A 144179-nucleotide genomic window follows, 5' to 3' on the forward strand; every position below is an offset into this window, starting at 1 on the left:
TGAAGATAATCTTATTTGAGACGTGTCTGACATGAGTATCTCTTTCAGTCAAGATTCAAATTTTAGTTTCTCACACTGTGAGAGTCTAACCCCTTCTGCTAGATCGAACTTTAGTTGATAATTATTTTGTTTCTCCTAATTAATTGCCTTCTTATAAGTCATTTACATTAACTACATAAATCAACAGATTTTGGTGTTTTTGTTAACATTATTAGTCCTTTGCCTATTAAAATCCTTGATAGTTCGTTTCTGCTTGCACCAATTTATCTATGCAATGAATAAACTAAGGGTGTGATTGATAACAAAATAGTTAACAAACGTTGAACTTTGAAATTGACAAATAAGTAGTTACATATTTACTCTAAAAAACAAACAATTAGTAATAGCCTAATAGGTGTTTTCTACCAAAATAAAGCTTAATAAGTGTTTATGGAAGCAAACTTAAAATTATTTACAAATGAGTTGGGACATTTTTTTTTTACAAATGAGTCCCTATATTCATTGATTATCTCTCATCATTTAATTATTTCTCCTTTCCATTTTTTGACGTGCATGAAACTTTAGATATTTACAACAACCATGATCTATTTCTATATGAGACTCATACTCCTTTTTATAAGTCGTCCAAATAATTTTGTGATAGGAGAGGGTCGTTATCAAAACTTATTGGCTTTAAGCAACATAACATATAATTTCCTTGCAAATTTGAGTTGATGGAGCACATGGCTCAATGAGTCATCAATACATATAGTATTTGAAATATGGTTCAGTGGTGTGCTTTGGATGGTGTAACTAACATCAACGTGATTTTCATTTTACACTTTCAATGGTTTATATTTGTCTAGTGGCCCCCTACCCCAAGCACTTCTTTCATTTTTAGTAACATTTTTCCATTTCATAAATAACTAGCTTCTAGGAATCTTCCACATTCACCAATTATTTAAAGTTAAGTCACATAATAAGAAACTCAGCTCACAAAAGTTGAGGTTGGTATTGGATTTCGTACAGAAAGTATAGAAAGTATAGAAAGTTTCTTTTTCCCAACCAACAGTATTAAAAAAAGTATACTTTAAAATGGAAAAAAACTGTGTCTGTCCACAAGTATACTTTCTGAAGACACAAAAACTGTGCTTTCTTCGAAAAAATAACATAAAAAAATTATGGAATACAATCATCACATAAGAATTTCTAGCGTGAAAATAATAACATATAAAACTTTTAACAATACAAAGACTTCTCTTAAATACTCCACGACTCTCGATGTATCCACACTCTCCAAAACAAATACTTGAACTACATCTCACAACACTCTAATACAAGACTATAAGAAAAAATAAACCGTCAAATATAAGCTTGAATATTTCTGGCTAATGTATTTTGTAACGAAGAACTCGAGTCAATACATATAGTTTTGATATTCCTCTTCTTTTACCAATTACCATACTAAACAAATATGGACTTGTACCAATATATTTCATTTCAATCAACTCTAAACTTTGAAATCGGAAAAGATCACAAGTTGCCAGTAACACTTGTTTTTACCAATATATTTTCATTCAAAATGAACTATTTTTTTATTACATAATGTTTCATTTTGAAATACAAAAGTCACATAGTATGGAACGACATGTAAGTTCGAACATCAGCAAATAACACCAGCAACGAACTAGCTGCAGGCGCTAAAGAGAGCTCCACTTAGGCCAACAATGTCGTTGAAGAATAGTGAAAGCATTGATCTTATAGTTGAATGATCACAAAAGTTGTCCTCCAAAGCAAGGTTAATCTTCAAGGTTAACATAACGCCAAAAATTGAAATTTTAATGTTGTTGTTAACAAAATCGCCATCTGAATCTTTCGACTGCAATCTTCTAGACTATTGAATACATGGGTTGGACATAAATTTGATAAGCACCAATAAGGTGGATAACAAAAATCGCGACATTAGCTATATATAGGAGCCAAGAAGGGTTATAGAAACCAAAACCGGTTAGAAGGTTTACGGGCTTGAGTCTTCCTATTTTATACTACCATAGCCAATACTTGAGTTTAAAGACTTTAATTTAAGAATTGTTATGTAATGAGTTTCACAAATTTTATTAAAATTAGTTAATTGTTACCTGAATTTCTATAAGGATTATTGAGAAAAGAAAAAAAAACCCAAGTCCCACGTATAGATAGGGGTATGGATAAGAGTATACAAATAGGATGCATTCCTTAACTCACAAGCTGGTTTTGTAAGGATATATCAAAGCCTATCGGTCGGTTTTGTGGGGTTGTGTTTAAAGAGATAGTATGATAAAAGGATGATTTTATTGACTGTAGTATTGGTCAATATATAGATACAATATACAAACTGAATTCCCACATCATAGGACTGGATCACTATGCTTTACCATTATTCATGGGAGATACTAACTAGTCAGAACCATAATTATAGCAACAACTAATATTTGAATTCAAAATACATTTGCTACATTATATTTATTCTGGTACATTATGCCCCCTCAAAATTGGGTCACCATCTATGACACCAATTTTGTCTCTAAGATCATAGAATCTGACACGAGGAAATTACGACTTTGTGAGAATATCTGCAAGTTGATCACGAGTTGATATGTGAGCTACGTGAAGTTTTCTAGAGAAGGATTTGTATATTAAGTAATGAAATATAATAGGATATGATATCAGAAATAAAGCATATATGAATAGGAAAGAGGATAAAAGGTAATCGTTATAATGGTTGACGATAATAATAACGACCGGTATCTAGAGAATAAAACCTTAAAATTATAATGGAGTTTTAGTGAGGAAAGTTGCTGACGTCGAAAGTAATGATATGGTGAGATAATAACATTAAATTAGAATGATGTTAAGATTTGGGAATGTTCAATGTTATAGATGCAACGAATGTTAGACGAAGTAATAAGATATAAAGTCGTTTTAATGAGAAGAATAAGTAGGAAAGAGTTAATGACAATAGTGAGGTAAAACTTAGTAGTAAAAGGGAAGAGAAGTTATATGTAATGATAATGGAGAATTAAACATCTTAAAACTAAGAATGAGGAATATAATATGTTATCAGAATAATGCATATAGAGAGCCTAGAATAGACGAGAGAATAGAGTATGTCCGTAAGATGAATAATAGAATAAAATAGAGGGATGTTGACATAGAAATGAGTCGTGCGTAATAGTTGGATTAATGAAGAGATAAGGTGGTGATATGAATGGTTGATAGAGAGTAATGATGAGGAATCTTATGACTGTAATAAAGAGTGATGATGGGTAATGTTATATAAACTTATAAATACATGCGATGAAAATTGATGAGGTCTATATCATAAAGATGATGAGAGTCACGATGTCTATATTACGATATGAGAATTAATGACGTTTATTTTATAGTGATGACGAGAATGATGATGTTTATTTCTAATAAAAGATGAGTAATGGAGTCAAAGACCATAGAGATAAGAATAGGTGTTGTTTGTTTATATGGGTGATGAACTTAGAGATGTCTAAAGAATATAGCGATGATAATGGTGATGTTTATTATATTGGTGAGAAGATTGGAGATGTTTTAAATAATTATGGTGATGATATTGGTGACATTTAATAATATTCGGTGATGAAAATGATGATGTTTAATTATGGTGATGATAAAGGTGATATTTATTTAAATTATGGTGATGATAATGATGATGTATATTTATATTTGGTGATGAAAATGGTGATGTTTAATTATGGTGATGTCTTGTTACTGTTGTGGTGTCGTGCATATTAGAGAGATTCGTGCATTAATGAACGATGTGTTGATGATGTGATGATGTGTATTACTTGTATTTACTTGACGAGTCGGTCCCCATGCATGCATACTAGAATTGAGTTTAGGAAAAATGGTGATGAATTGGTGATGAAAAAGTCCAGTAACAAATCTCTGGCAATTTGGTGATGATAGGTGCATTACCACATTCATATAGGTCTTAGGATGAGTCCATATGCATTTAAATGACGTACTTATTCTTGATGGTTTTAAATGTTAAGTGTAATGTGATGGTGTGATATACGACATGTTGAGGAAGAATAATAATTGTTGATGATCTTGTAATGGTGGAATATTGTTCTTATGATATTTCAATGTTGTGACTGTTTCCTTATAATATGTTATGATTGGAATTCTCACCCCTTCTTGTTGTTGTATTTACGGTGTTTGTACCCGTGGGGTACAAACACTTAGCACGAGGAGATCTAGTTGCGGGATTCCTAGAAAGTTGCGACGGACTTGTCTTCTGTTAATTTTATTTTAGTGAAGATTAGACATGTAGTCGAATATGAGCTCTGATATGTAACATCAGGGTTGGGGTTGACGATGAATATATTTATCTTTGAGTTTAAATCTCGAGAACTGTAGTTTGTTTCTATTTCGATGTTAAATGACAAGAGAAATTTTTATTAATGAGATCAGGGAATTGTTTTCTGCTGTTGAAATTATTATTTAAAAGGAAAATTTATGCTATTATGTGATATCATGTGAAGTTTTGTAACATCCTAAGTATTAAATGTATCCTTATTATGTAATAATTATCGTCAGAAAATAGGGTGTTACAGGATACAACCATACATATTTTGAAAAATGATCAACAATGACTAAATAGTACAAATAACCATCTATTGATCTTGTTGGAGCTGGTCCCCAAACATCTGAATAAAGTAATTCCAATGGTTTGCTACTAGTAAGATGATGATTGGAGAAAGGAAGTTTATGACTCTTGGAACAATGGCAGGAACTACATTTATGAGATGTTGTGAACTTTATTGTAAGATGATGGTTGTCAGACATATGTTTCAATATCTTGAAAGATGGATGCCCTAATTTATGATGCCATGCGGAAGATGATTGAATGCTAGTAGTAAATGCTTTATTTAAGGTGGATGAAATGGATGATGCAGGTAGATGATAAAGATCTTGATTAAGTGGTCCTCGCAACATTGTCTGACCCGAACTCAGATCCTTAACAACAAAACAATCATGAAAAAATTCAACAAAACAATGGTTAGTTTGACACAATTTTGAAACAGATAACATGTTAGATTTAATATTAGGTACACACAACATTTTTTAAAGTTGAAGAGGTTTAATAGGTGTTTGAATAGTTTTGTGTCATGTATGAGTTATTTTCAAACTTGTTCCATCGCCGACGATGACCTGATCTGCTCCTGGAAATGAGTTGGCCAAGGATAGTTGCTGCAAATGCTGAGTGATATGATGAGAAGCTCCGATATCCATTATCCAATTTGTATTTGGATGAGTTGCTTGATGATTTACCAAATTAGCTCTTGGTTTTGGTCCATTCTTCTTAGGAAAGCCCTTGACGTGATAGCAGCCTCTGGCTCTATGACCACGTTAGTTGCAATATTGACATACAACTCGGTTATCAGGATTTTGTGGTGGGGAATTACTTCTGTTGTTGTTGTTGTTCTGGTAATTATCTTTGCTATGAGTAGCTGCATTAGCAGTAATAACCACATTATCAGGGACAACAACTTCAACACTATGATGAATTGTTTCAAAATCCATCAGACTTTCATGTAATTCTGCAAAATCAATTGGTTTTTCTCTGCTGCGAAGAACCACTGATATTTGACGATACTCAACACCCAATCCATTAAGAGTGTGAATAATCAGATCGGTTTCATCAAGAGGATGATCAATGATTGAGATTTCATTTGAAATTGACTTGATACCTTGAAGGTACATAACCATGATCTGATTTCCCTTCGTGAAATTTGATACACGTTGCTTGAGAGCCAGGATGCCTACACGTGATCGGCTTGCATACATGTTTTTAGGATGTCCCATACTTGTTTAGCATTTTTGAAGTACCCAAATGAGTGACTACAGTTGCAGCCACAGATGAAACGATGCCATGAAAGATGAGTTGATCTCGTTGAACCTAGTGAGTAAAGGCTAGATCGACAACCACAACATTATTTTTCAAATGTTTTGATGGACCAATATTACTGCCATCGACATATCCCAATAGATCATATCAGTGCCATGAATTGTATCCTCCAAGAAGGACAATTATCTCCATCCAACTTAATATAAAGTTGTGAGCCATCATTTAGAGCAACTAGTTTTTCAACTGATGATGACACGATATGTGTTGTGGGAATGGAGTTATCAACATCAGAATTTTGGGAAGACATGATGTTATGATCGTAAAAAAAAGAGAGGCTTTGAAGCTTAATAAGCTCTGAGTACCATAAAGAGTATAGAAGATGATTTTATTGATTGCAGTATTGATTAATATATAGATACAATATACAAACTGAATTCCCATAATGGATCGTTATGCTTTACCATTATTCGTGGGAGTCTATGCCTTAATACTAGGAGATACTAACTAGTCAAAACCACACTTACAGCAACAACTAATATTTGAATTCAAATTACATTTGCTACATTATAGCTATTCTGGTCTATTAGTGTTAGACCCAACCGTGGTTTCTAACATGATATCAAAGCATAATTTAATTTTAATAATAACAAATCTTTATATTACATTATAATATTATAAGGGTCTTGCTAACCGGTGCCCCCGGGCACTAGTTAAGCATACCATAAAAGAGAATTATTACCATAAAAGGAATCTGTTTTTGACTTTATTATAAATTAATTACACAATTTCAATGCATTAACTACTATATAATTTCCTTTTTCATATCCTTAACCAGTGCCTCGGGGGAACTGGTTAGCATTTCCCATATTATAATTCAACTTTGTCGCTTCTCTTCTCTTGGGTGTTTCTAGACTAACAAATCTTTTTTAGTCTAATGTTTCATCAATAGAGATTAACTAATTTAGGCCAGTTAAAAAATAAAGCTATTAAAACATTTGTTTTAGGCCAACCAATAACAAATATATTTTGATTTTTTTAGGGGTAAAAAACATATAATTTATATTATTTTATAAACAAACAGGCTATGTGTTACAAGAAAACGAGTTTAATTTATATCCAATGCTAGTGTAAAACTATTATACACATGTATGATGTGTTAGCCATACCGTGTAAAACTTTTATAGTTTTTTTATGTATATAAAGTAAACTATACAAAAAAAAAAAGTTTATATATTAAAGCTTATTTTAGTTGCCCCACCATTGAAAATTATTAGGCCAGCCCTAACAAAAACTATAGTGTGTCAACATATATTTTGATAAAGGCTGATGTACTCTAGACCTTCAATAATTTTATTGTGCCTCCGTGATTTTATTTAATTCACCGCAAAATAAAACAAGCAATAAAAAGTAAAAAATACTCACTCATTCACTTGTCTTTTGTGTGACACAAAAACAAGAAAAAAAATGGACATCAAACGCACACATAATAACAACAGTGATTGATTATGGAGTGATTTCATTGGCATGGACGGAGAAAACACCAATTTGTTTTAGTAATACATACACATGTGTATGTATGTATATATATGTGTGTGTGTGTGTGTCGAGAGAGAATATATATATATATATATATATATATATATATATATATATATATATGTTTTATTTTTAGAGGCGTAAAAGTATATGTTATTGGTTAATGGATAATAATTATTGGTACTCATGCTTTTATTAGTTTATGTATTTGTGCAAAAAGAAGAATGAAAGAAAAGAAACAAAGAAAAAGAAAAAACTACAAAAGAATAGATGAAAACAAATGAGTGACCAATAAATGATTAACGTTGTTGATGTTCTCCATCTAATTTTAAAGTAATAAATGATATAATTTATAAGTTTCCATCAAATAATAGAGCGTTATAATAATTTTAACTTATATAATATTTATTCTCACATGACTTGCATGACTCAAGAGTCTATTTAATACATGAAAAAAAAATAGAAGAGATGTGTATTATTTGTAAAATATACTCATAGTCTATTTAATACATGAAAAAATAGAAGAGACGTGTATTATTTGTGAAATATATTGGTGGTTGGTGCATGCATGTGGTTGGTGGTGTTGTTTGGGATTAAAATGCATGACTCATAGAGAGTCATATTTAATACATGAAAAATGAGGATATATATCTCTTGCATGGAGTTGATGGTGTTGTTTGTGATTGAAATTCATGACTTCAAGAGCCATGTTTAATTCATGAGAATGAGATAAAGTCAATTACATGTGATTTATCTAATATTCAAAACTGATTTTTAAATTTTAAATTAATAATGCATTAGTTGTATTTTTACGTTTTCTTTTATTAATAAAGTATGCATTCAACAAAATGTTTCTAAAATGCTTATAGTTGTGTTTATGAGGATTGATTTTGCCATCTAAAAAGACTTATCAACGCAGTTTGTTGCTGCTTGCATTCAACACAAGGGTAAATTTCTGTGTGTGTGTGTGTGTATAATACAAGAAATGATACCCCGTTTCTTTAGGTAAAGAAGGAAAAAAATACGCGAATTAAAAGCTGTGAACATAATTTTAAAACTCGGCTCAATCATCGACTTGACAGTGGTACTGGGTCACTTTTTTTTTTAAAATCAATTTTGACAACAATCTCTGCCAAGTAGGCTCACTAACATTTTTTTTTCTTCAAAAAAGGAGAGTATCTAACTGATACCTCCCCAAAAAATATATATAAACATGACTCGGTTGAACCGCATGATTGAACCGGATTAAATCGAATAACTCGGTTAGATGACCCGGTCTTAAGATTAATTTTTATTGATATTTAACCAAATTAAATCGGATTGAACCGGTGACTCGGCCACTTAAAAGCAAAAAATCTGACATGTGTATATTAATATTTGTGTAACTATATTTTTCTAAAGAGTATAACTATATTTTGTTGATAGAAAATAAATTTTGTTTGCATATCAATATTAACATAATATGTAGATTTTATAAAAAAAACATATGTGTGTATTTTTTTTTTAAGGGAGAGATGATATGTATATTATTTATTGTTTAAATAATATATTTGATAACGATGTGCTCTTCTTAAAAGGAAAAAAAAACTACGTGTTCTTAATGGGAAAAAATGAAGATGTAATAAAATATTACATTTGTTAACACAAACAAATAGTTGTTGATGTAACCAAAAAAAAAAACAGATAGTTGTTGCAGTGGTTAAGTTTCTGTGATTCACTCATATGTTCATAGTTCAATTATATGTTCATAGTTCAATTCCTACAACCTTATTTTTTTTTCTTTCTACAAAGCTATAATCCTACAACCTTATTTTTTTTTTTTCTATCATAGTTCAATTCCTACAACCTTATTTTTTTTTTCTTTCTACAAAGCTATAATCCTACAACCTTATTTTTTTTTCTACAAATTAGCTAAGGCATAGGGAATTAGTATTAATTAGTATTAATTAATATTAAACCAAAATCAAAGTAGCTAAAGCATAGAAAATTAGTATTACTTGTTATTAACTAACGTTAAACCAGACATAATGAAGCATTAATCCGTGTTAAATGGATTTAATTAATGACACTAAACATAAAATATTAATTAAACCGGATCGGATATGAAAACCGGTCGAGTTACCGATTTTTAGCGAGTTTGCACTGGTTTAATTACACTGCCGATCTAGTATTTTGCTCGAACCGGAATACCCAACATTTCCGGTCGGACCGGTTCGATCGGTCGATTCCAGTGGCGGAGCCACGTTAGGACATGGGAAGGCCATGGCCACCCCATTATTTCTGGGAAATTACCAAAATACCCCTGTGTTAATATGAGATTTACAACCATGCCATCCCACCTTTTTCTGAAACGCTTTCCTTTCTTGTCTGTGGTGACAGATTGTAGAACAAAGTTAGCTTTAGCCAATCAACACTGTAATATCCCGCATGTTAATATTTGAAATATTATCGGATTAACGTGTTAAGAGGACTAATGTTCATGGAAAAGTAAATATGACAGAAAAAGTTTGTTTAATTAATTTTTGGACAAGCCCAAGTTACGTTTAAGAGATAGAATAAACACGTTTAAGACAAAGGGCCTGTTTGGTTTAGCTTTTCAAAAGCAATTCTAGCCAAAAAGCAATTATAAGCAGTTCTAGCCAAAAAACAACATGTTTGGTTTGGCTTTTCAGAGAAGCAATTCTAGCCAAAAAGCAATTATAAGCAATTTTCCATGAAGCTACCAATCCTAGCTTCTAGCTTTTCTAGAATCAATTATAAACAGTAAATTGTATATTTTATTATTACAACCTATTATTTTCCTTTATTGCCCTTTATCAATTCTTCTTCTTTATCAATTCTCCTTTAGCTATGTCTATTTTAGTAATTATACATTCAAAAGCAATTTTGATCAAAATCATCCAAACAACATTCAGTTTGTTTAATCAATTCTACATAATTGTATCCAAACATAAATCAATTCTCTCAGAATCAATTCTGTCAGAATCAATTCTATCAGAATCAATTCTCTCAGAATCAATTATATTCAAAGCTGAACCAAACACACACAAAGAAGAAACTGGATAGCAGTCACGGGTTGTAACGAAGCAATAATTATTTTATGTTACTATGCAAGGCACTTTTACTGTTTGGAATAATTATATGAGTAATGATATTTTGACATCCATTTGATGACAACTTTGTTGACAACCTTGTTTTTCTCACTTCTTATTGGTCAAAAATAATGGAGAGAGAAAAAGGAAGAGAGGGGATAACAACATCATGTTAGTAAGAGAGAGAAAGTTATCCAAAAGTTGTTAAAAAGTGATTGTCAAAATATCATTTCTCTAATTATATTTTGCTCTTTCCTTTCTATCTCTCGCGTCCTCTTTCTTTTCTTTTTTCTCTTCTTTTTCTCAATCTTCTTCTCCTTCCTCCTCTACTCTGTCACGCCTCTTCCCATCTCCATTCCACCAAGCTTTCCCTCAAACCTTCACAATTCGTTCAAGAGGTAAGAAAAAAAAAATTTAGCGGCCACCCCAAAAAAATTTGTCTGGCTCCGCCACTGGTCGATTCGAACCGGGTTTTAAAACTATGGCGGTGAATATATTAACAACATTAAATGTTGTAATGACAAGTTTTATAGTAGGATTTAAATTATTTACTTTTTAAGTCATTTCTTATCAACAAGAATGAATAAATTTAATTTGTTATTGAGACTAAGACTTGATCAATTTTGAGAAAAATAGTTAACTGTGTTATCTTGTGTTGTTTACTGTGATATTTCTTTGATTTATTTGTATGTCACACAATGAAGTGTCTTTTTTGTTTTGTTTTGACTGATTGTATGCATGCATCACACCTAATGCTTACATTAACGACTTTATTTTTATTTTTAAAAAATTTGTTTTTGTTGTAAATTTACAACATAAATTTTATATCTATAATTTCTCACCCGCAAGTTTTTTGTTCTAGCTCCGTCGTTGTGCACAAACAAAAATCTAATAAAATAATTTAGAGAGGCACCATTATTTTAATTGATTAAGGGCACCAAAGATCCCAGGAACTACCTTACTCAATGACAAAAAATACTTCACTTATATCAATGCTGTAAGAGAATATCTTGGTGGTTTTAAGGTCAAGATTTGTGCATTTCTTCAATATGCTAATCTTTCTGGTGTTTCCAATGAATACACTATAGCAACTTTCATAAGCATGAGTTTTTTTTTTTAGAGGATGTGAGTTTTAATTTATTCATTAATTAGAAGTGTACAAAGTATAATTTAAAGATTTGTTTATGCTAATTTTTTTTACTTTAATTAATAGGACAATCTAAAGGTCTAACTGTTTCCACAACAATGGAGGAAAAAAAAAATCCATGCCATATGAATGGAAATGTTTACAAGATTTGATCAATTTGCTCATCGAAATAACTTAGATATATCTAATAATCTTATCAAAGCAATTTGTGAAGCAAGTGTTTAAACAAACTGTTGTTGGGAGAAGAACAAGGGGGAGTTGCAAGTGAATTGCAAGGAAACGAGAGGGAAAAGGAAGAAGATGAAGCCAGGGGTATTTTGGTCTTTTCGCATTTGTCTGATGAGCCAATGGGTATTTTTGTCCATTCACATCATTATTAAGCTAATCAGTGACGTGGCAGTGATTAAGTGGGGGGAGAGACGAAATTTTAAATGATTAAACTTTGCAAGGGTAATTTGCCAGGATTAACGATTACAGGGACCAATTTTTAAATGATCCTTAATTACATGGACGAAACACATATTAAAGTTTTTTTTTTTGTTAATTAAGTTGCATTGATATAATGAGCCACTATCTTTTTCTCTTTTTATGATCTACTAGTAAGATATCCAAGCCTCCGCACGGATACCAGCTGATGTGGATGATTTATTCTTATTTTGAATTTAAATATAGAAGGTTTTAATAAATAACTATTATTGTACCCAAAAAAAAACTATTAATTTCAAGTTATATTATTATGAATAAAACTTTGTGTCATGTATAAAATCTCTTAATAAGTGTACTGGAATGTTGCAATTATTGGCTTGAGAGTCGAGAATGATTCTCTTTTGAATTTGAATGGCAAAGTCTTGTATTATAAAAAGAAATGGGAGGAAATATTCTCCTCTCCCTTCATTCAAGGATTGTGAGACTAATTGACTACTTTGAATCCTTTTAAAGGTAAATTGTTGTACAATAGTTATAGTTTCCTTATGAAATATAAATGTCTTGCTCAATTAAACCCAATTAGTCTCATACTAATTGAATTTAGATTATAACATTTATGTTGGCTGACTTAGAGATCAAACACAATATAATGATTGATGATCAAATACACCTTGTTATGATGATTTTACCTAATTCCATCCCTATAGAAAGATTTGAATATTTGAAAGCTTTTGTGTCATTTCTTCCATTTCTCATTGAAAATTGGAGTACATAGCAAGTTACAAAGTAAACATACACAAAAGTAGGGGAAAAAAATTACAAGGCCACTATGCAATAACACAGGAACACCATCCTAGAGGTTTCAAATGAGCAAGAATTGAAGCTTCTTTTTGTAATGCTACTTAAATCCTTGATGATGGTGAACACTAAGTAGTAATGTTACATGATTAATACATAGCATGGAATGGTTTATAAACTCCAAGATCGGCAATAACACCAGCAACAGAACCAGCTGCAGCAGCTAAAGAAATCACAAGACAAGCAGCACTAAGCATGTGTAAACAAATCCATTTTGTACTCCACTTTGGTATTTGCTTTTGAACAATGTACATTTCCACCGGAAAATATACCGTTAGAGGCCAAAATCCAATAGCTCCAATAAGTCCAACAATGTCATTGAAGAATGGTAGAAGCATTGATATTACAGTTGTTATGATCACAAAAATTGTCCTCCAAACCAATCTAAAGAGGTTGATTTTTAAAGGAGAGACGACGCAAGGGATCGAAATTTCAATTTCTTTGTTGACGAAATCACTATCCGGGAATCTTTCAGCTGCGGTTTTCTCAACTACTGAGTATAAGGGTTGGACGTAAACTTGAAAAGCGCCAACAAGGTGGATAACAATTGCGGCATTGGCTATATCGAGGAGCCAGAAAGGATTATAGAAACCGAAACCGGTTAGAAGGTTTCCAGGACTTGAGTCTCCGAAAGCTGCATATCCAAAACAACCACACATCATGTAGAAAATGGTTGTGACTATAACACTGATTAAGGTAGCCTTCTTCATTGTTTTGGACTCTGATGGAGGGGATTTGATTGTGTCCTGAATTTCAATAAGGATCATTGAGTAGGAGTAGGCAAAGGCTATGTTACCAAGAGCTTGGAAGCTCCTCCAAACTTTTTGGGTTTCGGTCACAGTACCAACAGTTATACCAGTTAAGCTTCCTTTAAAGCCCTTGTTTTCTGTAACATGTCCACATCAAATCAAAATCAGTACAACTAGTTTAACAAAGGACTTTTAATGCACAAAACTCAACTGTAATTCTTTGTGGACTATTTTTAAAAATATTAACTAAATTTAACCAAACTAAACGAACACGTTCTTTGTCGGTTTAGTTTGGTTCTACTTTTGTGAGAAAGTATCAAAAAAACCAACCAAAACTAGTTATTTTTAATTGTTTTTTTTTCTTGTCATAAAAATTAAATCAAATCGAGTCGTTACACCTCTGAATAGAACCATTTTAAATTTAACTAAGTATTTTTATGTCACATAGCATGTTATACTTAATAAACAACATTGAAGTTTTGTCTTTTATTCAATGTTTTGAAAACTAAACCAAACATGAATATGAATGGAATCATTCATACCTATAACTTTACCGATACCAAGACCAAGGCCAATAGTTGAGTATGTGAAGGACATAACTGCAGCTAGAGCAGAGAGCCACCATAACTGATCAAAGTCAGGAATTTGAGAGAAAAAAATTTCCACAATACCAAATGAAATCATGTAAATATTTCCATTCATGTGGCATGGATTTTTCCCACCACTGCTATGGAAACAATTAGACCTTTTGATTGCCCTATTAATCAAATTCAACAAAAAAAAAACACCAATAAGCACAATTTAATAATAACAAATCTTTAAATTATAATTCAACTTTGTCACAAACTCACATCATGCTTATGGAAGCTGCTATAGTGTATCCAATGGCAACACCAAAAAGATTGGCATATTGAACAACTCCACAAATCTTGACCTTAAAGCCACCAAGGTATGCTCTAACAGCGTCGGTGTAAGTGTAGTTTCTTTTGCCATTGAGTTGATCACCGGTACGATAACAAACAGAGAGAAGAGTGGAGGTGTAGTAAGTAACAAACGAGAAAAGAAGCATCATTGACGGTCCAGCGATCCATCCAAGTTGTGCTATAGCCCATGCCAAAGACAACACTCCGGAACCAATCACAGCTGTGATTATGTGTGAACTTGCTGTCCATTCATTTCCTGTTTATGTCACACATAAGAGAAGAGAGAATACGTTAGTAGTTTTCACCTTTTTAATGCATGTTTTTTGTGGTGGCCGGGGTTTGAACTTCGGACCTTGCATATATTATGTATTGTCCCTATCAACTGAGCTAAGCTCACGGGGACTTTTACTGCATGTTTTGAAAGTGAAAGAGAAAGTATATAGGAGATGAATGAATTACCAGTTCGTTTTAAACGACCATCATCATCAAAGCACTTGGAACCAGCAGGGTCAATGGATACTTCAAATGGCTGTTGTTGATGGTTCATGTTGCTACCTTTTTCCACTGTCATCTTTTTATGAGAAACAAAAACCAACCCAAGTTAGAGTTAAGCTTCAAAATGAAGACTCAAAACTCTAACTAATGTCTATGTAATCCAAGTTGATGTACTCAAATTTGTAACACAAGCAAAGCACATATAAGTATATAACTCCAAGCTTAGAAGAGTTATAGAAAGTAGTGAGAACACAAATGTTGTTTGAAGTCAAAGAGGTTCAGAATTTCAAACCAAATTTTATGTTTAGAATAGACTATTGGGGAGAGGTTGTGTTGTGGTTTGAAATGAAGAGGTATGTGTGGGGGTATATATAAGGTTTGGAGGAAGAAAAATTGTGTTAGAATTTTTGTAAGAAAAATATTTTGGACTGACCCACATGCCACTTTAACATCGAGACTTTAGAAAGTGATTTGTTGACACATGGTGTGATGAGTCAAATACTGTCAATTTCTATATTATTTTTTACAGGGATTCAACAAGAAAAGGGTAAAAATATAAATAATTGAATTCTTATTTAAGCTTTGTTTAAGAAAAATAAGAATCATTTCCTACATATGAGATGAAGTGTCGGTTGTAAAAATTCAATATGTCAATGGAGAGATAAATATATAGAATAAATTAGCAAATGATAACATGAGAGATAATTGAACTATTGGCCTATTATAGAAAAGATGATTGAATTTTCAATTATGTTTGTTCGGATTGGTGATAAGTATCGGTAAAAACTCAAGTCTCACATAGAATAGATAAAACTATTGATAATAGTTTATAAAAAAGTGTATAATTTCTTAAAAGAGATATCATCCATCTTACAAATCGGTTTAATAAGAATGAGTTAGATCTAATATAAAAATCTAATATGATATCAGAATCTATTGGCTAGACCATTTTAACGGACATTCTTTAAATCCCATTAGAGAAGGTTTTACAAAAATAAATAACTAATGAAAACAATTATTATATGAAAATAATTTTACTATATTTTTTTTGGGTACATTTTTACTATATTTTCTTCTTGAACATAGAAATTGTTCATGTATAATGCTTATATAATGAACATCTACTCAATATAAAATGAAAGAAAAAAAAACAAATATGCTTTGTTTGGATAAACAATTTAATTTAATTTGTAGCTTATGCCATAAATGCCTATTTTTTTTGGTAAAATATAATTGTGTATCATGATAAGCATTTATACTTAAGTTGTTTCTTAAAAGAAATTATTTTCGTATAGCAAATTTATGAAAAATAAGTTGAAAGCAGGTCATAAACTATTTTTATAAATTAACTTAAACAATCTCACAAGTGTTTACACAAGTAGATAAAACGTGAATCCTAACATATCCTTAATACATTTAATTAAGTTGTTTATCTAAAACTATTAGAACATTATTGATTGTAATCTTGTTTTATGTTGCCAACCATACCTAATCTAATAAGATAAGGTTGGGTTGATCTTAAATGATTAATTCCTAAACTTTGATAGAAGACATAAACGGGGTGGTAACATAAAACCTAGCAAATACGCGTAACTATATGTGTGGGCTGTTGCCATTATACACACACCGGCAGCTTTGACTCAAACCGTGTGTCATCACCGGCCACCGCTATTTTTGCTACTTTATGACCTCCTCAATTGGGGTGGCACTTTGGTGCCATTAATGGCACCATCCATTAGATCTCCACCACACACACACACATCACACACACACATCCACAATGTTTGGGTGCCATCAATGGCCAGAATGTAATGGCACGGTGCCATTAATGGCACCCAAGTATTTCCCCCTCAATTGGGTCCTTTACATTTCTTTTTGTTAAATTTTTGTCTCAATTTTTTCAATTATGTCCTCACATATTAATGACTTAATGATGTACATACTAAAAAAGACAATTTGTACCAAAAAAAGAAAAGGAAAAGAAGACAATATTGGATTTGGATTTTTCACAATAGTTCATGTTGGGTTGTGTGGTGTTTATGAGTTATAGATAGATTGAACCGTCCTTTTACATGCCTAAAATACCCTAACATTTGTGTTGTGTTGTCATAAAGTTTGTAATCATAATAGGGAATTTGCATCATTGCATCCATATACACTAAAATAGTTTAACAGCATCTTTTTCTTTTTAACTATAACCACACTAAGATTTCTTGATCAATAATGGTGTATTTCAAAACCTTATCAACATTTTACCAATAACGCAAAACCTTATCAACATTAGCTTAATTATTTATTTATCTTTTCAAGAAAAAAACTTAATTATTTATCATTGAATTATTGAATAAAAATAGACGTTATATTTGTCTCTAAATATAAGTCTCTAAATGTCCTTTCAATAGAGTCTTTTACGTGTTAGTGCATAATAAATAAATTCGTCATAAAATTGTAAAATATTAATGATATGTCATAATATTTATTTTTTTTTACAAGAAAATATTGATATACATGTATATATTTAAACTTCATGTACACTAATATTTGGTAGCAATTGCACAAACAATAATTATAGAAGGGCTGGTCCATGATAGAATGATGTGTAAATCAAAGTTTGAGAAAAGTCTTTGTCCTTTAAGTCAAAGTTTAAGGTGGACCTTTTTACTAATTTATATAAGAGACCTTTTTCCTTTCTTAGGTAGAAATAGTTTGAGTTGCGTATAATTGAGATGCATCGATGGTGTAAAAGAATTTTACATTGATAATCCAATAAGAATCTATTACTATATTGTAATATAAGCATATATCCCCCTTTCTCTTCTTATAATATATCATTAAAATTAAAACAGAAAACATAGTAAAAATAAAGTAATATTATGATAGAAGAATTAAAAAGAAAAATATTTTTGGCAAACCAATAATACTATCATTGTATAAATTATTAGTTAAAACTTTAGAATTCTTTTACCTTCAGATGCAGAGTTTCCTCTCTTTGTCCTGTGCTTGGTTTGACCAACAAATTCTATATACTAAATACAATTTTAACCACAGAAGCTATATAGTATATACACTAATAATACTAGAGCGGTGAAAAAAAAAATTAGAATAGGATAGAAGCTAGTATATTACTCTAGCTTTGGTGACTTTCTTGGACTAATTTGTCTCCTTTATATAGTGGAACATAATGTGTTATAATCGACAACATGTAATTGTCTATATCTTTAAATGACCACCCTAGAAAAAAATAATCAAATTCTAATAAGCATATTTTTCATCCACCCTTGTTGAATGAAAGAATAAGGTTCCTTTTTTATTATATATAAGTAGTATTCAAAGAAATTCTTAATACAGTGCTATCCTTCAAGCATATTTATCAATTATTTCATTTAAAATATTTCTTTTCTATAATTGTGATATCGAAATACCTAAAAACGCTTAGATGAGATGACGCGGATCTCTTCTAGTTTAACCAAAGTCCTGAGTTCGAATCCATCCTTAGGCATGCAACAGTGTTAAAACTAGTTTGTTGTCCATTTAAATCTCACAATACTCGAGAGATTAGTCTCCGCAGTTGCACACGGAGGATACCCGACTTAAAATAATAATAATTGTGATATTGAATTAATCTAGAAGTATAAAGGCCAAGGATTATCCTCAGCCAGAATACGCATACTATTGAAACTCTGATTATAGGTGGACAAATGGCATCTAATTCTTATCTTCTATAACCAATAATCTGAGGAAAGAAAGGTTATCAGTGAAAGTTCTCTGGGTATCTTCAAATTCGTTTACAACTTCATTTGGTCGATTTTAAGGCTAATTAATTGGGTCCGTTTATTGTATGTTTCTATTTTTCTCATATTTTTCTTCATAATGTTTTTGAAAAGTGGTATTTTTCTCTCTCATATTTTGTCACTTATTGACTCCCTATCCGATTGATATCTTGTGAGAAATTCTCCTACATTGTGAAATAGGTGCTAAAATGACAATTTTTTTTTTTTTTTGAGAATAAAAATTAGTCAAAATATTTAGAAGAATATATATTGATGTGTTTCACGAATATATGATTATTGTATATATCTAGTGATGGGCTTCCTTACTCCACTAGAGACCAATGTGTTCTACCATGTTTATGTGGAGGGATGAAAAAGCACGGTGAGAGTCATTGGCAAAGCTAGCCATTCTTTTTACGAGGGAGTCATTGGCAAAGTAGCCATTCTTTTAATGAGGGGACCATTAAAGAAAAAAAATTAAATTTATATGTTGTTTTGACAATTGTTATTGTTAAAGAAGTTGTCTTTTTATTTTATTTTTTTAATGAGGAAAATGCTCCCTTTTTAGTTGTTTAAGAGATCAGAAGTGTCAATATATGTGGAAGAAGCGTCGTCGCCGTGAGTTTAACTCAGTTGATAGAGACATTATAAGTTAAAGTTCGAACGTTAGACACCTCATTTATTCACCTCTAAAAGGTGAATATCTAGCCAATAAACTACTTAAAAAAAAAGATCGAACCGTAAAAAAGACAAAATAACAATAGTTTTTGGCCCTCTCTTCTAAGTCTATTAAAAAGGGGTGATTTAAGGTCAATTTTGACCCAAAATCACCCATCCGAATTGTTTTTCTTTCTTTTTTAGTTGAATAAGTGATAGTAACATATTTTCAATCTTATTTCGTTTGTTTTTGTGATTTTGTCGTTTGTGCATGATTATGTTTATTTTGATTTCCCGTCTTTGTGCGGTGGTGTTTATTTGATTTCTTGTCTTAGTATGATGTTTATTTGATTCAGGTTGAAATATTAGCTTTGGAAAGTGCATATTCAATAAATGACTTTAGAGTCGTCAACGTTGCAGATTTGGAGATATAGATTCTGAATACTTGAATATAGTCATATTTGTATGCATATATACTCTGCAATTTTATGCTATTAACGTGGATGTTGTGAGTTTGTTCGCATATTCATCATTTTTCTTTTTAACGATTTTGAATTTATATTGTATCAATGTACTCTATCAATTTGAATGAATGAATATCATTTGTTTTTGTAAAAAAAAAAAAAAGGAAAGATCGAAAGTGTCAAAATAAGATGAAATTCATCTATTAAACAAATGAATATATCATTTGGTTTTCGTATTTCTACTAGTTTTTTTTTATAAATAAATTTATTTGAAGACAACAAATAGAATTAACAAACCAAATAAAAAATTGTAAAACAAAATAAAAAATCCTACCCTCTTTCATAATAAATCATCCCCGTGAGAGGATTTTAACTTGTGCGATAACTCCATCAAAATCAACCACTCCTCCCCAGAGATAATTACCCTATTATTATTTCTCATGACAATGATACATGACACATAGCCTTATTAAATGTGTTAGTTTTATAGTACCCAAATTTCATGCGTAAATTATACTCCCTCCGTCCCTATATGTAAGCACCATTTGCCTCTAATAAAAGGGTGCTTAGATATAGGAACGGGGGGAGTACATCTTATTTAAATGAATGATTGGTTCAAAGCTAATCTATTTGGTTTTGTCTCAAGCAGCTTCTTCTGTAAACCTTGTTCAGACAAAAGATCTTTAACCATCCTTTACCATAATCTAAAATTGTTCATTTTGTCGAAATCTTGCTACTTTGAATTTTCCACTAGTGTTAATCGTACTCTGATACCAATTGTTAAGAGTCTGATGTTTGATTATGAAGTTCACTCGCCCATGCGCCCTTGCCACCGTCTATAAGTGATATTCAACAATATTTTTTTTATAAAACACTATTAAAAGATAGGCTTAAAAAGATTGTATAATTCTCTTCAAAGTTTCCATAGTATTATGAAAGAATTTGCAACATGCAAGTACTCATAACTCTCTTATATTCTTCATCACTCAACGAAAACAAAACAACAGTGAGTTAAAATAAAACAAATTTAAAGGCACTGTATTACTATAAGTTAGTTAATGAATGATAAACCAAACCTAAAAATTGTGATATGTACATGCACTAATTAGACGAGATTTTGTACATGGAAAAAGAATAGTTAGATGAGATTTAGAACTTTCAGTACCTACCCACCCACCTTATAAACCTATGATTTCAAACATTTCAAGCTGCGTGCACGTAAGACAACTTTTGACTGATATAATATTAGGCTATCTTGATTATTCTTTGTTAACTGAAAACCGAAACTTCCGTTTGGTACACACCGGTATGCTATTGTAACCTTTACAAATATAGCTTTTAATTTTCAAAGGACAAATATCATGTTTTTTTTTTCCGTGGTTCTTCACGTAAAATTCATTGGTGTTGTATTTTATGTGAAGAGTCACACAAAAAGTATCTAAAAAAATGCATCAAGTTTTATCTTTCCCAAACTCAAATGTCTTGAACTTTTCACTTCAATTGTTTTGGAGGAAAACTTTGAAGATTCCCTTTGATATATACTCCCTCTGTTCATAAATACTATAAACAAATTTGACTTTTTAGATTCATTCAATTAATGATGTATACGTGGTTCATATTATGGACCACATACATTATTAATTGAATGAAACTAACAAGTCAAATTTGCTTATAATTTAAAACGGATGGATTAAAGTCGAAGGTTAACCGGTAAATTAAAGCTAGTAGGAATTCATCAAAATAACCAGTAGAAACCAACCTATTATCACTATATTTTTATAGCTTCTCTCTCTTGAAGTTAATTATATTTGAGGTATTCTTCAACACTAAATGTGAACACCTCTCTGCTGGTTACAATTTGAACTATGATTCGCCACTTTGGTAAAATCATTTTACTATTATCTATATCCTTTGCTTATAAGTTTCATTTTTTTTTTTTTCAAATTACTAAATTAATTTACTATTATTGTAAGATTTTTTTTTACTATTTTCAAATATCCCTCTAAATAACACTAGGATTTAAATAATTTCCACTTAACTTTACACTATCATCTAATGAAAATTCATTATTTTGCACTTGACCTTTTTTTATTTATAAAAAAAAGGTATAATACGTAAAAATAATTATTTTTATTGAATTTTTGTGTAGAATTAATTTACGACACGGTGGTTAAACATTAAATTCTTAATACTAGTTACTTTTTAGGTCTCAGCTTCCAAACCAACAATAGATTGTTTTGAATAGAGCAGTGCTTGAATATCTTATACAATATGTTAATTTCAATATCTAACGAGTCTTGACTAAAAAATGTAATCAGACGAAGAGACTCCACTAAAAAGGTGATTTTGATTTATTATTAAAAAAGTCATGAATATTTACTTGTAAAGAAAATATCTAGCTCATTGTTTACTCCAGAAAATATCTAGCTATGATAGTAACGATATTTCTAGGACATTAGTCTAATCTAGGCCAGTAAAAAGTTAAAATGTTATTAAAATTAATTAATTTAGGTAAAAAGAGTAAAGACCAATATTGGCAGTTTGAAAGTTAAATATATTCCAAAATTTACGTAACAACCGTATATTACCTGAAATTCGACTCCATCTTATAAAAAGTGAGGTGATATGCCCCTTTTCCTTTTCTAATTCGAATGTAGGAATTCAAAACCTGTTTTTCACGGAAAATATCTTTTTATAGGTACTGTATAAATAACCTTTTTATAGAATATTTTCCAATTAAAAAAATATTAAAAATTAAAATTGAGAAAAATAAATAATATTTACAAGCATCATTAAAAAAATATTAAAAATTAAAATTGAGAAAAATAAATAATATTTACAAGCATCATTTTAGTTTTTTGTGACAATATTTAGCAAGCACGTGTTAAAGGCAAAACTTACTTTAAATAAACGATTTTGCTCCGTTCAATTTGTAAGGTACAATTAAATGCAATGTCACAACAATTTGGCTACTCGTGATTAAGATGTGTCATTGTGATGTGCAAGTGCAACGATTGTAAGGAATTTGAATTGAATCGACGAAACAGTGTATTTTTTTTTGGTACGTGGTTGTTCATGTTTATCAACAGAAGAGAATTTTGTTTGCATTCAAGTTCATGAAAGGATTGTTGATAGTAACAGTATTATGGTAACGCTATTCCTTAGCTTTCCACGTCGAATATATAGACAACTTTACTTTGTAGTTTGTACAACACAGTGGATGGAAAATGAGGATTTAATCATTAAAATAGGAAGGATGAGAATCAAGAAAAATCATTAAAGATTAATCTCATAATTGATCGAAAAAGGCCAAAGTTGTGAAAATACCTTGGTGGACTTACTGCTGGGTGCCGAAAGCACTAATTACAGTGAATTCAAAAAAAAAAAAAACTCATCTTGGGAAAATAAAAAGTTGATTTTAAAATTTATTTTAATCGGATCATCTAAGAAAATAAATACCGCGTAAAGCATGATATTGCTTTTTCTTTTACATTTTATATGCTCATTGTATATATTGCACCTCGCAATCATCTGATCTTGATTAAACAATTCATATTTAAAGGTAGTTTGTGCTTTTTCTTTGATAAAATATTTTAAGGTGAAAATTTGGATCGTCTAATCTCAATCAAACAGTCTTAAACTTGCTGCTGCGTGCAGTACTCACAATCACAAATGACTGCAAAGACAAGCTGGTATATTTTGAGTTTTGGTGGTAAATAAATGGTAATGAAAAGCTTCAACTTGAATCAGCTAAATAACCTTCATTCAATCAACTGGGTGATATTGCATAAACATAATTCACAAAATGTTTAAGTCGGGAGTCTCAGTTTTAAAATTGTAGTGTCTGCATGTTTACTCTTTTTTTTAATTAAAAGTAGTGCAATCATTCATCAATTTACTCTTGTTCTTTTTTTTTTTTTTTTGGTCTTAGATGAAGTGATAAACCACTGAATTTAAACTCACACACAACTGTAAGGTCCCGGGTTCGAACCCGGGTCACGACGTCTGACCTTGCAATTTCGGCATTTGCCAGTTGAGTTAGGACTTCTAGACCAATTTACTCTTGTTCTACTGCTATTATTTAAACATAATTTAAACCTAGAAAATAGACCAAGAAAAAATAAATTTGTGTTGGCTGTGGCCTAATGATAAAAAAATAGCATGTTGATGATAGAAATGGAAAAGAGTTGTGTTTTTTTAACATACATACATAGCATGTGACACCGTATGTATGTGTTACTTTTTATCGTGTACAACTGACATGAATTTCAAAATTACACACAAAAATCAAATGACACCATATTTGACATCAATGTTTTGATGTCAAAATATCATTTCTCAACGGAAAATGAAATTGGCAGTTTACTTTCCCATCTTATGTGTGGTTTACAAACATAAAACACGGCCACTTTACACCAAAAGCTAATGAAAAACAAAACGCAACAACTAAAGAAGAAAAAAATCTTCTGACGTAATTTTAATTAAAATGGCATTCTTCCTATGATTCAAGTTTCTGTTTCCTATGAACTGACCTGTACAATTGTAACCAATTTTTTCCCTTTACCAAATGAGGACCTCCTTTGTCACACACACCCTTTACCCAAGACACTTATAATTCAATTTAATTTACACTTACAGATGAAGCAACTTTATCTGCCAGACTACAAAATTGGATCTTCCAAACTTGTCGATAATTACATGAAAACCATATTGAACATATTATGCATGCTGCAGATTACCTTCTAAGCTTCCAGCCCAAAAAGCAGCTAACTACCCCTTTCAAATGTCATCATTAGAAATTCTGTTGGACCATATAATCTCAATTTCAAGTGTTCGGGAAGAACCATCCTTGTTGCCGTCATGACTAAGACTGAATAGTCCACTATAAACCCCATCTGTCACAATTTTATCAATTTGGATGGTGACTTTTCCAAGAGTTGTCTGGATAAAAAATATAACACTTCCAGTAAGTAATTGCAATTAGAGTATTGTTCGGTTTAGTTAGTGCAAAGATGAAAAAGGAGCCTAGTAATAATTTGTCATCATAAGAAAGTGAATTACAACACTAAGTAGAAATAAGCTAAGATCCTCTCGGTAATCAACAAAATATAGGTTTCCATCAAACAAAATTATGAAGTAGTAATTCTCCCTTTAAGTAAAGGAAGAGGTAAGCACCCACTTACTGGTTACCATAAAGAAAAATTAGTAAAATAGAGAATGAATAATCACGGAAAATATCTAATTACCTTTCCAAAAGTATTCTTGCTTTTGCATACGATATAGAGCTTTTGGCCCTTGGGAGGTACATCAAATGCCCATGTGAATCCTTCTTTCCATTCCGGAGAAGTATTGTGGTTCACTACCTACCAGATGCAACAATAAAAAATGGTATATGTAATCTTGTATGATAAAATATAATCCTTACTAGAGAAAGCAGATAAATCAATTGATAACTTCATAAATAATGTTTGGACAACGGAAAATAAATTGTGGAGTTTGTTAGGTTGTCAATTATGCAAGGGGATGATAGAATCGACAAGACCAAGAAAAATGGATATAGATACGAAAAGAATCAAAGGTGAAATAATCAATCTGAATAATTATTGTGGCATGTGTCAGGTCTATGATAACCCAGCTAGAGAAAGTTGGAGAGTTATCTATCAGAAGGCACTGCATGTCATGTTTGAATTCGAAGAGAAACGGAAAAAGGCATTCTATTATTGAATGTGAAATTAATATTGAATTTACTACAGTTGAGACTTGAGAGGCTTCAGTTAAGTATACTACTTTTAGGCTTCAGTTAATCAGCTTGTGACAGATGTAACATGAAACAAAATATAACAGAATTTTGCACTGACAGATGTAGAGTAAGTGTAATCTTTCACACGTTATAAGGCAAGAAAAAACCAGTATTAAAGGCTAAAATAATGACTGATGCTTCTGCAGAATTTTTCAGTTATTCATGGGAGTACCTTGGTTTGTTTTGTAGGGCCGTTGCCTATTGTCAACTGGCAAAATGCATTAGTGCTTCCCATAGTTTGCTTGAGGTTGTTTCCACGTTTAATGGTGACAGTCAAACAACCTGGTAAGCAGTGAAGAAGAGTATCTGCCCTCTCATGGAAACTTGGTGGGCAGGTTTTCATGAGCATTTGTAATATGGGGATGGCCTCAGCAGCAGTCATGGCTTGAGATTTTGCTATATCTATTTGCATGGTAGACCAAGATTGTTTTAGCAAGAAAAAGGTGTCAAGTACAGAGTCTTGAGCAACTTCACTCCCAGATTTAAGTGCCCCTACCAAATGAGGAATGCACAGGGTTGCTGCTTCAGATGCGTGGAGCTTAGGAAAGTTTATGAATATCACATGGAGTGTTTTCAAAACTTCCTCATTGATTGTGGCAGTAGACCACAACTCCCTTTCGAGTGCAGCTGCATAAAGGAGCAACAATACAATGAAATACAATTTTCTTAATAAAAAATGAAAAAAACCACCAACACACCACAATCTATATTTGAAGATTTATTTTTCTTGAAAGTAATTTGAATTAAAAATTGATATGATAAAACAGGAAGAAAACTATTTCACTAGCTGTCATGCTGCAGAAAATCTTTGACATCCTCCAAAACTAGAAATAGCAACACATATAATGGAACTAGAGATTTATACTAGGAAAGACAATATAACAAGACGGAAATCAACTTATTTGTACATATGATGATATATCCAAAAGACCAAAACTCTTTCTTTTCTGGTTCCAGAAAGTCTAAAAACCAGATAAAGGCTTGAATGAAACTCTCAGATGACAGTTCAAATTCTGACAATCTAACCATATTGAATCACACAGCAAAATAAAGAAGCCTTTCAAATACAATTTGTCACTGCATATCCAGTGTATTTATTCCTTTGAACATCAACTAGTATTTTAAAATGGGACAATAGGATTCTCTGCATGTATAAACACTAGGGAAAATTCAAGGCCCTCCAAGAAATTTCATAGTAAATTAATCATTAGTTTCAATATGCAAGATAAATGTAAAAGAAAATCTGCCAGGGACCATATACATGAAAAGGTGTGCAATAAAATAAATTTAAATATACTTTATTTACTAAAGACTAAAACATGAATGAACTTGAAAGAAAATTAGGCAATGTTAGCATGGACACGTGCCAAAAGCAGTTGCCGAAAGAGAGCATAAGTATAGAGCAGTTCTCGCTGTCAATAAAGACAAGAATAATGTACCTGTCAAAGATCTGATCAGCTCATTTGACACATATTCTAGTAATGTGTGAGTAGAAAACAAAAATTTGATTAGTAGAGCTGCTTGTCCAGCAACTTCTGTATTTGGAAACAGCAGCAATTCCTGAATCACTAGTATGCCCCCAGCTTCTGCAACAGCACGTCTATTTGTCCTGCTGTTCATGACAAAGTTTTGTAATGCACATATAGCCACCATTGTCATTTCTTCAGTTGGCTGATCTTCAAGTATACTTATCAATGCACGACATGCGGATACAGAGTCACTAGCTCTAGCATGTCGTTCATGCTGGGAAAGATTCCCCAGAGCTAAAGCAGCAAGGAGCTTGCCAGACTGTGATCTGGTTTGTGGATCTAACAAATATTGGGATAAAGGCGCTATAGCATACTTAGATACCTTCATTTCCCGTACTCTGACATTGTTAAATAAAGTTTCAAGTAATCCAGCAGATGCTTCTTCACATTGATGAGATCTTATAAGGTGCAACAGAGCATCCATAGCTCCAGCTTCCATCATCTCTTCAGCACTTGAACCATAGCTTCTTTCATAAACTGCTAAAGCATTTAGCGCTAGGCTAATTGTACTATCAAGTGTTGAGTGCAAGAGTTTTACAAGAACCACCACAGGAACTTTAAAATAGTAATCAGCATTGGAACACAATACATTGGAGAGAACTAAAGCAGCTGATTCCCAGAGTGCATGTGGTGGCTGAGGATCATCTTGAATAATAACTTTTGCAAGCTCAAAAATACCTCCCGCATCAGCAACGGCCTTTGGCCAGCTTGTGGATATTTTTTCCAATGCTTTTATTGCTGTTTGCTGTAAATTTAAAATTCCAATTCCTGCAAGCCTTACAAGGGGCACAACTGCATTCTTTGTTGTAATATCTTGCTGAAAGTGTTCCTGTGCAAGAAGATGAGATAACAGTTCTGTGCCAAGCTGCTGAATATCTTGGGATGGGGATTCCAGAAAAGAAATCAAGGGTTCAATGACTTGGCTAGGAGTAAGCTTTAAGGATGCAAGACTTTGTGGTTTCTCTAATATATTCACAAGTGCTTGTAAGGCACTATGTTGTCCCCATATGTTGAAATCCCGACGGAGCAAAACATTGAAAAGGGGTTCTACAATTTCTGCAGCATCTGAACTTCTAGCAATTGCACTACTATTAGTTAAAATGCGAAAAAGCTCGGCTATTGTGGAGCATAATGAGCTAGGTGCTGATTGAAATAGCTTGAGACAATTATCAATAATGCCAGCTTTGACCATGTCATGTTTGCTAGGAGTCCTGTCTTTACCCAATTTAATTAGAACAGATATAGTGGCCTCAATAAGCTGGTAGTTTTCACCAGAAACCAAGCCGACAAGGAGATCCACAACATTATAGGCTGCTGCAAGCTCCACCTGCTGTTCATCTTCCAACAATCTATCAAAAGCACAAACCCCATATTCTATTGCTGTCTCATAACCAGACTGCATCAGTGATATAAGGGGTTTTATGCATTCTGAGGCAACTGGGTTTGCTCTGATCTTGCTATTACCAAAAAGAGCATAGCAGAGATGTGCAGCATGGCTCTTCAGTTCCAAAGTAGAGGCAGAAGACAGTATTTTGTATAAACTTTCAAGTGGATTCCCTTCCACATCAGTAAAAACACATGCTTTTGACGAATCTCCTGATGTTAATTTGATCAAGGCCAGGAGAGCAGCTTCCTGCTCACTCCCTGATGTGGTGTTAAGCATGTCAACCAATGGCTGAATGGCCTGTTTAGCCAATTCTGAATCTCTGATATAGTCGGCATCAAAAAGTTCATGGAGTGCTCTTGCTGCACTGTATCTAGCATTTCTCGATCCAAGACGCAAAACAGCTATGAGTTGGTTCAATGAACTTGTTGATGCTTCATGTTTAATGAGGTCAGAGTTGCAAAATAAAATTCTCAGCAACTCTGAAATGGCAGTCTCAGTTGAATCTTGAGGGCTCAAGGACAGGTATTTGTTCAAAGCTTCCAGAGCTCCAGCTTCTGCCAGAAGTGATTTATTTGCATCACTTCCATCTGCGATGGATATCAAGAGTCTAACAGCAACTGGTGGAGCATTAGGCCTTTCTGGTATTGGTCTTAAGAGGTCGACCAAGAGGGGTATAGATTTTCGTGCAGTAGATCCCAATCTTACATCTTCAATTTCAAAAAGGTGATCCAAAACAACTTGATCAGGGTTTCGCACCAACGAAAATTCTTCTGATAATGTCATGAGATTTGGCATATCTGACTCAATATGCCCAATAATAGTTATCAAACCAGCAACAGCACCAGAATTTGCAATGGCAAGATTTATCCCCCTATTACCATTACAAACAAGACTAGCCAAAGCCTGGGCAGCAAAATATTTATCAATTACTTCTTCAGATCTTAGCAGAAGAGCGATAGAAGGTATAATGTTCATTGTAGCAGGTGATAGAATGATGTTTGCATCTTTAAATAAAATGGCCAAGAACAAGGCACTGATCCATATGCCTTCGGTATCCTCATATTCTGCCTGTCAATAGGAAAGGGAGGAAATATATTTGAATAAGTAACTAAATTTATAGCATACGTGAACAAGACTGAAACAAATGTGCAATCCAGACATGTACATCACCAACACAAATCATCAACCAAATGAACAGAATCTAGGGAAAACATAATATACATTATATTAGTATAGTCTAGAGTCTTTTTAATGTTCACTAATCGTTCAGATTTATTCTTCAGAGTTCAGGCCCAAGCTAAGCTTTAAAGGAAATAAGAGGGCGTTAACAAGATCAAAAGGGAAACAAATTCATAAAACTTATTTACAATAGTAATACAAACTTTAGGAAATCATGCATGTAAAAATTGAGATATGGGATTTTTATATTAAAAAATTAGATTCAAACTAAAAAAAAAATTAATTAGTACATATTTTGTAGATTCAGGTCTGGCAGGGCTTGGCCTAGATTTTATTCACAAAACTCTGCCTTTACACATCAAATCCAGAGTTTGATCAACTCATAAATAAAATTATATTACAAATTTATACAGATTCCAAGTTATTGTTGTTTATCAAATTGCAAAGAAATATTATCGAGCAAGTTAAAAGCAAAGCCATCACACACCCAACATGGCACATTTAATTTTTCCTATGTACATGAATATTAGTACCTGAGTTATAGAACAAACCAGCAAAAAGACAAAGGAAACTGATAAAGATCATCAGTTAAATAAATTGAAGTTTAAATTAGTATACCTGTGGATTTGAAGTATGTCTTGCAAGTTTATTACAGAGAGCTTCAAGTCCACCAGCTTCCATAACTGCGAGCTTACTCTTCGAATGGAAAGAAGCAATAATTGAGAGCAACCACAGCGCAACAGTACCTCCCAGGACAACAGCCGGATCGGGAATATCAAACATGTCAGCTTCTTGAAATGCATTCCTCTCAATAAAACCTTTAGTGGTGAATACTTCAATATCTAATGAAGAACAGAAACAACTCTGCTTCACCATATCAACTAAAGAATATATCAGTTGTTTTAGATAACCAGAAGAGTCAAGTGAATCTATTGACAGCTCTTTCGTCTCCTTTGCAACACAAATTAGTAAGGAAGCTCCACCAACTTTCACTTCTGAACTGGAGGAGTTTATAATTCTATCAGCCAATGACACAATGGATCTTGAACTAGCAAATAACAAATCACCAAGAACAGCTGGCTGATCTCCACAAAGCCTAGACAGAATTTCAATTGCCTTGTCCTGCACAAGGGGAGGCCCCTCAGCCAAACAGTAAATGAGAAGTTCTATGTTTGATGGTATTTCAGCCAGAGCTAACCACGGATGATAAGTGAAGTCGACACCCTGTTTAGTCCTGATTAGCAGTGCAATTGCTCCTAAAGTATCTGCTGCATCAGTTCCATCCATATCCATAGCTCTTAATGAATCCACAAGTGCGAGTACAGCAAAACGGCATTGAGCATTCCCCTTGAGAACGTCACCTACTGGAAAATGCTTAAGTAATTGATGAAGTGCACATGAAGCATTTTGTTTACCTTCCAAGGATCCTTCTGCCAGAACTCTTGTTAAAGCTGAAACAACATCTCCGGCTAGAGCTTCAGCGGCAATACAAGGATCAAAGAGAAGATTGGCCAGTGCAGCAACAGCAGTTTCAGCAGCATCAACAGAGGATGTTTTAGCTAGTTTGATTAGTGGCTCAACATCACCCTCTACAATATAAGACATCCTATTTGCAGCTTTGCTCTTGTTTGGACGAGACAGAGCACATAAGGCTCGAGCAGACTGAGTGGCAACACCTTGAGTTTTGCTAGTTAAAAGCTTCAGGCAAGGAAGCACAATCTCATCAGTTGCAAGACTATCACACATGTCTTGTCTAGTGATAAATAAATCAGCAAGGACTGAAGCTGCGTATTCTTGGTTTTCCACATTTGATGAATTGAGAACTTGAACAAGAGATCTCAGTCCTTTATTGGCTGCAGATCCCTTCTGAAGGAGATCCTTCTGTGAAGCAATAGAAAGCACGTGACCCAAAACCCGAATTATGTGTGCCTTCGAGCTTGTAGAATCCCCTAGTAGCAATGCTAATAGCTGATTAATTGTGGCAGAATCAGCTACTCGGACAAGCTTTGTGAGTGCCATAGCAGAAGCTTCTTGTCCTTTTGGTCCACCACTCTTGAGAAGCCACAAAAATGCTGGTACGGCTCCAGCACTTTCAACACAGGCACGAATATCTTCACTGTGACAGCACAAACTCCAGAGAACATTAGCTGCTTCCTCTTTTGCTTTTTGCGATCCTGTCTCTAACAACTGCACCAACGGTGGAATCCCTCCAGCAGCAGTGATTGCCCATTTGCTGTCGTCAACCTGGTGAGTTAAGATCGCTAACAATTGAACTGAGTACTCCTGATGCTGCTCACTGGCTAATCCCACCAATGAAATCAGCAATTGGATACCTTCTCGCTTTTTTATGGCCTCCCATATTCCAATCTTTTCACAACACAAGCTTGTCAATGAAAGTATCAGATACTCTTGCACATCAGGAGCAGCCATTGTTATAAGACCAACGAGAACCTTCTTCGAATCTGCTTGAACGAGCCGCTTTGAGAGATAGACGTTTCCATAAAGACTAGCCATAGCCTCAAGGACACGCTCTTGAATCAGCTTGTTGTCTCTGGGCTTTAAAAGAGTTACAAGATTATCCTCTATCTGAGTTGCATCAAAATGTTCCTCATCAACGTCATGGTTTTCCACGAAGACCATGAGTGTATAAGCAAGAGCACCAATTATATCGCCAACTGGGGCAGGAAGGCGAGGAGAATGGGAAAGTTCTCCAAGATATAGTATTAAAGAAGACATGCCCCCATAGATGTTGGCTAAAGCGCGAGTTGCATGCTCTTGCAAGGCTCGACCACCATCACCTCGCATACACTCTGTAGAAGGAGCAACAATAGCTCCAATAAGGATTGGAACGCCATCTGCATCAACAATAGTCTTTTTAGCCTTAGTAGACTTTGAAGAAAGGGCCTCTAGGGCATCGGCAGCACTGGCTCGTACAGAAATATAATTTTCCTGACCAACAAGTTGAAGTAAAGCTTTGACTGCTCCAGAGTCTATTACTTTGGGGATGCTATCACTAAAAGCCAGCATTAGACGTGCCAACAGAGAAGCTGCATTTGACTGAGAAACAGAATTATCTGAATACAAGAGACCCACAATGATATCCACACCTCCAGCCTCTAATGTTGCTTTCCAATAGTCATCTTTGTCCCCACATAGATTTCTTAATGCTCCAGTAATAAAACCTTCCACAACTTTGTCTTCTTTGTTTTGTGGATTTAGTTGATTCCATAAGGTTGGAACTACACCTTCTGTAACAAAAATTTTCATACCAACATGATCAACTGAAAGACCACCAGAGGAAACTTCATATATTGCTTCAGCTGCTGCCTTCCTAGCATCAGTGGATTCATATTTTAAAACTGACAGTAATGGTGGGATACAACCGCCAAGAAGTACTTTTAACCTCAAGTCTTCATCTTTGCACAGGATACTCAGAGTGGAAGCTACATTAACTTTTGCAAGCGGGGTTCCATTTCTGAGAATGTTTATGAACAATGGCATGGCTTGGGCATGAGAACCAATAAGTGCTCTAGCATCCTTTCTTCTCTTGGCAACACTTAATAATCGTGCTGTAATAAGTTCTTTCTCAAGTGGTGATGACATGTTGGCATGCAGTTGCTCCAAAAAATTAGCAACTGTTGCCATTGTAGATTCTGGATCGTCCATTCCTGTTTCCTCAATGAATTCCCTGTATGTAATTGGGTATTTAACTGCCACATGTTAGTATTTTGACTGTTTTCACATTTGCAAATGAGATAATGCGATGTAAAACTCAGATGAGACCTAACCAGCCATGAGCCATTAATATAATAATATAACATTAAATGCCAAACAGATCATAAACTAGTTCCAATTGCTAAAGTTAAGGGTCCGTTTACCTTGTGAAAACATTTTCTATTTAAATTTTTTAAAATTAGTGTTAATTTTACTTGATAACAAAGAGATAAGAGACTATTGAAGTTAATAATTGTCTGCATTTTCTGGAAAAATTGAAAATATCAAAGAACTATTTTTATTTCATGAAATGCATCATCCCTAACTAGCATTTCATCGTCTCTCTACCCAATGGTTCACTTTAGGTGTTTCACATCAAGTTAAAATGAACACAAACTTTAGGAAATGAAAATAGACAATATTTTCACAAAGTAGCCTCCATCATTATAATACATTTTCTATACAGCACAATAAATTCCTAATGAGTAGCACAAAGTTACTGACATGGGCTGAGAATCAGAATAAATGGATCTCTGTTGTTCTGGAGAGGGAGACTTTGACATTTGCACCAATAAGCTTGTTTATCGTCCTTGTAGGACCCCTGAAAATTTAAACATTTTTCTAAAATTTCAGCATACCAAAAGTCCATTCCAAATTGACATCCTACAGAAATGCTTAAAATAGAAAACACAGACATGAGAAGGACTTTGTTTATTAAGCTACATGACATAGCAATACCCATTTCCATGAAAAGACATCGCTTTATAACATTCATATTAGAGAGAGAGACCTGCTTACTATAAGAAATCACTTTCTATCAATTACAAACATGAATCAGTGACTATCACCCCATTCAAATTCAATCAACACTCTACCCAATAAAAGAAACAAAAAAAAAAAAAAAAAAAAAAAACTCCTAAACATGGCTTATGGCCTGCCCTAGATTTTAGACTGAGTGATCTCTATGCAAATGCAAACAACATTTCAGTTTCCAAGTTCCATATTATACAAAGACTTCACATTGATGCCTTCAAAAGTAATCATTAACCTCAACTTTATTGTTCAACTTAGTTTTACGCGAATGTATCCAAATATAAACCACTTTACATTCAACTCCCTTATAACTACAAACAATTTCCGAAAGCTTTGAACCAAACTCGCACTAGTGTGTCTTTGGTTTCCCGGTAGGGAGAGCTAAAAGTGATTCCAGATACATAAGCAGTGAATTTAATTTTGACATGTTTGAGTGATGTCTGTTGGAATTAATTTTACCTCTATAATAGATTCTAACTTGAAGCTAGGCTTTGCAGCTTTTTGACTCCAAATATAATTTTCACACTCAAATTTAGTGTATGTTTGCTTCCACTTTTGTAGGAGCCAGAATTGACTCTAGAGGTCTAGAACTGATGTTTATGCAGTGACAAGAATTGATTTAGAGTGAACTGATTGTGAAATTGATTCAGACTAAAAGGTAAAGTGATTTGTGTTTTGAATTTTGATACATTCACGTAAAAGTGAGTTGAATAATAAATTTGAGTGTAAAAATCAATAATAGAATCACAATTTCTAGCTTCAAGTAGACTCAATTCTAAAGGCAAAATCAATTATACTTAGACATGTTTGATTGCTCTCGAGTAAAATTGATTTTTCCTCTAGAATTGGAGCTTTTGATTCTAGAACTGACTTTTACATTCGCTTTTAGCCAATTTACTCTTCAACTATCTTTTACACTAACCAAACATAAATCACATAACCTTCAAATCAACTTTAACCAGAATCAAATTTTCTTCAACTAACATTTACTTGAAATATCCAAGCATACTCCCTCCGATCTCAATTACAAGCAACATTCCACTTTTTATGTACAAAGTGATTTTAATGAATCTAAAAAGTGATTTTTCTTTTGCTTATGGCAAAGACCAAAGGGAGTAATTCACTTTGTATTCGACTCATTTTTGACTAAAATCAATTCAATCAAAATCAATTATTTCATTCAATCACTCATACGATTTTTAAACTCAAATTTATTGTTCAATCACTTATCCAAACAAAACTCCACATATTTTTAACTAAAATCAATTCAATAAAAAAAAATCGCAATTGCTTAACCAAATTCAGACTAAAACCCTACAATCCAGAAATCACTTCATAAATCATCAAAATGCACACACACATCAAACACACAACACAAGCAATAATCAAAATCAAATTCAAAATTCATGACAAAACCATAAAAGAAGCTACCTCGCCGTGTGAAATGCAAATGCCGCAGAACTCCTCCCTCCTTAAAACTACCTGCAAAACCTTTGCATCCTCAATTCACTGCTAATTCCATCGAAATTGAAAACCGATCCAACACAGAAAAACATCACAAACGCGTTACAGAATTCAGATCTTGAGGAAGAACCGTTACAGATCAAAGAAAAACGGATCGTTATAAGAAGATAGGGTAAAAGAACGAATCGAAGCGTGCAATGAAATTGAAATGCAAAAGAAAATAACGAAAATTATAATTTATTTATTAGAGTAATTGAAAATTGAGAAGAAGGTGGTGAATGTGTGTGAGAGAGAGAGAGAGATAAGAGAGAAATGGAAAAAAGGAATGGAAGTAGAAGGAAGGAAGTAACAGAAGAGTGAAAGAGTTGAATGAGTGTGTTTATGTAACTGTGTCTGCGTGTCTGTGTGTATGACTCGACTCAAGCTTCTCCGTTAACTTTCTATGACTGCTTTCTTTTGTTTCTTATCACTATCACTATTTTACTTTGCCCAATGTTTTTCTCACCGTTTTTTTTTTTTATTTTGCCCAATAAAAAATAATTCATTTAATAACCGATGTATTTGACATACAATATAGATCAGATATCAGTTATTTAGTAAACTTAAAAATTAATTATGTATTTTTCATCATAACATCAAGGTTTGGTCTAATAATAAAATGATGGGTTTTGAATCTGAAAGTTATGATTCGAACACCCCATTTTTTTGGGTCAAGTAGCATAGCGGCTGGAGAAATTCACCTTAAAGGTGAAATAATGGGGTGTCTGAAGTTCGAACCCCAGCCGCTGCATACATAATGCATTATCTCTTACCAAGTGAGTTAAGCTCACGGGGACAATTCGAACACTCTTTATATCTTTGGAAAAAATTAAATATTTTAGTCTGAATATTTTTTATTGTCATGGATTAAAGCATTATCCTCTAACTCTAATTTATATTTTCATAAATAATATTTTTAGTATTTAATTTAGAGTTTACTTTATAAAAAATCAATTTTGATAATTATTTAGATATGTCATATTATTTCCTAAATGCCTACATAAATATCTGAAAAATTATATTCTTTTATAAGAATAAATATTGATATTTAATTAAATATGTGTAAACTATCTGATTATCTTAACAAATACATCATAATATTATTTTCATAAATGTCTGAATTTCTCTGTAGATACAAATTAAAATTTGACGAATAGTTTGGTATTTTAAAGTTTGGTCGAGTATATATCTATAATTCAATTATTTAGTGACATGTCATTATTTTAAATTTAATTAATTTAAAATAAACTTAATTTTTAAATCACTTTTACTCAAGAATGCTCCTTAAAATTTGTTAAAATGTATAAATAAAATGCAAACAATTTAAGATTTTTTATCTACTATAAAAATTATATTATTAGTATAATTTTTTTTTTGAGAGGAGTATAAATTGTTAGTACGTAGTACTCCCTCCGTCCCATAAAACTTGACACAGTTGACCTTATTGTGCATGTAATGCATAACTTTGAGCTTAAATATCTTGAATAATATATTAGAAAAAAATTATGAAAATTTGATATTTTGAAAATACTCATCGAGACGAATCCAACAACATATTATATGATATTATTTATCTTTGTATATTAGTAAAAAAATACGGTCAAAGTAAGATAAGTCAAAATTGCACATTTTCAAATAGGTCATTTATTGCGGGACGGAGGGAGTATCATTTTTATTTGTTTTGGTAGGATTTGTTTTAGGTTTATTTTAAGAGTAATGATATTTTGACATCCATTTGATGACAACTTTGTTGACAACCTTGTTTTTCTCACTTCTTATTGGTCAAAAACAATGGAGAGAGAAAAAGAAAAAGAGAGGATAACAATATCATGTGAGTATAAGAGAGAAAGTTGTTCAAAAATTGTCAAAAAGTGACTGTCAAAATATCATTTCTCTTATTTTAATATTGACGGCGTCTGTCTACTGTTATTTGGTGGGTGGTAAAATAGGTGTCAGAATCGGGTTGTACTGAAAGACTGAAAAACAGTTGGGTGGATCAGTCGATGTTTATGTCTATGATGATTACGACCACGAGTCCATTTCTAACCATTTTTTTTGTTGCTTGGGATTTGTTCTTTTTTGTTTTTGTTAGTACATGGGATTTGTGCAATTTTTGTTTGCTAACGAGAGGTATAATGTTGGAAATGGATTAGCGTAAACACTTAATTAATCATCGTTTTTTTCTTTAAAAAAATTAGTCATCGTTTTTTGTTAACAAATGGTTTAAGGTAGTAGAACAATTTAATTCAAGCTCTCCAAAAAAAAAAAAAGACTAGTACTATTATTGTGTGAATCATTGTTTTAGACTACTATTAATTCTTCAAATTGTGAATTTGTCAACAAAATTATTCTTAAAATCATAGAGGTCGATTAATTTAATTCATTAAACTTACTATTCCCTCCGGTCACTATTATAAGCAAAAGTTCACTTTTTAGATACATTGAATAATTAATGTATCTAGATACTTTTTAGTCCAGATACATTAATTATTCAATGTATCTAAAAAGTGGACTTTTGCTTATAATAGTGACCGGAGGGAATACGAAATAACAATTTAATAGTACGATATAACATTAAACACGTCAATTAGTTTAGTCTTTCTTTTTAAATTAAATAAAAACCAAAGTTTTGTCTTATCATAAAAATGAAAAAGAACAAAATTTTGAAGATTTTAGGTTTATCTTAAGAAAAATGCTAACACGCGTCTTAACCACACATGTTAAAGTACTGCATATAATAATTTTGTCTTAAAATTCGTGTATTTAAATTCCTTTTTGAAGGGGGTGCACTTCAATTCTTAAAAGTATAAAAGTTATTATTTTCAATACAAAACTGATATTGGACATATATCCTTAAAACACAAGTTAATTAGACTCTTACTTAATACAACAAAAAATTATTCAAGTTTATTCATAGGACCTTCTTTGATTTCGATGGATATTGATATTTTGAAACAGAGGGAGTACAACAAAAAATTATTCAAGTTTATTCATAGGACCTTCTTTGATTTCGATGGATATTGATTAAACACACATTTTTGCAAGAAAAAAAAAATCTAAAGACATTTTAAAGGGAAGGGAAAAAGGACTACAAATGACTGAAGTAAATTCATTCATTTTGATTATCCTAAGTTTTTTTTTTTTAGAGAATTCTCATTAAATTGGAATTGATTCTCCTACAAGCTCACAATTTTTTTTTGTTGTTGTAAATTTGGAGTTAAAAAGAGTACCAATAACATTTAACTCTAAAAAAAAGTGTTGCTCAATACGTAAAACAATGTTGATATAGATTGTAGTAATTTTGTAGTCAAAGGATTGATTTGATGCAGTATCTGACAACTTTTAGTGGAGGTCAAATTAGAAAAGGATATGAAAAAGGTATAGCAGCCAGAGTTTATAGGCAGATGCATGAGGACTCTACTGAAGAATATTGATGCCTTGATGGTGACACTGTAGTGGAGAGTGTTAGGATACCGAATTTGTCGTCAGGGACGGATCCAGACTTTAGGTGCATGTGGAGCTAAAATTTTAAATAAATAATACTCCCTCCGTCCCATAATAACTGAACCATTTGCAAAAAAAAAAGTCCCAAAATAACTGAGTCATTTCATTTTTCAATACAATATTAATTTCTTTTTTCCCTTTATAACTCTAATTAATACTACTTTCATCATTCTAATTCAATACTCCCTCCGTCCTAAATTATAAGCAAAAAAAAACTCATTTTTTTGTCCCAAATTATAAGAAAAAAATCAACTTTTATCATATTTAATTATGTTTTTTCAAAACATTATCTTTTCCAAGGAAAAATTAAATGCAAAGTGCATTCAATTTGCTCTCTTTTTCGTTTTCTCTATAATCAACTACCAATGAAAATTGTTTTTACACCTTCCTATAAAACTTATTTCAAAGATAACACAAAAAAACTACTCCCTCCGGTCACTATTATAAACAAAAGTTCACTTTTTAGATTCATTCAATAAATGATGTATGTAGTCTACATGTAGACCACATACATCGTTTATTAAATGAACCTAAAAAGTTAACTTTTGCTTATAATAGTGACCGGAGGGAGTATGTTACAAACTACTATGTTTTAGTTTTCTTAATAAGTGTGATTTTTTTGTTGCTTTATAATATGGGACCGAGGGAGTATATTCCACTTTACATTTATAATAGTGGAAAATACACCAATACTTAACAAGTGCACTTCAAACTATTTTTCTCTCTTCTTCATTTATACATTTTTCTTAATACATGTGAAATGAGCTTTTGGCTCAGTTAATCCGGGACGGATGGAGTAATACAAACTATTTTTTTTAATCCACAAATATTATTACCTTATTGTTTGATACAATACATTACAATGAAAATCATCACCTATCCATTTGTTGAAAATGAGATAAAATGACATCATTGCTAATTGTTAATAGAACATCTCTTAGCCACTGATTACCCATTTTATTACATAGGTTACTCTTCCCAACTTTCATAGCTAAAAAAACACGTTCAACACTTGCAGTTGCTACCGTGCGTGTGTGCTATAGTCCCATATAGCTCCAACATGCATCCGTCCCTGTTTGTCGTAGAAAATTGGAAAGCAGTAAAATATGGAGGACAAAAGCTCGTACATGATAACATAAAATACATACTAATGAAGTGGAAATACCAAAGGAAAAAAATGAAAAACGATGTCACCATTGAACCTAGGTACTTAACAATGTTTAAGGGTCACACTTGATTCCACGAATGTTCCACAAAGACATAGTATACTTCGAAAACACACATTTTATTTGCCCTTCGAAAATATACTTTTGGACAATATATGTTTTGTCCACTGAATGAAAAAGTATTTATGGAGGAAAAAAAAAGAAATCAAGAGAAACAGGGTAGTTGTATATTGTAATCTCTAGAGACTAATAGCATGTTTGGACTGTTTGCGATGGTTTTCTCGCGTACCAAAGCAAAATTACCATGAATTTTACAAAGCTACAATTTGTAGCATTGGCTGCCGCAGAAACAAACACTGGCTAACCTGCCATGAATGATTAAGGTTATTTTGCAGCTCGCATGTCGGCTGTGGAGAAGTTTTACAAGGGAGTTTCAAAGTCAGGGTAGCAATCCATACAAAATATATGATCCTTACTGAAGTTACTACTAGTATACTTACAAAATACTGACAACCACCTCTAATGAGGATTGGTAGTTCAGTGTAGCCTGTGTGGGCGTGGAATATCATTCACAAATTCATTAATTGTAGCTTATGAAGCATTTACATTGTAGCAAGTTGACCAAAAAAAATCTATGCATATATATGTTGTGAATGATAGAATTATATGTACTATCCAAATCATCTCAACATCCTCGGCCAAACAGCCCCATTTACTATGCAGCGCACCTGTTGTCAAAGATACCAAAATTGGCTGCATAAGGCTGTGGAAAAGCATCATCTTCAAAATCACGATCGATACTGTTAATGAACAAGGGGGAAATCCTTGTAAGACTTACTGGCGTTCGAACAATAAAAGAAAACGAAAAGATATAGATATGTTTATAACTTTGGAATCCTATCACAATCGGAAGAAATCCATCCAATCTGCTGTCTCTCGTTGTCATAAATCACCATTTTATCTTGCAAAGAGATGTCTGTTGAGAGCAAAAGATAGAAAGTGTATTAACATCAAAGTATTAAATAAAACCGTGATTTCTTATATTCATTCTGTCCAAAACTTGGAATGCCTTACCTCCTATTATGTTAAGGTCTCCTAGTCCTACTTCAGTACCATCCAGAATCCCCAAGCAAACATTTCCATGTTTCTGGAAAAGAACAGCAGCAGAGTAAGAATGTAAGATGCAATTTCAATTGTTTTCCCTTCACAACAGATATAGAGAAGTTGTGCATAGTCTTAAAAGGTGCTTACTGTGACAATGAGATAGCCTTCTGGGGGTATTAGCATCTGCGAATTCTTCACTTTTTTGAATCTCAATGCTAAGGGCTTGAAATAGTTTTTAACATCACTTACAGTTTTGAAAGACTTTGACCCCTTCCAACAAATTGGAAGAGACGGATCCTCAGTTGCTCTTTTCAACTGGTTTCCCTTTAAGTCATTAGTTACCTGAATCATGGAATAACGAATTGATCTTAAGGACATATCATGCAATGTAATCGATAATAATAATAATAATAATAATAATATTGTTGAGGCATCCATGTTTCTATCTTACCTGATCAACAATAGCATGATAAACTTTGGAATTGAGGTATGTGTAAGAGCTTCCACTATCGAAAATAAGTTCAAGATCCTTAGCAGTAGTAGGCTTTCCATTGAAAAGCAATTCTGCTGGTCCTAAACTGTAGTGTTTTCTGAAGCAACAATCGCGTGGAAGTTCTCATTAGAGACAACAGATGATACATATGTATGAAATCAAAACGTGTCAGATGAAAACAAATGACATTTTATTAACACTTACTCTGAGGAACTAGGTAACATGGGTGCCCAAACAACTCCTGATGAGGGAATGAGATCATCTCCAAAGAACAAATATCCTCCTCCTCGACCACTTAAGCAATGACCTACTACATTGCGAATCAGACCTAGAGAGTGAAGCTGGGACAAAATACTTGTTCTTCCATTGCCAAGGCCAAGGACTCCTGTTGTAGAAGGTGGGGATGTCGGACCAGAATGCTTTTGATCATATCCACATCTAGCCATGAATCAATGAAAGAAACTCATTTCAATTATTCAGGAAGGTGAATAAGAAATTGTGGTAATAATTTGAAATCAAGGTAACAGTTAAAGACTGTTGTGTCGCTAACTATATTTAGAACAATATAACCCTAACTTCATTTATTTAGCCATCATAAACTGATAGGAACTGATATCAAAATATAAACTAACAGTAAGATTACAATATAATCCCAAGAAATTAGAGAGTCTTGGTTCTCTCCCCTCCAAGAATTCGAGAGCTTGGTCTTTCCCTACCAATCCTTTATCCCAATCCCTGAATGCCCTTCTTTTCCTCTACATCTTTATTTATAATACCAAGTCCCTGTAGCAGTTACATAGAAGTTGTGCAGATAACTTTACTGCAGATAGCAGTTACTGCACATGTAACCGTTACTAATTTATAATATATTAAATAAACAATCTGCTAATATTCTGTAACTTCTGCCCTTAGGAGTCCTATTGCTAACAATACTCCCCCCCTAAAGATTCACCTTGTCCTCAAGGTGAAGGATAACATAAGTGTCCACCAGGGTCCCATAACTTGAAGTAGAGTGACAGAGCAAGGTGTGAAACATGATGACTAATGCATGGACCAGACACTCTCTTTTGGGGGGGGTATTTTTGGCACCAGTAGGCATAGCGCCAGTTTGTTCAAACCAGATGACAATCCACCCTTCACGACAAACTTGTTTGGATTTGGCGGCTTTGGCGGCGGTGGAGATAGGTCGTCCAACTCGAGTGAAACCCATCCCTCTCTGATAGTTTTTCTAGGCAATCTCGCCCTCGATTCGAACACAATACTCGCGCCATGTTCATAAAAGAGTCTGTCGATACCTAGAAATTTGCATAAATCTGCTTTGGTCTCTTGTTGCTTTTCCACAATGATGACATTCACAGAGGAATTTTCTGCATCCCTTTCTTCTGCATTCTCTACCTTTTCCTCATTTTTCTCTTCTGCTGTCTGAATGAGTTCAGAATTTCCTTGATCAGTTTCTTCTGATTGAAGGCTTAATGTGTGAGGTGTCGACGACTCCCATTCCAATCCAGATTCCTCTTCTTCAACAGATATAGGTAGAAGGTCTCTATACTCTGGCTTAAAATGCCAAAGTAGTGCAACGTGAAACTCTCGCCAACTCGCATGCAGATGGCATCGACTCCACCACTGCCACCATACGAGAGCACGGTTTCGCAAGGCTTTCACCGCCTCCAGCAACTTCTCACCCTCCTGTGTTCCCACGACATCAAAATGTTTCTCAATACAAATCAACCACCAATAAGCGTCACTGCTGCCGTCAAATTGTGGCATGTCCATTTCCCCCCTACTGTGAATTTCTTGCCCAGGATCAGAACTGCTCTGATACCAGTTGATAGGAACTGATATCAAAATATAAACTAACAGTAAGATTACAATATAATCCCAAGAAATTAGAGAGTCTTGGTTCTCTCCCCTCCAAGAATTTGAGAGCTTGGTCTCTCCCTACCAATCCTTTATCCCAATCCCTGAATACCTTTCTTTTCCTCTGCATCTTATTTATAATACTAAGTCCTATAGCTGTTACATAGAAGTTTAGTAGACAGCAATTACTACACACAAGTAACAGTTACTTATTTATAATATTATTAAATAAACTACTATTATTCTATAACTTCTGCCCTTAGGAGTCCTATTACTAACATAAACATGATTTTAAATTGTGGTCCGCAATTGCAGCTGTTATATAATATTTTGAGGTCTCTGCAGCAGCAAAGCAACCACAATTTTAACTGATCGGATGCATTTTCTCATATTATAAAGGTTCTCAGTGCCGCGACCGCAATTTAAAACCATGAGCTTAAGTTCACCATTACAAACTATGTAAGTAGTAGATGCAATGCAGCCACTGATAATCAAAAGGATGGAAACAAAAAACTCACCCAAAGGCTATTCTTGGGCGTATAACAGATCCATTAGTGAATTGAAGAGGAACGTAGTCTCGGACAAGGACCCCCAGAGAGGATCCCTGATCTGCATACTCAACCTCATAGTCACACTGTTCATCTGGGGAAGAACAGTGATGGTCTGATGTTAAATGCACTCCAGCACACAACTGGTCCACACATTGCACAAGGTTGTTGTTGGGTTTATAAAGCTGATCACGAGGCTGCAGAGATTGACAACATGTTATGAGTTGATGTTAAGGATGGGTCAGCATTGAGTTGAACTTGAAATCCTCTCCATTTCTCAAACAAATAGATGACTCTACATACGAAAGGGACGGGCACAAAGGAGATTTTGATGTATCAAACTTTTTAACCTTTGTGTCTATCCAATCTCCTAAGTAGAGCCCTCCACTTCTAGAATTCATAACGAGGTCTAATCGCAATTTGACTTTACCTTGGTGCAACCTTTACATGGTGCATCACACTGAACCCAAGTGAGGTCACTACCTGAGTCAATATCAAGGTCATAAAGCTTTGGAGGATAGCCAATGTTGAGAGACACAGTATAATACCTACATAAACAGTAACCACAAATCATTTTGGTTCATGGAATCAATATAATTTAAACATTGCAATAAAAATTAATTCACTTCATAAATCCAACAATCATGATTCATGGTTTTTTTTCCTTACAAAGCATATGTACAAACAAAAAGGGAATCCAATTTGTGAAACTTTAAAAGGACATACAACCTAGAAGGACAACAACAACAAGGTTCAAAAGTTGAGTCAAACTACACTCTTTTCTCTTAAAAAAAAAAAAAAAAACAGAAATTGAATGTTAGATTAAGCTCGATGAAACAACATATAAATTATGTGTAGACTATATCTAATTTAGTTTCTTTAAATTATTTAAACATATATTGGAAAAAAAAACCCCAAGTTCCACATAGACTACATCACATTAGAGTTTATAATGAGTGGCACCCCTCAATTTACAAGTCAATTTTGTGACTATTATGAGTTTAGACCCTATGAACTATGAAGTGTTGACACAGACAAAGACACACCGACACTGATCAAAATTTGAAAAAATGAATTAATTGAAAGTAATCACATGTGTCAGTATCGTGAAGTGCCCGTGATACTGAGATTAGATCAAATATAAAAATCTAACATGTTATCGGAGCCTATAACCGAGCCGGTTGTGAAGCTGAGTTAGACCTAATATAGAACCTAATAACGTACCCTACAAGATAAGATATGAAATTCACTAAGAAACTAACCTAAAAAATAAGAAACAAAATCACACATCAAAATTGTTCAAAACGAATAAACATATATCAAATCAAAACACAATCATCTAACAAAGTTATCCAGAAAGAAAATCAAGAAAGAGTCAAAGGAATCACAGAAGACATACCCAAGAGGGTAAACATTGCCATGAACACGGAAAACAGCAGAAGAACCAACGCGGGGAGCCTTATCGGTGCTAAAGGGTTTATTGGCAGCTGAGAAAATGGGTGAGAAAATGGAAGAAAATAGCAGAAAGAGAAAAAGAGTGATGAATGGGTTTGGTTTAAAATCCATTGTTTTTTTTTTAGAAAAGATTGAATTGGAAGAGGGAAAAGTTGTAATGATTTAAAGAAGAAAAAGTAGAAAGCGGTGAAAATGAGAAGCGCGTTTTGGCTTTGGACCGGTGGCAGTTGGCAGATATCAATTTGTTTTAATGATGACTCCAAATAGATTATTGACTTGGAGAAATTAGTGAGTCAAAACCCAAAATTGTCTCCAAATTATCAAAAGAAAATACTAGTCTATAGATAGATGCGACCGGAGAAAGTATAATGCTTACCTCTGTTCTTAATCATACTACTTTTTTGAGAAATTTTTTTGTATCTTTTTTATAAGATTAATTTTGTATCTCCAACTCGATTAATTATTTCTTTATCAACAAACCTCTATTTATTTTACATTCTTTTTTTTTACAATTAACGATAAATACTACGTTGAAAACATAAACTTACTTTCCTACTTAAAGGATAAAATTGTAAAATAATAGTAATTACAAACAAATTTAATATTACTATTGATTTTCTTATAATTAGGGACGAAGATGCAGTATTTATTTTTTCTAGAAAAATATATTATCGAATACGTTTGAGATATTACGTGGATATTCATACACTATTTCAAAAAGATTATGACGCTTTTAAAACTCTTCAAACATATATTTTTTGAAAGGTTTGTCTTTATACTAAATTTATACAAAAATAGTTTGTCTTTATACTAAATTTATACAAAAAATATATTCACCTAAAAAAAATTTATACAAAAATATATTCACCTAAAAAAATAAATACAAAAATAAAAAATTTGTTTTGAATTTTAATTTTAATTTTGTTTTGGAAATTGAATATACGACTTTGAAACTACATCTCTATTTTATTTTTTCGTCCTCGTGAACTTAGCTCAGTTAGTTGGGACAATGCATAAAGTATGCAAGGTCCGGGGTTCAAACCCCAGCTACTACCAAAAAAAAAGTAGGGGTGTTCGCGGCGTTGTTTGGTTCGGTTTTGAGGTTAAAAGTCATCCGAACTGCAAGATAAATAAATATGCGGTTTGGTTTGGTTCAGTTGATTTTTAAAATAAAATCCAAACCAAACCAAACCAATCCAATGCGATTGGATTATATCGGTTCGTGCGGTTTATTTAGACAATAATTTTTTTTATTTCCAACATTAAAATTAAATTAAAAAGCTAAACCGCAACATATTTTCAGCAATGATTTAAATTTCATCCAACATTACAATTTTATTTTCGAGAAATGATATTTGTACAACCATTTTGGTACAACTTTTGTATAACTTTCTCTCTCTCATACTCACATTATGTTTTTATTCGGGAGATTAGTCACTCTGCTAGTCCCTGAATAGGAAAGGAGTCGTCACTTTAGTCCATGAATACAGATAAATTGCAAAATAGTCCCTGAATGTAGACTCTGTTAGTCAATTTAGTCCATGAATGCAGACTCCGTTAGTCAATTTAGTCCCTGAATGTAAACTCCTTTAGTCACTTTAGTCCCTGAAATTGACCAACAAGTCTACATTCAATGACTGTTTTGCAATTTGTTTGCATTCAGGGACTAAATTGATACTCATTTCCCATTCAGGGACTAAAGTGACTGATTCCCCGTTTTTATTTTATCTCTTCCTTTTTCTCTCTATTGTTTTTGACCAATGAGAAGAGAGAACAACAAAGTTGTCTCAAAGGTTGTAGCAAAATGGTTGTTAAAATATCACTACTCTTTATTTTCATCCAACAATGTTCCCAACTGCGTAGACCAACTTTAAATGCGGACAAAAAGTAATTCTATTTTGTAAGAAATACAAAAGACTAAAGATTTTATCATTCTCTAAGAGTTCAAGTAGTACATATACATTTTTGAAAGAAAAAGCAAAGAACAAACTTAACAAGAGAAATAATATGTCATTTTATTAAAATTTCCATTGAGTCTCTATGAGTATTGGTTCAAGTGATATATATTTAATTAGTGTTTTTCTTATATTGTGGTTTGGTTTGGTTTGGTTTGGTTGGTAAAATCAAAATCTCAAACCAAACCATGCGGTTGAGTAAAAAATTGATCCGAATACATCCAAACCAAATACGATTTTTTGCGGTTTCGGTTTGGATTGGTTCGGTTTGCGGTTTTTCTATTGGATTGGTTCGGTTTTGAACACCCCTAATTTTAAGTTCTTTAATATGCACCTTAACATTTTCCATTTCTCAATACTTGCTCGAAATTTTTAAATAAACGGACAAATGACCGCTACAAAATTCTAAAACTATAAATCCTCCGTTTAATTCTTGTAAAAAAAAAGAACAATTTTCCATTTAAATCATGTGTTTCGCTCATGTGAGTTTAGTTAAGTTGATAAATACATTGCATAACATATATAGAAGTTATGATTCGAACTGCGGACACCCTACTTATTAATCTGAAGAGGTGAATTTCTAGCCACCTAACTACTTGATAAAAAAAAGACCACTGCTATGCAGTACGGGATTTGACGAAACAACAACAACACTAACAATTCAAGGGTAAGGTGGTCATATAGAAATGAATTAAGGATAAAACTGTAATAACACGTCAACAACAAGTGCATTCGTTGTTTTCCGTATAAAAAGATTTCGTACTATATAGCATTTCTGAAAAAAAAATTATGTGTCTAGATAGGACGCCCAATTACAAATTTTACATGGTGTTTTTATTTTTAGGGTTAAATATGTATTCTGAGTTGCTATAAATATATTAACTTTTGCCTCTAATCCTTCTAAATTTTTTCTTTGAACTTTAGTCCCTCTAAATTTTATTTAACCAATGTTAGTTCACACTTTTTAATAAAAATTCACGCTGTATGCTTTAACTGATTTTTTTTTATCTATAACATGGTGACAACTAGGATACCCATGAAAGAATGGTGGGTATTTTTTTTTTTTTGAAGAGGCAAAAATGAAACTTTTATATAAACATCAAAAGCATCACTACTTCCGCACAAGGCGTGCTAGAAGAAAGTGAGCAAAATACAACATAAGTTCAGTCACAACAGACAACAGTAACAATAAAGTACAGCTACCCTATGCCGAAGCAAAGAAGAGGGCAAGTCAGCCAACTATGAACCCCAAACGCAAAAACAGAATTGGCTGCCTTCATCCACCAATACGAATGAAGTTGAACCTTTTCTAACAATTGATGACTAGTTTTTTTGGTGTTGTTAAATTGTCTATTATTATGTTCAGACCACAACACCCACACACACAGCAGCCACAAAAGTTGCATAAAGGAGCGTCTTGACATTGCCCCACCTGTCAAGTATGTAAACTAAATAAAGTGATCAACAATATCAAACGGATCCACCCCACAAACCCCAATCCAAAGTCGGACAAGATGCCATAACTCTCCGAATATGGGACAGGAAACAAATAAATGTTGAGTAGTTTCCACTTCCCTACATCCAGAAACACACAGTTGCACATCATGAGCAAGCATACCACGAGCCAGAAAATTTGCCTTAGTTGGCAACCTATTTCGGAGAAGTCGCCAAGCTAAGATTGATACCTTCAATGGCACATGACGATTCCAAATCAACTCTACAGCCTCACTCACAGTGTTGCTACCATCAGCAGACATCATATCATAAACCGAACGGACTGTAAAGCTACCTGTATTATCAAGATGCCATCTCCACCTATCTGACATTGTGACATGCAAAGAAACATTAGAGAGCAACATCCAACACTCCCCCACTAACTCCTCCTCCTAATCCCACAATCTCCACCTCCAATGCCACGCGTCTCCACCATCCTCCAAACCCAACCCAACCATTTCCTCCACCGTACAATTTTTATTGACACTTAGATCATACAAGCGTCTAAACCGCACCGATAATGCTATACCTCCTACCCACAGATCAGTCCAAAAATAAGTGTCCCTCCCATTACCCACAATTCTGGACACACTATCACGAAACCATCCTCCACCAACACCCCCACCATGATCACGTAAACTGACAAGATCCCTCCACCAACCAGAACCCCGCCGCCCCCTTCCTTCAACAAGCCATCCTCCTCGCCATAACGGGCCAACAACACCTTATACCACCTCTCTATCAACTAACATCCTCCAACACCATTTACCTAAAAGGGCCAAATTAAACTCTCTCATCCTCTTAACCCACAAACCTCCTTCCTCTTTACGGACACAAATAGAATTCCAACTAATCCAAAAAGTTTACCTAGTATCCTCACCCCCCCCCCCCCCCCAAATTTTTTATTAAACAACGATTCAATAGAAGAGATTATACCTGACAGAGCTTTGAAGAAGGAAATAGCACAAACAGGTAGAGAAGATAGGACAGACTTAATGAGAATCAGACGACCACCAAAAGAAAAAAATCTACTCTTCCAACCAGACAGTCTCTTCGCAATACTATTAACAACAGGATCCCAAAATGACAATCTCCTAGCATCCCCTCCAACAGGAAGGCCCAGATACACAAAAGGCACCCTCCCCACCTTACAATTCAACACCGTAGCTGCGGCCCCCAACCAAGAGTCACTAATATTAATGCCAGACAACATGCTTTTATGAAAATTTACTTTTAAACCAGACACACTTTCAAATAGCACCAACACAGCTCGCAAAGCTCGAACATTCCCCCAACTCTTCTCCCCAATTAGTAACGTATCATCAACAAATTGCAAATGGGAGACAGTTAATCCCTCATTCGCACCAAATTTGTATCCTTGAAACAATTGTGAATCCACCACCGCCTTCATCAGAACATTTAGACCCGCCGCCGCCAAAAGAAATAAAAAAGGCGATAAGCGATCACCCTAACGTAAGTGTCATACCCCAATTTTTTACCTAAGGATCCTACATCCCCACTGACACCTGTCGCGTGACCCTGATTAGTCTCTGACTTTTTCAGTGAAAATCTCGGCAGAGGTATTTTAAAATACCTCATTTTTGATTCCGAGTCGGACCCTCGTCTCTCTATTTTTTTTAATTTTAAATTCCATCTTTTATGTAAATTTTTATTAATTAATTTTAACTTTTTTTTTTAATTTAGTCATTATCTCTTTTAACTCTTTTGTTTCCTTTTAGATAAATCCAATTTTTATTCTTTTTCATTTATTTATCTATTTATTAATTTAGTTTTTATTTCTTTTTTTCTTATTTTTAAGTGTTTAGTGTCAAAATAGGTCCAAGTTCTTTTTGTTTATTTTGTTCAAATCCAAAAATGTCTCAATCCAAGTGCAAGCTGTCAAGCGCTTATCTGCAGCCAAATATGTAACAAACACTGCTGTTCTCCTGCCCAAGCCACAGATTTCCCTGTTCGTCTTCAACAAACCCTAAACTAAGTCCTGATGCTATAAAAGGAACATTGAAACAACATACACGGGAGGCCGAAACTCAATCAAAAAAAACCTGCAAACCAACACACAATTTCGCAACAACTTTCAATACTTCAGATCATCACCTATCGAACCACACAGCCAAAGAAAATTTCAAACGCACAAATCAAAAACCTGCAAGCAACTAAGTTCTTAATACCACAACAGTGAACCACAAACTGATTCAAAATCAATTTCATCCTCATACCAATCATCAATCAAACCTTACACAAACTGTCACACACAAATCAAACCCCACCGTTACCAAGCCAAACACAACAACAATTCACGCACAATTCATCTCAACCGATCGACCAACACCCAAAACTTAACACAAAACCTTCACCCCACCTCATTCATGAAGGCAGTTGCGGCACCAGCAACTACACAAATCCATTAACAACACCAGCAAGCAGAATCGCAACAAACCTCCATCAATATTCCAAACCAGCCGCTTCAAATTCGAACACACTGCCGATTCAAACGACGACGGAGCCAAAGTCAACCGACGGACCCAGCGACACCACCGACGAGCCAAACCGACCAAAACGGTGTCCATAACTCGCAAATCCAGCGGCCAAAGTTCACAACGGTAATACCAAAGCCGGAATTGAAAACGAGAAAAGGTGAGTCTTCTTTTGTGTTTGTCTCTTTTTAGACCTAAGCTTCTTAGGATTTTTTTTTTTTAGTTTCGGATGGGATCTTTAGGTTTAGGAATAAGAAGAGCAGGGTAGGAAGAGAAGGATTCAACCAAAAAAAATAAATAAAAAAAAGGGGAATAAAAAGAAATCGGGAACGGGAAAGAAAGAACAAATATAGTGAGAGAAGGGATAGCAATCTAAGTTAGAGAGAGGGAGTGCAGGTTTTGTAATGAAGAGATAAGCATAACAAACCCTTATATATGTGCACACTACCTTGACCCAACTAGTCCACACTAACCCACTACCCATGCAGAACCGACCCAGTAGGCTTACCCATGCCCATTTCGGAATCTAGCAAGGCCCAGCTGCCTTTTCCTGTTGCTTTTTTTCACTACTCCCTGCACACACACACACACATGCTCTTCTGCACCCCCTTCTCTGCATTTTATTCATTTTTACTTACTTCTTCATGCATATTTAGTTCTATCTCGCATTTTTACGTATTACTTTCACATTCTAATTTTATTAGGTTAGGTCTATTACATTATTTTGTTTCTTTATCTTATTTATTTATTTCTTGTCATTTATTTATTTTTGTTAAGCATTTTAGATTATTAGAATGTAAATTTATCCTGCATATTTATTTCTTCGCATACTTTAGAATGTACATTTAGGCTTAATGTAAATTTATCATAGATATTTATTTCTTCGCATACTTTAGAATGTATATTTAGGCTCGATGTAAATATTATTATGCATATTTATTTTCTCGCAGACCATAGCATGTATCCTAGGTTTAATGTAATAGTTAGGTGCATGTGTGCGTGCGTGCGTGTATGCCTTTCTTTATGTTGCTAGATTAGGTAAAAGGTCCTTGTGGTGGTCCAACGCTGCCATAAGGTACCTACGCTTTACTTTTCTGCTCCGTTAGTTTAATTTTAGTCCAATTACTCAAAAACAACAAAAACATGCAAATAGTTCAAAAACACAAAAATATTTTCTAAATAAACCTTGATCCTAAATCAAGTGACCGTCTTTTTTTCATTTTATTTTCTTAATCAAACATTAATCAATCTAAATTCTACTTCAAGTCTCTTCTTTTCAATATTAAAAAATACAAACCAATTCCATTTTTGCCACTTGGCTTTTTTTTACTTTAAAACCTTTTTCAAAAAACTAATAAAAAACACTCAACCAATCAAACGTCAGTTTCTACCCCGAACTACGAGGTTTTGATCCCTCACGGGTACGTAGGCAGAGGACACTCGTCCTTCCAAATCAATTAAATGTAGATAAACTAGGTCTCCTTTCTTTTTTTCATTTTAAAATTCCATTTTTTTTTTCAAAACAAGCAAGTTATAGCACATTAATTAAATAAAACCAAGAGGTTCCCGTAGAGTACTACGGACATAAAGGGTGCTAACACCTTCCCTTTATGTAACTAACCCCCGAACCCTAAATCTTTTCAAAATGTGGGGTGTTTGAACTTTTTCCCCTTTTCTTAAAAATTAAATGTTCAGTCGTGAAATAATTTAGTGAGTCAATAAGCTAATCAAATAGCCTTGATCTCCGAAAAATGACGCGACAGAAATGGCGACTTCACTGGGGATACCCCCTAAGAGGGTTAAGCCTAACTTGGCTTTATTTAATCCTTTGTGCTATAACTGGCTTAAAAAGCAAAAAATAAAAGATGGCAATACATGTATATATGTTCTCCCTTCTTCTTCTTTCTTCCTTCTTTTAAACGTGAGTGGTGAGATAAGTCCTAACCCGGACTTGAGAGAAATTTAAGATAGGACGGTGGTATAATCATAGTGCCTTGCCAAGAGTGAATTTTGGTTTGTGACACATGTGATAATCCCACTCAACTGAGGGATCTTGGAAGTATACTATGTTGGCATGAGTATTCGTGTTTGGCATGTTATTTTCAAGTGACTGTCGAAAGTTGAGGACCTTTAGTTACCTTTAACCCCTCTTGGCCTTTTAGGACGTGGTGCGGTGGCTAATCATGAGTAATCTTGGTTTAGTTGACACGCGATACCACACTCAGACGAGACTTTCTTACGAACATTATTGGAACGGAAGTATTTCCGTAACCTGATAGTGTTCGGAAGTGGTTGATAACTCTGGGAATTTGGTAGAACCCGTGATACAGGTACATTTGAAAACCATAGTCCTTACCAATGGCGTTTTTACCCTTGATTCCATCATTATGGGCCTAACCTCACTGTGTTTTCACCGTTTGTGTAGCATAATCATGCATACATGCATTCATTCATAAAAAAACTTTTTTCTCATTAATATCAAAGGACTTAGATACGTTCTTGTAAACATCAGAGGTATGGACCGTATAAAGAGGGACACCAAGGAATACAATTTTAAAAGTCTTAAACTAGACCTTTGCTTTGTCGAGGACATTGTCTTTGGCATTGCTTTTGTTCCTAAGGGAACCGTTTTTTTTTCAAATTAGCAAATGAAACAATGTACCTTATGATGTTTACAATTACTTAGACAAGTTCTTCGATAAATAAAAAATTCATGTCTATTTTTGCATAAGCATTGCATGCATCATTTTGCATCCATAGTTTCAAGTCTGAGTCTCACGCTGTGTCTTTTCAATAAAAGGTCATTCGATCTTAGTCAAAAGTGGTCCGACTGTCCTCGTCCAAGGCCAACTCGCACCTACAGCACTCGTGCAAACAAAAAGAGAACGTATCAATTTGAGCAAGAGATCACAACACTCCAGGCTGGGTCAAAGAGACTGAGCACCCTGGTGATTTCACTGGTAGCTTCGCAGAATCAGCCGCAGCTCCAGCAAGGGACCGAATGCCAACAGCAGCCTCGACAACAGGCTCCAAAGATGCAGTTTGACCCAATCCCAATGGCATATGCGGAGCTGCTTCCCATATTGCTCATGAAGAACCTTGTCCGAACTAGAAAGCCTCCTCGGGTGCCTAACGAGTTGTCGGTTGGGTATCAAACTGACCTCTCATGTGCCTTTCATCAAGGAGCACCCGGCCATGACATCGAGCACTGTCTATCTTTGAAGATTGAAGTCCAGAATCTGATTGAAGCCAATATCTTGTCTTTCCAAGGTTGAATTCGGACGTACAAGTTGGTCCGCTGCCATTGAGACAATTGGAATGGATAGCTGCAATTGGGTCATTTTTGATGTTCCTCCTACTACTTATTTGTTCAAATAATGTTTGTTTGTTGCTTTTCGCTTTTCAAAAAAATCCTTTCATTCTGCCCGAGACGAAAGTGAACTTGTTTAGGGCTTTTGCTTCATTTATTTCTATCATTAATAAAGAGGTCGTTTTGATCCCGACTTTTGATTTTATTTTGTGCTTATTCTGGAAAAATGGTAATACAAAAAACCAAAAAAATAATCATTCTCAAATATCTGCATAATCATAACTTATATTTACTTGTCAAAATCAATAATCAAATCATGCATTAATAAACCCGTTGAACACATTAACCATGTACTCTCTTCCAACCGTGAGTTCCCTGTGTCCGAAGCTGAAGAAGGAGAATGAAGAGATTCTCGACGAGATCTCTCACATACTGGGGCATCTTAGCCATTGAAGCTGCAAACAAAATGTCAAGGAGCTTGTCCAAAAGATGACATTCAAATACAAAGACTGGCTCGGGGTTCTACCATTCGCTTTGCTCAGATATTGTACTTCAGTACACATCTCAACAGGGGCAACCCCCCCTCCTTCCCCAATATACAACATGGAGATTGTGCTTCCCGTGGAGGTCGAAGTCCCGTCAATAGGAATTCTGCTAAAGTCCAAGCTTGATCGAATTTAAACGCATGACGACCTTGTACAAATATATCAAAAGAAGTTTGAAACAAGCTTCTAACAAAAAGGTTCGTCCCCATGAATTTCAAGAAGGGAACTTTGTACTACTTTTCAACCAGACTCAGGGGCAAGTGGACGCCTAATTATGAAGACTTGTGTACAATGACTCTTACAACTACGGATGGCGACAAACACACACGTCCTATGAATGTCGGTGCAGTCAAGAAATACTTTGTCAAAAAAAAGGCTCGATAAGTCGCAAACCTGAAAAGGCGGCTTAGGCAAAAATGAGCGTCTCGGTGGACTGAAAATCCGAAAGGGCGGTCCAGGCAAAAATTAGAGACAAAAAAAAATGTTGATTATCCTGATAGATTGAAGACCCGAAAAGGGCAATCTATGCAAAAATTAAGGATCATGACAGAGTAACTGCATCCGGTCAGGCACAACCCACTTGGGGCATACCTGCTATCAAAGAACCTCGGATTCGAAGCATCTGTAGATTAAAGATTCGGAACTGGGGCATTCAAAGTTGTCAGGGAGTATAACGGTTATTATGTTCAATGTACCTTCCCATATATTTACCATTTTCCAAATTTTTCAAAGCTCCGTGGGGCCACGCCATTGGCAGACCACCACTCATTTCATCAAATTTGAGCCTGTGCCCATTTATTTGGAACTCTCACTTATTCTATTTGCAAAAATTTCTTCTATTTTTGATGGCAATACTTGAAGCAAAAATTTTCAAAATACAAAACTTTTTTTACATCTTTTGAAAAGTGTGAACAACAAACACACTCTATTTGAACTTGCGAGTAGTTGAAGCGTACATCAAACATCCGCCTTGAGAACGGTTACATTCCGGAAGAGAAACATGGCTAAGCAATGTGGAGAGACCTCTGCTTTGAGCAAGATGCTGCACAGTCCAAAAATACAAAAATATATATACAAAAATAAAAGCTCGCTAAGTTGAAAACCCGAAAGGGCAGCTTAGGCAATAGAGAGCGTCCCGGTGGACTGAAAACCCGAAAGGGCGGTCCAGGCAAAAATTAGGGGCATAAAAAAGGAATATACTCCCGGTGGACTGAAAACCCGAAAGGGCGGTCCAGGCAAAAGTTAGGGATTTTCAAAAACAAAAATATACAAAAAAAACATGACTGTTGAAGCATGCCAGGGGAAGAACACTCCGCTCCGGTTTACAAATGGCTACTTCTTCCAGGCCTTTGGTTTAACAATGGACTTTCTTTCCAGGGAGCATCAGTTGCTACCTTGTGCCAGGCTTCACTCCATCAAACGGCTTAATTTGTTCACAATAATTTCATCTCCAAGGAAGTTTGCCGAGTGTTTGTACTGCGATGTCAGTCCGCCTCCCATCTTACCTATCTTTGTCTCGTTTCATCAAGTCACCTGTCATATACAGTTTATACAGTCGTACAAGTTACATCCATACATTCATAAATCCATTTATACAATCATACATTCATACATTAATACTTTCACACATTCATACACTCATGCATACGCAACATATACATGGTATCATTCACACATGATTGCATTAGTCACCAAAATCTTGTTTCGGTCGTGTCTCTTCAACAAACCCTAAACTAAGTCCTGATGCTATAAAAGGAACATTGAAACAACATACACAGGAGGCCGAAACTCAATCAAAAAAAAAACCTGCAAACCAACACACAATTTCGCAACAACTTTCAATACTTCAGATCATCACCTATCGAACCACACAGCCAAAGAAAATTTCAAACGCACAAATCAAAAACCTGCAAGCAACAAAGTTCTTAATACCACAACAGTGAACCACAAACTGATTCAAAATCAATTTCATCCTCATACCAATCATCAATCAAACCTTACACAAACTTTCACACACAAATCAAACCCCACCGTTACCAAGCCAAACACAACAACAATTCACGCACAATTCATCTCAACCGATCGACCAACACCCACAACTTAACACAAAACCTTCACCCCACCTCATTCATGAAGGCAGTTGCGGCACCAGCAACTACACAAATCCATTAACAACACCAGCAAACAGAATCGCAACAAACCTCCATCAATATTCCGAACCAGCCGCTTCAAATTCGAACACAGACACTACTCAACATCGCACACAAACACGAACTCTGCCGATTCAAACGACGATGGAGCCAAAGTCAACCGACGGACCCAGCGACACCACCGACGAGCCAAACCGACCACAACGGTGTCCATAACTCGCAAATCCAGCGGCCAAAGTTCACAACGGTAATACCAAAGCCGGAATTGAAAACGAGAAAAGGTGAGTCTTCTTTTGTGTTTGTCTCTTTTTAGACCTAAGCTTCTTAGGTTTTTTTTTTTTTTTAGTTTCGGATGGGATCTTTAGGTTTAGGAATAAGAAGAGGAGGGTAGGAAGAGAAGGATTCAACCAAAAAAAATAAATAAAAAAAGGGGAATAAAAAGAAATCGGGAACGGGAAAGAAAGAACAAATATAGTGAGAGAAGGGATAGCAATCTAAGTTAGAGAGAGGGAGTGCAGGTTTTGTAATGAAGAGATAAGCATAACAAACCCTTATATATGTGCACACTACCTTGACCCAACTGGTCCACACTAACCCACTACCCATGCAGAACCGACCCAGTAGGCTTACCCATGCCCATTTCGGAATCTAGCAAGGCCCAGCTGCCTTTTCCTGTTGCTTTTTTTCACTACTCCCTGCACACACACACACATGCTCTTCTGCACCCCCTTCTCTGCATTTTATTCATTTTTACTTACTTCTTCATGCATATTTAGTTCTATCTCGCATTTTTACGTATTACTTTCACATTCTAATTTTATTAGGTCAGGTCTATTACATTATTTTGTTTCTTTATCTTATTTATTTATTTCTTGTCATTTATTTATTTTTGTTAAGCATTTTAGATTATTAGAATGTAAATTTATCCTGCATATTTATTTCTTCGCATACTTTAGAATGTACATTTAGGCTTAATGTAAATTTATCATAGATATTTATTTCTTCGCATACTTTAGAATGTATATTTAGGCTCGATGTAAATATTATTATGCATATTTATTTTCTCGCAGACCATAGCATGTATCCTAGGTTTAATGTAATAGTTAGGTGCATGTGTGCGTGCGTGCGTGTATGCCTTTCTTTATGTTGCTAGATTAGGTAAAAGGTCCTTGTGGTGGTCCAACGCTGCCATAAGGTACCTACGCTTTACTTTTCTGCTCCGTTAGTTTAATTTTAGTCCAATTATTCAAAAACAACAAAAACATGCAAATAGTTCAAAAACACAAAAATATTTTCTAAATAAACCTTGATCCTAAATCAAGTGACCGTCTTTTTTTCATTTTATTTTCTTAATCAAACATTAATCAATCTAAATTCTACTTCAAGTCTCTTCTTTTCAATATTAAAAAATACAAACCAATTCCATTTTTGCCACTTGGTTTTTTTTTACTTTAAAACCTTTTTCAAAAAACTAATAAAAAACACTCAACCAATCAAACGTCAGTTTCTACCCCGAACTACGAGGTTTTGATCCCTCACGGGTACGTAGGCAGAGGACACTCGTCCTTCCAAATCAATTAAATGTAGATAAACTAGGTCTCCTTTCTTTTTTTCATTTTAAAATTCCATTTTTTTTTCAAAACAAGCAAGTTATAGCACATTAATTAAATAAAACCAAGAGGTTCCCGTAGAGTACTACGGACATAAAGGGTGCTAACACCTTCCCTTTATGTAACTAACCCCCGAACCCTAAATCTTTTCAAAATGTGGGGTGTTTGAACTTTTTCCCCTTTTCTTAAAAATTAAATGTTCGGTCGTGAAATAATTTAGTGAGTCAATAAGCTAATCAAATAGCCTTGATCTCCGAAAAATGACGCGACAGTAAGCCTCGCTTCATGGAGAACTCCATCGTGGGGCTGCCATTAACAAGAGCGGAAGCGGAGGCTGTACCTATACATTCCTTGATCCATTTCCTCCAAAGAGTTGGAAACCCCATTCTGAACATGACTGTATCCAAGTAATTCCAATCAATCGAATCATATGCTTTTTCAAAATCCACTTTAAACAACAATAATTCTTTCTTCATTTTTCTAGCCTTATCCACCGCCTCATTAGCAATTAAGAGCCCATCCATAATCTGTCTACCCCGAATAAAAGCGGTCTGAGTCTCAGACACAACCTTACCAACCACTCTCTGCAGCCTGTTTGCAAGAAGTTTTGCCAGAATTTTGTACAAACTTCCTACCAGTGAAATTGGTCTGAAATCATTAAGCTTTTGCGGACTCTCCACTTTCGGAATTATAGCTATAAAGGTACTATTAATCCCCTTAGTTAGCTTGCCATTCCTATGAAAATCACCGATGAATCTCATGACATCTACACTAAGCTCCGACCAAAAATCCTTGATAAAGCCGAAATTGATACCATCGGGTCCCGAACTTTTGTAACTATCACAGTCCCAGACCGCTGCCTTCACCTCTTCAGTGGTAAAGGGCAGCACAAGACACACACTGTCCCCATAATCCAGGCGCTAAAACTCCAAGTTTTCTACACTAGGCCGCTCAGCCTCTGAAGCCGTATAATGTTCTGAAAAAAAATTAAACACCGCTTCACGCACCGGATTGACACCTTGGACAACTCCTCCGTCGAAAATTAAAGATGAAATAGTGTTACCATGACGCCTCCCCACCATAACTGAGTGAAAATACTTTGAATTAGCATCACCATCTGTTAACCATAATAACCGTGACTGTTGCCAACAGATACTTGTGTCCAACCGAGACAAGGAATGACTATCAAAAGATTTGCTACGAAGTTCCGACAGTTCATCCGTTGAAAGAATATCCTGCTCCTTTTTTTATCCAATTCAGCAACACGCTCCTTGAGAGTATTAATTCTGCCAGATGAATTACTAGTATGAGCTCGATGCCAGTCTTTTAAGGCCCTTTTTATCTGCTTCAACTTTTCTTGAACAACAAAGCCGCCCCACCCTTGAACTTCCAAAGATCTCCACTTTTCAATAACAAATTGTTTGTACCGGAACCTCGGACCAACACTTTAACATTCTAGACGGTTTCAAACCCCAATCATCTTCGTTCACGGACAAAAACAATGGACAATGATCAGATAAACCACTCAAATGAGCTACTTGCATACAATTAGGCCAAGCCAAACACCAGTCCTTCGATAAAAGAAATCTATCAAGGCGACTCATTGCTGAACCATCACCCTTGTACCACGTGAATTTTCTGCCACAAAGGGGAAGATCGACCAATAAGTTGTCGTCAATGAACCTATTAAATGGATCCACATCCAACACACTAGGCGCAACTCTCAGAGGCACCAATAAACATTCACATTTTTAAGTGGTATCCATGAACTATCTTGACCCCACCAATAAATTGCTCATTTTCATTAGTTGGTAGGTGAATATAACATATCATTGTCAAGACCGTAAAATATCATTAACCTTATCATTTAACTATTTAATTTTCAATTTCACAACTTCATCTTTAATTTGAAGTTATAGATAAGTTAATAAATGTTAAATTATAAGGATAATTTAAAGTATTAACAACCAAATGCCATAAAAAAAGCATTTGTAACGCACAGATGAATTTTTGTTAAAAAGTAGAGACTAAAGCGGGTGTAGTAGATTAAGATTTTGTCCCGTAAGTGTAGCTCAGTTGGTAGCTATCAAGGATATTATGTGCAGGGGCCGGGGTTCAAACCCCGGATTCCCCACTTCTCCACACATAATGTGTGTGGATCTAGCCACTAAACTACCAGACCAAAAAAAAAAAAAAAGATTAAGATTTTAAGTCCTCGTGAGGTTAGTTCAATTGATATGGACAATGCATAAAATATGCAAGGTCTGAGGTTCAAATCCCGGTCACCACAAAAAAAAATGATTAAGATTTTAAAAGATTATTTTGGTAAAAAAAGTATTTAAGATTTTAATAGACTTTGTAGGATTGTATTAATTTTGTTAGATTTTAAAAGATATTTTTTAAAAGACCTTTTACACTCAAGATTCATAACACAAAATTTAATGGATTTATAATAATACAGATTTCAATGGATTTATAACATTGATTACTTTTTTTTTTTTGTAAACTGGGTATCCTCCGAACGCAACTGCAGAGATTAATCCCTCAAACATAACACTGACCTTTACACTAAAGACTTTTAGGATTATTTTTTCTCTCTATAATTTGAATAAAGAAAAATAAAACAGGTGCAAAAATCGGTAAAATAAACAAGAAATCGGAATATAATACATGTCATACAAAATGACAAGAAATCATACCAAAAGAAGGGAAAAAATATCGGGTAAAAAAAAAGAAATCATAGCAAATATCTATAGATCTTTGAAGAATTTGACGGAGAAAAAGAAGAAGAAAAAAAATGGCATAGAACAGATGACGACGGCAAACAAGGGTTTGAAAGAGAATGACAAAATCTCAAGGGTTTTTGGGAGATTGTTTGATGAGAGCGGTCTTTATATTTTGGTTTAATTAAGTAAATGGTCCCTATAAGTATTCAGAATTTTGTTTCTAGTCCCTACAAAATAAAATCACACTTTTTAGTCCCTAAAATTTTTTCCACTCCCTATAAAGAATTTCCATCGACATTTTTAGTCTCTGTAAAAAATTTCCATCAACATTTTTGGTCCCTAAAATGCTCAAGGAAAATGTCACAGGGACAAAAAAATGTGATTTTATTTTGTAGGGACTAAAAGCAAAACTGTGAATATTTATAAGGACTACAAACTTAATTAACCCTTATATTTTTAAATAAAGTCTCACAAAATTCATTCCATCCAAAAATCCATCAAAATCCGTAGACTTTTGAATACCAAGAGACAATTTATAAGTCATCAGAAATCTCAATTGAATACCAACGGATTTCGTTACCCTGGAAAAAAAGTCATGATTGTCTTAATTGAATACCACATGATTTCCTTATATTTTATAAAAGTCTTGATTGAATACCACTGAACTTTATTATTATAAAAAAGTTTTTTAAAATCTCTTGAAATCATGATCCAATACACGTTTTGTGTATTTAAAGAGAGAAAAATGCATAACAGTGACCAATGCATAACAGTGGTATGACTTGGTTGGGAAAGAGGAGGGGGCTTCATTGTGCACAGACGAGAGATGGAAGGATGGTGAGATGGGTTGATCTTGTGCGGAAAGTGCGCCATAATTACTATGGACCAAATGTTGTAATAGTCTATGACACAAAAGTTTAATTTACTAAATTTTCCTCAGATATTCTACGGAAAAATTATGTTCACAATTATAGTTAGAAAATTGCTGTTGACACATTGCATAAGGCTGTGGCACACATGTAAAATACGTTTTTGCCCCCTCGGCAGTTAACTGCCGAATTATGAAACCGGCTGCAGTTAACTACCGAGGAAAACTTCGGCAGTTAACTGCCGAGGAATCCTCAAACCCTTTTTTTTTTTTTTTTTTTACAAAAACCATTAATTTTTTTTATTCTTTAAACCTAAATTTTCCTTAATTAAATTTAATTCTTTAATCCTTTTAAGGAATTAAACACAATTTTTTTTATGATTTCATTCATGTGATTTTGTTGCCATAAATGAAGAAATATGAGAGATGAATAATATTCGGTAGTTAATGGACCTAAAATGATAATTCAATAAAAAAATGCAACAACAAAAAACGTTACAAATGATAGAATAATTATATTTGTAATTATTAGTAATTAATTATAATATTTAAGATATTTTTTTGTTGTTCACAGATTATCATATTTCAGATATTATTCATCTCTCTTTCAAATAATTATATTTGTAATTATTCTATCAATAATACCTTTTTTTTTGTACAAATAAAACCACTTTTCTATTCTTCAAAAAAAAACATTTTTTTAATTAATAAAAGTGATTGAATATGTAGTAATTCTATGATCTCATATTTTTTTATTTATGGCAACAAAATCATATGAATGAAATCAACAACTTTATAAAAAGAATCGTGTATTTAATGGCAACAAAATTCATATTTCTTCATTTATGGCAACAAAATCACATGAATGAAATCATGAAAAGAATTATGTTTAATTCCTTAAAAGGATTAAAGAATTAAATTTAATTAAGGAAAATTTAAGTTTAAAGAATAAAAAGAATTAATGGTTTTTGTAAAAAAAAAAGGTTTGAGGATTCCTCGGCAGTTAACTGCCGAAGTTTTCAATTTTCCTCGGTAGTTAACTGCCGAAGTTTTCCTCGGTAGTTAACTGCAGCCGGTTTCATAATTCGGCAGTTAACTGCCGAGGGGGCAAAAACGTATTTTACATGTGTGCCACAGCCTTTTGCAATGTGTCAACAGCAATTTTCTTATAGTTATATACGGGTCATACCAAAAAAAAAAATGTATAGTTATACTGTTTTTTTGGATAAGGTCATTGAGAACTTCATCAACACTTTTTGGGGAGGTTATCAATTTTGTTGTGCTCTATTCTCTTTCAAGAGCTGCATCTAGCTATATTTGAGCTACGTTTTCTTGATTCATCTAAATATCAGTGTGGCCTCTTGCTTTAATCTGGTTTGAATAACATGGATCTTTTTCTCTACTTCTTTAACACTATTATGCACATTACCAAAATAATTTTTGTTCCAAGACTTTGAACTCCACCCTCTTTACAATATGTAGCTTTCTATTTAAGATATACACGTGACAACCTACTATTCTACCATTCCAAAAATTAGAGATCAACTTTTTTTATTCAACATGTTTAGTTGCAGAATGCAATCCCCTATGCCCCTAATCCCCAAAAATGGTGTTGAATTCACAAAAGAAACACCAGGGAATGTCTAATTGGGCTTGTTCATAATTGTCTCATTCTCAAATAATAGGTGGATGCATAGACAACAATTATGCCAAACGTTATTCCAACAATATTGCTCCAGCAACTTCATCTTCAACCATATTGGCCTAAGACTCATTAAGGAAAGTCATATCCTTTTGAAATCTCTCTAGAATACTGGAATTATGACTTATATCTTCAGATGAGATGATTTCCTCCCCTTCATTTAGCTGATTAGCATCTACGAACTCTAATTCCTCACAGCTTTCATAATCCATGCTATCTTCCAAACTTCTCTCATTTTGATTCATAGCTTCAACACTCTTCTCACATCTTTGAGATGCATGATATTCTTATGGTTTTCTTTGAGTTGTATTTATTGTCTTTTGTACCACTTATTCCTTCCTTATTTTGAGAATTCTTAGGGCTAGCAACATTAGTAGTACTAGTATCGACTATTGTTATGTTTCTGTCTTGAATATGACGAGTTTTGTACTAGGTCATCATTGGCTATCTCTTTCTCTTTGTTTATTTCATTTACTTCAACATTTTCTTTCTCAGTGTTGTTTCCATTACTAGTTTCTTTGGAGTTTGGTTCCTGTTACCATTTGTGTTTTCCCTTGTTAATGCCTACCATCAAAGTTTTTTTTTGGGTCTCGTTAACCGGTGCCTCTGGGGCACTAGTTAAGGAATCTAAAAGTAGAAAATTTGTCTTGGAAATATAAACTGTTACTTTTAATCAAGTAATTATTACACCACTTTTTAATAAAATCTTACTTGTTTTAACTGTTTAACCAATGCTCTGAAACACTCTTTAACATTCTCCAATAAAATAAAAAGACTTAGGGGAACATAAACCAAACCCTGGAGTACAAAAGGGAATATTAACAAAAACAAAAGTAGACAACATAATTCTTTGACGAAAAAGTTTAGTGTCTATGAAAAGATAGTATTAAATCCCACCAAGTTGTACATTTTGAAGTAACTTCAAAATAAGTCAAGTTATCCACACAAGTGTTCCATTCTCTGTAGTTTTAGTTGGAATGTGATTTTTATGTGGTGGTTTAGTTGAACTGTGTTGCCTTTTTCTGAGTGTTTTGCATTGGTCAGAGTCTGATGAGTTCAAATTCTTACACAAAGTCTGATAGTAGCAGATAAAGTCAAACGCAAAGACACAGAGAGAGAGAGATAGAGAGAGAGAGAGAGAGAGAGAGAGAGAGAGCAGACATATGCAATTATACTGGTTCCTCCTACAATCAAGGAGTAGTCTAGTTCCCTTGCACTTTCAAGGAATTTCCACTATAATCATAGTTGATTACAAATTGCTGAAGGACACAACCAAGAGACTTCCAATGCTTAAGCACACGAGCAAGATACTTTCAAATACTCAATCACAACTGAAAGAGACTTTTAAAAGATTACAAATAAAATATTTGTTCTTACACTTGATATATAATCAGAGGTGTAAACAATTCAGTACATAACAAACACTTAAACTTAGAATTTCTAAGATACAAACTTTGATAAAAAATCTTAAGTGTTCTATTCGCTTTTTGATTTGACAGAATAAGGGCACAATAAAATTAGCGGAGTCTTGTTATTGTTCTTCAAGTTTTCAGCTGAGAGAAGTTGAAGAGGTGCCAGCGCATTATGAGTCGTTGAGAAGCTTTAAATCAACGACATTGGGTCATTGTCTGATATGAATAATGCCGTTGATTAGACATTTTAAATTCCTTTGCTACAACTGGAATCATCCGTTCATTCTCTTTATCCTTGAAGATCTTTGTTTGTTTCTACACGTGTGAGAACGTGTCATAATTAAAAACTCAATAATCAAAATACAATATTTGACGGAGTACACGCAAGTTTCTAAGTAATGATACAATCAAAGCATGCCATGTGTAAGAACACGTCACAATAAAAAACTAGCCAATCTAAATACAATGTTTGGCAGAATACACACAAGTTTCTAAGTAATGATACAATCAAAACATGCCATGTGTAAGAACGTGGTTCAATTAAATACTCATTAATAAAAATACAATGGTTGGCGGAGAACACACAAGTTTCTAAGTAATAATACAATCAAAACATGCCACGTGAAAGAACGCGTCACAATTAAAAGTCTCACCAATAAAAATACAATCTCTGGCAAAATACACGTAAGTTTGTAAGTAACGATACAATCAAAACATGCCATGTGTACTCATGAGAGGTTTGTGTGCGGCTCAGTCATGATAAATAGACTTTTTCTATTATTGAATTTCATATCACGAGTCACAACGTTACATTCAACACTCCCTCTCCTTTATACACTATCATTTCAATCTATCTATAATCTATCTATAATATAATAAGAGACCGAACATTGCTCACATTCTCCTATTTTCATCTTATTCTCCGGCTCTCACCTATTTCCACTCACGTACTCTCTTTGTAGGTAAACTTTTATCTTTTCGATCTATTTTTTTTAATCTACATCTTCCTCTCCTTATTTCTTATCATTTTTTTCTTCAACACCATATCATAATTAAATATTATTTTGTTTGATTATTTATGGTTAATCAATTGATTGTTCTCCCTAACTCACAACAGAATCACATATGATTTCTTGCAAGTTATGATGATTAAGGGCATGCCAAGTTATGATGACGAAATATGGTAACTTAAATCAGGTATTCACAAATCTTGTTTCATTACTAAAGAGTGGTTTCCAGAGTAGTCATGTCACTAACTATGATAGGTTTAATACTACTTTAACACTAATAGGGTTTTTGTGTCTTGAAGTATTAATCTGGGAATTTAAATGGTCTTGGATTTCATTTTAGGTCTGCCAAGAAAACACAAGCCTTGGGAAAAGAAGAAAACAGACGAGTTGCGCTCACAAGGTGGTGACATGCCATGTTAATGTGATTTTTAGTTTTTTAATAACTTACTCCCGTCTTAAAATATGAAGGAGTATTTTAGCAAACATACTTCCACGTGTTTTTGACCAAAAAGCCAACTTCGCTACCATTCTTGCCGATTTTAATGAAAGAGTAGTTTTATAAGTTTCCTTTAATTAAAACAAAACCCCTTTCAATAACTCCTTTTCTAAACAAACAAAACACACTGTCACAAGTTATTTTCCAATGGTTGTTTCTCTCTACGCTTTGTCGTTCCATTCTCCCTCTCTCTCTCCAAATGCATGAAACACTAGTTGCTTCCCTTCTCTTGTCTTGCTATGCAACATGTTGATTTTCTGCTACAAGTTTTATGGATTCCTAATTTGCATGACTGATATTCATTAATACAAATTGGGTTTTTGATTGGTGTTTAATTTGGTTAGCTATGATTGATTCAATTAATATTCACTGATACAAAATCGGGTTCCTAATTGATACAGACATTTTTCATTTGCATATTAAATTTAATATATATATATATATTTTCTTGTAAATTGATACTAAATGATATGATAAGGTTATAGTTGTTGCACCAAAATTTTCGACGGACAGCAACTCGTGAATTTCAAGATCACCACTTCCAAAAGACATAGATTACTATTATCATTTAAAGCAACTCACATATTATGAACTAATGCTAACAATAAGAAATTTTAAACTTGTATGTCTTTTGGGGGATGCAGGGTTTAGTTCAGTGTTAAAAGATTGGATAAGTCGTAATGACAAGTCTCTTTAGAATTTTGATTAAAAATAAAATAAAATTTACAAACAATCATTTTATTTTTTAATCAAAATATTAAAGGAGACCAGTCATTACAACTTATCCAATCTTTATACACTGAACCAAATTCTCCCTTCCCAAAAAAGCATTAAGGTATAATTTTTTTTTTTTGCTACATATGTTCACAACATGTGAATTGCTTAGATGAGAATAGTAATCTGTCATTTGGAGTTGGTGATCTTGATATTACTGTGTTACTGTTTGTTGAAGATTTTTGGTGCAACAACAATAACCTTATCATCTACTGTCAATTTACAAGAAAAAATAAATGACATTAGATTTATATATGCAAATGAATTTTTTTTTGTATCAATTAGGAACCCAGTTTTTATCATTGAATATCGATTGGATAAATCATAGCTAATCAAATTTGACATCAATCAAAAACTCAATTTGTATTAGTGAATATTGGTGAAGCAAGCATGTAAATTAGGAACCTAAACAACTAGTAGCAGAAAATCAATAAGTAGCAGATCAAGAGAAGGGAAGAAATTGTTTCATGCAATTAGAGAGAGAAAAATAACGAATGGAACGACAAAGCGTAGCGAGAAATAAAATTGGAAAATAACCCACGACAATGCGTTTTGTTTTTTTAGTAGCTGGGTTTTTGGTCAAAAGCATGAGGAAATAGAATTGCTAAGTTACAGTTTCATATTTTTAAATGGAAGTAAGTTAGCGACCTTATATATATAGGGTGTGTTTCAAATGAGAATATATATATATATATATATATATATATATATATTTAAAAAATAAAATAAAATGAAAGGAGATTTTAAAATAAAAAATAACATGATAGGAGATTTTAAAATAAGAGATGAGAGTGTTAATGATCACTAATTAGATTAAGGGTCTGTTTGTTACGGATTAAAAAAAGATGATTTTTTCATTAAATATTTTAGAGATTATTTTTTAGAGATTTTATTTTAAAATAAAAAGTGATTTTTTTTTCTTAAAAATCTAGAACAAACTGACTCTTAACAACTTTTTAATGAAGCTATTTTAAGATTTTCTTTAGATTCTGTTTTTTTTTTCTTAAAATGTTGTAACAAATGCATGAAATACTCTTAAAAGTGATTATTTTATCTTAAAAAAGCTGTAACAAATGAGCTCCTGCAAAATGTATGATTTGGTTTTGAAAAATAATTGCTGAAAATTATTTATAAAATATGAGATTTGATTCAAATTATTATTTTCGAAAAATGGTTCACTTTGACCGGGGAAGAATTTTTCTCTATAATTAAAGTGTCGGGTAACATGTATGGATACGGGTATTGAAGTTGTTAACCATACGTACATAGGTTTAGGTACGAGTGATTTTTTAAACCGTGGGTATGGAAATGGGCATCGAAGTACCCTACAAATACCCTACTCTACCCTACCCATTGTCATCCAAGGAAGCCAGAATAAAAGACTTCCGAAATGCAGATAAATGCTATATTTCAAGATAAAAGTTCTAGGACTTTTCAAATGCGCGAATTATACAAAGTAAGCCACCAGTCATGAGAGCCTTCAACAATCTAATCTAATATTTGTATTGGTGTATAGTGGATGCCTTCTAGAAGCATCACCCAAAAAACTGCGATAAGGAACTACTTTTTGTGGCTAAATGCATCTAATGAAAATTTCCCAAGATATGTACCAACTCCACTATCACCTACTCCTCCAAAAGGCGAAGCATGAACTGCAAGCTGAACGAAGTGAAATTAATAGAAGAGTGCTTAGATTCCACATCAGTTCATAACTCTGAAGCACTGTCACAGACAAAGACACAAATTAGTACACTGAATATGATATTGACACTAGTAATTTATGAAAGGGTCCTCCTAACCGGTGCCGCCGAAACACTGATTAAGCATACCATAAAAGGGAATTGTTACCATAAAACGAAACTGTTTTTGACTTAATTATAAATTAATTACACAATTTCAATACATTAACTACAATATAATTTCCTTTTTCATATCCTTAACCAGTGTCAGTGGCGGAGCTAGAAAATATTCTGGGGGTGGGCCAAATTATTTTTTATCCATTCAAGTGACCAATTATTTCATGTGAAAATTTACCGCGTAAATGAGTTTTATTTTTGGATCAACCAAAACCTAAAATCGACATAAAATTGTATAAAATCTCGCAAAATAGACCTATAATTCAATTATTTAAATTTTTTGGGTGAGCCACTACACCACTTTACGGGAATTTAGATCAACCGAAACCTAAAACCGACACAAAATTGTATAAAATCTAGCAAAGTAGACCTATAATCGTTGATTTTTTAATTTTTGGGGGTGGGTCGTGGCCCACCTCAGCCCATGAAGGGCTCCGCCACTGACCAGTGCCCCGGGGCACGGTTAGCATTTCCCTTTATGAAAATAGAAGTCATTAATTGTAACTACATTAATTAGTGTCCTGTCAATGTCTAATAGTATACATGCCTTCGATCTAAATTGTTGGCGCTACATACTTCAAAATAATAAATAAGAGCATCTGTTGAGAAAAATCACATTTTTTTTATTTGAATACCAATAGCAATAGAAGCAGCTGTAAGGGTGAAAGAAGACATTTCATTTGAAAAAGATGGCTCTTCACTCTAGCAAATTACACTTTTAAAAAATTATTTTTGCATTCGGTTTTGTTAATCTTCTAAGAAAATATCATCTTTTGACCCTTTATGTTTACGGAAATAGGTTCTTTTAGCCCCTTATTTTCACAAAAAGCTATGGTTTTGGCCTCTTGTTTTGGGACACATGGCATCTTTTTAGCAGCTTTGCAATGTTTCGCAAAGTTAGGGAGCAAATTTATTATTTTTTTATTAGGGGTCAAAATCGCAAATTTTTAAAAGTTAAGGTGTCAAAATCAAATCTTTAGTAGATTACACGTAAGTTTTTTAGTAATGATACAATCATAACATGCCATTTGTAAGAACGCGTCATGATTAAAAACTGGCCAATCCAGCTTAAACGTTTGGCAGAATACACGCAAGTTTCAAAGTAATGATACAATCAAAACTTGCCATGTGTAAGAACGCGTCATGAGTAAAAACTCAGTACCAATCAAAATACAATGTTTGGCGGAAAACACGTAGTATCTAAGTAATGATACAATCAAAACATGCCATGTGTACTTGTGATAAATTTATGTGTGGTCGATAGTTATAAATAACCTTTTACTTTTATTTAATTTCATATCATGAGTTAGGAATATACATTCAACACTCTCTTCTTTGCAATATCATTTCAATCTATAATAATAATAATCAAAGATCGATCAATGTTCAAATTCACTTTCATTCTCCTACTTTCGTATTGCTCTCTAGCTCTCTTATATTTGTGCTCTCATCCTCTCTTTGAAGGTAAACTTGTATCTTATCGATCTATAATTATCATTTTTTGATTGTGTGATTAATCAATTGAATTTTTTTTCCTTAACTCATGACACAATCAAATCTAATTTTTGGCAAGTCGTGATGACTAAACACGCCCAATTTTTTTCTCAAATCATGCATAAATCAAATCTATTTTGTGAAAAGAGCGTGTGGAAAATGAATTCTGGCAATTATATAGATAATAGTTGAATAAAATGATCTACAAAACAAATATCAAATAAGGCCTATTTTTCCTTTTTTTAATTTTTTTTCTTGTCCTATTGGTCTACTAGTATTTCCTAACTATATTTATTGTTGAGATTTGTTATACTTTATTGAGACAAACATCTAGAGATATTGCACTGGCTTCAGGACAAACTGAGGCTGATGCAGGAAACAATAGTAATGTCATTCAATTTTTTTCTTTAGATGGGTGGAATAAACACCACCACTACTATTAGTAGTAGTACTATGAATTATGATCAGTGGCATTATAATTTATCGATTAAGAAAGTAGATCATTTAGAGGTGAGAGTTATAGTTAATGTTCACAAGCTGGTGGAATCTCTAGCAGAAGAAGCGTAATTCCTCCCACTCTCCATCCTCATCAAGACGATGTCAACAACATGTCTTCTTCAATTTTATCAACATAATGGTGTAACAATAGTGGTAATAGGTGTCATTTCATCTATGTGGAACCAACGCATGATGATTGAAGTTGTTGTTGCATGTGCAAGACCAAGTAGTACTACGACTCAGTCTAAAATGAATAGTACTATGTGGTAGTACTACTCAATTTAAAAAATCAATTTGAGATTAAGTAGTAGTACTACTTGGTCCTGCACCTACATCAACAACTTCATTTATTATGGGTTGGTTCAACATAGTTTAAATAACACTATTACCACTATTGTTCCGCCATGATGTTGATGAAATCGAAGAAGACATGTTGTTGACATTGTTGACATCTTGATGAGGATGAAGAGTATGAGGAATTATGCGTCTTCTGCTAGAGGTTCCATCATCTTGTGAACCTTGACCAGAACTCTCTCCTATAGGTGATCTATTTCTCTTGATTGATAAATTATCATGTCAATGATAATCCTTCATAGTACAACTAGTACCAGTAGTAGTGGTGTTGTTAATTCCACCATCTAAAAACAAAAATGAATGACAATACTATTGTTTCATGCACCAGCCTCAGTTTGTCCTGCAACAGGTGCAATATCTCTAGCCGGGATGGATGACACATGTGTCAATCCTCCATTGATTATGTGAGAAATGTTGTTGTTGTTAAGAGTAGGAACAATGTTGAGATATGTTCCAAACAGTCTTTGAGGAGGCTATGATTTATTAGCTCAGGAAATAATTATATATATAGGGACTAAGATATAGCTCCATACACTCGACGTATATACAGGAAGACATTGATCAGTCACTTCGCTTAAGTCTTAGTTTCGTACTTGGGGGTTGTGGACCATCAAAGAGAAGATAGCACCATACCCCCCTCCAAAAAAAAAATCATTTCTTTGGATTCAGTTTTATACTTTCGGAGCATTTGCATATTTTACCCTTCTTTGGTTAATTTCCTGCATCCAACAATTTTTTAGTTTTAACAAAAATATGTTCATAGATTTTCTGGTTTGTTATATTGTTAATAATCGATTTAAAACTGACTTTGGATAGTTTTTGGAAGTCATAATTAAAATAGTTGCAGTTGTGCTTTTATTAATTAAAATGGTATGGAAACAAAATAACGAGACATAGATGGTGAGACCTAGATTACCCTCTCTTGTTTAAGGGGTATTTACCCTTTCAAAATATCAACCAATCAAAATGTAATATACAAATGTAACATTAAATGTCAAATAATGTAGAAAAAACCTCCATAATAAATAGCATATCTCACATATATTAATTTTTCTTCTTTAATTTATATTTATGTTTTTTGACCAAGAAAAAAATTTATATTTAAGATTTCGTTCTATTTTGCTATCTTAAAATAATTATTTTAGACAATTTAATTACTTGAGTTTTTTTATTCATTTTAGTCTTTTAAATTACAAATATTAAACATTAAATTTAATTTTTATTAGTCAATTTAGAGTCTTGAGTTTTTTTTTATATTCATTTTAGTGTGTGTTTGGATTGGTGGCGTCGATAATTGATTTTAATAGAATTGAGTTTGAAAGAATTAATTTTGGTTAAAAATGAGTTTGATATGAATTAATTTATGTTTGAATACACTCATATAAAAGTGATTATCATGACTTGATGTTGTTTGGATAGTTTGAGTCAAAATTGATTTTTAATATATAAAAGTGATTATCATGACTTGATGTTGTTTGGATAGTTTGAGTCAAAATTGATTTTTAATATATAATGACCGAATTATTCTTTTAATTGCATTTAACACTAAACATCACATTCTCATTTTTTTAATTATTTGAACTTATGTTGAAATTATTCATATACTTTTATGCAATTGGATTATTAAATTAAATATAATTATATAAAATTAGTAAAAAGAATATTCATACTTGACCAAAAAAATATATTCAAAAAAGATCGATATAATATTATAAACCGAAAATTTTATAGGTTAGCAAATTCATTTTCAAATAATATCAAATTTACCAAAGTCAATGTACCATTTTTTTTTTTTTACCAGTTGGCTTGTCTCACAAGTAACTAACTGATTTACCTATTTTCTAGCTAGTTAGTTACACTTGCATTTGTTACTTGTTGTGCAAGTATTAGAGGAACACCTTTGTATATATATAGTGTTTCCCTCAATGAATAATATACAACTTTTCACAATTCATATTTCCCTTAATCCTTCAAATCCTCATTCTCTCTTTTCTCCCATGACTGTTTTCTTCATATCCAAGTTACCTTCACATAAACCCTAATCCATATTGTTTTCCCCTAACAGACATGATGGTTAACGGTGGTAAAAAAATGGTACATTGACTTTGGTAAATTTGATATTATTTGAAAATGAATTTGCTAACCTATAAAATTTTCGGTTTATAATATTATATCGATCTTTTCTGAATATTTTTTTTTGGTCAAGTATGAATATTCTTTTTACTAATTTTATATAATTATATTTAATTTAATAATCCAATTGCATAAAAGTATATGAATAATTTCAACATAAGTTCAAATAATTAAAAAAAAAATGAGAATGTGATGTCTAGTGTTAAATGCAATTAAAAGGATAATTCGGTCATTATATATTCAAAATCAATTTTGACTCAAAATATCCAAACAACATCAAGTCATGATAATCACTTTTATATGAGTGTATCCAAACATAAATCAATTCACATCAAACTCATTTTTAACCAATATCAATTCTCTCAAACTCAATTCTATCAAAATCAATTATCGATGCCGCCAATCCAAACACACACTAAAATGAATATAAAAAAAAACTCAAGACACTGAATTGACTAAAAAAATTAAATTTAATGTTTAATATTTGTAATTTAAAAGACTAAAATGAATAAAAAAAATCAAGTAATTAAATTGTCTAAAATAATTATTTTAACAAAGCAAAATAGAACGAAATCCTAAATATAAATTTTTTTCTTGGTCAAAAAACATAAATATAAATTAAAGAACAAAAATTAACATATGTGAGATATGCTATTTATTATGGAGGGACTAGCCAATCAAACGTGGCATTTAGCAAAGAAAGTAAGTGTTTCCTCTCATAATTTATTATGGAGGTTTTTTCTACATTATTTGACATTTAATGTTACATTTGTATATTACATTTTGATTGGTTCATATCTTGAAGGGATAAATACCCTCTAAACAAGAGAGGGTAATGTAGAAAAAACCGACATAGATACTAGCGGTGTGATTTGATGGTCTTCAACTTATGATTAGTTACGTTCCATTACAAGATCTTCATTGTTAAAAATAATGGAAAATAATCACTCATCTTGTTTAGCATTTGTCCTGGGCTATGCATATTGTTCTTGGCTATATAAGGTTTTTCCAATTCTTGATGTTCATGTTGAAGTTATTCAACATAAACATCACAAATTTTCCTTCAAAAAAAAAAAAAACATCACGAATTATCGATCATTGTTGATACCGATAGGCGTTTGACATGTGCGAAGCTTTTACTACTTTGAAGAGTCGGTTATTCAAAACATAATTTTTTAGGATCACCTCTAGGCCAAAATGCTTTATATCCCAAGTTACGTGATTACATTGATCAGTTAAGAAGAGTTTGAAAGCAAATCCTTGTTATTTATATTCTCTATATTAGCCTATAAAGGGTGGGAAGCTGATGTGTTGTAATGTTGCTTGTTATCACTTGATATAGTTTTTGATTATCTCAAAGATATTACCCAATGCATTTTCTTTGATACAGTTTGACAGAAATATCTTTAAGAATAGTTTGAAAAAAAAGTCCTATTTTACTCTCTATCGTCAAAGCATTTGAAAATATTTGAACTAGTTAAGTTTGAAAGTATTTTGAGAAGTTTTACAAAACAAAAAATGTTCTGAAAACGAGGATTTTGTGGTTATGTCGTTGACTCCGGAAAATATTTTGTAATTTAATATTAGAAAATGTCTTGAGAAATAAAAGGTTTTGAAGAAAATGTATTTGAGATAAGGGTTGGAAAATATTTTACCTAAATTTTTGAAAGTTTACAAAGTTCAGTTTGATTTATGTGTATTGTTGAGGTTCACCTAAGATACATAGAAAACTTTAAGAACTGGTGTTTACTTGAGTTGTTGTGTGTATTAGGTTACTTAACTTGAGGAGTTGGAGTCGTTTGTGTTGTAGAGCATACGAGTTGTAGAGTTGTACATGTTTAAGGAAAATTGAATTACAATAAGGGGATTCTCTAGCAATATCATACTTACTTAAATGCATTGGTTGGTTTATGTGCTTATCTGTGAATAAACATGATATGCTGAATTGTGTGCCTGGTTGGGGTTATAGCCATTCTAATTTGGCTAAAATGCACTTTTGGCCCCCCAAGTTTCCAAAAGTTGCGATTTTTGCCCCCATATTTTGAAAATAGCACTTTATGCCCCCTAAGTTTCAGCCCCTTTGCAAAACCTTGACCCCCCTTGATTTTGACTCGGTCAAAGCTGACATGTCACGTTTCTTTTTTTGGTCATGCTGGATATTATTAAAATTAAAATTTTGCCAACACTTATTATTACAATTAAAATTAAAATAAAAACCATAAAAGGTAAGATTTCTCACGTGACCCTTCATTCCAAATTAGAAACCGTATAAACCAAAATCCAATTGGGAATTAGGGTTAAGTCCAAACTCCAAATCTCACTCTCATTTCAAAGCACGTATGTTGCTTAAGAGTCCTTATTTTTTGTTAATTTAGTTTCAAAATACTTATGTTGCAAGCACTTCTTTTATTTTGTCTTAATCTGGTTGTTAAATGGATGCAAACATTTATTTTGTGCTATCTAAATGTGGTTGTAAAAAACTTATGTTGCAATCACTTATTTTGCAAGCATTTCTATGCAAACAACTTTATTACTATATTTTGTGTCGTCTTAATAGTTGTAAGTACTTATAGATTAAACCACTTATTTGTGTTCTTTCAAAAATTTAGATTGCAAAATATATATGATTCCAAAAGGAAAAGATAGAGGAATTTTTTTTTTTTTTGCAAAAATCCACGTGAGGGTTTTAATTTTTTTTTTTTTTTTGCAAAAATCCAAAAAGAAAAGATAGATTTATACCAAAAAAAAAAAGGAAAAGATAGATTAAATCACGGTCACGTGAGGGTGTGAGGGTTTTAATATTTTTTTTTCAAAAATCCACATAGGCTTGTCTATATTGCACAAAAAAAAAATGTGACATGTCAGCTTTGACCGAGTCAAAATCAAGGGGGGTCATGGTTTTGCAAAGGGGCTGAAACTTGGAGGGCATAAAGTGCTATTTTCAAAATAGGGTGGCAAAAATCGCAACTTTTGGAAACTTGGGGGGCCAAAAGTGCATTTTAGCCTTCTAATTTCTATGTTGATTGCTGCTTTTATGTTGATTGCACAAGGTATGGTTAACTAGAATGGACCTACCTAAATTCTACAAAAAATGTATTGAGTCGGTGACGTGCTGTGATGTCCCATTAGTTGGTGTCTACACTATGATAGGATGCACTTCCCTTTGTTGTGGATGGCTATCAAAGTGGTTAATTATGGAATATATGCATGTGAAAAGCCTAGGATAGGCGTCAAACTCATGTATAATATGTATTTTAGGATAATTATGCCTCATCTCACTTTATACAATATTTTTGTACATATGTTGTATTTTGATCGTGACCATCTACTTTACCTTGCGGAAATATAGGATAGGTGTGGATGTCCATTAATTTCTTAGAGTCTTAGTTGTGAAATTCAAGATGATGCTAAAGACGTAGCGATGAGATGATTTTATTATCAATCGGAGAAGTTGAGTTTGATGCCATTGGTGGGTCTCCCACCATTTCATCTCAATTTAGGGTTACTGATTATCTTGATTTTCGGTTATAGACTCTTATATGTTTATTTTCTATACTGTATAATTTGTATTGTTGTAATGATATTGTCCTGAGAAATCAATGTTTATACTCATTTTCATGTTTTATGAAGTGTATGATTTGGTTTGAATATTCATTGCTGCAAAACTATTTATAAAATGCGGCATTTGATTCAAATTGTTGTTTTTGAAAAATGTTTTTGCAAGATAATTTATACACTTTGATTTTAAATTAAAGACGATCGTGAATTCTTAATTTTAAGGCTTGAATTTTTTTTTTAAATAAAAAAATAATACACACGGACTATTTATAAAAGCAGCATTTGATTCAAATTGTAGTTTTCGAAAAACGTTTTTGCAAGAAAATGTATTCATTCTGGTTTCAGATCAAACTATCACTTTTACCTTCGACGGATTTAGTATCCACCTACAATACCAAACAAAATCTATACACTAATACATAAATACATCCCTTTTGTCACCAGAAAAATTTACAAGTAAAGAGCAATGTCAACCATACATCAATCCTTTCGTTTTAATGATTTGTGAGATTGATTGCACTTTTCTTATAAATCTTTTTAATGAAAAAAGGAAATGAATGATGTATTAGTGTTTGTATTATGTTTGTTAGTCATTGATATTTATGAAAAAAGGAAGTAAAGGATATTTAGTGATCACCTTCATTGGAATCACTGCTTTTCTGTTTGCATATAAAAATTACATCCAGAAGCACTCGTAAACTAAGGGAGTAAAGGATAAAAGATAAAGAAAAATGTGTAGACTAGTGTCATTGATGACCAAACTACTAGCAGAAATATCTTAACAGACTGCAGCAAGAGGCTTTAGTCTTGAATTGATCACATCAAAGCTTCTTCTGGTTTATCGACATGTTCCAACTGTTGGATAATAAAGTAGCTTAAACTATTGGGTCTTTATCATTACTAAGTTAGTAGTCTATTAGGTTTTATATATATTCTCTTATAAACTTTTGTAATATTACGTTGTTAGTAATATTGAAACTCTAGCTGTCATTATTTTTATCTTTGATTGTCTATATTGTTATGTGGTATCAAGAGCTTGTTTTGATCCACCTTGAACAATTTGTAGCTTCCGTTGTTGAATCCCAAAAGATTGGGAATGTATTTGATTTGTTTTAGTGGTGATCATTATTTTGGTTGAAGCTAGATTGGGGATGTGTTTGCCTTTTTGATTGTTGATTCTATTAGAATCTTATGGTCTTGTGATAGCACTCTCTCGGTTTCTGCAAATCAGGTTCGGTTGAAGCATTTTTCAATTGATTTCACAGATTAGCTTATTTTGTTTATCTCCATGTGATTCTTATATTTTGTGGGTTTGTCGGACCGAACCTCTCAATTATCATTTTTTGGCCAAACATTCAATTTGATGATTCATAGTTGTTGAGTTCTCGTTATTGGCTTGTTGGATTTGTTTGCTGCAAGTAACGATGCCAACATTGTACGGTTGGTCAACTCATATTGATTTGGTCACACCACTCTTTTTCTTCCAGTAATTACTAGGTGGATAAAGGAATCCGTGGAAGATCAATAGAGTTTTGAAATCAAATTTGTATGGTTTTGCTAAATACATTTGATTAATTAATTTGAAGCTACATGAACTGTAAGGAATGGTTTTCCAGGCCGTAAGTTGGTGTTGACAGCTTTTTCAATGTGGGTTGGTTAATTGGATCTCTTTGCATATTGTATGACATGGTTCCGGTAGCTCCTCTTTTGTTGGTTGACTCCTCCTTTTGTTTGGTGAGTTAAGTACTCACAATTTGGTTTCTTCCCCCTTTTGATTCTTCTGATTGATTAGATTGCTTCTCCTCTTCTTGGTTTCTTTTGTTTGATTCTCTCTCTCTCTCTCTCTCTCTCTCTCTCTCTCTCTCTCTCTTGTTTCTTCTGATTGATTTTTACTCCCCGTTTTGATTCTTCTGATTGATTGCTTCTCCCCCTTTTTGCTTCTTCTTTATTTGATTGGTATTCTCCCTCAATGGCTTCTTCTGTTTGATTGGTCCTCTCTCTCTATTTGGTTTTTCCCTTTGATTGTCTGTCTCTATTGGATTTTCTGTTTGATTGCTTCTTTCTCCCTATTTGGTTTCTTCCGTTTGATTGTGTCTCTCTTTTTTGGCTTGATTGTTTCTCTGTGTTTGGTTTCTTCTGTCTTGGTTGCTTCTCTCTACCGATTCTTCTATTTGGTTAGGATTGAAATTGTTTGATTTGGTTTGACTTGGTTCTGTTTGGATGGTTTCTTTATTTAGCTAGTTAATGGTGATGGTTCATGCTTCCCTCTCTTTGATGATAATTCATGTTGGTTGCTACTCTCCGTTGATTCTACTATCAACTGATGCAGTTTATTTTTTGGGTTAATTTATAAAAAGCTTAAAGCTTAGTAAGCGGTAGTGTTAGAACTTTATATTATTTAGTATGTTTTTTCGTATTTTGTTTTACAAAACTCATAATTCTTCTTGTTGATGCATCATGAGTTTGAGGGTGGGTGTTAGATAATAAAGTGTTAGGCTTAAGCTATTGAGCCTTTATCATTACTAAGTTAGTTGTCTATTAGGTTTTATATATATTCTCTTATAAACTTTTGTAATATTACACTATTGTTAATAATATTGAAACCCTAACCATCATTATTTTATCTTTGATTGTCTATATTGTAAACACCAACTTCCAAGAAAAGAAAAGAAGTGAAAAAACAGAATTATTATTGAATTATGTCTTTAGTTTACTAAAGCATATTTCATATTTTATCTATTTCCAGGTTGGTTTAAGAATTGGATTCAAGTTCTTGAAACGTGTACATAATATTACCAGCTATTAATTTATCTAGCTAATGAACACGAAAGCTGAATAACAGAAGCATAAAAATTCAGAGTGTCCATATTCCACTTATAGTTCAACATAGTAAACAAGAGCATGCAATAAAAAATTAACTTTTTTTATTTGAATAGATTATTCAAATACAACCACTAGAAAAGTTGTTGATCTTGTAGTTATCTTATAAAAATTGTTGGAAACAAGAAATTGATATTTTCCCTTTGTTCATATCAATTGAAAACTATATGTGCATATTTGTTTGGCTTAATAGTAGTTTTCGTCCCCTAACTTTCACGAAGTTGCGATTTTGGCCCCCTAAGAAAAAAAACTACAAAACCGCCCCCTAAGTTTTGCAACTGTAGCAGTTTTGGCCCCCCAAGGCAAAAAAATAAAATAATAATAACACGTGGCACCTCACTTAGGGTGCCACGTCAGCGTAGACCGGGTCAAAATTGGCCTTGGGGGCCAAAACTACCACAAGTGCAAAACTTAGGGGGAGGTTTTGTAGTTTTTTTTTCTTAGGGGGCCAAAATCGCAACTTTGGAAAAGTTAGGGGGCTAAAACTGCTATTAAGCCTATTTGTTTTCATTAGAGCATTACAAAATCAAGTAAGCAAGCATGAACAACTTTATATGTACCGTGATATGAATCTCACCAGACATCCAATAAAATAATAGGGATAATCCTCATATGTAAATTAAGAGAAAAATAAAAGAAAGTTTTGTGTCAATATTGTATTTCACTAAATCAAGACCTCACCAATGAATTATCAACAAAAATAACATCGAGAGCTTATCATATTTCTTTCATCCATTTCACTTAAAAAAATAATCGTACCAGATACTTTATAATCATTTAAACGACTTTGTCAAGCGACCAAAATAGTTCTAGTTTACAATGCAGGGAAAATATTTTTAATTCCAATGGATTCTTTCTATGTCTCAAGAACTGGTGTAAAGTGCTAAACAACAACAACCATTACGATGTGTGGCATTATTCCATTACCTAAATAACCAACCAACACTTATTTTAGTAAAAGATATTTCAAGATCTAATTATCTTTTTAACAAACTTCTAAGAAAACTTGAAGTCGTCTTCATGATTTTCCTCAACAACTCTAAGATCCAAACTCTAATACCACTTGACGGATACACGTCCATAAAATGGAGAGTAAAGAATATTTTCTTTATTAAAACTGTTGTGTGCAAGTGTGAGTTATGTATCCCACATCGGATAGAAAAGTAGAGGTTGAACATTTTATAAGTGAGAGTACCCATAAACACATTGCCTTGATGTTTTAGGTAAGGGTGTGGTGTCTCTTCCACTTGTGTGGTTGCTCATGCCTTGACGTGGATGGTCCACAAGGCTCCCCACAAGGCTCCCCTCGTGACCCAGCAGTGGTATCAAGCTCAGTTCGACAAAGGGTACGACCGAGGCAGCCGGTTCCGTTTCAAAGAAAACAGCAACGACGGTACAAGCAAAATACTCATGGATGAAAGGAGCTTCTGCTTGAGGGGGAGCATAATGAATTGATAGACTCATTTGAGGGGATGCTCAGGACTCGATGTGGTATCAGAGCTCCCCTCATGATCCAACAGTAGTATCAGAGTCTGGTTCGACAAAGGGTACGACCGAGGCGGCCGGTTCCGTTGCAAAGAAAATAGAAACAGCGGTACAAGCAAAATACTCATGGATGAAAGGAGCTTCCACTTGAGAGGGAACATAATGAATTGATAGACTCATTTGAGGGGATGCTCAGGACTCGATGTGGACGGTCCTCAGAGCTCCCCTCGTGACCCAACAAAAATGAATGGATGGTTACAGTTGAGGTTATTCTTTTTGAAGAAACTTGAGAATTACTACATACAAGAAAGAGTTGGCTAAAGTTGGCTAATCTTTCAACAATGGCTTTGAAACCATGGTAGTCTAAAATGTTGCCTATTATTTAGGCAAATATTTTACGAATCAAAGACAACCCTACAAAAAAATTATGGATGGTGGTATCGTCACATGATGACAATTGATTAAAATTCTTATTAGAAATCACAACAGGGATGGATACTCAAACCATTGACAAACTTTTTAAAATTAGTCTCTTCTCTTCCATGAAAGTACACAGACTTTAGTTTACTATTAGATTGTCTCCGGGTTTGTTCAGCTCCTACCCAGGATAAAAATAAAAAATAAAACAAGGGTTCCCTCCATTATAAATCTACCTCTTTTTATGCCTTATAGACTATCGCTTTTACCATTGACGGAGTTTAGTATCCACCTACAATCACAAACAAAAGATATATACTAATACATCAATATTTTCCTTTTGTCACCAGAAAAATTTACAAGTTAAGAGCAACGTCAAGCATACATCAATCCTTTCTTTTTAATGATTTGTGTGAGATTGATTGCAGTTTTCTTATAAATATTTTTAATGAAAAAAGAAAAAGATTGATGTATTAGTGTTTGTATTATATTTGGTATTAGGTGGATATTAAACACCGTCGAAGGTAAAAGTAATAGTATATACTCCCTCCGTCACACAATATTAGTCGTTTAAGGTTTGTGCGCGATTAATAAGGAATTGATTAATTGTGCTGATTTCAATGGTAAAATTAGTGGCATTTACTAAAACACCCTTATTAATTGTAGTTAGTGGAGTAATTCAGTTGGATGAAATTCAATAAATAAGGGTATAATAGTGGAAAAAAATAATAAATTCCGCATTGGTATTGTAAAGTGGCAATTATTTTGAGAAAAAGAAAAAATGTTGAAGCGACAATAATTGTGAGACGGAGGGAGTATAAAACATAAGAAGAGATAGATCTATAACATAGGGGACCCTAGCTTTTCTAATGATGGGTAGGAGTTGAACAAACTCATAGACAATGCTATCTAATAATAAACTAAAGTCTTTATCTACTTTCATGGAAGAGAAGATCACTAATTTAATAGTTTGTCAATGGTTTGAGAATCCGCCCCTGTTGCGATTTCTAACAACAATTTTAACTAATTGTCATAGTGTATTATAGTAAATCTCGACTAAATTGTGCCACTGACTGTAATTTTTATGTAGTGTTGTTTTTGATTCGTAAATCATTGCCTAAATAATAAGCAATACCTTAGTCTACCATGGTTTTAAAACCGTTGTTGAAAGATTAGCCAACTTTTTTTTTTTTTTTTGTAGCAGACAACTTTTTTCAGACATTGTTTTAGATCATACATTTTGCAGTGGTTTTTTAAAATGACATGTACTTAAATGATTGGTAACAAAACTCTAGAGTACTGGAGTGTTCACCTTATCGAGCAGTACTATTTAACACACAAAAAAGTCATAAAAAATGCATCACGTTTAAAATCTCACCCATCAAAATATAATGTTTGGCGGAATACACGCAAGTTTCTAAGTAATGATACAATCAAAACATGTCATGTGTAGGAACACGTCACGATTATAAACTCACCAACTAAAATACAATCTTTGGTAGAATACACATAAGTTTCTAATTATTTATACAATCAAAACATACCACGTGTAAGGACACGTTGCGATTAAAAGCTCACCAATAAAATTATAATGATAATACACGTAAGTTTCTAAATCATGATACAATCAAAATATGCCACGTGTAAGAACGTGTCACGGTTAAAAAATCACCAATCAAAATACAATCTTTAATGTAATACACGTATGTTTCTTAGTATAGATACAATCATAACATGCCATGTGTAAGAACACGTCACGATTAAAGACTCACCAATTAAACTTCAACGTTTTGTAGAGTACACGCAAGTTTCTAAGTAATGATACAATCAAAACCTGCCATGTGTATGAACGCGTCATGATTAAAAATTCAGCACCAATCAAAATACAATGTTTGGCAGAAAACACGTAGTATCTATGTAATGATACAATCAAAACGTGCCATGTGTATTCGTGATGATTTATGTGTGGTTCGATAGTTATAAATAACCTCTTATTGTTATTTAATTTCATATATCATGAGTCAGGAATACACTCTCTTATATGCACTACCATTTCAATCTATAATAATAATCAAAGACCGACCATTATTCAAATTCACTTTCATTCTCCTACTTTCATCTTGCTCTCTAGCTCTCTCATATTTGGTGCTCTCATCCTCTCTTTGTAAGTAAACATGTTTCTTATGGATCTATAATAATTATTTTTCGATTGTGTGTGATTAATCAATTGATTGTTTTCCTTAACTCATGACACAATCAAATCTAATTTGTGGCTAGTCATGATGACTAAACACGCGCTAAAAGTTCTCCAAACCATGCAGAAATCAAATCTATTTTGTGAAAAATGTGTGTAGGAAGTGAATTCTGGAAGTTATATAGATAATTGTTGAATAATATGATATACAATACAAATATAAAATAAAGGTCTATTTTTCCTTCTTTTTTTCTTGCCGATTGTTCTAATGGTCTTCCCTAACTATATTTATTATTGAGATTCGTTATATTTACTTTTCCAGAATGTAAATTGAGACAAATATCTTAGCTTATAAAAACTTTATTGTTTTGGGTTTCTACTTCCAGGTATGAATAAAAGGCAGTTTCTATACAGGCTAATGTCTTGTTATGAAAATTCAGGCGTGGAACTATATATTTACAAACAACAAGAAGCTCGAGGAGCAGTTTGTTAAGACTATTTCTGCTGGTAATTTTTATGTCTTTCACAGTCGATCCTTAAATCTTTTAGTTTATGTGTGTCTGTGAATGTAAATTTTATATGCAAACAGATGAGCAGTGAAGGTGATCACCAAATCAACTTATTAGTTGGTTCATAACAATTCCTTTTTTTTAAAGCTACTTCTTGACTAAATCAAAGTAAATTGAAAACAGTGTGAAAGATTGTATTGTTATAGAGGATTAAAAAACAACGAATACAAATTTTTTCATAGTATAATTTACTAGCCATATTTTTTATAATGGTTTTTTCACCTTACATTTGCTTCTAAGAAGAGATTCTTGAAAGCTCTCATGAACAACAACATCGTTTCTCACTTAATCAATGGAGGATTGACGCATGTGTCATCCATCCCAGCCCCATGTAGAGATATTGCACCTGTTGCAGAATAAATCGGGGCAGGTGCAGGAAACAATAGTAATTCCATTTCATTTTTTCTTTAGATGGTGGAATTAACACCACCACTAGTACTACTACTATTAGTATGATAAGTGGCATGCTTATTTATCCATTGAGAGAAGTAGATCACTTAGAGAGAAGAGTTTTAGTCAAGGTTGGCTAGAAATCACTCCTCTAGGTGATATACTTCTCTTTATTGATAAATAATAATGTCAATGATCATCTTTCATAGTATTGCTACTAGTCGTAATAGTTGCGGTGGTGGTGTTAAGTCCACCATCTTAAGGCAAAATAGAATTGGCATTACAATTGTTTCGTTTACCAACCTCAATTTGTCCTACATCAGCTGCAATATCTCTAGCTAGGATGGATGACACATGTGTCAATCCTCCATTGATTAAGTGAAAAATGTTGTGGGCATTCTCTAAGAAAATCATACTTACTTAAATGCATTGGTGGGTTTATCTGCTTGTATGTGTGCTTATCCGTGAATAGACATGATATGTTGAATTGTGTTCTTAGTTGGGGTCATATGTGATTCATGTTATATCAATATGTTGACTGCTGCTTTTATGTTGATTACACATGGTATGGTTAACTAGAATGGATCCACCTAAATTCTACAAAAAAAAATTATTTAGTCAGTGAGGCTTTTGATGTCCCATCAGTTGATTGTTTAGTTTGTGATTGGTTGCACTCCCTTTGTTGTGGATGGCTATTAAAGTGGTTAATTATAGAATATATGCATGTGAAAAGCCTGGGATATGCGTCACACTCATGTAGAGTATGCATTTTAGACTAATTATGCATCATCACAATTATACTGTATTTTTGTACATATGTTATATTTATATCGTTAACATCTACTTGACCCTGCAGACATATAGGCGTGGGTGCCTCATAATTTCTTGGAGTCTTAGTTGTGGAATTCAAGATGATGCCAAAGACATAGCCAGGAGGTGACTTTATTATCAACCGGAAGCAGTTGAGTTTGATGCAATTGGTGGGTCTCGCACCATGTCATCTCAATTCGGGGTTCCTGGTTAGCTTGATTTTCACTTATAGAGTCTTATATGTTTATTTTCTATACTTTATATTTTGTATTGTTGTAAATGCTATTGTCATGAAAAATCAATGTTTATAGTTTATACCCATTTTCATGTTTTATAAAATGTATGATTTGGATGAAAACTCATTGTTGGAAAAATATTGATAAAATGCGGCATTTGATTCAAATTGTTGTTTCGAAAAGAATTTTTGCAAGAAAATTTATACTCTCAAATTTGAAGTTAAAAAAATTTATACACTCTGATTTGAAATTAACCCAAAACCTTAAGGCAGTTTATGGGTCATCTCGCTTATAAAGTGATGAACCTCCGCTTTTTGTCCGATGTGGGACATATAACTCACACTTGCACACAACATGGTAGATACCTTATAGAAGCATCAATTCAACCACACAAAAAAAAACTTTGAAAATGAACTGCTTTTTTTAAGCTAAATGCATCAAATGAGAATTTCCTAAGGTATGAACCAACTCTACTATCACATAGACCTCCAAATGACAAAGTATGAACTCCAAGTTGCACCAAGTGAATAACATATATATATATATATATATATATATATATATATATATATATATATATATATATATATATATATATATATATATACACACACACACATATATATATGGTGGGGGGTAGAACAAAATATAAGTAAACAAAGTAGACAAATACCAACTGCATCATTAAAAAAAGTATTGTGCATCCAAAGTACCAACAAACATATCTAAGTAATGCATTAAAAAACAAGTTATGAAAACTTATACATAAAAAAATACACATACGCTACATTGAACATTTAAAAATAAAAGAACCCATCAACGATCTTGAAGGTAGCACAATGAAGTATTATTCATTCCGACTTTTCCTCAACAAAGCTTGGATGATCTTGTTGTATAGAATAGAGAAACAACATAAAGTTATAGTAATTACAACTTTTTTTAACACTACTTATTGAAAATAAGGAGTTAGATGACATAAAAGAACTTCAGGAATCTATTGAAAATTGATACACATTCTAATACTTTTTAATATTAATGAAGGTATGTTTGTATTAGGTTTAGAGCATCAATTTATTAATTATTTGAATAGGTATTATCAGTTTAGTCGTAATACAAATTTAGTTAAATCACAATACTATTTGGAACCAACTTATAAATTATGGAATTACCTTCAGTTGGAAGATGGAAGAAACACCCTTACTAGTTGTTTCGATTTAACCTTTTCCCCACATGTTGGACATTTACTATGTGAAGAAGTTATTGCAGCTTTGATGCACTTCTTGCAAAAAAACATGGGCACGCACACCTTCATGAAATCCTCATGTATTTGCAAGAAGTGCATCAAAGCTGCAATAACTTCTTCACATGGTAAATGTCCAACATGTGGGGAAAAGTTTAAATCGAAACAACTAGTGAGGGTGTTTCTTCCATCTTTCAACTGAAGGTAATTCCATAATTTATAAGTTCGTTTTAAATTTTCTTGTGATTTAACTAAATTTATATTATGACTAAATTGATATTACCTATTCAAATAATTAATCAATTGATACTCTAAACGTAATAGGAACATACCTTCATTAATACTAAAAACTATTAGAATGTGTATCAATTTTCAATATATTCCTGAAGTTCTTTTATGTCATTTAGCTCCTTATTTTCAATAAGTAGTGTTAGAAAAAGTTGTAATTATTGTAACTTTATGTTGTTTCTCTTTTTCTATACAACATGATCATCCAATCTTTGTTGAGGAAAGTAGGAATGAATAATACTTCATTGTGCTACCTTCAAGATCGTTGATGGGTTCTTTTATTTTTAAATGTTCAATGTAGTGTATGTGTATTGTCATATGTATCAGTTTTCATAACTCGTAGCATTACTTAGATATGTTTGTTGGTATTTTGGATGCACAATACTTTTTTAATAATGCAGTTGGTGTTTGTCTACCTCGCTTCCTTAGATTTTGTTCTACCCCCACCCCAAACTCTTTTTCAATTATTATTTTTATATTTTTTGAGTGGTACATATGATAAGTAGTGAACATAGTAGGGATGTCTCTCATGCCATGTGATGTTTTTGCACTCTATTTGCTTAAAAAAAATGTTCTTGGATTTAATTTGATTCGTCTATTCAAATAAGAACATATCCTTTTTCTTTTAACCGATTCTTCTTCAAAATAATGACTTTAAAAACAATGGACAAAAAACAACCATTCAAGAAGTTTTGATAGTTTCTGTTTTTTACAAATAGAGAACACTACAGTTTTGGATAATAAGACAAGAGATATTCGTTGAAAGGATTAGTATGACCATCGTACAAGTGTTTGTTGTATCTCTTTTTTCTTGAAGTGATCTCCTTATAGAAAAGAATTTTTAGAGAATCACTATGTTATTGAAAAGAATTCTTAAAGTGATCTCCTTAAGTAATGTGTGATCTCCAGTATCGAATCTAGATGATTGTTTTGATATTTCTTGTATCAGTAATCTAGAGGACTCACATTTCAAGGGGTTAAACTAGTACAGGCATTTCAACAAGTTTACGTTGAGGTGAGCTGACTAATAAAAGAAATCAAATGACATCAAAATATGACATTAGATTTATGTATTTATTTACTGAACTTTTTAAATTAATTCTATACTGATCATTAATTCTTTGGTTTGACAATGTATGAAGCGATCCATGGTGTTTGTGATTCATTGGAGAATTGGAAAATATTTATAGAAGACCATCCCTCATCTCTGACTCGCCTATGATTGGTTCATGTCCAGACCTTGAGGTTAGCAGTAGCAACATATCGATCCATATCATTTTGTCCATTAATGGATCCATAAGGTTGAAACATCTTGGTATTACTAGTAATGTTAATGAAAAATTGTTATTAAGCCAAATATAATGCATACCATTACCATGGATGAATCTGTAATTTGCATAATAGTGATGCATAGTACTAATGAGGGTAAAAAGGGTGAGCTATGGGCATTTTAGATTATGGTGTCATGTTGACATTCCCATGCACTGGGGCAAGAATAGTCTCAACATGCAAACACTCTGACGCCTAAGTCAAAATAAGCTCAATATGGATGCTAATATTAGATTGAAGCTCATTCTAACCCTAGCATCCACCTCAAGCTCGTATTGATTTGGAGGTTGGAGTCTTTGCATATACATCCCTTCCATCATCCTTATACCTTGAATTTGGGTCTCTACCTCCATGTCTGGATCATTCCTTCGCTCCAATCCACCATAAGTATGAGTATTTATATCCTCTTTTGGTAAAATCTAAGTTTGTTCAGAGCATAGGTATTCAATGCAAGAAAACAAGTAGAAAAAGATTGGAAAATCCAAAATATGTAATTTCTACAACCACCGGTCACATTTATAAGCAACTTTTGCTTTTTCAGATTCATTAAATAATTGATGTATCTGGACTATATTATAATCCAGATTCATCAGTTATTTAATGAATCTTGAATAAGAAAAGTTGCTTATAAATGTTACCAGAGGGAGTGCTTATCAAATAAAACACAATTGATAACCGGAAAAATATGTTGATTATTATCTTTATCTCTCACATCATATCCAATCCTCGAGTGCATACAAATCTTATTTAGACTTTATTTATCTTAATTAGTCTTTTATTGTTTTAAAAACTTTTATTTCAGTTTTTTATGTTTATTTGAGATTTAGGAACCTTTTAAGCTTTTTAGTGTTAGTTTGAATGACAAGTCGTGTGAATATGTTCAAAGCTATAGTGCTGGGAAACATGTTATAAGAAGATGTAGCGCTGGAAAGGAGTCTGGAGCTACATCGTTGAAGATCCCTCAGAATGGGTGGTACAAGTCTACAACCTTGGGTCCCATATTTGCAAATCTTAAGGACTAAATTTGGTAATAATTATGTTTGCAAATTCATTTTGTTACAACGGAAGAATACCTCATCATAGAGATATTCTAATATGGTCACATGACCAAATAAAAAGTGTTTGGTCACACCAACAAAAAAATATTTTTTTAATAGTAAAGAGGAAATTGATAAAAAAAAATGATTAAATATTTTAAAGTTTCTTTTAAATAAACTATTTAATTCTAATCTTTGAAAGTAAAACTTAGCCAGTTTTACATTCATTGCCAAATTCCCTGAGACCGACATGAGATTTGAATGGAATTTTTTGTTTAATATGAGTTACGTCCCTAAGTATTGCAAGGAGATGGGAACAAGAAATATTGCTTGAACTTAAATAGGATCTTGGAAGAGCCTAGAGATGCGCGGAGATCTATCTATGATTCTTTTTATAGGTCGCGGCTCAGCCTCTTCTTAGATGGAGAGTTAGTGATGACCAACCTAGCAATGTTGCATGTTAAGTATTGTGAGTACCCTGGTGAAGGTGTATCTTCACATATTTAACATGGTGGCTGAGTCGACAGGCCCCAAAAACCAACCTTGAAATGTTGCATATTCAACATGATAGCTCTCTGCATTTTTCATCTGTAAGTTGTACGCAGGTATAACTTTTATATCAAAGTTGTAACTTTTTAAATCTTGCAAACTTCTATCTGTTAATTTCTTAACTACACTTTTTCGCTTGAATCTCTAAATCTCTTTTACATGCTTACTTCTGCATTTTACTTTGTTTCTTAAAATCTTATCTTTATTTTTTTTTTTTTTGAAAACTTGGTATCCGATGCAAGGACAAAATCTTATCTTGGTTAATTGTCGTTTTGGATCTTAAATAACTAAACTTAATATTTGGAAATACTTAGAACCTATCCACTCCAACCCACACGGGATTGATATTTTACTTACTAGTAATTATTACTTGTTGCAACAATGTATACTTGTACTTTGTATTGGAAAATAGACAACTATTTTCCAAGCATCAACAATCATGGATTGGTCGTCGTTAAGCATAAAAGTCAAAAACTTAAGCAAAGACTATTGTACCTACAATGCATGGGAATGTCAGCATATCACCACCATTTGCATGCCTACGACCCCCTCTAGCGCCCCGTCACTACTATGCAAATTATGGATTCATCCATGGCTATGGTACGTATCATGTTTGGCTCAATAACAATCCTTTCATGAACATTTCTAGAAATATCTTGATGTTTCCACCTTATGGATCCATTAACGGACTGAATTTTCAAGATTTGGTATGTTGATGCTACCCCTCAATTTGCTGGACATGGACCAATTAGTTGTGGGTCAAGAATGCTTCCTTTAATTTCCTTTGTCATTAAAATGTATTTATGTTTATATAAGATATATTTTTTCTTTGTTGATAACGACTAGAATTGTATGTGTATAGTTCTCTCATAGTTATTTTCGTATAGTTGTGAGGTTTGTACTTGCTATTACATGCAATGCAGCTGTTAGATGAATTGAAAGTTTCTTTCTAATATTATTAAGGAGATGTTTTTGTTGAACTTAATTGCAGAGATTGACATATACAATGAATGTCATATAATCTATATGAAGAATGCAAGTTCTATTCCTTCCTACCTAAGGCTGGTCATAAAACAATGAATGTCATATAATCTATGAATAATGCAAATTTTATTCCTTCCTGCCTAGGGCTGATCATAAAAGATTTCAAGTTGTATGTGTTTCTTTTAATAGATTTAAGGGAAATGTTAACTTGTGCCCTCAAGGCACAAGTTTAGAAGCCAAATATAGAAATAATGTATTGAAATACGTGCATTAAATTTAATCTTTAATGTTTTAATGAATTGAATGCACAAAATTTAAGAGAATATTTCTTTTTTTGGATTTCTTAACATGTGCCCTTAGGGCACAAGTTAACACTACCCAAGATTTAATTGTAATAATCACATTAAAAAGTGAGCAGATACCATGACCTATTTATTATCAAAGTCAAGTTGATCATCTCATGTTACAATTTGGAAATGTAGCATAGTTGCTTATATAATTTAGGCTTAATAGCAGTTTTAGCCCCCTAATTTTTTCAAACTTGCAATTTTGACCCCCTAAGAAAAAAAAACTACAAAACCGTCCCTAAGTTTTGCACCTGTGGCAGTTTTGGCCCCCAAGGCCAATTTTGACTCGGTCTACGCTGACGTGGCACCCTAAGTGAGGTGCCACGTGTTATTTTTTTTTATTTTTTTTGGCCTTGGGGGGCCAAAACTACTACAGTTGCAAAACTTAGGGGGTGGTTTTATAGTTTTTTTCTTAGGGGGCCAAAATCGCAACTTCGTGAAAGTTAGGGGGCAAAAACTGCTATTAAGCCTATAATTTAATAGTGCTACAAGAAATGTATGATATTGATTATATTCTTTTTTAATGGTTGACAAAAAAAATTATCAAGTAGCACAGTGGTAAGAAATTTACTTTTTTAAGGTGAATAATTGAGGTGTGTTTATTTGAAGTCATACTACATGTAAACAATTGGTTCATGTTAAAATGATAAAATTGTTCTTTAAAGTTGACCCCAACCATTTTTATTTGTTAGCTTTAATAAACATAGACAACAGCTTAGTCTACTCTTATTATGAGCAATGGTGAAAATGGTTTTCTAAACATAAAAATGATTGTTATGTCTTCCTTATATAATCATAAACAAAGGTTTCAATTTGTTGCAATGAATGAAACTGATTTGGACACTCCTAACGACAAGATAATAAAGGTGCTTCACCTGGGATTACAATGAGATGTCCGGCCTCAACAGAGATTTAGTCGAACACTTGTGAACCAAGATAAGACAATTGTTGTCTTATTGTATTTAAAAAAATTGTTCTCTAATGTCATGTTGATGAGTATGGTTTTTGTTTTGTTAGTGGTGCCGAAAATAAGAACAACCGTTATTTTAGAGGAATGATATTTAGACAATTAATTCTAAACAACTTTAGTGATAACTTTTATTCCTCTCTTCTTATTGGACAATAACAATAAAGAGAGAAAAATGGGGAGAAAGAATAAAAGAACAATAAGAGTATGAGAGAGTGGTTACAAAGTTGTTTAAAAATGGTTGTTCAAATATCATTTATTTATTTATTTTTAAGAAAAATTCACTTCTGTTTTTGTCATTGTAATAGACAAGAAATGTTGTAGTGATGATGTCCTATAAAGTAATATTCTCTAAAATATAATGTTTAATATTAAAAGGAAGTTTTATCTTATTAGTTTATTAATCAGCTCAGTAGTCTACTTTTTTTTGAAGGAAGCTCATTAATCTACTTAAAAATATGTCATATCCTTATTTATTAATTTTGTTACGTCTGAAGCAACTTAACCTAATTTTTTCCCGCTTATTTGCTTTACTAGGTTTGCAATTATTTAACCTAACAAATTCCATCTAAAAAAATGCATTGCACACCAATTTCATTCCTATCCGCTTGCCTTTTTTTTTGTTGAAGAAAATATTTTCTACCATATCAATGATCACATATGATCCTTCTATTTTATACTTTTTTTTTCAAGAATTTTACACTTTTTTTTTTTGGATTTTTTTAATTTCATGTTTTTTTTTTAGATCCTTATTTATTAATTTTGTTACGTCTGCAACAACTTAACCTAATTTTTTCCCGCTCATTTGCTTTATTAGGTTTGCAGTTATTTAACCTAACAAATTCCATCTAAAAAAATGCATTGCACACCAATTTCATTCCTATCCGCTTGCCTTTTTTTTTTGTTGAAGAAAATATTTTCTACCATATCAATGATCACGTATGATCCTTATATTTTATACTTTTTTTTTGTCAAGAATTTTGCACTTTTTTTTTGGATTTTTTTTTAATTTGATGCCTTTTTTTTACATCCTTATTTATTAATTTTGTTACGTCTGCAGCAACTTAACCTGATTTTTTCCCGCTCATTTGCTTTATTAGGTTTGCAATTATTTACCCTAACAAATTTCATCTAAAAAAATGCATTGCACACCAATTTCATTCCTATCTGCTTGCATTTTTTTTGAAGAAAATATTTTCTACCATATTAATGATCTTACGGGTTAAAGATTATTTATTGGTCTCTATTATAGTCGAGAAAACCCGTGCGACGCACGGGTCGAAAGTCTAGTTACTTATTTAAAGGGTCTTGTTAACAAGTGCTCTAAAGGCATTGTTTAAGGAACCCTTAAAAAGAAATTATGCCTTGAAAATATAAGTCAAATACTTGTTGAAGTTATAACCGTACAATTTTCAATGCAAAAGTTACTACTTTTAGATGCTTAAATAATGCCCTCAGAGCACTTGTTAACATTTTCCATATTTAAATATGTTACTATGAACCAGACGTTTAAATAGGCTATGGGGGACTCATTTAGACATTTTGTTAGAGTCTCTATTGGAGTGGTTGAGTACCTATTAGATACTATTATTAAAAAATTATAAAAAAAGTGATGTGTCTATGTGGGACCCAAGATCTCAAGATTGAAGATCTCCATTGTAGATGCTCTAAGACCATCTCCATTGGGAGGGTCTTAATTATTTAAGACCCGGTACCTATTAGGTACCCTCAATGGGGAGAATCTTTTTCAAGGTCTTATAAGACTCGGGGTCTTACTTAAGACCCCCACTTTTAAGCAGGACCCGCACTCTTTTAATATTAAAAAATTGAAATATAATGATATAAATAGTTGGTTAGTGGGTCCCGTTTAAGAACTTTGTGTGATATTTGGGTTGGAGTGATTGATTGCTTATTAGGTACTACTATTAAAAAAATATAAATAAGTGATGTGTACACGTGTGACTCATTTAAGAACCTAAAAATGAATGTCTCCATTGTGGATGCTCTAACAGACTTTCCAAAAGCAAGATCCAAAACATTGAATTTTTTACAAGATCAAACTAGGGTCTTGCAAAACCTAATGACTTAGTCTATTTTAACCCTTAGCCAAGAGCACTAACACAATGGCTCAAAAAAACAAGAGAGCTAGGAGTGCTACCAATCGTGACAGAGACTTGATTTGTGGACCTACATGTGTTGAAATAATACATTATGGTGAAGGGCATGTATCATTCATATACAATGTGACTTTGTGGGATGACCTTATCCAGAAATAATTCCCAACTCTGTACCATAGAAATAGCACACCTTTTATCTTTACCCCATCAGGTGTAGATGAAGAAGACCTTGAAAAACAAAACTATAACAAGTATTTAGAAAGAGAAATGGCACAAATTATTAGGGGGGTGGGCATGAAGAGCAGACCATTATACAAGGATAGAGATAGACAATCGTTATACAAATGAGTGACGCATGTTAGCATAAAATTATATTGTAATTAAGCTAAGTTCATCATCATGTTCTTTCTTTGGAATGCATGGACTTAACCTCACAGTCTAACCATCAGGCTCATGAATTTGGGTTCTCATTGATTGTTCTGATGCTACTTTTCCTTTTATAGTTTGTCTCTTTCAACATGAAGAGATATTGTTTATTGAAAGTTGTTGATCCCACTTTAAAAATGCTAAGAAACACTACGAATTTACCAAAATAAATAATTCCATCGTTAGTTAACTACCGCCGGATGCCTTTCAGCGGCAGTTAACTGCTGTCGGCTTCTAATTCAACGGCAGTTAGCTGTCGTGGCCATTTTGTGCTTATAATTACAAAAAAAAAATTAAGATGTAGGAAGTGTTTAAGTTGGTGGTTGTTTGTTTAGTTTTTAACATGAGTGGTGATGAAAGGGATGGTGTTCGAACCATTGTTAACTACCGATGGAACCGACGGTAGTTAACTACCAATAAAGCTAAACGACAGTAGTTAACTATCGACGGGGGTTAAATAGGTTATTTTGTGGTATTTCTTAGCATTCTTTGAAGTCGAAACAACAATTTTCTTCTTTCTTTCATATCGAAGCAACTCTAGAACCCAAATCCCTCACTTTCAAAACTCAACTCGCAAACATGGCTTTTTAAAGAGGCCCTCCGCTAGCATGCTCAAATTGTACACTTTTTGTGAACTTAATCACACTTTATTACTATATTACATTAAGTTCCTTCTGTGAGAGTACATATAAATACTATATCAGCTCAACAGCATGACCACTAAAATCAATTGGACAAAAAAGAAAATAGCACTGCCTACTTTATTCTCAAGCACAAGACATGGTTGATAAGTTCAAACCAAAAAAATTGGACAATAAAATACAAGGAAACCTGAATACTTGCCAAATGAAAATAAATGCATGATTCCAAGACAAAGAATTCTAGGACCTTCCAAATAAGGCACGAATTATAGCAAGTAAACCACCACCCATGAGAGCCTTCATCAATCTCATCTTTGTATTGGTGTATGGTGGATACCTAATAGAAGCATCGCCAAAAAAACTGCGATAAAGAACTGCTTTTTTGTGGCTAAATGCATCAAATGAGAATTTTCCATGGTATGCACCCACTCCACTCTCACCTACTCCTCCAAAAGGCAAAGTATGAATTGCAAGCTGCACCAAGTGAAAAAAGCACATATGAATAAGAAATTAAGAGTGTCCAGTCAAAACTATGACGCACTAACAATGACACGACACTAATAAAAATTTAAGAGAATAAAAATGATTGATGCAACTGTCGTGTTGGTGTCTTCAATCTGAAATATCGGTGCTACATGCTTCTAAATAGTAAATAATAGCATCCGTTGAAGAAAAAAAGGCCACTTTTATTTGAATAAATTTCAATTTCAATTCAATCAGTAGAAGCAAATGCAAGGGTGAAAAAAAAATTCATTTCATTAGAAAATATATGGCTCCTCACTGTAGTAAGTTATACTTCTACGAAAAATATTCGCATTCGTTTTTTTTTTTTAATCCTCCATAACAATACAATTTTTGACACTGTTTTCAATTTTAATTTGATTTAGTCTAGAAGTAGCTTTAAAACCAGGAATTGCTGAGAACCAACTTAAAAGCTGATTTGGTGATCACCTTCACTGAACTTCTATTTACATATAAAAATGACATTCACAGGCACACATAAACTAAGAGATTCAAGGATGGACTGCGAAAGAAAGAAACTAAGAGATTCAAGGATGGACTGCGAAAGAAAGAAAAATTACGTGTAAAGTAGTGTCATTGATGACCAAACCACCAGCAGAAACAGTCTTAACAAAATGATCCTTGATCTTCTTGTCGTTTGTAAATATATATGCAGCAAGAGGCTTCGGTCCTGAATTTATCACATCAAAGCTTTCATCTAGTTTATCGACCTGTTTCGAGAAAGGAAACAAAAAAAGTCAAAAAATGAAAAACAAAATTTTGATTGATCAGCTATGACTTCAATTTACTAATGCATATTTCACATTTTATCTATTTCCTGGTTGGATTAAAATATCTTGTCGTTATCTTATAAAAAGGTGGAATTTATATTTTGCACTCTTTTCATATTGTTTCATTAGAGTATTGTAAAGACTAGAAGAGATAAAATAATGAAATTTTGAAGATCTCAAAGTAACAGTTATTGTGCATGTGAATCCTTAATTCGTACCGTGATGATGGGAAGTAATGGACCAAATATCTCTTCGCTCATTATCAGAGAATCACGCGGGACATCCAATAGAACAGTAGGGCTAATCCTCCTGGAATTTAAGAAAACAAAGTGACATTTTAGTGTCAATATTGTATTTCACTAAATCAAGACGTAACCAATGAAAAACCTCCAAAAAAGAAGACAGGGAGCTTACAATTTGCTTTTATCCTTTTCACCTCCATGAACAATCTTACCAGAAACTTTGTCATCATCCAAAAGCTTTATCAAGCGATCGAAGTGGTTTGAGTTTACAATACGTGACAAATCTTTTGATTCCAATTGATTCTTTCCATAAAATTGCTCTAATTCAGTCTTTAGTGAATCCACCTAGGAATAGGAGGAACCAAACACTAAACACTAAATGAAGAGACAGATTTAGAATGCTAGTTAAACTTAAGAAAAACTTATTACCAACTTAGGAGCATAGTCTTTTGTTGTTATGATATAATCTGGAGAAATGCAAGCTTGTCCATTGTTGCAACCCCACTTTCCAGCGATTATCCTTCTAGTTGCCACCTTGCAATTTTAAGTTCAAGTAAATTTAAGTCTTAGTGAGGTCCAAGGTAACTAGAATGATAGCAAGTACTCTATGTGGACTTAAATATAAACAAAAAGTGTACATGTATGATGTATCTGGTCCAAAGTGACAAGATACACGTACTTCTTTGCTTATATTTAAGTCCAGAATAATACTCGTTAAATACAAAAGACTGAAAGAGAGATTAAGGACTTAAGCGTAGATACCTGTAAGTTGATATTTGAATCAACAACAACTGGTGATTTTCCTCCAAGCTCCAGCACAACTGGTGTAAGGTGCTTAGCAGCAGCAGCCATAACAATGCGTGCCACTCTTCCATTGCCTAAAAAACCAACAATTACTTATTTGAGTAAATGATATGATCCACGGATCATTTTAATAAACTTCCAAGCAAACTTGAAGTCGTCTTCATGACAACTTCCCTGAACACTCTGTGATCAAAGCTCTAATACCAGTTGACGAGAACTAGTGCAATAAATGGAAGTAAAGAAGAATTTCTTTATTAAAATGAATGAATGATTACCCTTAGAGTGTGTTTGGATGAGGTAATTTGGAAATTTTAAATAATTTAAAATTCTAGGCAATTTACCTCAAAGTATTTGAATTCCTTCATAACATTACATTTCCTCAACATTACATTACATTCCCCCATCCAAACAATGGAATTCACCTCAAAGTATTTGAATTCCCTCATAACATTACATTCCCTCAAAACATTCCCCTATCCAAACACACTCTTAGGTTATTCTATCAGAAAACCAATTCAGAATTATAAACCATAAAAGAAAACCAGAGGGGAGAAACAAAGAGAACCTGTGTAGAAAATTTTGTCCCACTTTTGTTGCAGTAATACAGATGTTTCATCAACTGCACCCTCAACAACTCTTATAGATGAGTTATCCATGTATTCCCCTAACAGTTTTGCCAGCAACGATGATGTGGCTGGAGAAATTTCTGATGGTTTTAAGACCACAGCATTACCAGCTGCAATAGCTCCAATTACTGGATCAAGTGATAACACTGGAAAGACAGAGAGAGATATTAATAATATCGTCAGTATAGATTGAGGAAAGAACTTGGAGCAGTGTTGTCAAATAACAGTTATAGCAGCTCTATCGCGGTATAGTGTAACTGAATTTTCACAATTTTGTTCAGCAATACATGATTTAGTACTGAATGTTGCAAAATAGCGGCTATAGCAGCGCTCTAGGCTTATGGCATTGTAATGAAATATGAACAAAATGCTATTTTCTGCGATCTGCAATTGACATCACTAGCTTGGAGGGAAGAAAAAAGGGAGATGTTGAGTCAAAGCATAAATATTTTAACATACAAAATGGATAGTTCCATGCAGAGATGATCAACACAACTCCAAGTGGTTCAGATACTATTTCAGCTGAAGAAGGAAAAGTTGTGATTGATGTTTTGACCTGCATTAAAGGGGAATTCATGTGATCAACACAACTCCAAGTGGTTCAGATACTATGTCAGTCAAATAATGTAAGTGAAAGAATTTCACTGAAAACGTACCTTTTCCGGAGCCATCCAATGCTTCAATTCCTTGAGTGCAGTTTTACATGAGTTTTTCAACATACCAATCTGCAATGCAATTACACCAAGTATGAGAAGATATAAATATCATATGTAACGCTGTTGTGTTCATTACTCCAAACCCTTCAACAACCTAAGCAATAGTCAGGAAATCAGACTTCATTCTATACTTTCAGCTTCACCACACAACTCAGACTTATAACCTCCAGTCACACAACAATAACAACACCAACTGTTTTTCTATCAAACTTCATCTCCCTGTTAAAAGTATTCAAAATGTTGTTTAGATGCAATTTATGTCTTGAATTAATTTGTAATAATTTTTTTCATATCATGGCTAAAATAGATTCACGATCTATTCCTAATATTAGTTTGCTATCAAAAGAAACTTGAGTGTTAAGGTCCTGTCCAAGGGTAAAAATAACTCTTGAGACTATCTAAGCAATAAATACAACAACCAATTCACACTTGCTGGAGTATAATAATTGAATGCACAGGACCACTGGTTGCACATCATCAAAGATCTCCTAACCAGTGGCATCTCATTCTCATCTCAGAGCTAAACAAACATCCTATTTGTCAAATCATGAAAGAATGATTGTGCTTCTAATCATCTGGAAAGGAAAATGTACGACCACCACACACTTAATGCACAAACACAAACATCTAAATAGCATATACCAAAAACTAAAATAACACAAATTCAAAAAACCAGAGGCCATTAAGTACGAGGGTCAGTGCATGCATGTCTGCAAGTGTAACAACACATATTGTGGCAGTAGTTTAATAAAAATCTTCATCATTCTACTGTTGGGATATGATTGGATGCTTATGAGTGGGTGGAACAGAATGAAATAAATATCATTACTATGGTTTGAATACTTTAAGATAAAATAAACAAATAATAAGAAGAGAGTTATTGCACGGAATAGACTCTATTTGGTTGCATTTCATCCATAGTGTAGATAATTCAAGACTTACTAAGTAATAGTATATTATTTCATTTTACTAATCCAAATCCAAACATTATCTTTAATTTTGGGTTGAGTGTATATGTGTAAGTGTAACTCAATATCAGAAAATCTGCTAATGAAATGAAAGACGTGCACTACTAAAAGGGCAACCCGGTGCACTAGAGCTCCCGCATATGCAGGGTCCGGGAAGGGGTCCCACCATTTGGTGTATTGTACGCAGCCTTACCCTGTTTTACACAAGAGGCTGTTCCCAGGACTTGAACCCGTGACCTTTCAGTCACATGACAACAACTTTACCAATTGCGCCAAGGTTACCCCTCACGTGCACTACTATAAAACATATTTTAAGATCATATCACATTCAATGTTCGAGCAGTGTTGTCAATCACCGACCACGAAAATAACAATTTGTTCAAATTCTTCTACGAACAGTGCTATAGCACTGTCATAGCTACTACTATTTAACAATATTTTGTACTAAATACCATATCATGGAACTATTTAACAATACAAAGTTGGACTCTCAAACACACCTCTCAGACCTATGACCGAACATCTAAAGTGTTGCTATAGTCGCTATTTAACAACACAATGTTGGATCGTCAATGGACACCTCTAACACCTAAGACCTAGCATCTTAAGTGTCTCAAGTGGCCCCATAACAGATAAATAGACTGTGATACCATTTTAAAAAGATATACTTAAAAAAATACTTGTTAGTTGAGAAATATCCATCATTTATTTGAATTCAGATACCTAGTAGTTGTGGATTCCCCACTTTCACACATTTGGAATATCAGTGGCCACTTGGTCAAGATTGAACGGTCCAAAAAAATGCAAATTTTAATTTTTGTTTCAAAATTTAAAAATCCAAACTTAATTTTGGATCGTTTAATCTTAATCAAATGTCCACATTCCACATGCATAAATGCAAAAAATCCCAACAGGAAGGAATATGAATCCCAACCGTCTGAATGAATTGACTTGTTTTTGAGCTTATGCAAAACAATTCATGCAGATAAACAAGATTTTATGTAATATTCATAAGTTGGTCTGGTAGTTTATGAAAAAAAACAGACAAGATATAATTTTTTTTAGTGAAAACTTATGAACTAACATAAAAGCTTATTATTTGGGTAAGCTATTTTTCATAAGCTCAAAAATACGTCAATTCAAAGAAGTCTTATGTCACATTTAATGCCTATAACTCTCAAAAACAAACTTAAGAAGAGAAGCCACCACCTATGTCACATTTAATGCCTGTAACTCTCAAAAACAAACTTAAGAAGAGAAGCCACCACCTATAAGTAGAAGATTGGTCCCCTTCAAAAAGTGATAGTAGATCATTAATGCTCACACCAAACCATAAAAAACCCACACTGCAACGTTTCCACCACCGAACAGTACAGTACACACACCATAAAAATTTAAAAAAAAAAACATTCACTCAGATTTTCCTAGGATTCAACAGAACAGAACATAAACAACAGACACACATTTACAACCCAATCAAGCACTCTCATTAATTCACTTCACTTTTTAACCCAATAAAATCTGGACCCATAAATAACAACAATAAATGACATATATCTTCATTCATCACACACAAAAAAAAAAAAAAATTAAATGTCTGTGACAATAATGACACAATTAACGATGAAGATATTGTTAGGTCGGACACCTTCGCCTGAGTTCATGTGATATTTGTCACCACAAAAGAATAATACTAATAATAATAATAATAAGAAAAATATAATTTGCAGATAATAACCGAACCTCGTAGGCGACAGTTTCAAGAGGGGGTTTATCGATATCATTACGAAGAGCATCAATGATTTCTTCTTCATGAAAGTTTAAAAGCTTAAAAAGCTGGTTCAACTGCGACACTTTCCAGTCATAACTTCGTGTTTTTCCAGAACCAAATGTTTCTCTCAGTTCATTCACCAGCATGGATCCCGCTTCATTGTCGAACATATTCTTTCTCTCCAATTCATTCGTCATGATAAATCAAGAAACAGCGAGAGGATAAAGTAGATTATATTGGTTGAGTTCGTAGAAATGGAGGATAAATGGATTTGGTGATGTGTGTTTGAAGAGAAAGAAGAGGACAAAGTATTAGTAGTAGTGTATGACGTTGGTTATGTTGTGATGTGGGTAGGGTGGGTGATGAGGGTGGTACCGGTGGTCTTGACTTAGTTATGTTATATACTACTACTTACATTTCGTGGAGGGTAATCTACTAATCCACCTTTACTCTCAACTTGTTAAGCAATTAATTTTGGTCAAACACGATTAATTCATTTTTAATAATTTCTATTTTTGGTGAAATTATTAATTTCCATTTAAAAATATATTTTTTATAGTAAAAAAACAAAAACGTAACAAAATCAAAAAATTACACTATGTTGCGCTTACCGATTCTTGAGTTTAATGCGGAGATAAAGGTTATCAAAACATATTTGTTTGATTCATAAAAAACAAAAAACATATTAGTTTGAGTCTTTTTTTTTTTTGACAGAATAACATATCTATCTACCAACAATATATAAAAATTGAATTCTAGAAAAATTTCGTAATTTTCTTTATTAAAGCACATCTCTTTAATTTTATGTACATAATGATCATTTTATAAAATTTAATTTATTTGTTTTAAAAAAATTAATTATGGATAATGGTCATCGTAAGTGGAACAAATTTTTTCTTTCAAAAAAATTAGCAAAATTTTATAATAATCGTTCTTATTAAAACTCATGATCTACTCTACTAACAATATATAAAAATTGAAGTTCAGCAAAATTTCATAATCGTCTTTATTAATACTTATGATCTACTTAATTTTATGTGCATGATGGTCATTTTGCAAAATTTAATTAATTAATTTTTTTAAAATTAGTTACGTACACAAGTGTAACCAATTTCCACTCATAACTATAAAACTATTTTTTTTTATCTACTTCTACTAACAATTTTTTATCATTTATTCCTCTGAAAAAAATATTTTATCATTTATGGTACAAATATTGAAAATGAGAAATAAACTAAAATAAAATGATATGCTTGTAATTGTCCTTTAAATAAATGAATCAAAAGAATTATTTTTAAGGAAACAATATTGTTAGAAAGATCTTGAATGTATTCTATCTGTGTCCAAAAATAACAAAGTATTAGTATCAATCATAGAATTGTATAAGCTTCCTAATAAGTGAATTAAAAAAACATGCTTTTAGTTGATATGATCTTTCTATTTATTTTTTTCTAAATTGGGTATCCTGCACGCGTAATTAAAGAGAGTAATTCATCAAATTTTGTGGGACTCAAATATGCGAAAAACTATCTCGAAGAGTTTTAACACTGCTACATATACAAGGTTGTATTCGAATACAAGACCTAATTGGTTAAGCTATATGATTTTTTCAATTACAAATAAATGAATTAAAATTTTCAAAAAGATATATCAATGCATTGAATTGTTTATTTAATTGTGGCAAATTGGTCCTTTTATTTTTTTCGTACCACTTCGGTCATTTAAGTTAATTAATTGTAGCAAGTTTGTCCTTTAAGTTTTTTCCGTATCAATTAAGTCGTTTAAGTTATTTAATCGTAACAATTTCGGGGATTTCAGATCTTAAAAATGTAAGGTATTCAAAACATAAAGTTTCAATTAAATAATTTAAAGGAGGACTTTCTTTATAAAAAAAAAACTTAAAGGACCTAAGTGTTACAAAAAATACTTAAAGGACTAGCTTGTTATAATTAATTAACTTAAAGACCAATTTATTAGAGTTAAATAATTTAAAAGACATCTAGTGTAATTTAGCTGGAAAAAATTTATAAGTCATTTTGAGGGAAAAAATTATTTCAAATTATAAATCATTTTTAGATACTAGTGAAGTTTTAACATTATTTTCCTATTATATCTTTAATAATTCGTTACTTTATGTTCTTTTAATTTTTCTTTTAATTGCATACAAAATTAATTACATTTCTTAATATGAAATGCTAAAAATGACTTATAATTTGAGGTGAAATGAGTATTGCTCTCTCTGGTCCTATTTACAAGAAACAATTGATTTTTCAGATATATTGAATAATTTATGTATCTGGTCCCAGATACATAAATTATTCAATATATCTGAAAAATCAATTGTTTCTTGCAAATAGGATTGGAGGGAGTATAATTCAATAACTTATAAGAGGCTTTGACATGTGTGATAAATGCAACAATTGGCAAATGGCAACATCTTATCAATCAATATGACAATAAATATAAGCGCCCATACACGAATTTTCCACCCAAAAATAAAAACTACATAGACTGATAGGTGTTATACTGCCCTACCATTAATTTTACACAATAACCCATATAGATTTTTTGACATAGATATTATTGAGGCAATTTTTTTAACAATACAGTGAAATATCATATACATCATCCGGTTATTATTATAAAAAAAAATTTGCATTTTATATTCATTCAATTAATGATGTATATAGTCTTTATTATAGACAATATGCATCATTAATTGAATAAATCTAAAATACAAAATTTTGCTTATAATAGTGAATAGAGGGTATACTATTATTGGATGATTCTTTATTGAGGGTATAATTGGATGATTTTGTAAATAGTACAGTACTCCTTAAACTCAATATATAATAAACTTGTTTAAACTTCTATACAGAATTAATTTTTTTTTGAAATAATGCAGAATTAATTTTTATTCTATACTACTTGTTGATTAAACTTCTATACAGAATTAATTTTTTTTTTGAAATAATGCAGAATTAATTTTTATTCTATACTACTTGTTGAATTCGAAAATAAAAATAGTCGAATCCAAATTATGCATGATTGTATATGATGACATTCTGTCATTACGTAATATTAGGGACTTATTGTGACATTTTGATAGAGTTCTCATGCAATTTATACTGTTCTGGAGTGCAAAAAGCTTAAATATTGAAGTCTGTTCGAAGGAAATCGCGCCACGCCAATTTCAAGCCGTGCTGCGATTTTTGAAGCAAAATTACATCCTCCCTGTTTGAGGGAAATCGCGGCACGCCAATTAACAAGGCGCGGCGCGATTTTGACGGGTCAGGCCCATGACTTCTATAAATACTGCACTCAATCTGAAGAACAAGGGTTACGATTTTGGAGAACGAAAGTGCGATTTTAACACCCAGAAGGCTGCAGCGGAGAGGATTTCATCATCTCTAACCCAGTTTATGTATGTTTTAATTCTTTCATTGATTATGCTATTTGTAAACTCAATTATGAGTAGCTAAATCTCTTAGAGATTAGGTCGGAGATGAACCTATGTAACCCTAATTGATCATATGTTGCTGTGAAACTCTATTACTTATTAATGATATTCTAGTTTTCATTCAATTCAATTGTTCTTACTGCTTTTTATATCCTGATCAAATATAAACATGATTTTGTGAGATCGAATGACTACTGACCATAGCTTTCGACTTAGACCTAATTGAATTGTTCTAATAAACATGGTTAGTCTAGGAATGGATAATCGTTTGTTAGTGATATTAGGTTAACGTGCTTAAACCTTTGATGATTATTAGACCACCTAAGGAATTAGGGGCTGTAGTTTAAAAAGAGGGTCCTAACTCAAGGGATTGATTAGGGCTAATTTGTTAACTATCGTGAAACTAGAGAATCATTAGTAATAATAGGTGCAGTAACCAATTAGGGGAAACATAGAGGATTCGAAGACCTGATCTCATCTCTCTCCTATTTTCTTAATCAAATCTTTACTTTTTTATTTGATTTCTTAAAATCAAACCAAATCTACTGCCTAGTGGCAAAACAAAATAAACTTTTATACATCCTACTTTTATAACGCAATTGAATTATTGAAGTTAAAAACAGTCCTCGTGGGAACGATATTTTTACTACTTCGATAGTTATTGGTACACTTGCCAATCTTCTATCAAGTTTTTGGCGCCGTTGCCGGGGACTGTTGAATTATTTCAACAAGGCAATTACGTTATAATTTAGGGTTTTTGCAATTTAATTTTTCTGTTTTTAATTTTTTATTTTTCTGTTTTCATATTCACTTGATTACTTTGCGTTGTGCAGTGCTACTAAGGTATTTTGCTGTTTATGCGAGGTAAACAGAGCTCGGACGACTTAGAGTACGATCCGGAAATTGAAAGAACTGCTAGAGCACTTCGGAAAGCTGTCCGATCGCAAAGGTTAGCTCAATCCGTTCCACCGGGTGTTCGAGAACAAGTACCGGAGCAACTCTCAAGTGAATCTGAAACAATCTCTTCTCCTAAATCTGCAACTATGGAAGGAGAAGGAGTTGTACCACCAAGACCTAAGCTTGGAGACTACGGGTTAGCCACTCATCGCGGTCAACTGACCCACACTTTTCAACCAGCTAACCCCGTAGCTTTCGACATCAAGACAACTGTCCTCAACGGTTTAAGGGACAAGCAATTCGATGGGACTGAAGCTATGAGTCCTCATGAACACTTGAGCCGTTTTGCTGAAACCTGCGAGTTTTGTGTGCAACCAGCCACCGTGACTGAAGCACAAAAGAAGCTAAGGCTATTTCCTTTCACCTTGACGGGAAGAGCAAAAGATTGGTTGCTAACAATTCCAAACGGGACTGTCCAAACATGGGAAGAGTTAGAGCTGAAGTTCTTGGAGAAATACTTCCCTATGTCTAAGTATTGGGACAAGAAGATGGAGATCTCTAACTTCAAGCAAGGAGAAGGTGAATCACTGTATGATGCTTGGGAGCGATTCAATTTGCTTATCAAGAGATGCCCTAATCATGAGTTCACCGAGAAGCAATACCTCCAAATCTTCACTGAGGGGGTAACACCAAACACTCGAATGTTCTTAGATGCTTCCGCGGGAGGTAGTCTCAAGAGCAAAACTGATCATGAAGTCCAAGCTTTGATAGAAAACATGGCTGGAAATGAGTATCGTGCTGAAGCTAAGAAGAAGGAAAGAGGAGTGTTTGGGGTGAGTGAACAAACTGCTATCCTTGCTAACCAAGCAGCGATGAACAAACAGATCGAAGCTCTAACTAAGGAGTTTCAAGGCTTCACTTTGGCTCATAAGCAACAACAAGTAGCTGCAATCAAGTGTGACTTATGTGGTGAAGAACATCCCAACGGTGAATGTGTTCCAGAAGGGTCAAATGAAGAAGCTAACTTCATGGGAGGTTATCAAAGGCAGAATCAATACTACAATTCAGGCATTAACAAGCATCCCAATCTAAGCTACTCAAATAACAATGCTTTGAACTCTCAGATGCTCACTCCTCCTCAACAACAACAAAGGAAGCCATCAGCTCTTGAGGAAACTATGATGAACTTCATGAAGATGACTCAAGGCAACTTTGAAGAGATGAAGAAGAGTCAAGAAGCTGAAAGAAAGAACAATGAAGCTTCTAGGAAGCTGCTTGAAACTCAACTGGGGCAATTAGCTAAGCAATTGGCTGAACAAAGTAAAGGCGGATTCTCAGGTAACACTAAAGATAACCCTAAGAATGAGTCTTGTAATGCTATTGAATTAAGGAGCAAAAAGGTTTTGACACCTTTAGTTCCAAAAGCTCCAAAGAAGGTTGATGCAGTAGTTGAGGTAGAGGAGGATGATGTAGTTGAAAAAAATGATGAGGGTGTAGTTGAAAAAGAAAATGATCATGGAGTAGTTGAAAACGAAAGGAAGAAAAAAATAGAGGGAGAAAAAAGTGAGAAGTTAATTGATGAAGATTCAATCTTGAGGAAGTCGAAGAGTCAAATTTTGAAAGATGGAGACAAACCACAGGTTATTCCATCATATGTGAAGCTTCCATACCCTCACCTTTCAAAGAAGAAAGAAAAGGATGAAGGCCAATTCAAGAAGTTCATGCAACTTTTCTCACAACTTCAGGTGAATATTCCTTTCGGTGAAGCTCTTGATCAAATGCCGTTGTATGCTAAGTTCATGAAAGACTTGTTGACTAAACGAAGGAAGCCTAAGGATGATGAGAACATAGCACTTTCTGAGAATTGTAGTGCTATTCTTCAAAAGAAGCTGCCACCTAAGCTGAAGGATCCTGGAGCTTTTACTATCCCTTGTTCAATTGGACCGGTAGACATTGGAAGAGCTTTATGTGACTTGGGAGCAAGTATAAATCTGATGCCACTTTCAATGATGAAGAAGCTTAAGTGTGGGGAACCAAAACCAACAAGAATGACCATTACTTTAGCTGATCGGTCAATCTCTTATCCTGTCGGTATACTTGAAGATGTGCTAGTCAAGGTTAATGACTTGGTGTTCCCAGCAGATTTTGTGGTTCTAGACATGGCTGAAGATGAAGACATGCCACTCATTCTAGGAAGACCTTTTCTTGCAACTGGTCGTGCTTTGATTGATGTTGAACGTGGAGAGCTAATGTTGAGGTTCCATAAGGAGCAGGTAGTCTTCAATATCTTTGAGGCAATGAAGCACCAAGATGAGAATCCCAAGTGTTACCGGATTGACGTTGTGGAAGAAACAGTCGAAGATAAATCCCTTGAATCTCAACCTATTCAATCTAAGGAGGTGGAAAGTGTGGAATCTATAGATAGACAAGAAGTGATTGAAGATGTTGGAATGATAGAGGGTGTTAAGCAACTGGTAGTAAGCGAAGAACAGATGCAACAACAATCATCAGGAGACATCCGTGACAACAAGTATGGGGGATTGACAACTGGTAACAATGAAATAAAGACTACTACCACTGGTCCAGGTGGTAAATTGGCTTATAAGAGGATTCCCTGTGGGATGCGTAATGGGCCGGCTGCTTTTCAATGGTGTATGCTTTCAACTCTCTCTGATACTTTAGAAAGAATTAGGAGGTACTGTGACGAAGGGTTGGCAAGAAACAAGCCTGTTGATGAAGCTGTGGACCTAAAGAAGTCTGGTGCACAAGGAACTTTCAAGGGTAAGGAACAAAAGCTGAAACGGTACCGTAAAGGAGGACTCCCAAACAATGAAGAGGGAGCCACATCAACTGATCCTTAGGGATAGTCATCAGTCAAGCTAGTGACGGTAAAGAAGCGCTGAGTGGGAGGCAACCCACTATTTATTTTTCAGGTATGATTTTATTGCTTTCAAAAACAAAAACACAAAAATATTTTTCTTTTCTTTTAATACAAGGCAGGGAAATTTTAAAAATTTTTTGTTCAAGGATACCTCTTGCCAAGAAAATCATGCAAGGTACTGATGTCTTGCATGATTCTCTCCTCAAAAGTTTTTCAGAAATTAAAGGAACTCAGGCATTTTTCAAGAAAACAAAAATTTTGGCCTGAGGAAGCAAAACATGCTCCCTGTTTGACCAAAATCGCGCCGCGCCTATATATGGCCGCAGCGCGATTTTCACAAGCAAAGAACCAAACTCCCTGTTTTGAGGAAATCGCAGCACGCCTGATATTAGCCGCGGCGCGATTTTCCTCCTCAGCCTATAAAAACCTCACTGTTCATCATCATTTTCATTCCATTCTTCCTACTTTTCTTTACCAAACTTTCCCTAGACTTCCCATTCACGAATTTCTTCCATCTTCATCTACTTTATCACTTCCTAAACATCAGCAAACCACAATCCAACCACAAATTCATCAATCCAAACCATTATCATTCACAGTCCTTCACAATTTTCCCAAACTTCACAAAACTTTCCTTTCACCATCTTCCTTAACCACAAATGGCCTCCAACCCACGAAACACCCACTCAAAAAAAGCCACCAACCCCAAGCCATCCACAAGCAAAGCCAAACACCCTCGTGCCGCATCCGAACCACCCGAAAACGCCATTCATTTCATCAATGACCAAGCCCAAGAGTTCCACCAATCCATGAAAAGTTTTTGAAGTTGTGCGGGAGAGAAAGTTTGACTTCACAAGGCTTGTTAAGTATCCGTTCTCTGAGGCTGAATTACAAAGGAGAGGGTGTACGAAGTTGAATGAGATGATCGGTGAAGCGAACAACAAAACCGTGATCGTCGAATTCTTTGCAAATGCACGGGTTTACGATACACCCTTTCAATCTTTTGTTCGGGGAAAGATAATTGATTTCAGCCCTGAAGCCCTTAATGAATGGCTGAATGTTCAACCGCCGGAGGAGTGTTGGGTTAAAAAACTGAGGAGGGAGAGATTTGGTATGACGGAGACTTCGGACCAGCTGTGGGTGAACCGTCCTAGGTTCTCAGCTGCGTTTTCTGCGGAGGCTCAATTGAATATGGGTCCGATTAGTGGGTCCTATGAGAGGTTTGGAGGCTCCCGTGAGCGCATGGAGCAATATTTTACACAACAAGAAGAGTATGGTCTGCGCATGAGGAGGGAAATCACTGATGATTTCAATACCACCGAGCAAGATCAAGGGGATGGCATCTTTGAAGGATTGAGGACACCGGGGGCTGGACACTCGGATGATGATGTGAACATGGGCTGATCTACTGATGGATTAGCATTTTCTGCTTTGTATTTTATTTTCAGTCATTTTTCTTTTGATGTATTTTCTTTATTTTCTTTTTATGTCGAAGTCCATTGAACTTATTTCCCTATTGTAATTGCTCCTGCACTTGTTTATTATTAATGAATTTGTTTTGTTTCATGTGACCTATTCCAGTTTAGTAACAGTTGTTTGATGAAACGGTATTCCAAAAGTTCTAAAGGAGGGGTGACTTGATTCAAAGGCGAAGTGTACGGCGTTGCTAGGTAGTCACATACTCCCAGAAATCTCAGCCATAAGGTTCATTGCCAAATTTTGTTTTTCAATTTACTTATAAGGTTCGTTGCTAGATTAGTTTTCCATGCAACTACATTTCTAGAACTTGCATTGTTTCTCTATTATTGATTGGTCTTTGTCAATTACACACCGAGGCAAAAGTGCTTGGTCCTGTGAGCCTTTTTGAAGCCTACCCTGTTTTAATTTGTTGAATTTATCCTTTCTTAACCAATTGTGAGCCGGTAGGATTAGAACTTTTTGTTCGGTGACAAACTACATTACAAGCCTAGAGACTTTTAGGACTTGTCCCTTAATGAATTTCTGAGTTAAGGCATTGTAGAATGTTGCTAAAGATTAAGTTTGGGGTTGCTATTGGAATTTGCAACCAACTAAGTTTGGGGTGGGGGTACTAGAGAATAAGAGAACAAAAAAATGAAAGAAAAAAAAAAATGAAAGAAATATGAGATTGTCATGCAAAATATACACATAAAAATGGTGTATCAAAAAAAAAAAAAAAAGAAATTGAAGGATGAAAAAGGGACAAAACATTGAAAATCCGAGTAACTTCAAACTCGATTGTCCCTAAATGTTAAAAATATTCTCTAGTACCTTTGCATTGATTGTATTTCCACAAGGTGAATGATCGAAGGATTGAATTTTGTGCTTTAATTTCCGTAGGAATGCCTAACTCAAATTTTGTGTAGCCTACTTATCCAAATATATCCCACCTTTCACCTAAGCCCCGTTACAACCCTAAAGACCTCAAAAGTGTGTAATGATATTGACTTTAATTGATGTTTAGAAACTTTTCAAGCGTATGGTAATATGTAGACCTGCATGTCGACTGGTAGAACCCTATTTCATATTATTGCGTGGAGTTGTGAATTGGTGGATGCGAACAAGTCAAACTAGCTCATCTTTAGCTAGAAGGAGAATGAACTTTTGGGTACTATCGTTTTGTCAGGTAACTGTTATTTTACTGTCATTTGTCACTGTTGCAAGCAAATTCCTTGAGGACAAGGAATGGTTTAAGTTTGGGGTTGTGATGACATTCTGTCATTACGTAATATTAGGGACTTATTGTGACATTTTGATAGAGTTCTCATGCAATTTATACTGTTCTGGAGTGCAAAAAGCTTAAATATTGAAGTCTGTTCGAAGGAAATCGCGCCACGCCAATTTCAAGCCGTGCTGCGATTTTTGAAGCAAAATTACATCCTCCCTGTTTGAGGGAAATCGCGGCACGCCAATTAACAAGGCGCGGCGCGATTTTGACGGGTCAGGCCCATGACTTCTATAAATACTGCACTCAATCTGAAGAACAAGGGTTACGATTTTGGAGAACGAAAGTGCGATTTTAACACCCAGAAGGCTGCAGCGGAGAGGATTTCATCATCTCTAACCCAGTTTATGTATGTTTTAATTCTTTCATTGATTATGCTATTTGTAAACTCAATTATGAGTAGCTAAATCTCTTAGAGATTAGGTCGGAGATGAACCTATGTAACCCTAATTGATCATATGTTGCTGTGAAACTCTATTACTTATTAATGATATTCTAGTTTTCATTCAATTCAATTGTTCTTACTGCTTTTTATATCCTGATCAAATATAAACATGATTTTGTGAGATCGAATGACTACTGACCATAGCTTTCGACTTAGACCTAATTGAATTGTTCTAATAAACATGGTTAGTCTAGGAATGGATAATCGTTTGTTAGTGATATTAGGTTAACGTGCTTAAACCTTTGATGATTATTAGACCACCTAAGGAATTAGGGGCTGTAGTTTAAAAAGAGGGTCCTAACTCAAGGGATTGATTAGGGCTAATTTGTTAACTATCGTGAAACTAGAGAATCATTAGTAATAATAGGTGCAGTAACCAATTAGGGGAAACATAGAGGATTCGAAGACCTGATCTCATCTCTCTCCTATTTTCTTAATCAAATCTTTACTTTTTTATTTGATTTCTTAAAATCAAACCAAATCTACTGCCTAGTGTCAAAACAAAATAAACTTTTATACATCCTACTTTTATAACGCAATTGAATTATTGAAGTTAAAAACAGTCCTCGTGGGAACGATATTTTTACTACTTCGATAGTTATTGGTACACTTGCCAATCTTCTATCAGTATACATACCTGATCCCCGGTTCAGTTTGGTGTGTGACTGTGATAGGAGGGTAATGTGGACACGCAATATTGGAGGAATGGCGTGGCAAGAAAGTTGTTTGTAGCGTCATCTAGAAAAAATTGCTTATAGCGTGTGCATTTTCCTTCTCACGTTATTGGATCTTGTTTGGAAATCACAATCCCCTCCATATTTTTTTCAATTGAATCATTAACCGTTAGTCAATTGCTCAATCTGTTTGTTTTGGTTGTTACATCCTACAATGTGAAAGTTAAGTGTACATGTAACACTTTTGTGTGGACTGAGCGTTGTGTCACATCACAATGGATAATGTTATTAGTCTGTGACGTGGCATGACATTCGGCCCACATAGAGGTGACACATGTTCTATTAACTATCACGTTATAAGATGTAACGATCAAAATAAAATGAAGGGGTAATTGATTAACATTGGACAATTGCAGAGAGATTTTTGAGGTTTCTTAAAAGTCGGGGTTTTTTGACGAAAATTATAAGGAGGCTTTTATCTATTCACTCAAATAATTTGTTTTATGATTTTTGTCTCGGTTTTTAAATAAAATTTTGCACTATTTTGTATAGTTTTAATACATTATAGACTTTTTTCTTTCAACATTAACAACTCACACTTAACCCAAATTTAATTGTTTTTAGTTTTCTACTACTTTTTGGCCCAACCTGCATACACATAATACTCCATTTAAAATCAAGAAAAAATTATGCTAACACTGGAGTACCGAAGAAGGAGGAAAAAAAGTTTGACTACGGTGATTTCGTTTAAATTTCAAAGAGTATGAACTGAGGATTAAAATAAACCACTCCAAAACTCAAATTAATCTCAAGAGGCATATATATGATATAGATAAAAACAAAAACAGAAACTGAAAAAGAAGGAGTACTTAAACTTTAACAAACAATAAAATTGGTAAAATAGTACTATGAGAAATTGAGTACCTCTTGAATGAAGGATTCAGCTTCAGATTTTGATAAGTCAGAGTAAAGAGCTTCAACAATCTCTTGCTCATGTTTTCCAGTTAATTCCAAAAGTGCCTTCAACTGAGAAACTTTCCATTCGTAGCTTCGAGTCTTACCAGACTCAAACGTTACTCTCAAATCTTTAACTGTTGTTGAAGCTTCTTCCAAATCAAACACTTTTTTGTTGAGTTTAGAAGAGGCCATGTTTAGCTATAAGCTATGTTATGCAAATAGATAATTGTTTTATGCTGTACAAATATGTATGAACAATGTATGAAGCTGATGAATATTTAACAATATATATAGAAAAATTATTTTTGAATATCATACAAGATATTAAATAATGTGTTATTTTGTTTTTTAGGATATCTTTAAAATCAATGTACAGTGTATAAGATGAAAATTAGTAAGTGAGAGATAGAGATAACAGCAACATACTCTATGGACATTATTTTTGTCTTATGTTTTGCAATTCATATTTTATTATTATTTGTCTTATTTCCTGTTTTATATGTATATATTAAGTCAAATTAAGCTTGGAAATTTCCAATGGATGGAGTTGTGTTTGTTGTTTTCTACCAAGTTGCCCATATCAGATTCCTTTTCTTGAAAGTGGTGTATTAATTTTAAAATTTGGATTGTAGGTATATTCTTGCATAATATTGTTGATTGTATGACCATTGGATCTGAATCTAAAGTCAATTGTGTTTAGATGTAACAACTCTACATTTTTGTTAGATGAATACTAGCACTCACTCATTTGTTGATTGAAATTAACATATGTTCCACCACTTTGTGGTGGTTCAATTTTTAAAGCATAGATTCACAATGATTTAAACCAATAAGAGAATGAGTATTAGAGAAGGTGTTCAAAAGAAAGTGTTGTTAGCATTACTCTTTTTGTTATAATGTGTATTTTTGTAGGGATTTAGATGGATGTGCGTTTTCATGGTGGATCACATTATACAGTAGTAGAGGCTTTTTTTTTTCTAAACCACACTGCCCCCCATAAGACTTTATTATTAGTAATTGAGCTACTATCTCGTATGGTCACAAGACAAAATATATAATATTTAAATAAACAAACAATATAAGAAACATCAACAAATTATATAGTGTTTATAGAATAATTAGATCGTCTACCTGTGTGACACACGGGTCTTATATGTTAATATATGTTACAATATATAAATATTTATTCGAAAACATATCAACATTAAAAACAGTATATTAACAATTGAAAAAAAAATATACATCATCTACATTAGTCAAATTCAAAAAGACTTTTAAAAAAATTGAATAGGTTTCAAACTCACACACCATAGACCAATGTTGACAAATTGAATGGAGAATGGTCAAGTCACCGTTTTTATTTTTTGGAGTTTATAGATATTTAAGTATAAGAAATATTGAAGATTAATACGGTAGCGTCACTGTACATCGAAGGTATGTGCTTGAACATCACAATCTTTATTTTTTTCAAGGAGGTATAACATCCCAAACTTGTATAGATATTTTTTCCTTGATTAATTCTACTCTAGAAGCCCACATAAAATTGACATTAAAAATGGTATACTCAAATATAAGCGTAACATTCTCTACTTGATTTGGAACTATCCAATTGAATTTAGGCTATTATATATAAGTAAAAACAATTAAAGTTGAGAGTGTATTGGCAACTGAAACTGCAAATTGAAGTAGAATGTTTTGTTTTTAATATTAATATTTCATTCTTAAGCAATTGAATATATCCATTTAATCAATTCAATGTTATTGTCTCTCCATTATTAAAATAATTGTTTTTATTACCTTATGTACATGATGAGCTCAATATGATTTTATTGTGAGTGAGAGGCAAAATTGAAATAAGGTTGTAAAAATAAGGGTAAAGTAGACAAATTGAGTATTAGGGTTAGAGAATAGGGTTTGGAGACTTAGTAGAAAAAAAACTTCTATGTGGTAATCGTAAGAAAAAAAATAATAATGAAAAAGAACCGTTATGTGGTAATTGAAAGAAAGAATAATAATGAAAAGCAACTGCTATAAAAAAAAAAAGGAATTGCAATTGCGTTAGTGACTTTTAAAAAAAATAAACTTTTCATGTGCTAACTGATTCAATTCCTTGCAGACATTTTTTTTTCATAAAAATTAATTAGATCCGTCAAAAAGGGCGGGGTAATGGTTATTAGTTTCAATTGCATGATGGTGAGAAATAATTTAGGGATTGTGAGATTGAAAGAAATAGGACCTAAGATTTATGTTGAATACATAACATTGAAACATTCATATGTCATAAAAAATATTAGTGCTTTGGTGGCAAGAGTTGTGAATTGAAAGCAGGTGGTACCGGTTCGATCTGTATTAGAGTTAGGGAATACAATTTGGAGACTTAATAAGATTTATATATATAGATAGATAGATAAACCATTTTTTCCCCTTCTTCTCATTGAAGGAACCTTAATGTGACTTAGTAACAAAGAAATAGTTGAAATAACTTAAATAAGCTAATGTATCATCAAATTAAAGTTGTTTTATTTTCTCATATTAAAAGTTGAAAATGACAAAATCATCAAATGTGAGTTTCATAAACTTTTGGCTATGAGGGAGAAGTCTTCACTAGGTTGGATCAACATATTAAACTAATAGGAATCATACAAGTGAGATTGGATACCCCATCTTCATCAAAATCTTAAGACATTAATTTTATAGATCTTCTTACTTATATTTTACTTAATCTAAACTCTTCTATCCAATGCGAGACTTAAACTAACACATTGTAAAACATAAAAGTTGCTTAACTTTTCTATCATTAGATTAAAATATGTTTATGCTCCACAAATGTGATGTCATATTTGGGAAGCCACTTAACCGTGGTTATAGAACCATATTTTAATTCCTTACATTTCTTTTTTGAAGGACCTTACAAATTTGTTATTAGAGATACATCTTAAAGTTTGCTTCGTCTGAGCACATAAAATTCACAACGTACGCAGTTTAAATATTTAGCGGATTTTCTCATAGATTTTTTTTTTCTTTTCATAAAAGCGTTATATTAGTTGAAATAATTTTTATTTAATATTTTACATATTTCACAATATTGTCAATGTAATTGATTTTTATATAACTACTACAATGTCTTTTGCTAGTTAGATTGAAACAACAACTTTTAAACATTCAAAAAATTGAATATACATTTTCTTGCTATTTCCCAAAAGAATATTACTATTTTAATTTCGTTAACGTTAATTGCTTTAACAAATGCCTAAGACCATCCTCAATAGGAGGATCTCTTCCTTTAAAAACCCGATACTTATGAGGCACCCTCATTGATTAACAGTAATTTTGGATACTTACTACGCATAAGATCTCATTTAAGCACCTTAAGTGGAACCCATAATATTTTTCAATAAAATAATAAAAAATGTATGTGTGTTTTATTGATGAAATCTATTTAAAACTTTTGTTAGAGACGCTGAATTAAGTGTTTGAATACGTTAAGTACCGAGACTCATTTAAATACTAAAAAATTAGTGTCTTCTTCATGGATGCCTAAAAATATTCTTTAACGTTTCCTTTAAAATATACTCTTTTTTGTCAAAAAAATAAATAAATTATGGGAAATGTTAACTTGTAACCTTAAGCCCATGTCCCCTTAAGGCACCTGTGGCACAAGTTAATGAGTTAAAAGTGAAAATAATTTGTTGTAATTAATGCATTTGAATTTAACTTTTGTACTTTTCATTAATTGAATGCATAAAACTCAAGAGAATGTTTCTACTTTTTGGTTGTTTAACATTTAAGACACAAGTTAACATGACCCATAATTTATATACTCCCTCTGTTTCAAAATGAGTGTCCGTTTAGGCAAAAAAAATTGTTTCAAAATGAATGTCACCTTCAGTTTTCAATGCAATAATAATTTTTTCTTTTCAATTGTACCCTTCAATTAATACTATGTTACACTACTTCCAAAGTATTATTTTTTCTTGGCTTAATTACACTTTTGGCCCCCTAAGTTTTTCAAAGTTGTGATTTTGGCCCCCTAAAAAAAACAACTCTTTCCAAGCCCCCTAAGTTTACTTTCTGTTGCAATTTTAGCCCCTCGTGCCAATTTTTGCCCCCTAAGTTTATTTTTTGACTCAAAATTAGGGAGCCTGGAAAGTAAACTTAAGGGGCTAAAATTGCAACAGAAAGTAAACTTAGGGGGCTTGAAAAGAGTTGTTTTTTTAGGGGGCCAAAATCACAACTTTGGAAAACTTAGGGGGTCAAAAGTGTAATTAAGCCTTTTTTCTTTAATGGAAAACTAACCAATAGTTGATTATGATAATTTGGTAAAATTGCTATGACATTTGACTACTTTATTTCATTCTTTAATCTGTGTACAATTGTCTAAAGCGACACTCATTTTAAAACGGAGGGAGTATTATTTTTTAATATGCCACGTGAATCGTTTTAATATGCCACGTGAATCGTGATGTCTTATGTATCAAGCATCAAGATTTGTTAGGATGGACTTAACTTGAGTGAACGGTGCATACCAGCTTGGCAGCTTATTGAAAACTTTTGACTTTATAGACGAAGACACAGTCCAACAAACATGTATCTGTCTGGTCTAGTGCGTTAGGTTGCGTTAGGAGGAACTAACTCATTTCATCATGAGTCAATGTTAATTAACAATTCCTGAAACAAAACAAAACAAAACATGGGAGATTCGAAGGTAGAAACAATTTCCCGATTAGCTCAATGGAAAATCGACAACTTCGGACCCTGTTCTTACAAGAAATCAGACCCTTTCAAACTTGGTATTTGGAACTGGTAACTAATCACAAACGTTGTTGATTTCAATTATACTATGTTGAATTTTTGGGTTGTTATTTTACTATGTTGTTGTTTTCAGGTATTTGTCGATAGAGAGAAACAGGTATTTGTATATTCATCTATTTCCTGAACCTTCGCGTGTTTCTAAGGAACAGCCTCCTATTGCTCGTTTCATTCTTCGTGTTTCCAATACTGCTTCTTCTTCTTCTTCCTCTCGCAAATTTTACATTTCCCCTGGTTAGTATGTTATCTCTTCTTTTCTTGTTTTCATCTTTTTGAAGTTTGTTCAATTGTATAATATATGCACTTTATGCGACTGAATCACTATTTTGATCATTGGGGTAATAGTCAGTTTGGTCCGTGAATGTGTAACAAGGAGCCACAATAGTTCTTCAATGTATCAAAATTTCAAAATAGTCCCTGTGTCACACTTTTTTGACTAACAAAGTGAACAATCAATGACTATTTTGAAATTTCGATACATTGAGGGACTATTGTGGCTACTTGTTACACATTGAGGAACCAAAATGACTATTATCCGTTTGATGATTATAATATCAGTTCGTCTTGGAAAATCCAAGTCCTACATCGTTGAAAGATAGTGTCTGATTAGAGTTTATAAAGAGTGACATCTTTCACCTTACAAAAGCCGGTTTTGTAAAGATGAGTTAGGCTCGACATAAAAATTATATGTCAATTTGGTTCTCCTTGAATTTTATTAGTAGAATTATTTTAATTCTTTTGTTAATAAAAAGTTTAGGTGAGTTGGGTTCCGGGGTTGACTTGGGGTCAAGGCTTACAAATCACCCAACAAAGAGATTCACACGCGGGCAACGAGAGTTGTACCCACGCTCTTGTGGAATATGAATCCAATTCCTTACCAACTGAGTTGGGCTTCGAGGCTGAATAGGGGTCAAGACAGGTCTCAAAGCTTACAAATCACCCACCAAATAGATTCGCACGTTGACAACACGGGCTATACCAACGCCCTTGCGTATATGAGTCCAACTCCTTACCAACTGAGCCAACCTTTATTGGCTATTAGTAGGATTATTAGCAGTAGGGTTGTACTGCAATCTTATATATAGGACCGGAGGTAGTATTAAGAAGTTTAGGTGAGTTGGGTTCTAGGGCTAACTAGGGGTTAAGGGTTACCGATCACCCATCAAAGAGATTCTCATGCGGGCAACGAAAGTTGTGCCCACGCCCTTGCGGGATGTGAATCCAACTCCTTACCAACTGAGTATATGGATTCCTCCACTAATGATAGTTTACTGAATGAAGGTTTTTTATGACGGCGAGACTAAATTGACTTGTGATTTTCAATTTATGGGATGATTTTGTTGTTTCATAAATTTTGAGAACTAGATTGGTGATTCACTCTACAGCTTTAATCCTGTTTTATTGTCTTTCCTTTTGCTTGATACTAAGACTTTAAGTTATCACGTAAAACCTCATTTCCTCTAACTCTCGATCCGTGTTTGAAAGGGATAATGTTTGGGGGGTTTGACTCCTCTGAAGTGAGTAAAGAGTAAAGTGTGATAATTAAGGGTTCTTATTGTAGGGTAAGATTTAGTTTTAGATTATTTTTCCCCATTGGTTCTTTAGTCCTTACTACGATACTAAGGAAATACTCAAGAAGGGTGTCCAGAAGAGACTGATTTTTGGGTGGGGATATATACAAATTTACTGTCTACTGTTTAGATATTTTAATCATACCTCTTAAACTGTTGCGGAGGGAAAAGAGAGGTATTGAATGGAATGCATTTTAGGTTGTTTGATTTTCTTTATTCCTATTGTTGTATGTTAACAATCTAAATGATGACGTCTGGTAAATTACGGGCATTATGTTCTGCCTGCATCTGCATTCACTGTCGTGATCTTTATAATGTATTACAAAAAAATGCTTCTGGATCTGGAAGTCTAACAAACTCTTAAACAAACCCTGCATCATCTGACGAATCCTGCTTATTATTGTATCCCTTGCCCCAGGCAGCAGGGGATAGCCATAATATTGTTTAGATCTTACAACACTCAAGTTTCGTATCAGGAAACCTGCAGGATAATATAAAGTACATAAATTAAGCTGCACATAAAGGGCAGCCCAGTGCACTAAAGCTCCCGCATATGCAGGGTTCGGGAAGGGGTCCCACCATTTGGTGTATAGCCTTACCCTTGTTTTCACACAAGAGGTTGTTTCCAGGACTTGAACCCGTAACCTTTCAGTCACGTGACAACAACTTTACTGTTGCGCCAAGGCTTCCCCGTACATAAATTAAGCTGCACATACACAACAAAATTAAGAAATGTTGTAGCTATATTTAAATAGAGAATTGGATGAACTAGAGATTTCCACGAGCTAATAATCTCAAAGTGATGCACATTTAACCCAACATTGTAGTTTTTTTTATCACCAAAAAAAGAAGTTTATGCGGTAAACTCATATGGAGCCGCTTGTTTAGGACTTCAAAGTGAAGTATATTTAGTCACCAATTGTAGATCTATCTAGTGACCTGTCTTGGGTTTATAGATATATGCGACTGTACAGTCCCTCTCTTTTGTTTACTAAATTTACTATATACCAACAATAAATACAGAGCTAATTTTGCGTCAGCAGCACCTTAAATTTGCAAAAAATAAGTTTGATATTGTATTCAGTAGTGCCACTTCAAGATTGTATGGTGAAATGCTGATAGAGGTTGTATTTATATGTCCCTGTAATGCCACAGTTCATGAAAGGGTGCTTAGAACCTGTGATGACTTTGTCTGGCCTGTGGATACTACATTCCTTGGTCGCTTGATTATTGATGTTGAATTTCTAGACCTCAAGATCCATCCTCTAAATGTGAGTCTCTAATTTGTATAATCTTCGTCACTATGTTAATAGTACAATGTTGATGTAACTAGATATAATATGGCCTATTTATAAATATATTGCATTTTATCCGTTCTATAACTATCTATTTGTATATAAAATACTAGTATTGTTTTGAGTTACTTAACAGGATAGTGTTTTTTGAATTTGAATAGCTTGCATTGCCCTCAGCGAACCTCTGAACTAGTGTTAAATTGTTGCTTTTTAACTTCTTTTTTTTTTCCAACTGAGAGTCAGGGTGGAGAAGCCAGTTCCATATGGCCATCTGATGGAAAACTGCATTCTGTTGCAACTCAAAACACTCTCCGATGCCTCTCTCGTATGCTTGACGAAGTTATACATGCTGACCTCACCATTATAACCGCAGATGGTACACTTAAGGCTCATAAAGCAGTTATGTCCGCAACCTCTCCTGTGTTTCAGGCCTCGTATCACAACAGCAGCGAAGACAAAGAGTCGTCTACAATCCACATAGAAGACATGTCACAAGAATCCTGCACGGCCCTTCTGAGATACATGTATGGAACAATAAAACCCGAAGATTTCTGGAAGCACAGGCTGGCATTGCTTGGAGCAGCTAATAAATACGACATCGGTGATCTCAAAGACGCATGCGAGGAAAGCCTACTTGAAGATCTTAACTCAGGAAATGTTCTTGATAGGCTTAATGAGGCTTGGTTGTACCAGCTGCACAAGTTGAAGAAAGGATGCTTTGCATTCTTGTTTGATTTCGGTAAGATATATGATGTTAGAGATGAAATAAATATGTTTTTTCGTCATGCAGACCGGGAGCTCATGCTGGAGATGTTTCAAGAAGTGCTTACGATTTGGAAATAGGTTATGTCATTGTACTATATCGGCACACTCGTATCTTGTAGTATGATATGGATTATGTGTATAATCATGCTTTTACTTTGTATTATAGTACTGGATTGTATTATTCTGTAGATAGTACTGTTCCGTCTCTCAACAACCTATCTGTTAAGATGTCAAATGTGTTGTTATTTAGTTATATAAGTGGCAAGTTGATTTTGGTTGGTTTATATATTTTTGCTTGTTTCTTAAATTAATCAAATAATAACGTGTCTTGGGAAGCTCTAACTTAACACTATCTTTGGTACAGGTAAAAGCTATGAAGCATGAACACGGACACCGACACACTGACACCAATAATAATTTGAGAATAAAACGATAATCATAGGTGTCAGTGTCGTGTTGGTGTTGGACTCTGACGTGTGTCTGACACTGGGATACACCTAATGTGAGGAGTGTTTGTGCTTCATAGGTAAATATCTTTTATTTTGAGGTCAAATTGTTTTCTATGTGATGACTTCCAAAACTCCTGCATCCTTTATGAGTTGTTGCATATGTCATTTCATGTACTTATGTGTTTGTTTATTATAGAGTCTACTTTTTTTAGTAGATGAAATTTCTTTATTTTATTATGTATTTGCTAGTTCCTTTGTATTTAGAAGTTTTCCAACTAGTATGACTGAGAGCAAATCTAAATTCATATTCAATATATATTCATGGTAATCAACTATTTAATATGTATTCATGATACACATAATCTCATAAGTATAAAGGAAGTTTATAAAATGTTATTATGAACTTCTAAAGACTAGAATACTTAACCAAAAAAAAAAAACAAACTATGTGTATCAATTCAATTATACTTTCCTGGAAAAAATAAAATTCTGATTTGAAAATATGATCATTGAATTTCGGAACGACACAATGGACAGGAATATAATCGATTGCTAATGCAACACTGCATAAGCCACCGAGCAACACACTGTTGATGGAAAACATGCATGCACTTGGTACGAACAATGCCTGGTACTTCTGTTTCATTGTAAAACTCCTTCAAACAAATTGAGCATTGTTCCATTGAACAAGAGGTATCTGCAATGTCTTCCACTTTGATCTTCTCCAACGAATTCATGACATTTGTTACATCGTGAACAGTAACATTCATCTCCAATATACGACGTCCTTCGATGTTGACCGTAATCATATTTCTCGCATACTCACCCATGCGAAGTAAAGCATGCTTCAACACTTCGGAAGGAATAGGCACGATGGAGAAAGTGTTGAGTAAAAACATATTTGTAAAACTATTAGGATTCGAGCATTCGGATACATCATATTTGCTCAAGATGCTACCAGGAATCAAGAAGTAATAGCATATGAATGATGTGGATTGACAGTGGTAAAATCTAATGTAGAAATAAGATTTGTTAGAGGATGTCATGGATGATATCAATGACATGAGTGATTCTATAGTAAGGTTAAGGAAATTGATTTTCCTTTTTTGTTGATAAAATAAAATGGTTAAGGAATTTGATGTTAGTTGGTATTTTGTTTTTGTTTTTATAGAGGAACAATTTCAAGACTCCAGATTAGTCAAGGAAAACTAATATTGGTTGTTACAAAAAAAAAAACTAACTTTTAGAAACAACATCTTTTAATCCCCTTCGGAGACATCCGATAAAATTGATACGATGCAGAGAAACAACATCTTTTAGTGAAAATTGCATTGGAACGTAACGTTTCCTTGTGCTTTCAGTGTGTGTAGGTCATTTCATAACATGGAAGCTGTGAAGCCCCGATACTTCAAAATGGATGACGTACCGTATCCCCTGCGTATCCTGCACCGATATCTGCCCGATACTTGCCGATACGTATCCGGAGAGTATCCAAATATTAAATTTTAATTTTGAAAAAAATAATTATCCGATACTTTCCGATACGCACAGATACTTGTGTTTTTTTATATGATTTTGATTTCTGTTTTTTTTTTTAAAAAAAAAATAAGAATAAAAACATTATATTACTATAATATATATACATTTCATTTATCTTTCTTTGGTGCCAGTACGACCCACACCACACCACACAATCAATTGCATCTTCCCCTTTCTAAAAAATTAGGGTTTCAACTTTTTCTTCCAAAGTGGTCGCCGTCCACTTTGGCCATTGTCGAACTACTCGGCCATTTTCTTGTCAAGGAAAGAAGATGGATATAAAAAAGGACAATCAAGAATGTGGGACATTAGTTATAAAAATAGTTATAATTATTATCGTAGCCTGGTTTCTTGTGTTTGTTAATATATTTGCATATTAAAAAAATAGTTATAATTATATTGTACATTTAATTATATAATTTTTTTATTAACGTATCCCAGGCGTATCGTATCTTGATTTTTGAAATTTTTCCGTATCAACGTATCGGTGCAGTATCGTATCCGTATCGTATCTCGTATCTGGGCTTCACAGCATGGAAGTCAAATTCATGGTTGTGAAAATCTACGTTCACAATGGACAAATCTGTTGGTTCAAGTGTAGAATGGTATATTATGCTATTTGGTGAGGGTGTACTTTTATATCTAGGTACCCTCCATCTGTTTTAAAGGAAAAAGAATAAAATTGTGGACAGATTTAAGAGGAAAACTAAAAAAGGTGTTTTGAAAATTGATCGTTTTAAGTATGTTCATCTTTTTTAATCATTTTTAAAATTTATCATTTTTTTAGTTATATGTATTCTATAACTTCTTTATGATTTCTTTTATAAGATAAAATTATCCTTCTTTGAAAACGAATTGTTATTTAAATTTTATACCCATTTATGAAAAAAAAAGTGATTTGAAAAGATTGTAACAATTGTGTCGAAAAGAAAAGATTGTAGCCATTATTTAAGGTTCAAAAGTACATAATGATTTAAGTTTTTGGTGCATTTGGAACGATACATGGATTTTGACTGATTTTTTTACTTTTAATTATATCCTATACAAATTTATCTATAAAAATATTATATTGTTGATGTCATTTTTTAAGGCAAAAGATCTGGTGCAGATTGGTTACCTGCTGCATAACCTTGATCATATATTAATTTCAACAAAAAAAGTACTCTCTCGTTCTTTTTTAAGTGTATTTTTAGAAAATTAACACCAAAATAGCGATGTATATTTTTGCACATTTTCTTCCTATTATAACCTCATTTTAATCCACCAATAAATTTCTACTTTCTTGCACACACTTTATCTTTCCAATAAATTTAATATGTTGTCTTTATCTCGTAACAAACAATTGTCAGTTATTATCTTTTTCCCAACAAATTCCTATTTTTTTGAGCACTCTCCCTCTCATAACAAACAATTGTCAATTTTCTAAATATTGTCCACATCTTTTTTAATTATTTTAAGTCAATATAAAAATTATATTGATGAAACTTCTTCTTCTTCATTGTCATCTTGTTCTTGTTCTTATATTTTGTCATATGAGTTTTTAACTATTGCTCCCTCTTCACCTCTCATTAGTAGTTCCAATGAGTCTTCCACTTTTTCTTCTTTTTGAACATTCATGGAATATTTTATTTTTCTTCTCTCAAATATGTTCTTTTACTTTGCACTTGAAAATGAAATTTTTAACAATTCCTACTCATCTTATTTATAAAATTTTAACTCTTCTTGGAACCATTATTTGTTACAAAATTTTGTTTAAATTTGAAGATAACAAGAAGCAAACTTTGTTTAAAAAAAACAAACAAACTTTGTTTAAAAAAAACAAGATTTATTTTTTCAAATAGATAACATTAATTAGTTTTATTGAAAAAGATAAGAGTAATTGACAAAGAGTATAATTGACAAATCACACCCTTAAAATACCAAAAAGACAATTAAATAAGAACGAAAAATTCACCCTAAAAAGACACTTAAAAAAGAACGGAGGGAGTAGTATATATAAAGGGAATCCATACTATATATTTATACTATATGTAAAGAAAATAACATGTTTTGGCTATTTTGGGATGACTTTTTCTCTTTCCAAAATTACCCTCAACTTTCAAAACAAATAGCATATATAACAAACAAATAAGAGTTACCTATCTCTTTGCCTTTTTAAAAACAAAACAAAAAATAAGAGTGAATTTAAATATTAAAATAAAAGTTTAAAAAATACGATATGAGTATATATGTTCAGTTTTTTTTTTCATTTATCCTTTAAAACGTATAACAAAGTATATGAATATATCTATACTTACTTTTTCATTAAACCAATTATACCCTTAAACAACTTTTTCTATAAAAAAGATTGTTGTTGGTGTCATTAAATATTATGAATTTAGATTATAATTTTTAGTTATATTGTTCGTGTCATCTATACTATATATAAAGAAAACTATCCCTTTCAACACTTTTGGACTGGTTTTTTCTTTCTAAAAATACCCTCAATTTTCAATACAAATAACAAATATAACAAATAGATAAGAATAAATTTAAATATTAAAAAAAAATGTAACAAACATGATATGAATATATACATGTCTGTTTTTTTTCTTTATCATTTAAAAGTGTAACAAATTAGATGAATATATTTATACTTATTTTTTCATTATCCCAATTATACCCTTAAACAACTTTTTCTATAATAAATGTTGTTTTTTTAAGGACTACAATAAAGATTGTTGTTAGTGTCATTAAAAAAAAAATTTAGATTATATTTTTTTGTTATATTGTTGGTGTCATTGAAACAGATAATCATGGTTAGTTTGGTTTGTTATATCTTGAAAGCAAAAAAACATTAATATTGTTAGTTTTAATCAAAATCAAAATTTCATAAAAAAAAAAACCCGCTCATAATTTTCAAACGTTAGCGCAATAAAAAGCGCGGAAAGACGGACACGTGAATGCCCGTTTTTTCGCTAGTTGAAATAGATAATAATGGTTTGTTTGGTTTGTTATAATTTAAAAGTAACAAACATTTATATTTTTAGTTTTAATCAAAATTAAAATTCCATAAAAACAACACCATTCATAATTTTAATTTTTATACTTTACTTTTTATCACCCATTTACATCTGTTCCATGCTTTTGAAACAAAAAAGTGATGCCTTACAACCAGTTCTTGAGGTTGAGTACTTTTTTTCTTTCTCTGTGCAAACAATACCGTCTTCCCCATTTTCAGTCTTAACTATGTGTTTACCTTCATTGGAATATATAAGCATACAAATTTTTTCCTTAGTTCAACGAATACGAACTCCAAAACCCTCTATCTTAACGAACAATGTGTAGAATTCTTTAACTTTATCAAGGGAGTTAAATTCCAAACAACCAGTAGGACAAATATTAGGATGCTCATCAACATCATTAGCCTCATTTGACTATGAATATTCCAAATTTCCTTCTAAATCATTAGCCATGACTCATGATCTTCTAAAGGATATCCATGTAAAATTATAAAATTCACAGTACCTAAAGGATATATAAGAAAAAAAAGGAAAACCCATTAATTATGTCAAAACTAATTTAACAATGGCTAGTATAAAAAATAAAAAAGCTAAGATCCAATCTTAAAATTTTTAGTGTAGTTATCTCAATTACTTTGTATCCATATAGGTACATATATAGTTTCAGTATATTAACATGGCAGTGCATTGGTGATAATAGTTGGCCTTACAATCAGTATACTTACATCAATGATTTGAGAAAACACCAGGGCATTGGTAATAGAAAGATAAAGAAAAACAAAATAATATATAACTGAATAAAATTCACTGTTCATACTCGCATATGAAAAACAAGGATACAGAAGAATCAATTGATGTTCACGTTCACTATGGTCTCAAACCCTAGCATAGTCACCCATAAAAAGTAGAGTTTGTTCCAACACTTCATCAAGAAGCACCGAGACCATCTTAACAGTATTCCTCACAAAATCCGTCACAGTTTGCGACGGAATTTACACCCTCACAAATATCTGTCGCTAAAACCGAATTTTCTAGTAGTATAACAAGGTATTGGACAAACTATCTGGATCCACGGATTCAAAATCATCGTAATCACATAAGATGTTACGAGGAACGAGGAACGAGGAACGAGGAAGTTATAGTGGTTGAATGAAGTGGAGTGAAAGTAGTGAAGTTTAATGAGGAAACATTCATGTGATAAAAAAATTGAAGGATGGTGTCAAAGGATTCTTCAATATGGATGAAATAAGGTTCACCGGAGGACGATATGGATGATATGAATGAGATTATGAGTGATTCTTTAGTAGGGTTAAAGAATTTGAAAATTAGTGTAGTTGGCATTTCATTTATATAGAGAAAAATATTTCAAGAGTCTTGATTAGTCAAGGGGGAACATTGTTGATATATTTTCTTTTGACTCATAGCACACAATTATAGTAAAAATGTAAATATGCGGAAGAGTGAAAACTTTTTTAACAACATTTGCATTGACTATTGTTTTTTTGCCGACATATATGCACTGAAAATTCAATTCATTCAAATCTAAAATTCAAGCCATTCTTTAGTAAAAAATAAAATAAATTCAAGCCATTTCGTCAAGAAAAAAAAGTGAATGCAAATGTTGAGTAAAAATTCTAACAATTGAGTCCATCAACTTTAGTCCCGATCTATGAGAAAATTAGAAAGAAAATATTTAGGGCCTGTTTTAAACACTTTTTGTTTTTAGTTTTCAAAATATGTTTCAAAAATTAAAAACCAAAACACAATTTAGTTGTTTCAGTTTTTTAGTCCCCAACATTTAAAAAATCAAAACTCTTTTCAAAACTTATATTTTAAAAATAGTTTTTTTTTTTGGTTACAAAGGATAAAGAAAAGCAGGAAAAAAAACAAAAAGAAGGCAAAAACAACAGCTAGCCACGAGGGAAGAGAGTTCCCCAAGCATCATCCCTTAGGAGAGGAAGCAAACCGTCGGAAGGGGTGGCATGATTAGACAAGGCTGAGTCCATGGAAGCTCCCAACTTAGCAAGGAAGTCAGCGCAGTGGTTACCCTCACGAAGAGTGTGCAAGATAGGAGTGTTTCCTAGCCGAACCAGATCCTTGATGTCTTGAATAAGAGTGGCATAAGCATGATAAACCATGGCAGGCCCGTTGATGAGGCTGATGCAGTGGAGAGAGTCAGAGTAGCACACAACATCAATAATGTTCAAGTTTCGAGCCAGCTGCAAACCCATAAGAATGGCGTGAAGTTCAGCAAACAGAATGTCATCTGAGTGATCAATATGGCCAGAAAAACCAGAGATGAAAAAACCAGCATTGTTCCTAATTAGGCCCCCAAAACCGGTTCATTGAGGATTATCAAGACAACTTCCGTCCACATTAAGAATGTAGCAAGAATGGTTGAAGCAATTCCACTTGACAACCCGGTCCTCAGCAGCAGAAACAGGAAAGAGGTGGAAAGATCTCCGAATAACATTAACCGTGTCTTGGATATTGAAAGAAATGCGATGAAGCGACCAAACCTCAGAACTAAAACACATTGAGTTGCAATATCTCCAAATCCACCATAAGGTTCAGCAAAGAGGATTTATCAAACAAGTTTTTAATTTTTAAACTTTTAAAAACTAGAAAAGAGTTTTTGAAAAGTATTTCAAACAAGCCCTTAGTTTTTGAGAAAAAATAAAATCAACTTTCAGTCCGTTTTTAATTTTTAAACTTTTAAAAACTAGAAAAGAGTTTTTGAAAAGTATTTCAAACAAGCCCTTAGTTTTTGAGAAAAAATAAAATCAACTTTCAGTCCATGAGTAAAATAAAACAACTTTTAGTCCATGAGTAAAATAAAACAACTTTTAGTCCGTATTCACATTTTGTATAGTTGATAAAAGAGAGATAGAGGAAATAAAGGAGAGTGAAATGAAGAGATTAGTAAGTACTTTGGTATGAGATAGAAAGATGAAGAGATTAGTAAGTACTTTGGTATGAGATAAAAAGAAAGAAAATTATGATATAAAAGAAATACATGTATTAATAAAATAAATATATGAGAAACCTACAAGTTCATATTGTTAACCAGCTTCAAACAATTTTGCAACCTAAATTTCAAGGAACCAACTATATTGAATTAAAGGCAAGCAAAACTAACTTTGAATCAGGGGAGCAGCAGGGCCTAGGTTTGAGCAAAACAACCAAAACATATGCTTTCTTTGTTCATGAAGATCCCACTAAATGCTGCTTGATCATGATTCTTTACAGCAGCACCATCAACGTTTGCTTTTATACAGTTGAGATTGGGAAGGGACCAGATCACTTCCTTGATGATAGGAGTTTTTTTTTTTTTCTTTTTCTGTGGGGGTGTATATCAACCCTAAGAGCTTTCAAGATGATGAAATCAGTTATATATGCTGATAACAGTTGATTGAGCATAAATTTTACGCATTGAGCATAATTTTTATTGCAGCAGCTTTCCATAGGGACTCCATCAAACTTCTCCACAAGGTTTTTAGCTGGTGGAACCATTTCTTTTGACACCGTAGATAGGCTATACTCTTTGGACTAACCATTTCATGATTATGAAAATGGTTAATACTTTTAAGGGTTAATTATGTAAATGATCCATATAAAAATTCAGATGTTTTTTTTATCACACTTTTTAATCTTTGTAATATTTTGATTTAGCTTATACAACTGAAATTATGAATATTTATACGGATCGTTTACTTAATTACTTTACTTTTTATCACCCATTTACATCTCTTCCATGCTTTTGAAACAAAAAGTGATGCCTTACAACCAGTTCTTGAGGTTGAGTACCTTTTTATTTTTTTCTTTGTGCAAACAATGCCGTCTTTCCCATTTTCAGTCTTAACTAATGTGTTTACCTTCATTGGAATATATAAGCATACAAATTTTTTCCTTAGTTCAACGAATACGAACTCCAAAACCCTGTTTCTTAGCGAACAATGTGTAGAATTCTTTAATGTTATCAAGGGAGTCAAATTCCAAACAACCAGTAGGACAAATATTAGGATGCTCATCAACATCATTAGCCTCATTTGACTATGAATATTCCAAATTTCCTTCTAAATCATTAGCCATGTCTCATGATCTTCTAAAGAATAACCATGTAAAATTATAAAATTCACAGTACCGAAACGATATATATAAAAAAAGGAAAAACCATTAATTATGTAAAAACTAATTTAACAATGGCTAGTATATATCCAAACAAAAGCTAAGATCAAATCTTCGAATTTTTAGTGTAGTTATCTCAATTACTTTGTATCCATATAGGTACACATATAGTTTCAGTATATTAACATGGCAATGCATTAATGATATAATAGTTGGCCTTACAATCAGTATACTAACATCAATGATTTGAGAAATAGAAAGATAAAGAAAAACAAAATAATATATAATTGAATAAAATTCACCGTTCCTACTCGCATATGAAAAACAAGGACACAAAAAAATCAATTACTGTTCAAGTTTACTATGGTCTCAAACCCTAACAGTGCTTCGAACAGGAGTTCGTTTGCCGAGTTTAATACTAATGTTTTTGAGAAATGATATTTGTGCAAATATTTCTAAACAACATTCGTGACAAAAGCAAATAGAGAGAAAATTGTCTCAAAAGTTGTTTAAATATAGTTGTACAAATATCATTTCTCAATCATTTCTCAATATTCAATTATATATGCTGTTAACAACTTACCATCACTCTAATTATAGTTTTAAATTATTTTGGTCAGATAAGAAACCTTGAAGGAGATTTAGAGAGGTTTCAGGTTCAATCCACTCAAACTAACATTTCTCCCACCCCTCTACAAATTGCCTATAAAAAATTCTAATTATATATATATATATATATATATATATATATATATATATTAAAAGATAATGGTTCAACGCTATCACCTCTCCCTTAAAAAAAACTAAATAATTAAAAATCATATATTCATTGATATTTTGATAAACAATATATATGATCAAAATAAATTATGTTAATGTTATATATTGTCCAATTGCGACATGTATTTTGAAACAAAAAGAGTATTAAATTAGTGAGTTTTGGGTTCGTAGAGTTTGAACCCTGAAAATTCTGATTAATTTTACTTCGTTGTATGTCCCTTAGCTCCACACCAACATGACAAAGAATTTTATATACTCTACTCAAAACAACGGTCTAATGGAGAGTTACCCTCACCAAATCTACCCATCTCTTTGTAAGGATTTCTCTCATTATTAATGAAATTCTTGTTTATGTAAAAAAAATAAATCCTAGGGTGCTATTTTTCAAAAATAAAATAAAAATGATCCTAGTGTGTTATGATATGAGGTATTTGAATATTTTTAGAGAATTTGAAATTGTGTGTGATTCAACTGTAGCAATTGAATTACCATGTTGGCATTCAAATATCATGATATCATACTATATATAGATGCTGAATTATTTACTTTCTTTCGGTTATAATATGTAATAATTACTAAACCTCGACCAAAAATATTATACAATATTAGTTCAGTCAAAACAAAATCATTTACAACATTAAAATAACAAAAACAAAAAATATTTGATTGAATATATTCATGATAGTCATCGTCCATTTAATAATATGCATTTATGATAATAGCCATAGCATTGACCTTGAATAATGAAGGAGTGCTACACTTCATACCGTTCAGAGAGTATTGGCCTAATTTGGCTAGCCACTTCATGATGTGGGTGATATCTCAGTTGTTTTAGATAGTATTAAAAATATTATCGTGATGTTGATTTATAGCTAGAGTTAGAGCTAAACATTGTCTCCATTTAACTCTTTAGTGTTCTAAGTTCTAACTCTTTGTTTTGTCTTCAAAGTGGTTGACACTATGTTATGATGGGATTGAGTATCCCTTAGCTTTTGCACTCTTTAATTCAATTGCTTATTAAAAAAAAAAAACACATTTATGATAATTGTGACCTCTCATAATCAAAACAAAAATATATAAAAAGTGACTATAATAAAATTTCAAGAACAAAATTATTACGAGTTCTGAAGACTAAACTATATTCAAAAAACACCAAAATTGTTTTGCATTAATAGTTGATACAATTGAGAAACATGATAGAGGCTAAATTATTATTCTGGACTAAATTCCTTTATTCTGCAAACACATCAAATTCTATTATTCTGCAAACACATCAAATTATTATTTTAAAATTTGATCATTGAATTTGGGAACGACACATTGGGCAGGGATATTGTTGATTGGTAATGTCACAGTGCATAATCCACTTAGTAACACATTGCTCATGGAAAGCATGCATGCACTTGGTACGAACAATGTGTTGTTCTTCTGATCCACAACAAAATTCCTCCAAACAAATTGCACATTCTTTCATTGAAGAACTAGTAGCAATATCGTCCAATTTGACCTTCTCCAGGATTGTACTAGATCCCTTTTGGCCAACCAATACATCCATCTTCAATATTCTATCTCCTTCAAAGTTGACTCTGCTCATATGGCTAGCATTGTCACCCATAAGAAATAGAGCGTCTTCCAACACTTCATCAGGAAGCACCGAGAAAGCGTTGCGTAACAAGGTATTAGACAAACTATCTAGATCCACGGATTCAAAATCGTCGTAATCACATAAGATGTTACGAGGAATGATGAAGGAATAATGATTGAATGAAGGGGAGTGGAAGTAGTGACTTTTAATGAGAAAACATTCATGTGGATAAAAAAATTGTGGGATGGTGTCAGAGGATTCTTCAATATGGATGAAATAGGGTTCATTGGAGGACGACATGGATGATATGAATGAGATTATGAGTGATTCTCTAGTAGGGTTAAAGAATTTGAAGAATGGTGCCGCTGGCATTACATTTATAAAGAGAAAAATATTTCAAGAGTCATGATTAGTCAAGGGGGAACACTGTTGATTTATTTTCTTTTGACTCATAGCACACAATTATAGTTAAAATGTAAATATGCGGAAGAGTGAATACTTTTTAAAGAACATTTGCATTGACTATTGTTTTTTTGCCGACATATATGTAATGAAAATTCAATTTATTCAAATCTAAAATTCAAGCCATTCTTTGGTAAAAAAATAAAATGAATTCATGCCATTTCGTCCAAAAAAATAAAAGAGTAAATGCAAATGTTGAGTAAAATTCTAACAATTCAGTCCATCAACTTTAGACCCGATCTATGAGAAAATTAGAAAGAAAATATTTAGTTTTTGAGAAAAATAAAATCAACTTTCAGTCCATGAGTAAAACAAAACAACTTTTAGTCCATGAGTAAAATAAAACAACTTTTAGTCCTTAATTACATTTTGTATAGTTGATAAAAGAGTGATAGAGGAAATAAAGGAGAGTGGAATGAAAAGATTATAAAGTAGTTTAGTATGAGATAAAATGAAAGAAAATTATGATATAAAATAAATATATTTAAACAAAAACTTGATATAATAAAAATAAATTAAATTAATTATTTTATAAAATAAAGTAAGCACTTTATTTTTTTATAAGCCAACAGTAAAATGACATAAAAAAGAATAGTGCACAACTAAGTTGGTGGCCTACTCTAATCTGTTGTCAATTGCTCATATGTATTATTATAAAAAAGGGAAAAATTTCATAAAAACCGTGGGACATAAAACCTGACCCAATTAACAACCTAACAGACAAAACATAAAAAAAGATCCACAAAGTGGATCTAACCCTAAACAATTATACAAACGATTATTACCAAGCAGGTTTGGAAAACCAGATTATACTTGGTTTGGAAAAATGTAGACGTAGCATCTAAACTCTTTGACTTTATTCGATTTATTGCATGATTATTCCACGTGGGGTTTAGGGTGTTACAAATTTGGTATCAGAGTCATGTCGGTATAGTCCAGACCAAAACAGGGTGATTTTTCCTGTTGTATGCGAATGGTATAGGAATACCTTCGATACTTGTTTTGCTGCTTTTATCTATTGGTTGTTTTTCCTGTTGTATGCGACATGTACGGAAGTAATGTCGATACTTGTTCCGTTCTTTTAGGTCGGTTTGAGCAAAGTGGGGGAGAAAGCAGGATGCTTCAAGTGTTATAGAACCATTCAATAAAGGTATCTTTAGTGGAGAATCCCAGTTGGTTGTAATTGTGGATTGTGTTAAGTGTCTTGCTAATTTTGGTAATGTGGATTTTGCTTTGGATTTGGTGTGTTTGCCTTTGGTTCATATGGACGTGAGTTTCAGAATGGATTGAATGTTATCTTTTGGGGTTAACATTTAATTGTTTAACCAAGAGCGTGACATTCTCTAAGCGGGTCGATCAGATAGGAGAGAAGTTCTTGACCACGAAGCAAGTGAAGAAGTCTTTGGATGATGAAGCTTGCATGTTCATGATATTTTCTTCGTTGAAGGAATGTGTTGAGAAGGGAGTTGGCGATTTGCCAGTAGGGCAAGAGTTTCCATAAGTTTTTCCAAATGACATTACCGACTTACCGCCGGAGAGAGAGAGGTGGAGTTTGCGATTGATTTGGTACCAGGAACAAGTCTTATTTTCACGACACCTTATCGGATGTCCTCATAGAAATATTCAGATGTTTTTTTAGCCCTACACAAAAATAACACTTTTTAATCCTTGTAATATTTTGATTTAGCATTGATGAAAATTTTCACAAGGACTAAAAATGTTGACGAAATCATTTTCAATGACAAAAAAGTGCGATTTTTTTTAGTGACCAACTGAAATTATGAATATTTATAAAGATCGCCTACTTAATTACTTTACATTTTATAACCCATTTACATCCCTTCCATGCTTTTGAAACAAAAAGTGAGGCCTTACAACCAGTTAAAATGTAAATATGAGGAAGATTGAAAACTTTTTTAACAACATTTGCATTGACTATTGTTTTTTTTGCCGACATATATGCAATGAAAGTTCAATTCATTCAAATCTAAAATTCAAGCCATTCTTTGGTAAAAAAATAAATAAATTCAAGCCATTTCGTCAAAAAAAAAAGGGTGAATGCAAATGTTGAGTAAAAATTCTAACAATTCAGTCCATCAACTTTAGACCCATTCTATGAGAAAATTAGAAAGCAAATATTTAGTTTTTGACAAAATATAAAATCAGCTTTCAGTCCATAAGTAAAATTAAACAACTTTTAGTCCATGAGTAAAATAAAACAACTTTTAGTCCTTATTCATATTTTGTATAGTTGATAAAAGAGAGATAGTGGAATTAAAGGAGAGTGAAATGAAGAGATTATTAAGTACTTTAGTATGAGATAAAATGAAATACATGTATTAATAAAATAAATATATGAGAAACCAACAAGTTCACATTGTTAACCAGCTTCAAACAATTTTGCAACCTAAATTTCAAGGAACCAACTATATTGAATTTCTCCAACCTCTATTATATTAGCAATTTTATTTGCTAGCATTGCAGTTTAGAGTTCTTCAAAAAGAGTAGCACCACACCAGGGCCTAAGTATGAGCAAAACAACCAATACATATGCTTTCTTTATTCACGAAGATTCCACTAATTGCTGCTTGATCATGATTCCTTGATGATAGGAGTTTTTTCAAGATGATGAATTCAGTTATATATGCTGATAACAGTTGCATGTCTTGTGTTATTTCCTAATAAAGAAACATTTGAGATGATGAGGTTTATTGTTGATTTTCAATGAATGAATCTGTATTGAAATCTTGCTTGGTTTCTTCTATACCAAAATAACATTGATTAAATTAATTAGACAAGATTCGACGACCACTTTGGATCGAGGTGTCCAACTTCTGTAACAAATATGCTAGATATTTTCAATAGATGTGAATTGAAGAGTGGTGTTGAGAAAGGTTGATTGAGCATAATTTTTACGCATTGAGCATAACTATTTTTGCAGCAACTTTTCATGTAGGGACTCCATCAAACTTCTCAACAAGGTTTTTAGCTGGTGGACCCATTTCTTTTGACACCGTAAATGATCCTTGTAAATATTCAGATGTTTTTTTATCCCTACACAAAAATTACACTTTTTAATCCTTGTAATATTTTGCTTTAGCATTGATGAATATTTTTAGAGAATTTAAAATTGTGTGTGATTCAATTGTAGCAATTGAATTACCATGTTGGCATTCAAATATCATGATATCATACTATATATAAATGCTGAATTATTTACTTTTCTTTAGGTGATAATATGTAATAATTATTACTAAACCTAGACCAAAAATATTATACAAAATTAATTCAGTCAAAACAAAATCTTTTACAACATTTAAATAAGAAAAACAGAAAATATTTGATTGAATATATTCATGAAAATCATCGTCCATTCAATATGCATTTATGATAATAAGCATAGCATTGACCTTGAATAATGAAGGAGTGCTACATTTCATACCGTTCAGAGAGTTCATGATGTTTATGGTTGATGAGATAATGTTCAAGGTTATGTGGGTGATATCTCGGTTGTTTTATATAGCATTAAAATTTTGTCGTGATCTTGGTTTAAAGCTAGAGTTAGAGCTAAACTTTGTCTCAATTTCTCTCTTTAGTGTTATAATTATAACTCTTTGTTTTGTCTTGGAAGTGGTTTATAACTCTTTTAATTCATTTACTTATTAAAAAAAACTATATACACGTTTATGATAACTCAGTTGGAAGATGTGATAATCGTGACATCTCGATCATAATCAAAACAAAAATATAAAAAAAGTGACTATAATAAAATTTAAAGAACAAAATTATTACGAAATTCTAAAGAATAAAATACATTTAAAAACACCAAAATTGTTTTGCATTAATAGTTGATACAATTGATAAACATGATAGAGGCTAAATTATTATTCTGGACTAAATTCCTTTATTCTACAAACACATCAAATTCTATTATTCTGCAAACACATCAAATTATTATTTTAAAATCTGATCATTGAATTTGGGATAAAATGAGATAAAAGTACTTTAGTATGAGATAAAATGAAAGAAGGTTTTGATATAAAAGAAATACATGTATTAATAAAATAAATATATGAGAAGCCAACAAGTTCACATTGTTAACCAGCTTCAAACAATTTTGCAACCTAAACTTCAAGGTACCAACTATATTAAGAATGAAGATTAGCGCATAGTCTTCTTGGTTATATTCTTTGTAAGTATGACGCTTGTCTTTTGATTTATTATTCTTAACTTATGGAACAACTTAGTATGCTCAGAAAATAATTACAATCTGAACTTACAAATATTTCTAAACAACATTTTTGACAAAAGCAAATAGAGAGAGAACTATCTCAAAAGTTGTCTAAATATATTTGTACAAATATCATTTTCAATGTTTTTAACATGTTTAAGTAGACGTAAGTTTTTCGTATATGCCTCGTTATTCGTCAACAACTTACTATCACTCTAAATATAATTTTAAATTCTTTGGTTCAGTTAGGAAACCTTGAAGGAGATTTAGAGAGGTTTCAGGTTCAATCCACTCAAACTAACATTCTCCCACCCCTATAACAATTGCCTATAAAAAAAACCCTAATTTTGTTTATATATATATATATATATATCAAAAGATAATGGTTCAACGCTATAACCTCTCCCTTAAAAAAAACTCTAAATAATTAAAAATCATATATTCATTGATATTTTGATAAGGGTTAATTATGTTTTTGGTCCCTACAAAATTGCGACCTTGTAAGTTTAGTCCTTACTTAATTTTAATAGCTTTTTTAATCCCTACAAAAAATTTCTGCACTCAATATTAGTCCTTACTCAATCCAAATTTGTTTAATTTATGCTTAAACTCTTAAGTTTTTCAACAATTTTTTACAGGCGTGTTAATAACGTTATTAAAAGGTCCTCTGAAAAAAATATCGCAAAAATTTGATTTCTACGTCTATATTTTTGTTACTTATATCTTAAACTTTTGTCATTTTAAAAAATTCATATTTAATTTATTTCATGTTAAAAAATTATAGATTTTAGTAAATGAACCTTTCATAGTGTTCTAAACTTGTATAAAAAGAATCGTTAAAAAATTTAAGAGTTTAAGGATAATTAAACAAAATTTATTTTAGCAGGGACTAAAATTATAAGTAAATTTTTTTTTTGTAAGGATTAAAAAATCTATTAAAATTAAGTAAGGACTAAACTTAGAAGGTCGCAATTTTATAGGGACCAAAAACATATTTAACCCTTTTGATAATTGATATATATGATCAAAATAAATTATGTTAATGTTATATATTATCCAATTGCGACATGTATTTTGGAACAAAAAGAGTATTAAATTAGTGAGTTTTGTGTTCTTAGAGTTTGAACCCTGAAGATTCGGTTAATATTACTCGTTGTATGTCACTTAGCTCCACGCCAACATGACAAAGAGTTTTATACACTATACGCAAAACAACGGTGTGATGAAGAGTTACCCTCACCAAATCTACCCATCTCTTTGCAAGGATTTCTCCCATTATTAATGAAATTAATGTTTATATCATAAAAAAAAAAATCCTAGTGTGCTGTTTTTCAAAAAAAATAAAAATGATCCTAGTGTGTATTTGAATATTTAGAGAATTTAGAATTGTGTATGATTCAATTGTAGCAATTGAATTACCATGTTGGCATTCAAATATCATGATATCGTACTATATATAGATGCTGAATTATTTACTTTTCTTTCGGTGATAATATGTAATAATTACTAAACCTAGACCAAAAATATTATACAATATTAATTCAGTCAAAACAAAATCTTTTACAACATTAAAATAAGAAGAAAAAAAATTGATTGAATATATTCATGACAATCATCATCCATTAATATGTATTTATGATAATAGGTATAGCATTGACCTTGAATAATGAAAGAGTGCTACATTTCATACCGTTCAGAGAGTTCATGATATTTAAGGTTGATGAGAAACAAAATAATGTTCAAGGTTATGTGGGTGATATCTCAGTTGTTTTATATAGCATTAAAATTTTGTCGTGATCTTGGTTTATAGCTAGAGTTAGTGCTAAACTTTGTCTCAATTTCTCTCTTAAGTGTTATAATTATAACTCTTTGTTTTGTCTTCGAAGTGGTTTACCACTCTCTTTAATTCAGTTATTTATTAAAAGAAGTATACACTCGTTTATGATAATCGTGCATCTGGATCATAATCAAAACAAAAATATAAAAAAAAAGTGACTATAATAAAATTTAAAGAACAAAATTATTACGAAATATTAAAGACTAAAATACATTTAAAAACACCAAAATTGTTTTGCATTAATAGTTGATACAATTGATAAACATGATAGAGGCTAAATTATTATTCTGGACTAAATTCCTTTATTCTGCAAACACATCAAATTATTATTTTAAAATTTGATCATTGAATTTGGGAACGACACATTGGGCAGGGATATTGTTGATTGGTAATGTCACAGTGCATAATCCACTTAGTAACACATTGCTCATGGAAAGCATGCATGCACTTGGTACGAACAATGTGTTGTTCTTCTGATCCACAACAAAATTCCTCCAAACAAATTGCACATTCTTTCATTGAAGAACTAGTAGCAATATCGTCCAATTTGACCTTCTCCAGGATTGTACTAGATCCCTTTTGGCCAACCAATACATCCATCTTCAACATTCTATCTCCTTCAAAGTTGACTCTGCTCATATCCCTAGCATTTTCACCCATAAGAAATAGAGTGTCTTCCAACACTTCATCAGGAAGCACTGAGAAAGCGTTGCGTAACAAGGTATTGGACAAACTCTCTGGATCCACGGGTTCAAAATTGTCGTAATCACATAAGATGTTATGAGGAATGATGAAGGAATAATGATTGAAAGAAGGGGAGTGGAAATAGTGACGTTTAATGCGGAAACATTCACGTGGATAAAAATTTTGTGGGATGGTGTCATAGGATTCTTGAATAAGGATGAAATAGGGTTCACTAGAGGACGACATGGATGATATGAATGAGATTAAGGGTGATTCTTTAGTAAGGTTAATGAATTTGAAGAATTGTGTCGTTGCCATTTCATTTATATAGAGAGAAAAAAATTCAAGAGTCTTGATTAGTCAAGGGGGAACACTGTTGATTTATTTTCTTTTGACTCAAAAACTACTGGTTTGAATTACATAACTTCAATTATGGTTATAATTTTATTTTGATTCACAATTATACTTGATTGTTTTTTTGACTCATAACACAATTATAGTTTTTTTGACAAGAACACAATTATAGTTAAAATGTAAATATGCGGAAGAGTGAAAACTTTTTTGACAACATTTTCATTGACTTTTGTTTTTTTTTTTGCCGACATATATGCAATGCAAATTCAATTTATTCAAATCTAAAATTCAAGCCATTCTTTGGTAAAAAAATAAAATAAATTCAAGCCCATTTCGTCAAAAAAATAAAAGAGTGAATGCAAAGGTTGAGTAAAAAATTCTAACAGTTCAGTCCATCAACTTTAGACTCGATGTATGAGAAAATTAGAAAGAAAAAATGTAGTTTTTGAGAAAAAATAAAATCAAGTTTCAGTCCATGAGTAAAATAAAATAACTTTTAGTCCTTATTTACATTTTGTGTAGTTGATTAAAGAGAGATAGAGGAAATAAAGGAGAGTGGAAAGAAAAGATTATAAAGTAGTTTAGTATGAGATAAAATGAAAGAAAATTATGATATAAAGGAAATACATGTATTAATAAAATAAATATATTTAAACAAAAACTTTATATAATAAAAATAATTTAAATTAATTATTTTATAAAATAAATTAAGTACTTTATTTTATTTATAAGCCAAGAGTAAAATGACATAAAAAAGAATAGTGCACAACTAAGTTGGTAGCCTACTCTAATATA

At 32.9% G+C, this 144179-nt stretch overlaps 10 protein-coding genes, 4 long non-coding RNA genes and 1 other non-coding gene across 19 annotated transcripts; 5 read left to right on the top strand and 10 right to left on the bottom strand.

The window, feature by feature from the left end:
• Positions 1-12821: 12821 nt before the first annotated feature.
• Positions 12822-18266, bottom strand: LOC146953170 (amino acid permease 3-like). 2 transcript variants are annotated; one of them, XM_085708216.1, is made up of 5 exons: positions 18094-18266; positions 15093-15204; positions 14562-14889; positions 14253-14467; positions 12822-13847 (listed from the first exon to the last, which is right to left on the bottom strand). In XM_085708216.1, exons 2-5 carry the CDS (start codon positions 15202-15204, stop codon positions 13051-13053), a joined length of 1452 nt encoding a protein of 483 aa, XP_085564342.1. In that variant the 5' UTR covers positions 18094-18266; the 3' UTR covers positions 12822-13050. The 2 variants fall into 2 exon arrangements, with proteins under 2 accessions (XP_085564342.1, XP_085564337.1); XM_085708211.1 differs by lacking the exon at positions 18094-18266 and having other exon boundaries at positions 15093-15470.
• A 6040-nt stretch (positions 18267-24306) lies between these two features.
• On the bottom strand, positions 24307-36310 carry LOC146953171 (CELLULOSE SYNTHASE INTERACTIVE 3). The gene is made up of 7 exons (XM_085708221.1): positions 35873-36310; positions 34133-34229; positions 30533-33602; positions 27259-29803; positions 25992-26446; positions 25266-25382; positions 24307-24960 (listed from the first exon to the last, which is right to left on the bottom strand). Exons 2-7 carry the CDS (start codon positions 34189-34191, stop codon positions 24799-24801), a joined length of 6408 nt encoding a protein of 2135 aa, XP_085564347.1. The 5' UTR covers positions 34192-34229; positions 35873-36310; the 3' UTR covers positions 24307-24798.
• Positions 36311-41069: 4759 nt separating this feature from the next.
• LOC146953172 (aspartic proteinase Asp1-like) lies at positions 41070-46204 on the bottom strand. 2 transcript variants are annotated; one of them, XM_085708227.1, is made up of 9 exons: positions 46016-46204; positions 45047-45164; positions 44587-44813; positions 42416-42649; positions 42170-42308; positions 41866-42060; positions 41689-41761; positions 41503-41590; positions 41070-41414 (listed from the first exon to the last, which is right to left on the bottom strand). In XM_085708227.1, exons 1-9 carry the CDS (start codon positions 46180-46182, stop codon positions 41330-41332), a joined length of 1326 nt encoding a protein of 441 aa, XP_085564353.1. In that variant the 5' UTR covers positions 46183-46204; the 3' UTR covers positions 41070-41329. The 2 variants fall into 2 exon arrangements, with proteins under 2 accessions (XP_085564353.1, XP_085564355.1); XM_085708229.1 differs by having other exon boundaries at positions 41070-41342; positions 41453-41590.
• On the bottom strand, positions 43106-44342 carry LOC146953173 (uncharacterized). Its single transcript, XM_085708233.1, has one exon. The coding sequence runs from the start codon at positions 43982-43984 to the stop codon at positions 43253-43255; it is 732 nt and encodes a 243-aa protein (XP_085564359.1). The 5' UTR covers positions 43985-44342; the 3' UTR covers positions 43106-43252.
• Positions 46205-49496: 3292 nt separating the features above from the next.
• Positions 49497-50931, bottom strand: LOC146953174 (uncharacterized). Its single transcript, XM_085741074.1, has 3 exons — positions 50457-50931; positions 49712-49845; positions 49497-49601 (listed from the first exon to the last, which is right to left on the bottom strand). Exons 1-3 carry the CDS (start codon positions 50929-50931, stop codon positions 49497-49499), a joined length of 714 nt encoding a protein of 237 aa, XP_085597200.1.
• Positions 50932-67155: 16224 nt separating this feature from the next.
• Positions 67156-67823, top strand: LOC146953175 (uncharacterized). Its single transcript, XR_015008273.1, has 3 exons — positions 67156-67300; positions 67456-67535; positions 67689-67823. It is a non-coding gene; the product is annotated as an uncharacterized LOC146953175 (long non-coding RNA).
• Positions 67824-71791: 3968 nt separating this feature from the next.
• LOC146953176 (uncharacterized) lies at positions 71792-78578 on the top strand. Its single transcript, XR_015027188.1, has 2 exons — positions 71792-71938; positions 78303-78578. It is a non-coding gene; the product is annotated as an uncharacterized LOC146953176 (long non-coding RNA).
• Positions 78579-85323: 6745 nt separating this feature from the next.
• Positions 85324-87577, top strand: LOC146953177 (uncharacterized). Its single transcript, XR_015027232.1, has 3 exons — positions 85324-85457; positions 85874-85994; positions 87303-87577. It is a non-coding gene; the product is annotated as an uncharacterized LOC146953177 (long non-coding RNA).
• A 9824-nt stretch (positions 87578-97401) lies between these two features.
• Positions 97402-116156, bottom strand: LOC146953178 (aldehyde dehydrogenase family 3 member H1-like). Of its 3 annotated transcripts, none has more exons than XM_085708244.1 (10): positions 115861-116156; positions 101038-101106; positions 100841-100937; positions 100321-100527; positions 99714-99829; positions 99381-99485; positions 99124-99296; positions 98928-99018; positions 98500-98649; positions 97402-97891 (listed from the first exon to the last, which is right to left on the bottom strand). In XM_085708244.1, exons 1-10 carry the CDS (start codon positions 116083-116085, stop codon positions 97658-97660), a joined length of 1467 nt encoding a protein of 488 aa, XP_085564370.1. In that variant the 5' UTR covers positions 116086-116156; the 3' UTR covers positions 97402-97657. The 3 variants fall into 3 exon arrangements, with proteins under 3 accessions (XP_085564370.1, XP_085564367.1, XP_085564372.1); XM_085708241.1 differs by lacking the exon at positions 115861-116156 and adding an exon at positions 103809-104209; XM_085708246.1 differs by lacking the exon at positions 115861-116156 and adding an exon at positions 103334-104209 and having other exon boundaries at positions 101038-103274.
• LOC146953179 (small nucleolar RNA R71) lies at positions 108733-108839 on the bottom strand. Its single transcript, XR_015025231.1, has one exon. It is a non-coding gene; the product is annotated as a small nucleolar RNA R71 (small nucleolar RNA).
• Positions 116157-120464: 4308 nt separating the features above from the next.
• LOC146953180 (BTB/POZ domain-containing protein At1g21780-like) lies at positions 120465-124617 on the top strand. Its single transcript, XM_085708254.1, has 4 exons — positions 120465-120696; positions 120779-120936; positions 123429-123544; positions 123812-124617. The coding sequence occupies exons 1-4, from the start codon at positions 120584-120586 to the stop codon at positions 124409-124411; spliced, it is 987 nt and encodes a 328-aa protein (XP_085564380.1). The 5' UTR covers positions 120465-120583; the 3' UTR covers positions 124412-124617.
• Positions 124618-124697: 80 nt separating this feature from the next.
• On the top strand, positions 124698-125926 carry LOC146953181 (uncharacterized). Its single transcript, XR_015008296.1, has 2 exons — positions 124698-124859; positions 125320-125926. It is a non-coding gene; the product is annotated as an uncharacterized LOC146953181 (long non-coding RNA).
• A 5307-nt stretch (positions 125927-131233) lies between these two features.
• Positions 131234-131860, bottom strand: LOC146953182 (uncharacterized). Its single transcript, XM_085741086.1, has 2 exons — positions 131689-131860; positions 131234-131589 (listed from the first exon to the last, which is right to left on the bottom strand). Exons 1-2 carry the CDS (start codon positions 131858-131860, stop codon positions 131234-131236), a joined length of 528 nt encoding a protein of 175 aa, XP_085597212.1.
• Positions 131861-135528: 3668 nt separating this feature from the next.
• On the bottom strand, positions 135529-136116 carry LOC146953183 (uncharacterized). Its single transcript, XM_085741097.1, has one exon. The coding sequence runs from the start codon at positions 136114-136116 to the stop codon at positions 135529-135531; it is 588 nt and encodes a 195-aa protein (XP_085597223.1).
• A 6572-nt stretch (positions 136117-142688) lies between these two features.
• LOC146953184 (uncharacterized) lies at positions 142689-143276 on the bottom strand. The gene has a single exon (XM_085741108.1). The coding sequence runs from the start codon at positions 143274-143276 to the stop codon at positions 142689-142691; it is 588 nt and encodes a 195-aa protein (XP_085597234.1).
• Positions 143277-144179: the final 903 nt, after the last annotated feature.

This window comes from Medicago sativa, chromosome 1, assembly GCF_051527215.1.
Source record: "Medicago sativa cultivar Bolivia chromosome 1, Bolivia_mono, whole genome shotgun sequence".
In the NCBI taxonomy this organism is placed as follows: Eukaryota; Viridiplantae; Streptophyta; class Magnoliopsida; order Fabales; family Fabaceae; genus Medicago; species Medicago sativa.

Excerpts from the sequence above, each read along its gene's own strand:
- LOC146953170 (XM_085708216.1), bottom strand. The coding sequence starts at position 15,204 with ATGACAGTGGAAAAAGGTAGCAACATGAACCATCAACAACAGCCATTT. Across the intron at positions 14,890-15,092 it reads TGGTCGTTTAAAACGAACTG|GAAATGAATGGACAGCAAGT; the intron begins GTAATTCATTCA and ends TGACATAAACAG. Across the intron at positions 14,468-14,561 it reads GCAGCTTCCATAAGCATGAT|GGCAATCAAAAGGTCTAATT; the intron begins GTGAGTTTGTGA and ends TTTGATTAATAG.
- LOC146953171 (XM_085708221.1), bottom strand. The coding sequence starts at position 34,191 with ATGTCAAAGTCTCCCTCTCCAGAACAACAGAGATCCATTTATTCTGAT. Across the intron at positions 33,603-34,132 it reads TATTCTGATTCTCAGCCCAT|GGAATTCATTGAGGAAACAG; the intron begins GTCAGTAACTTT and ends AATTACATACAG. Across the intron at positions 24,961-25,265 it reads GCAAGAATACTTTTGGAAAG|ACAACTCTTGGAAAAGTCAC; the intron begins GTAATTAGATAT and ends TTTTTTATCCAG.
- LOC146953173 (XM_085708233.1), bottom strand. The coding sequence starts at position 43,984 with ATGGACATGCCACAATTTGACGGCAGCAGTGACGCTTATTGGTGGTTG.
- LOC146953172 (XM_085708227.1), bottom strand. The coding sequence starts at position 46,182 with ATGGATTTTAAACCAAACCCATTCATCACTCTTTTTCTCTTTCTGCTA. Across the intron at positions 42,061-42,169 it reads ATCATGCTATTGTTGATCAG|GTAACTAATGACTTAAAGGG; the intron begins GTAAGATAGAAA and ends TCCATGATTCAG. Across the intron at positions 41,591-41,688 it reads AGACCTTAACATAATAGGAG|ACATCTCTTTGCAAGATAAA; the intron begins GTAAGGCATTCC and ends TGCTCTCAACAG.
- LOC146953174 (XM_085741074.1), bottom strand. The coding sequence starts at position 50,931 with ATGAAGGCGGTGGTGGATTCACAATTGTTTCAAGGATACAAATTTGGT. Across the intron at positions 49,846-50,456 it reads CTTCTTCAAAGCTCTGTCAG|ATAGGTGGAGATGGCATCTT; the intron begins GTATAATCTCTT and ends TCACAATGTCAG. Across the intron at positions 49,602-49,711 it reads ATCGTCATGTGCCATTGAAG|GGAAGTGGAAACTACTCAAC; the intron begins GTATCAATCTTA and ends TTCTGGATGTAG.
- LOC146953178 (XM_085708244.1), bottom strand. The coding sequence starts at position 116,085 with ATGGCCTCTTCTAAACTCAACAAAAAAGTGTTTGATTTGGAAGAAGCT. Across the intron at positions 99,019-99,123 it reads GAAAAGGATAAAAGCAAATT|GAGGATTAGCCCTACTGTTC; the intron begins GTAAGCTCCCTG and ends CTTAAATTCCAG. Across the intron at positions 98,650-98,927 it reads CATTACTTCCCATCATCACG|GTCGATAAACTAGATGAAAG; the intron begins GTACGAATTAAG and ends TTCTCGAAACAG.
- LOC146953180 (XM_085708254.1), top strand. The coding sequence starts at position 120,584 with ATGGGAGATTCGAAGGTAGAAACAATTTCCCGATTAGCTCAATGGAAA. Across the intron at positions 120,937-123,428 it reads CAAATTTTACATTTCCCCTG|TTCATGAAAGGGTGCTTAGA; the intron begins GTTAGTATGTTA and ends GTAATGCCACAG. Across the intron at positions 123,545-123,811 it reads TCAAGATCCATCCTCTAAAT|GGTGGAGAAGCCAGTTCCAT; the intron begins GTGAGTCTCTAA and ends ACTGAGAGTCAG.
- LOC146953182 (XM_085741086.1), bottom strand. The coding sequence starts at position 131,860 with ATGTGTTTTAGTTCTGAGGTTTGGTCGCTTCATCGCATTTCTTTCAAT. Across the intron at positions 131,590-131,688 it reads CATTCTTAATGTGGACGGAA|ATGACATTCTGTTTGCTGAA; the intron begins GTTGTCTTGATA and ends TTGATCACTCAG.
- LOC146953183 (XM_085741097.1), bottom strand. The coding sequence starts at position 136,116 with ATGTCGTCCTCCAATGAACCCTATTTCATCCATATTGAAGAATCCTCT.
- LOC146953184 (XM_085741108.1), bottom strand. The coding sequence starts at position 143,276 with ATGTCGTCCTCTAGTGAACCCTATTTCATCCTTATTCAAGAATCCTAT.